General features: G+C 41.8%; 1 protein-coding gene across 1 annotated transcript; it reads left to right on the top strand.

Annotated features, from left to right (window-relative positions):
* The first annotated feature begins 15,861 nt into the window (after positions 1–15,861).
* LOC117458727 (polypeptide N-acetylgalactosaminyltransferase 10-like) lies at positions 15,862–99,011 on the top strand. The gene is made up of 14 exons (XM_034099361.1): positions 15,862–16,099; positions 29,132–29,234; positions 31,749–31,887; positions 37,358–37,524; positions 68,362–68,547; positions 73,100–73,283; positions 81,292–81,409; positions 86,548–86,655; positions 88,355–88,576; positions 96,588–96,704; positions 96,921–97,070; positions 97,950–98,183; positions 98,318–98,480; positions 98,607–99,011. The coding sequence occupies exons 1-12, from the start codon at positions 15,941–15,943 to the stop codon at positions 98,112–98,114; spliced, it is 1,818 nt and encodes a 605-aa protein (XP_033955252.1). The 5' UTR covers positions 15,862–15,940; the 3' UTR covers positions 98,115–98,183; positions 98,318–98,480; positions 98,607–99,011.
* The last annotated feature ends 45,168 nt before the right edge of the window (positions 99,012–144,179 follow it).

Below are 144,179 nucleotides of genomic sequence, written 5' to 3' on the forward strand. Positions count from 1 at the left end.
CTGGTCAAATTGATTGTCATTGGCTAGAAATAAGAAGTTGAGGGGGTCCGGATCTAGCACATGGACAATTGTACAAATGTATACTTTGGAAAAGGTTACAAATATAAAATGATTGGCACCTACTCTAGTTAATTGGACAGAAAGTGGACAAAAGAATACCTGCTTGGTCCTTAAATGCAGCAGTCATCATATTTGAAGGTCAGTTTGCTAGAAGCACTTTCATCCCTCTCCATTTCTGGGAAAAAAACCCACTGTGCTCAAGTAGATACCGCCGCAGCACCATCTGCCCTGCTCATTAAAGCCGATGTTTGTTTCAGGCTGATGAAGGTATCAAGGGGGAGAAAAACAAGTTTGAAAATGAGAGGGAAATTGGATGGGCTGGCTATGTTGATGAAGGTGTTTCAATTACAGGGAAATTAATATTTTGGCTGGGTATGATTCCAGCTGAAAGTGGTTGATGAAGAATCAGGAAAACAGAGGAGACATAAATGGAAAGGGAGACTGACGAAGAGAAATATCAAAGTTTTAGGGTCGCAGGAGAGATGTTTCTTTTCTATGGTTACGATTTTGAAAATGTTGATGGATCAGATATACAGACCACTGGACACTAGAGAGAAATAGCTGAAAAAAAGAACCCTGAAGAACCTTGTTGTTAGATGTGGATACTCTCCTTTGTGTTCCTAATGGACGCAGGTGAAACTCAAGGTCTTCTATTTTTTCTAAGGACACACTCAACCCTCCAAATGGGAACAATACCTAGCATATGGGTTGCTGAGAACATGCGATGCTGTTTCAGTGAAAAGCTTCCAAACTTTAATATAAGAGCAGCATTGGTGCATTCATGCTCTTATCTTCCTTCTCATATCACTCTGAGGTATAGCACACAACTTGATAAAGCAACACACACATGCCTTAAGAAAGACCCGATTGGGGTGATGCCAATGTGTAAGATCCATAATAATGTACATACAGGAACAAATAGAAGTTGATTATGCTGATCTTATCCTTACTCAACTCATTCTTAAAAACCTTTAAGGACAGCGTACATGCTCATCTGTTGTTTTCACAGTTCTCTGCTTTTGGCACAGTCCACATTTTAGTTGAGAAAATACTGTGTCATTTTATCAATAACCCAGGCATTGTTGGATGGATTTGAGATTTCCTTTTCGATAGATTTAAGCCTGTAAGTGTTAACAGTTGTGTTCATGATATGAACCATTATTCCACCAGGTAGCCCCTACTCATACTGTACATCGGTGACGAAGGTCCTACCTGAAGGACACATTGTAATGTTTGCAGATGATTCTGTCATTTTGAGCCTATTTCAGGGGAGTGATTCTGGTCATGGTCCAGTGGATGGTTTTATTCAGAGATGTGGTGGAGGTGTTTACATTTAGAAGTTCACCGTTAAGGGATCGGTCAATACAAAAAAGTTTAGGGCAACAACCATCTGGGTACCTTCATTGATCATCAAAAACCTTCAATGACAACACTACAGCAATCAATAAAAAGCAACTACTGCATCTTCCTAGGAGGTGAAATTGCTTTGGGCTGTCAGGGAAATTCACAACACTCTTCTATAATTTAGTTTTACTTAGTCATAATACCCTAAATAAACTGCATTATATCAAACTGCATTTGCACAGTATTTATGGCCAGCATTTTGTAGGCAATAGCTTTCCAATGCTTTTACTGCATTCTTTAATTGCATCTCCATATAGAAGTCAGTCCACATTTATGATGCAATGAATTAATTTAGCACACTGTTTTCTATTCATTTTTAAATGTCCAAGACTGACAGAGTGTACGTACCTATGGGAGACATTTTCATTTGGCCTGATTAGCTTTGAGTTGTGGTTAACTCCTTGTGTACAAAACACAAGTCATTTGAGTCTGTATGCACGCAGGAACCTCTTGCTTTATTTTCCTGGTTAAAGAAGTCAACAAAAAGTACACATACCACAACACAAATTAAATAAAACACAGAACTTGTATATCCTGAGGATACAAATCCATAATGTATGGGTTGTTTGTGCCTTCTGTGGAATAGAACATGCATCTGAGAGACATGCTGAGCTTTTGGTGCACAGAAAAAAGAATACAAGAGAGAAAAAGGTGACTTCTCGAAAACACATTCATGTAAGCAAACAACAAGTCTTCAGAAAAACCTGGGGTCTGCAATTTCACATCTTTGCATTAGGGAGAGAGAGGCACATAAAGGTCTGCTTGGGGGCCAGAATTGACACATCGGAGAGGCAACATAAGTCTGAAAAATGGGCACTGCAGACAGTAAACTGGGATGATGGGACCAATATGTTGTCCCACAACTGGGATTTTGTCCTAGGCAAGAACAGAAATGACTTCAGGGTAGACCACCTGGTAGTGATTTTGATATTTCTGAAGGTAGCAAAACTACACCCAAAGATGTCAGGTTAGATAAACAAATAGAGTTAGTTCTTAGTAGTCTAATGTAAAGGACGTAGAAAATAGTGCAGACATTTTACGGCTTAATCTTATTTTCTCTTCCAGTTACACCGTCTTAGGGAATACTGATGCCACATAATTAATTCATGCCCAAATAGAGCAGACTCTATTAGTGTCAACACAGATGCATCTTTGCATGGAAAATGTTTGATTTGGCTGCCCAACAAACAAAACAGGCTGACAGTGTTTTTATAGTAAAGTCAAGCTGGAAGACTTTTCAGTTCTTAAAATAAATGAATGAATGTGTTCCAATGACACACTGAGTAGTAATCACTGATATTCAGAGCATTCCAGGTCATTATTAAATGATACTGTTGACAGTTCAAACCGGAGAGACGTGATGTAAGAATTACATATTTATTATTTACACGTCATATGAATGAAATGATTGCCATGATAATACAACAGGAGACTGTAATGGTGTTTGGCGATTAGGCCCCGGTTTGCAGGATAATCATTTAGGAGGGAAAGCACCGGTCCGATGAAATCCCCAAAACCAGTGAAGTATGAAATACTGAGATGAACTGAGTTGCTTACCTTGTGGGGTGACTGGTGATCTGGGAAGGAAAGATAATAGATTAACACATATATGAGCGACATAGTGCCGGAATCACTGCCGGAGCTTACGGGTCATGCTGAGACTCTGACTGCCGAAATCAGTGCCGGTCTTACCTGAAAACGACCTGCGGGTCGCATGCCTGGCCAGCAGGGCTTGTCCACGACACCGAAGTGTACGGTAGCCCGCAGCTACGACACCGAAGGGTACGGTGGCCTTCCGCCACGCCTGAACTTCGCAGGCTATATATATATATATATATATATATATATTTATTACATGGCTTAGTTGAATACTCGATTCTGATTGGTCAATTCAGAACACGTGACACGTTGTTAATACCGAACAGACAGACCGCTGTCAAGGACTTATTGACCGTTGTTAAGGACGCTCACATCTTCAGAAAGAAGTCCGGTCGATTTAACTGTATACAGTTGGGCCGAAAAGCAAACTGCATGCAGTTTGCTTTTCGAACTGGGACAAGAAAAACAGCGGAGAAGTAACGGGGCAGAAACCCTCCTTTTTACGCAGCGGTCCAGACATAGACATCAAACGGCGACACATATTCACTTGCCAGTTACTTTGTCATTAGGGCAGGGATATCTAGATACTTTCCAATGTTTGACATCATGAATTGTGCTACTTTTAAAGCAAGGAGCGATGTTTTCAAATCTGTAATCAAAAAGCTCCTCAAAAACGCAAGCAGGTCCTACCGTTGGCTTTTCAAACTGACAAGAGACGCTCTCACTGTTTTTCAAATGTAACAGTTTGAAAAGCAAGCAAACTGTCTGATTGTCTTTAGTTTTCCGCTGTCGTGTGATAGCAACATGGAGGATTTTAACATTCATTTTAATATATTTGGAGAGCACAGTAATTTGGAGTAATAGTTAGTGGCTGATGAGTCCCCAGTGAAGAAAAGAAAAAGACAAGAGGGACAAGAAAACAGCGGAGAAGTAACGGGCAGAAACCCTCCTTTTTACGCAGCGGTCCAGACATATACATCAAATGGCAAAACATACAGTGTGCAGTTACTTTGGCATCAGGGCAGGGATATCGAGATACTTTCCAAGGTTTGACATAATGAATTGTGCTACTTTTAAAGCAAGCAGCGATGTTTTCAAATCTGTAATCAGAAAGCTCCTCAAAAACGCTATCGAAGCAGTTCCTGCCGTTGCTACGTTAGTTCAAACAGTAACATCGGACTATTTTTCTTCGCGGATGCATGTCAATTTAAATCAATACATACAACTATTTTTTAAATCAATAAAATCATTTTCTAAATCCATAAAAGCATTTCAATTAATATTGGGAGTCATAACGTTAATTTGTTGAGAATGTGGCCATGTAATAAGCGGGATAATGTGCAGCGACTTGGTCATTATGGGGAAAAGAACACCTTCAGGCCGATCTAGATCCCTCCGCTTCGCGTCGGGCTCCTGATCAGCCTGTCGGTGTTCTTTTCCCCATAATGACCGCGTCGCAGCACATTATCCCTTACATATCTTTTCTCTTTCTTTCTTTTGTAACTGACACCGAAGTGTACGGTAGCCCGAAGCTACGACACCGAAGTGTACGGTGGCCTACCGCCGCGCCTGACTTCGCAGGCTATATATATATATATTTTTTTTCTTTACTTTTTTCACTTTCTCCTTTGTTTTGTAACTGACACCGAAGTGTACGGTGGCCTTCCGCCACGCCTGACTTCGCAGGCTATATATATATATATATATATATATATATATATGTATATCTTTTTCTTTACTCTTTTCTCTTTCCTTTGTTTTGTAACTGACACCGGAGTGTACGGTGGCCTGGGTCCATGCCTGACTTCACAGGATATCTCTTTCTTTTCCTTCTTTACTCTTTCTTTATTTTGTAACTGCCACGGGGGTGTACGGTGGCCCGAGTCCACGCCTGACTGCAGGAAATACATTTTACACTGATACGTTTGAGCAAGGCCTGGGAATTTAATACCTGTGTGCCGGAGATGAAGCCCGTTACATGTAGTTGCAGCGTGAGACGAGACATTATTCCCTGTGGGCGGGGCCCGCGGAATTAGGACAGGAATGCAGTTTGAATATCAGGTACCTTAGTGAGACATGTATACTTGTGAATGTGTTTATGAGCCACCACCAGTTATATGCATAGATACCATAGTTAGGGTCTGAGAGATCTTTGGGAAGCCGTACGGCGCTGATGTCCGAGCGAATGTAGGTTGTGAAGGCGGAGGAGGACCACCGTCCTAGTTGTTGTAGGGATGAGGTAGAGAGACCTTGATTAGCAGCAGAGGTGGCTGCACCTATCCTGAAGGAATGTCCCGGGTATGATATAGGTGATAGCCCGGATTTAATGAGAACTTGCTTGAGGTAGAAATTGACAGGGGCCATGACCCTGCGAACCACTCTCCCTGGAAGAAACCCCCAAAACCCACGGATTGGGCGGCATCCGTGAAGAACCTCATTGAGTCAGAGGAACGCACGAGGTCATCGTAAAAGAAAGTAACTCCGTTCCAGTGGGCGAGCAGGAGGGACCAGAAACGTAGGTCTGAGCGGCAGCCTTCGTCTAAGAAAACACAGTCATGGAGTTTGTCGACCGCTGATGCTGCGTCCAGGAGGCGGGAGATGAACGAGCGCCCCTGGGGGATGACGTGCATGGCGAAGTTGAGGTGTCCGGGAAGGGAGAGCAACTGTTGTTTTGTGATAACTTGTTGCTCGCAGTATGACTTGGTGATGTCCCGGATGCGCTGCAATTTGTCGGAGGGGAGAGACGCCTTCATGTCTATGGAGTCGAGGATGATGCCTAAGAACTCCAAGCGTGTGTCGGGACCTAACATTTTCTCTTCGGAGAGAGGGACACCTAACTCCTGAAGCAGTGTTTAAGCTTGGCCAGTGAGATCCCTGAGCTGTCCTGTGGTGGGACTATGGGGAGGAGTCGTCCAGTAGGTGAAGGACGGAGGGGATTCTGACGATGTTCAGAAGGATCCAGCAGAGCGCTTCCGAGAAGGAATTAAAGATGCAGGGGCTGCTTCTGCGAACGGTGAAAATAGAGTTTGGACTCCCACTTAATACCGAACGAATTCCACTGAGACGGATGAATGAGGATGATTTTGAAGGCATCGGTAATGTCCGCTTTGGAGAGCCGAGCTCCGTGCCCTGTGAACTTGATCATCTTTATTGCATTATCCACTGAGGCATGGTGAAGGGAGAACTGATCTGGAGGGATGATGCTATTGACGCTGCCGAATGGCCGGAGCGGGGAGCGGACAGATCGAAAATCAGCCTTTTATTTACGCGTGGCTTATTCCTATGGAATTTGAATGGAACACTGAGAAGGGGGAGGAGCTAAAAGGGACGATTATATATCCTTTGAGAAGTTCTTTGTCGATGAGCTGGGAAACTATGTTGGGTTCTTTAGCGGCTGACTGTAAGTTTCTTGCTATGAAAGTCACTGTGTGAGATGGGAGGACCCCTATCCTGAAGCCTTGGGAGAGCCCTGACAGGAGATAGTCAACAAACACGGAATCTGGGTGAGTAGATAGCGCAGCTGCTAGCTGAGGGATGATAATGGGAGTGGAGGGGTGATATTCCAATTTTTTTTTTCTTTCCCCCTCCACGAGGTTTCTGGCGCAGAGCTACTGTGACGGCCCGTCCACACGGTGGCGTGCGTTAAAGCTTCCAACGCTCCTGCCCATTCACTTTGAATAGGGTGATGTCACTTTTAGCAGAACTGTATTTTGGGAAGCGACGTGGAGCGTTGCTGGCGTTGCTCGCTTCAAAAGTTGAGCAATGTTCAATTTTTTTTTTTTTTTCAATGTAACGCCCGCTGAATATACATGATTTTTTGTATTTCTGATTACGTAACGCCGTTACATCTATTCCGTTACAACCCGACCCTGTGTGGGTGAGTGCAAACATTTTCGTTAACACTAGTACCTGACCTGAGTGCCACGGAAGTCGAAGCTCCTGTGACGGAGTCTTCCAGGGCCTGGAGGCGAGCATCGATAGCTATCATGGAGCTAGCCAGGGATTGCAGGGAGCCGGCCACGCTACTCTCCATGAGGGGTGTGTTAGTGACGCTCCCGGACTGGCGAGCCTGGGAAGGGGTGGATTTTGGAGGTGGACGGGATCCTGGAGGGCTCGACTTCTTTTTTTTTTTTACCTCCGCGTCCTCGCCCTGCTCTCTGGGGAGCTGACTGGAGCTGCTGCCCCGGACTGGGGAGCTGTGCTGGAGACCTGATCCGAGAGCTCTCGGAGCTGCGAGTGAGTGAGGCCTGGGGCTGTGGGGATGCCCTGCTGCAGGAGCCGGGCGATGAGGAAGTCTGCCTCTGGTGATAGGCCGCTGTGGGGAGCCGAACCAGGCTCGAATAATTCCATACCAGGTTCGTGATCTGAATTGTCCGAGTTGGACATCTTGAGCTAGTTTTTCTTGTGCTTTTTTTTTTCTCTCACGAGGAGGAGTATTGTAGTACTGCTACTCTTTGCGGTCATCTGCAAATGACAACTGACAGGTAGGAAGAGCAGGCATTTAAGGAATTTAGCATGTGCAGCTATTGGCTGCTGAGGGGTGACGCCCTCATATTTAATGAGGGGGGAAGGGAGCCATCGAGTGACGTGTAAGTGACTCGTGTTAGGTCTTCCTTATTGAACTTGCGCTAAGCTTCATTTCTGCTGTTTAAGTGGCCGTGTCAGACCCGACCTTTACCTCACCTACCTCTATTAAGCTTACCATAAAAAGATGCTAAATTGGCTGTAAATAGAAAGGATGTATGTCCATCATGTCTTTTCAGACGTGTGAAACCAGGCATGTGACACGAGATAGAACATTCTGATGGGGCAATACAAGCGTAAAAGTTCCAGCTAGCATTCTGAGAAGGCGTTTGTGGTTTTTGACACCTTGAAAGCGCTTACAGCGGGTATGAAGACAATGAAGCACAGGATGCAGGCGACCTACGCAAAGATTTGAATCAATTTCCTTGGCCAGCGAATCCTTATTGCCTTATTGAAGTCCTTATTGTCTCTGTTAATAAATGAAGTCTCTGTTAATAAATTAAAGTATAACGTTTGCATATTTGAAATGCAATGTTTAAAGAAAAAACGTGATTCTAAACATGAAAAATGTCATATTCCCTTTTGTTACAATTGCATATTATTACTATATGTCTTTATTTGTTTTATTTTAACTTTACATTTTTAATTGTTCATTAAGTAAAAGTTGAACATATGTGACCTCCTTCTCTCTCAAAGATAGAAAAGGGGAAACCACCTGATGCAGAGAGGGAGGAGGGAAGAGACTATAAAAGATGATGTGTGAAGAGAAAGGGGGGCTTTTTAGGCTTTTTGAGGCTTGAAGGCTTGAGAGCTTGAGAGCTTGAGAGCTTGGGGGAAGTTTTCTGAGGCCCAAGCCCTGGGCCTGGGCTTGGGCTCTTTTAGACGCCTTTAGGACACTTGACTTGTGAACCTGTTGCTTTTGTATTTTAACCTTGTGTCTTTGTTATTTTTTAGGATTCTTGTAATCCTCTCTTTTTGATAAAAAACCTTAATAAAACCGGTTTGTACTTTGTACATTTCGACCCAACTCCTGGTCTCTCTCGTTGTCTCTGAAGGTATCTGCTTGGGCTTAGAGTGAGGTAAGAACACCCTTCCTTGGGACAGGCTGACATTAGTTGATAATTTGGATTTGAAATAGTTTAAGGGAATAGAAACTCTGCTAAGGTTAAACTGTAGTTTCATATTGGCTACTGTGGTTGATGTGGTTTTGATTGATGTTGAAATATGACATATGCTCTGCTGATGTGGTAATGTCACTGCTGTGATATTAATGTTTGACTCTGGCTGTTTGATATTACATTTGCATTGTTTTGATTGGTATAACTGGGGATACAAATTGGGGGTTAGGGATTGTGGGTCCTGAAGCTGCCCTAATTACCAAGGGGTCTCCCAACGACACAGGGTTTAGTTTTGATACTGCTCTGGGGTTCTACCAGCCCACCAACACCTACTACACTATACACTCCGTTTTGCTATCCTAGCGGTCGGACATCCGTGGCTGGAGTGTCTAAAATAGGGATACGACGGGCAGTTTGGTGTTAGAGGCCACGCTGTAAACGCCCCCCTAAACAGATTACGTTGGTCTTGCGTGTCGATTCTGGGGGGTTTAGTCCTAAAAAGATTAGACGGCCGTTCACCGGAGCCTTATCAGCACCGGAGGTCGGGATCGGAGACGGCCTAGATATTAACGTTGGTTGTATCGAAGTTACAACACTCAAATATAAATTAAAAAAGGCAGTTATACCAATGTTTCCACAGAGGTGACTGGTATCGTACAGCACTGAAACACGGATTTGACAGCAGCATAATGACAGAGTTATGAGAAACATTCAATCGACAGATGAATTTTTACATTAGATTTCTCAAAAGAGCATGGAACGTGTTGACTCGTGCATTACAGAACATTTCACTTGCACTGCACCACCTTGGTTTTCTAAGCAGTATACGCAAACAGTCATTATATGCAACCTGGAGCTTCCGGAGGCTCGCCTTCTTATACTTGACCCACAAGGGGGCAGTAGAGAGAGGAGTGCAATAAGCTCTAAAGAGGTTCACCTTAACCTTATCTGAACACCAAGAGACTTTTCTAGCCAACATGTTGGCTTGTATATATAAGACACGCCGCTGTCTATACATGTCATCATCATCAGCCGTTTCATCTGTGATGATGTGTCCCAGATACTTAGTGTTACAGCAAACAGACAGCACCTGTCCTGATAGGTAGAATGTTGGAAAACAAAGGTTCTTATCCCCTTTTGCTCTGCAGATCATTACAGCGCTCTTAGCATTGTATTTAACGTCAAATTTGACTCCGTAATCAGAACAAACATTTAGCAACTGTCGAAAACCAGCACTTCTATCACTTCACTTAAAAAATGCATTGTTAAACACTTAAAAGCATCCATATGTTTGCAGCTACACTAGTGTCTTTTGAACATTATAATTTAGTGGCATTAAATGCTAAATAGAGGGGATAACGTATTACTTTTAGGGCATGTATTTTCTAGTGTCTGCACAAATGTTCATTTAACAGCCTGTATTTGTTATTCCCTTGTCTAGTTGATTATAGATAAAGGCTGCAAAATACCGGAGGCTGCTCCTGAAAGCGTAATTTTTGGCTGACTTTCAACTTTAGCAAGTTTAAAATAGGTAGGAAGAGACAGCCAGTCTTGCACTAAGTAGTCTGTTTACAGCATGTATAGCTTTTATAGCTTCCTCCTTGGGATTAATCTCCTTCCTAAACTCTCCTGTGCGACATGACAGATTGCTCTGTTATAGATTTAGCTGGAAAAGCTGAGCAATTATATAGAAAGCATCCGATGAGGTAGCAAAGTGCGACCATAAAACAATTCTGCTTCAGTTCCACCATTCCACTCAGCAGTCATGCCTCATATTATTTCTCTCGGCCATGTGCTACTGTAATTTCTCAGGTGAATTACCCCTTCTTGACCTTTCCTGGCGTTAAGAAAGGGCACTTTCACACATAAATTGTGTAGGCAGTGTTCCTTTAGCATCTTGAGTACCAAGAAAGCAAAGGCAGCCCAGGAGTTTCATTATGGGATGTTGTTTGTGCAGCCATATAGGCTATATAAGTGATGAATGCACATTTGAAATGTGCTTAGCTGCAGTGTTACATTCATTAAAACATAACGGTGTGTGATGGAAGACGTACTCAAGTCCCAGGGTGGAAGGACATAATAACCTGTAGCACATCCTGCACGTGTTGCTGTAAAGCCGGTGTAGGCAGAAGATTTGAGCGTCAATGGGCAAAAGTTCCATAAGATAGATAACTATACTTCTGAGAGCAGATAGCTAGCCATGACGTTACAAGTATGATGATAGTCTTTAACAAAATGATGTCTTTTTACAGTGCGTGGTGTTTCCTTTTTTTTGGTACTGATCAGGATTATAATTTCACACATTTTCAATTTTACACATTATTAAAAAAGTGTTTGATTGGCCAGAAATGAAAAAGTGAATTGTACTACAATCAAATATTATTATTTACGCATCAAAGAACATCCCACATTTACCTAACTTGTTGTTTGTTGTACCTGCAGACATCCCACAAACATGGCTAAGCTGTGATTCTCACTTAATGACGGACAGGCTTTGACAATTTCTTAAAGCCCAAATGAATGTCTTGTTTTTTCAGCCATCAGTCCAACTTCAAAGACAGTCAGGTAACTATACAAAACATGTGCATGCTAAACTACAGTAGGCTTCAACTTGAGAATATTAGTCATATTTTCTGGAAAAGTATTTAATTATTCAATTATCATAATAGTTGCTGAATCATTTTCCATCCAGGAAGTGGATCTTCACCCTGCGTCTCTCTCCCTCTGAGTAAAAGGTCCTTTTATGTTTCTGTGTACGTGTAGTATGTTAACTTTCAAGCTCTTCACGTTAGAAAGGACATTGTGTGGCTTCTGTTTTCATTTTTTGAGTCTCATAGGGCTGTATGTATGTAATGGCTGGAGATGGGAAAAGACTTGCAGGCTGAGTAGTGAGGATGGGAAGCTTCACCTTGAGCAGTTTTTAAAGATGTATGATAGTAGTGATGATCACCACTCTTATCAAATCCCCACAGAAAACCCACAGGGATCATTTCAGTTTCAAACTAACAGAAAGGTGAGATAGATTGGGAAAAGCTGCTGGGGCAGAAATAATTGCCCACATTTATCTGTTTTGTGTCCAGGAAAACAGTGCCAGCAGTAATGTTCAGTTAATCGCTGTTTAGCTCAATTAAAAACACTGACGTAGGAATGGAGAATAGCATGTGCATGGCACAGGTTAACGGCAATATTTCATTAATGAGGTTTTACAATGATATGACACAAAGCCATTACATACACATGTTTTATGGGCTTCTTCAAATTATGCAAACCGTATGTAAATGTATTTTTGTGTTAAATATTTTTGCTGCGTCTCTAGACGGTAAACACGTCTGAATGTTTATTGTTTGTTTGTAGCCTTTATTTAACCAGATGAAGCCCCTTGAGATCAAAGGATCTATTTTTCAAGGGTGACCTGCAGGACATTAGTTACACATGTAACATAAAAACAACAGAACAACAATAAGGATGATAAACAACATAATGTACAGGGTACAGTTTACAAACTCTATTTACAGTGACAGGTGCCATGAGTATCAAACAGCATGTCACCCAGCCGAGTTTATAGTCATGCTCGTACAACATTGTGATTCCACACTCTATAATAACTTGCCAGCTTCCTGACACAGACCCTCTATCATACAGGGAAAACAGAATGAGAAAAATAGTTGTATATTATATTAACACATTTGAATGATTAGCCCCAATTGTATTTAACATGGGTATTGTTATCCAAAGGGTCTGTATGAGCTACTTGTGTAAAAGAATGGAGAGTGAGCATGACAAAAACACCAGAAACATGTTTTTTTTCAAGAGACAATTGCATTACACTGTAAACAAAGTAAAGGAAATGTTTCTGTTGTATCAAACATTTTATCCATAACTTCTTTTGTTATCAAAACCCATATCTTGTGTTTCTTTTCACCTGTTTTAATCTGCATCTTTGCATGGAAAGTGCAGAAAATAAAAGTGATTCAAAAAGTTGTAACACTTGGCTGTAGTGGAAATGTTTGGTGTATGGATACAAGCACGATGTGAGAAATTACAATACAATTGAATTTGTGTATAAATTATGAACACGAGTGACATGTGACAACTTTGACGTCAATACATATATTTCCAGGTTCATGTTGAAACGTTTTAGCTTGGTTGGTTGACTTTAAAATATGTCATCTTGTTTCTTTCAAATGTAAAATGCGCTCCACATACTGCATATCTTTAAGATGGTAATGTATAGAAACAAGCATTGCATTTTCTCTTTCTGATTTTCTCAAAATCAGGTTCACATTTGCAATACATGTTGATTGTAAAAAGTAAATGAAATACTCATCACAAACATTCAAGGAAGCTTTGGGCTCATGAGAGACGACAGACTATTAGCCATATGTGTTAAAACACCATCAGCACTTGTGTCAGAGATAAACAGATGATCAGCCATCAGGATAATTACTGCAATATCAACGTTTTGCACACTCTGTGTTCGCTGCATGTTAAGTGTTGCGTTTCCATGTGATTGTCCTCCAGCCCAAAACTGCTGCATCATCGTGCCCAAAGTTCCCTTGATTTCTCAATTGACTTATATAAAACTTTGCAACAGTGATTCTCACTCACTTTGCTGCATAGTCTGACTGTCACTGATAGCACGGCTCGTCTTCTTGAAATCAAACTACCCATTGATTCGTTATTGTTTCATGTGGCATTCGATTTGCTGTAACCTCTGACACACACAATGAACAAATCCCCATTTCTAAACCAGTCAAGCATCTACCTAATCTCCACTAACCCTTGTATTTGACAGTCATGTGTAGAAAGAACACGTGTGGGTTAACTGAAGATTAGCCACATTGTTTTACAGAGCGGACTTGAACCCAGGATGTGTTAGAGTCTCACTCCCTGCTAATCCTGCTCGTTCTATTCCCGCTCTGGAGGGAGAGAGAGAGAGCTCATTCCTCTCCTTCTCCCTCCATCTGTACCAGCCTGAGTTGTGACAATTCAATCTGTTCAGCGTCTTCCCAAATGAATTATGGATGAACCCTGCAACCCCTGCATGTGGAGGGGGATCGACGCTCTATAACTCCTCACGCCCGTGTCACAGGCTCAGTGTGGATTTGATAGAGGTTGCGGGGGGAAAAAAAGTCCAGGTAATTCGGAGAGCATCAAAGCAGAGGAAATGCCGGTATTACTATCCTTTGATGGCATATCACTGATTGACTCTTCTGTGCTGAAAGCCATTAGCAGAGCTCATTCATAAAGGGCCGTGGCGTGACTTCCCCGATAAGCAATTACTGAAGCATCATTCTGTTTCAATGAGCTGAGCTGTGTGATCCTACAGGTCAAATAAACAGAACCATTTCCTTAAGACTCTTCAGAGGATCACCAGCAAAACAGATAAGAAAAATAACAGAAAAACACATTTGATAAAGATACATTGAGTGTGTTTGTGAAAGAGAGTTTACATGAGAGAATGCAACACCAATTGTGATGGGAATCAGAATTCCTTTATTCGTCAATACAATGGTGCATACATAGCAACTACATGACATAATAAGCAATCATATCAACACGTTCATTTAGAGTAATTTCATTCAATGGATAGAAAGGTGTCTTTTGCTGGAGTGTAATATAGAAAGGCAGGTATTAATATGAGAGACTGGTGCACATTCTTTTGCAATGCTTCAACCTCTAAAGCATGATGCTCACTAAGGTGGATCCCCTGACTCATAACGGTGTAATGTCTCTTCAGAAATGAATGGAAATCATTGGCTACCTGGATGGTATGATGACACCAAAGAAAAAAGGTCAGCAGTAATAACCCTGAAGGTATTACTGGGCTGGAATGAAGGAGATTGGTTGCCATGACACGTGTGCTCCTCTGAGATGATTAGATATACAGAAGAAGAAGAAGAAGAAGAAGAAGAAGAAGAAGAAGAAGAAGAAGAAGAAGAAGAAGAAGAAGAAGAAGAAGAAGAAGAAGAACCGCCGGAGGCCAGGAACCTGGAGACCCATACTGTTCCTCCTTTTCTTCTTCATCTTTTTTTCACTCTTGCCGCATTCACAATGACTAGTTTTATTTTCTTTCCAAATGAACATATAATCATATAACATTAGATATTATTATAGACATATAATCAGGTAGTGAGGAGCCTGACTATTTATCTACCTGATTTGTTTCATCTTTACCTAATTAGTATCGCAATGTGTTTATATTTTTGCTATCACAGCTGGATAAATGTGTCGGATTTTCAGGTTAAGCAAACACTACATTCAACTAAGCTTGTTCAACATGTGATCCAGTGAGTAACCGTCAGTGTTCTTCTAAAATAATACATCGAATCAAGCTTGATGAAGAGAATCCGAAAACCACAGGATGTTAAGTGCTGTGCCTTCAAAATAAAAGAATGATTGATGTCATTCCCAGCAGAGGGGAATGGGGAAGTCGCTCTGCAGGACAACTTAAACCAACATACTTCTAAATAAAGGAGAGTCGAATGTATATATATATATACATATATATATATGTGTATATATATATATATAACATTTAGGATAGGATATTATGAAATAAACATAAATAGAAATGTGTTTTAAAATATATTTCAGTCGCATTGTTCTGGCACCTGCATTATGCTACAGACTATAACTCTTTATTAAAATAGTTATTCAAAAGGCTCTTAACATAGCATAACAGTGGCAGCTGTCCTTAGCTGCACTGTTTTACTTTTTTAATTCTTACCTGGGGCCATTTTTGTTATTTTTCTCTCTTTTAAACCTATTGTTTGATATGCTATTAGAACTACCTTGACTGACTATCATAATCCTGGTGAACTTTGGTTGATTGTATTTGGTTGACTCAATTTCTATGCATTTATGAATGCATTTAATGAGCATGTTGTGAGATTTGAAACGTCTCTTTAATTGTGAAACTGGATTTGCAACCACCAAAGTGTCACTGGTTATCCTGGTATTTTACCATTTTCCATATGCATTGTTTTTACAGGGAACACAAAGACTACTACTTTGACTATTGTATTTTAATTCGCCAATTGATGAGTCTTAGTGGGTTTTATTGTGAAAGTTCTGACAGGAAGTTGCGTCCTTGAGGGTATTTAGAGTAGCTTGAAAGCGGTGCGTACCCCAGTCAGTCAGACTCCGTGGGAAAGTTGTCTCCACTCGGGAAGCAGGCAGTCGGGGCTTGCTAGTTTCCACCGCCGCTACTTCACAAGCTTTCTCCCGGAGAGATGAGGCGGAAGGAGAAGAGGCTGCTGCAGTTCGCTGGACTGCTCATAGCGGCTCTACTTTTCCTCTCCAACGTTGGGCTGTGGTCTTTGTACCGGGACCGAGTGTTCGACAACTCGCCCAGCACAGTGGACGGTCCACGCGGCATTCTCCAGATACAGGTTAGCAAATATGGGTGATAATACTCCTCATGTATTGCATCCCAAACTTGGATCCTGATAGACACTTGTGCCCCACATTTGTTTTGTGACGTCTTCTCGTTTTCAACAAAATTTCGGAGTCTAAAATATGAACACATATGTATGCGACTTTAGGAGCAGCACTAGTCTACAGAAATAATTTTAGACCAATTCAGATTGTTTACGAGGTGGAGTTTATATATATATATACACGGTGCCGATTCAGCACCATGGAGAGCGTCTTTGCATTCAAGCGATGTTCAGGCTCAGATCCACGGAGAGCGCCAACACTTGTTTTTTTAGAACTGCAGTGATAAAGCATGGGAATGCCGAGATAAATCAACACTATTTAAAATGTGATTGGTCTGCTTAAGGTTTTATGCTGTACTGATTTTAAATAGTTTTCTAGCAGGCGCATAAGGTGAGACACCCCAGGTGAATAGGGTCATTTTTTAACTTAAAGATATCAGCTAGAGATGTCTCCAGTTAATTATGTACAATAAGGCAATTGTTTTAGTCAAAGACAACGCTAGAGGCATAGATTGACAAGAGGTTAGTCAACATATTTGGTGTTGTCAGTTTTCTTTGCTTTAGGTTTTATTTAGTGATCTTATTTTAATTGATGTCACTTTCTTCCAACAAATAGTCTGTAGCTGTTGATAATGCAAACAAGCAAGCATACCACTGGTTCATCTGTACAGATATATGTGATAAGGATTTAGCCACTAATAGGGCTTGTGTGCTGGTGTTAGACCTTGGCCAGAAAGGTTAGTTGAACATAACTGACAAAGGGTTTTTGCTCTAGTAATTCGAACATGAAATATTACATAGATACGCATTAGGATTCACGTCTACGATGTTAACACATTTGCTGTTCTCCCTCTTTTGACGAGGGTTCCTGGAAATAGTCTCAGTCGTACTGGGATAATCAGTTTACCCTTTTAATAAACCGTCTACTGCGAGAGTCCTCAGTCATTTACCCTTACTTTGTGGCAAGGTGTTAGATTTAATGCTGTTGAATTACTCCTTGTTACACTTTGATGTGGATCACATTTATTTTAGAACATTTTGCATCGATTGCCTTTGATATCCCAAATGATTTCAACAACAGTACGGCTATTTATTGATATACCTTAAAATCTGTGTTGCATTCAAGTAGTCTTTTGCTGTAACTACTCTGAGGGAGTGAGATAATTTTTGTATTTGTTCTGTTGAAATGATTGTCCTATAGACTTTCAATATGTTCAAAGTTCTGCACCAAAACAAGTAAAATAAATGATATTAGTGTTGACTTGATGAGTTGATCCATCTTTTGTTCCCATGGTTTTTAAACATATAATGGAAGTCGCAGCATAATCCTTGTAGGGTGTCAATCATGCCAGGGAAGGTTGTAGGGCATGTGATGTTGCTATATAGTAAGAAGGCTGCAGATGGAGGAAGTCAACCCAAGAAGTCAGTTAGTCGGAAGAAGGTGCTGCAGGTCGTCCAATAATTGCATGGTTGGCTGATCCCTGGCTCCTCTTCTCTTCTCCGCATGTCAAAGTGTCCTTGGAGCCAGACACTGAACCCTGATCCTCAGCACCTCGCGCAACTACAGGTGTGTGAGTGTGTGTGAATATAAGACACATTCTTACATACTCTGTACGGAAGCTTGTGTGTTGACTCACTCTGTCATAGCAGAGGATTTTGAAAGGCGTTTATAAATGTTTTTGTCTTCCATGACGGGTATCAGATCTTAAAATGATGCAGTGTTCTGGAGGGTAACTGAAGGAAACATGTTGACATTTCATTTGGAAACTTATAATCATTGGTTTACAGAGGAGTTTTTTAAAAGCCACTCAGGATTGCATTGCCTCAGGATGACTTTGACGACTTTGTGTTATGACTCTACCTCAGTACAAAAGATATACAGAAAGCTGGTGAGTAATAGTGATTACACCTAATGCGATTGGGTTGATGTTTGCCTCGGGTGAAAAGCAGGGAAATACACAGGCTGACTCACATCAGGAAGCACCAACATTTGTTTTTAAGTTGCTAATACAAACCTTTTTTTACACTGCTGGAAACTAGCTGCAAGCTTTTTTCTTCTGTTCTGCTTTTTATTCTTGCAATTTTTTAAAAGCAATTGAACAAAGGGCAAAGGATTAAAAGTAAGCAACAATACGTGTTTGTAATGTATCCTGTGCTCGAGTGCTCCCTGTGGGCTGTTATGGTTTCACTGAGGTAGATACAAATCAATACCCTTATCTAGGGATGTCCCGATCACCTTTTTTTGCTCCCGATCCGATTCCGATCATTTGATTTTGACAATCTGCCGATACCGATTTTTCCCGATCCGATCTTTATGCAATGCATTAAGAGAAAAAAAGGAACCGATAACGGCTGGTCATCCAACGTGATGAATTCAGCTATCTTGGCTGTTATTGTGTTGGCCTTTTCACTGTTCCGGGGTAGTTTCTCTTTCCTTTTGAAAGTCTCTGAAAGTGTCGGTTGTTTCAGTGCCGTTACCTGAGTGGCCGCTGTGTACTCGCCGTGTTGTTGTTGGTGTTTGTTTCTCAGGTGGCGTGTTAGATTGGTCGTGTTGAAGGTAGCTCTGTTCTTTCCACCACGCGGAACCTCCGCCTTGCAAACATTGCATCTGGCTGTTACACTGCCTTCGCTTTCAATTTTATAATACTTCCAAACTCCTGACATTTTCTCCGTCCCGACTCCCGAGTCACCAGCTGAACGTAGCCTCTCGTTAGCTTACTGCTACTATTAGACACTGCGCCCACTCTGTTGCCAGATTTGAGAGGAATAAGCAACCAGGTCTATGAAAACAAGCCCAAAAGAAGCAACACGCACATGATGTTGTGTCATTTTAAAACAAAACTAAGGCCTCAGGATGACTTTCAGACGTGAACATGGTCATTTTAGTTTTGTAACATTAAATAAAATAAAAACATTTTCTAAAAAAAAAAAATTCCCGATCCCTGATTTTTATCTTCCGATCTTTTGAAAATCACGTGATCGGCTCCGATCCCCGATCACGTGATCGGATCGGGACATCTCTACCCTTATCCCATTCAGTATTTTCCACATTAGTCTTGTTGGGGACAGCGGTAGCCGATATGTCCTCTCCTTGTTGGCTCCTGTCTGCTTCACTTGTAGACGGCAGTGCTTAAACCATCAGATTAAGATCAGAGCCTATTAAATATAAACAGAACGGGCCGCATACACAATCCCTGCTGTATTAGATCAAATATAATATGTTGTTTTTCACTTTGAAAGAAGGAGAAGAAGACAACATTTTTTAGTGGCATACAATACTTTATTTACCCTTGTTTTGCAGTTTGTCTGAATAATTTTAGTTAACATAAATTGTAGTTTGTAATTTCTTACAGTGAATCTACACGTTGACAACCAGTCATGTCAAACGTATCCAAACATCCATTGAATCTTCTCAAACCACTACTGCAGCTAAGGTTATTTTGACCCATATGAGTATGTTCAGTTTCTCCATCATTTTCATTTGAAGCTCGAACAAACGTATTTAGAAATGTAGGGAGGAGAATTATTTGAAAACGGCTGCTGACTTCTGTGTAGGAACAAACTTCAGGTTTATCAGAGCAACCGTTCAAACCTTCAGTGGAAAAAAAAACCTTGAGGTTGGTGAGGTTCTTCATTGTCTGACACAAAGCTGCCCTTCTGAACAGCAGCACATCACAGTGGCAAATGACTTTGAGCAGTTTTCATTGGAGCTACTGGCTACAGAGATTTGTCATGTGGATTATCCAGAGACAGAAGGACACTTTTAGTTCACATTTGTCAATATCAATCGTTATTACCCCTGACGAAGACCTACAGCCATCGAAACATGTTGGCTTTTTAATGATTTGGCCACTACCATATAGGCTTTTCGAGGCTGTTCATCCAGTTTCTTCCCCTTAGGAGCGAGGATACAAGGAAGAATAATTAGCTGAATGAAAAGCACTCATTGTAGAGCATGTTGAACACAAACTGTCCGTGATGAAGTTGTGGCCAGAAGCATCAAATGGATGTTATTTCAACCCAAACCGAGCCGAGCAGCAGCCCTTTATGTGTTCTGTGTTTGTTTCCAATTTCAATATTGGATTGTAAACGCTTCAGTTTTTCATATTTTACTGTGAGGAATTAGGTCAAAAGGGTAAGAAGCTTAAAAGACGCCTACTGTTGTTTAAACAAATTGGCCTTGGGGGAAATTAGCCCTACATTAGACACACCAGTGTGGCTAAAGCCTTTAGGCAGCACACTGACCGTTTTTTGAGCTAAGCACAACACTTGCGACTAAGTCCCAGCAGAAGTCTGCTTTAGATGGAAACATTTAAAATGGTAAGATCCAAAGTATGCTGCAGGGTAGACAATACCCGCCACATCTGCTCTTTAGTAGCCCAATGTTGACCGAAGTCCTGCTCCGCGTCAACAAGCAGAGACAGTACACTCATGTGTTGTCTGAATTCTGCTGACAGAGACACATTCATACGGAGAATGGGATGATACTGCCTCAGTCTGTGTTGTGACTGAGAGCTTCATTGGGTGCTCTTACAAGACACTGATAAAAAGATACATTTTGTGGTGGCCTTCATCATAGCCGCATATGAAAACACCATGCTAATATACTTTACATTTAACAGACAAATGTGAGCAAACCTTCTCGTATAAAGTGAAAACATTGGTAGCCGCTTCATTTCAGTTTTTCCTATACCGTTCCTTCAACTGCTGCCTTGCCATGAGGAATTGTTGGATTTAATGTACCTATGGCTCATTCTTAGTGAACAGTTCTTAATATTAGTTCATTAGATACAAATCAAACATTATAACACATAGGATTCTAATGTGGCCAATAGTTCCCCTAATTCCTAATCACTGGTCCTTTAATGGCATGGTTCAGTCTTTTCCTCTGCTTTTAATTCCCGAGCCTTCCTCTCCATCAGACACGATAATAAGGAGCTTATTTGAACGGCTCAGATGGGTTTGGACTGGAGCCAGTGGAGGCGGTGATCCCAGCAGAACCAACACAGCAGTAAATTACCAGTGATCCCCCCAGCATGTCCATCACACCATGCTTAAAACACCATGATGTTTTTTTTTAAAGTTCCTTTTGTTGGCAAGTCAAAATCATGTGAAAGGATTCTTAACATGTTTTCTTTCCCTCCCTCAGGGTCTGTTTATTGAAAAACACATGTTGTAACTTGCTGAGTAGATTCTTGCCACACAGATATTTTGGTTCTCTGTGCCAAGGTTTGAAACATATGTAAAAATCCGTAGCCCCTGCACTACATTAGAGGAACATTACATTTAGTTTGTGGCCATCCAACATAACTTCCAAACACTTGAAATGTATATTTTTCAGAAACAACCTCTTAGTTCTCCTTTAAGCATTTTAATGTTTATTGATAGAAACTGTTCTCATAGACACATACATTGTGGCAACAAGCAGGGCAGCAAACAAAGGAAATAATTAGTTTGTAAGCATTTAGCTACTCAAGCGTATATGACTCGCCGTCTAACACTTGCATTACACAGGTGGAGCCCCTCTTGACCCTTCCTGAAAAACAACATATTTACCTGAAATACCTTGAAGTACACCCAAAAGTACCTTGAAACCAAAAACAATCTCCTGCAGCATTGCATTTGATGAGCGAGTTTAGCAATATTTTATGAACTTAGCAGCAGTGTTTTATTAGTTAAAAGATTGTGTTCGAATTCAGATATCTGTTGTATCCACCAGTGTTTTTTTATGAACATCCTGTGCATCTAAAGCTGTTTCAAAGAATCTCTGCCATAAGCTGGTGATGGCAGGACTGTTTTTTGCTGGAGGCTTTTGTGTACTTTGTTGTGAAGTTGACCTCCCTATTGCATTAGTGATGTTCTTTCTTTATAAAGTGCAGTATACAGTATGTGCACATACACAGCTGTATATCTATTCATATACTGTGTACCTCTGAGTGTACCTGGACCTGCTTTTCTTTTTGCAGCTTATTTATTATATGTGAATGTTTACAAATATACAAACCGACACAAAGCCTGCAGGCTGAAAACAGAGCCACTGCTTACTGGAAGTCCATCATAAGATATCCCTCATAACATATCACTCGCAATGTTGAAACCTGACTGCTAGATTTGCTCCCATTCCCAATGTTTCCTTATGTGTAAGTGCTCTGTTTATCCCTCCATCAATTCCACCTGAAAACCACTCTGCATTTGTCTCTCTGAGTAAAACATTTTAATAAGATACATTCATATCAAGCAGAATGCAATGTTCTAATTTGGATTTCTTGTAACAAAAACAAAAAACCTCATGACTGATAAATGAGAGGCTGGTTTCAACATTTAAAGAAGCGAGAGCCTGCATCCGTATTTCACCATTGGTAACAGCAGTTATTTTGTAAGACCAGTGTTCACATCAGAATCCATCAATATCCAAGCAGGAAGTCTGAGTCCTGGCCTCTATGTGGTCCTCGCTCTGCTCTCTTCCCTCTCAGCGGGATTCTGGGTAATGAGTCCTTTTGGGATATCAGACCCAGCAGTGGCCTCTCTGAGCTTCTCTTTGAGGGGGTGTGGAGTGTCTCACTGCAGGGGCGTCCGCCTGGAGGTCCTCTGTCTCAAGCTCATGTCTGACTCAGACAGCAGTATCTCTCAGGACTCAAGTGGGATGATAATGTTGCTCTGTGTCTGTTTTTAGCCACTGATATGACTTGTGACTTGTGTGACTCCCTCTTGCCGGGCCTCTCACTGAACTAAAGCGGGAGTGGGTCAGATAGTGCACGCGGAAGTTTGGTGTTCTAAGAAAAAGCTAACGGGGGATTTGTGAGCCTCTAGCGCAGATTGACTTGCCTGTGTAGTGGCTGAAGGTGGAGGAGCAGAGGGTGAGGTGAAATAGGAAAGACAGGTAATTGTGTCTCTGGGGGTTGAGGCTGATCTGCCTGTGATCTGACAGAACAGGAAGGGGGAGAACAAAATAATTGAAAAGCTTCCATTCCCAATCTGAGCTTCTGTTGGCTCTTAGCAGGAAGAGAGGAAACAGAGAAGAGAAGTATTGACCCAAGGTGGTCTGATTCGTCCTCCTCAGAGAACAAATGGGCAGCTCTGTTCTTATCAGACTTTCTGCTCTGCTGGTAATACCAGCTTCTCCCCCACACCAAACAAAGGAAGTCCAATCGGAGTCCTCTATCTCTCCTTGTTCACTCCTCGTCTTTGTTCAGCACCACAGACCTGAAAGCAGATGAAAACCAGCAATGCATTGTCTGTTCAAAATGGGTGCAAAGTAACAATGCCTTGCAATAGTCAGTGCAACACGTGTTGTTGTCGCTAATGACTTTTAGCCAACAGCTTCTATTCATATTTGTTCCTACAAATTGTGGTGCAAGAGTTAACCTTAACATCATTTGAATCAGTGCTTTAGGACAAGCAGCAATGAGGGCAGAGGATGACAAACACATGACCATAACTAAATTAACTAACTGATGTTCTTAAATCCTTACCACAGCAGCAACTACTTTACCACATTATGTGACTGTACAATGTCTCTCGACAACTCATATATGGGGATATATTAGGGATGTCCCGATCACCTTTTTTTGCTTCCGATCCGATTCCGATCATTTGATTTTGACAATTTGCCGATACCGATTTTTCCCGATCCGATCTTTATGCAATGCATTAAGAAAAAAAAAAGGTAACAGATAACGGCTGGTCATCCAATGCGATGAATTCAGCTATCTAGTTATTTGTTTGGCCTTTTCACTGTTCTGGGGCAGTTTCTCTTTCCTTTTGAAAGTCTCTGAAAGTGTCGGTTGTTTCAGTGCCGTTACGTGAGTGGCCGCTGTGTACTCGCCGTGTTGTTGTTGGTGTTTGTTTCTCAGGTAGCGTATTAGATTGGTCGTGTTGAACGTAGCTCTGTTCTCTCCACCACGCGGAACCGCCGCCTTGCAAACATTGCATCTGGCTGTTACACTGCCTTCGCTTTCAATTTTATAATACTTCCAAACTCCTGACATTTTCTCCGTCCCAACTCGCGAGTCACCAGCTGAACGTAGCCTCTCGTTAGCTTACTGCTACTATTAGACACTGCGCCCACTCTGTTGCCAGATTTCAGAGAAATAAGCAACCAGCTCTATGAAAACAAGCCCAAAGAAAGCAACACATACATGATGTTGTGTAATTTTAAACCAAAACTAAGTCCTCAGGATGACTTTAAGACGTGAACATGGTCATTTTTGTTTTGTAACATTAAATAAAAAAAATATATTTTATAAAAAAAAAAAAATTCCGATCCCCGATTTTTTTCTCCCGATCCCCGATCTTTTGAAAATCACGTGATCGGCTCCGATCCCCGATCACGTGATCGGATCGGGACATCTCTAGGATATATAATGTCAAAGCCAAATGAATATAAATATATGCACACTTTTTGGACATTTCCACTACTGTGAATGGTAAATACATATATTAATAGTACATGTTTCCTACTAGCCTATCGACACATCTCACCTATATTTGCACCATGCCTGACTCATACAGGAAGCTGAAAGAAGGGCAAGGCCTGCATTTTCTAGACAACTCTTTGAAGATAGAACCAGCTCTAGTTTATACTTTAAACTCAAAGGGCTACTGTGCATCTGCTCTGTTACACATGATAAATGTATTTGTAATGCTAATACCAATATTACAAATACAACCAACTAGTTTATACATTTATTGTAAATAATTGACTTGGCAATGTAATCATGTTTTCCCCTGGAGGCATCAAAACAGCCTGAAAAGCATAGTTAATGTTACATCAATACACACAATGCAAAGATTGAGAAAAAGGTGTAGCAGGGTGTTTTCAAACGGAGGCAACACAAAGCATATGCAGACTGGATAGCAATCACAATCTGACATTTTAACCGCCTTGGTTTTTCTTTTTGTTGTTCTTATAGAAAGCTCAACAGGTACAACCGAGACCTCAGAGGTTACTGGCTTTTTGTTCTTTTGCTGTCACTCACTTGTATGGAGAAAAGGTTTTCCCTTGTGCCTTAGTACATCCAGTGAAAAGTAAGCCACTGCTAGACAGCATGACGAGGCAACTCTTTGCAGAAAAGGTGATACCTCAGGGGTTAATACCATGGCATTTTCCTTCATTGTGGTGCAGTCTCATTGTTTTCGATGTGCTGAAGACCTTTTCAAGTCTAGTCAGGTGTAACATGTGCGACATTCTCAGAGAGCAGTGGGGGGTGGCACCAAATAAGCAGGTAAGAAATTAAGTAAAACAATATCTGATCAAATAGATTCAAAGCGTACAATGTAGTACATCTGCAGTGTAGTGATATCTACAGTATGGCAGATTTTGATTTAAAGTTTCAACACAATAGGCTTTGTGTTTTGCACTAAAAGTAAAACTAAACAGGCTGGAGGTTATCTGCTGCAAATGCAACTGATGATTACATACTGCATTACAGTTTGGGTGAATTATTTTACAGCCATTTCATTACCTTTGCAACCCGTTTCTTTGTTACTGTAATAACTCATTTTTACAATACCTTTTGGTCTCACCAGAAGAAAAGCCAGTGTGTTAAGCTTGCTGCATAGCGCTATAGAGTAAAAATACAAATAATAAAAAGCTATGGCTGCAATGTTGTTGTCTCGGGGATGAATTAGCAAATGTTCAACTGCATTGTAACAATATAATAGAGCCCTTTAACTATGCCTCTGTTCATGGTGCTTAAAGACACACACACACACACACACACACACACACACACACACACACACACACACACACACACACACACACACACACACACACACACACACACACACACACACACACACACACACGCACACACACACACACACACACACACACACACACACACACACACACACACACACACACACACACACACACACACACACACACACACACACACACACAAGCCTTCAAAGTGGAACTCATAGCGTTTATCTTCACCCAGGGACAGATATTGTCTGAGCAGCCAACATTAGATGAATAGACCCATAAAAGGCTACACAGAAGTTAATTAGTGATCACTCATGCAGGTGAAATCAACCTATGTCCTCCTCATTCTCTTCTGCTCTCTTTTTTTTTCCTGTAAGCTGAATGTGTTGCTTGACAAAGTCATTTCCATTTCCGCCTGTCTTTTATATGACACCAGGCTTTGTAATTGATGATTGAATGGTTGATGGATAAAACATGGGCTGCATGGTGTCTGGTGTAGCTCCTGTCATGCCCTATTAGCACATTTATGCTGTACCTTGAATATTGATGGAGTAGAAAAGTGCCCAGAGCAGAAAAAAACAAGTGTTTAAGAAATTGTTTGTGGCAGCATGAAGCCACGTCTCTGTAATGATGGCCATTAGGAAGGTAGTGGCAGAGCACACAGCAGGAAGGCAAATTACCGTAAGTAACACAAAGAGAAGAAGAAAGATGACTGTATTTACTGTCCTGTTTTTCTTTGTGTAGAATACCAGTGCCACTCACACCAGCTTTCATGAGGAAGGTATCGGTTTTGTGGTTGTTACTGCACAATACAGACCCCCAGCGGTGTAGATTCCCTTCTTTATTTGAAATCTACCCCACCTGACCTGCCTTGCCGGTTGAATTGGATATTTTTCAGGTGTTGGAGTGGACGAAAAAGGGGGTTTTGTTTAGTGAGGTGGCAGCAGGTGAGCGACTGTGATACAAAAGAGAAATACTGGCTAGACTTGCTGGTGGGTTTGCTTGTATCTTTTAACAATTGACAAACATAAAAAAGCAGCAATAACTGAAAACCCCTAAACAAGAAATTGGATACAGTAAACTTCATATCAATGTGTAATTAGTATTATGATTAAATATTGGCAGCAGCAAAATGACTGGAGTCATGTTTGTGCCCAGTTAATTAATTAAATATTAGCTGTCCTTTAAGCTCGGATTTGGTCTCCATCAACTCCAGAGCAACCTCCACTATCAATTCAAGCTCCACTGTATGCCTCCCCTATCAATATAGTTGCCGTTTGCCTCCATATTTGTACACAGAATCATCACTTTATAATTTAACTATATCATACATGACTGTTATTGCCATATTGAGCACACTGTACAGTATACATGTTTAAGTTTTGTGAGGTCACAGTGACCTTTGATATTCTACTGTAACATCATATTCTACTCTGGTCATCTTTCAGTCAAATTGGAAATGTTTCCAAATTGGAAGCGATCCTGAAATATAACCTTTGCAAGAAAAAATCAGACGGACAGACAATCTTGAAACATCATGCCTCCAATCAGGGTTGCAAGAGGAATACACATATCTAGATCTTTAGCTTTTAGATGTTCACTTAGTCAGTCTGCTGTTTGGTGATGGGCAGGTGAATCCAGTGTGTTTCTAGGAGCTTACTGAAAACAGTTGCTTTTAAGATTTGTGTTGAACAAATTACATTCTTGTCCGTTGGCCTCATTGTATGTGCACAGTTCAAGCTTCGTTTCTTCAGCAATGCATTTGACCTTGAACTACTGCAATTCAAAACTAACGTAATTCCATTGTAATACAATCATTTTAATTCAAACAAATGTGCCTGTATGTTGGGAAGGAAACGGGCGTTCCACTATAATGCTGGGTTAATGTTGTGTTCAGTTTCATTTCCTATGAATTAGTATTGAGTGTTGATTACAACTGTTTTTTCCTGGGAGTGAGATTCCCTGGTGGTTTGCTCTTTTCAAAGTGCTCTACATGTTGTGGCACAATCATTTCCTTCTAGTAAGAAATGCACAGATGCATGAAATATGAAGCAAAAAGAGGAAAAAGTGATGTAATTGTTGGACAAGTATACAGATATTTTACTTGTTAAAGAACAAAACTAAGCGGAGCAGAAACAGGAACTTATGACAACCTTAGATTCACATTTTAACCCAAATATTGCAGACACACATCAATGTTAAATAAGCCTCTATGATGATCCTTTCCACAGCAAGGTTGGTGTTGGTGGTTCCAGTTCACTGACCTCCTCCTACAAATCAATCAGAATTCCCCACATCGCTTACACCATCAATCATAATCATTTGCAATTAATTATTCTGAGCTAATTAAGAGGTGGCACAAAAAAACCGAGACACTGCCCACAAATTGAATTAAACTTAAATGGCTGTGGTGTTGAAGCACTTTATTTTAAATGCCTTCACCGGCTCATTCAATTCGGCCCGTCTGTCAGTCATCACTGCCTCTCAAACTCAGCTGTTGCTAAGAGCAATTTCATGTTTCCAGCATGTAATACATTTGCATTACATATTCTTGAATTTGTACATATGCAATTATACATATATATATATGAAGTAGGAAAGTGCACGTAGTATATTTTCACCAGATGTGTCTGGGTCTCTCTGGATGGGAGTGCAGTGCATTGTCCATGTTGTGACAGCAGTGGAGTGAAGGGAAGGAGATGCGCAGCTGACATGACTATATATAATTTGCTAGCATTATAGGATGCTATAAAACATTTTGTATTGAACCCTGCAATATATGACATACTTTTTAAGGTGTGTGTGTGTGTGTGTGTGTGTGTGTGTGTGTGTGTGTGTGTGTGTGTGTGTGTGTGTGTGTGTGTGTGTGTGTGTGTGTGTGTGTGTGTGTGTGTGTGTGTGTGTGTGTGTGTGTGTGTGTGTGTGTGTGTGTGTGTGTGTGTGTGTGTGTGTGTGTGTGTGTGTGTGTGTGTGTGTGTGTGTGTGTGTGTGTGTGTGTGTGTGTGTGTGTGTGTGTGTGTGTGTGTGTGTGTGTGTGTAGAAACCTTCAATAGAAAAGCAGAACATCTTGACTTCTACTTCAATTAATCAAGTTCTCCTTAATGGTGCTCAAGCTCTTTTGGGAGAAACTCTTAATGTCCAGGTAATGAGATGAAGAGCTGTTGTGTGATCCATAAACATGTTGTGGTTGATTATATTTTCAGACACTGCAGCTAAAAGAAGAGTTGATGGAAGTTTTATTGGTTTGTATTTCTTTCTCTCTTGCCTTACAGGGGTTGAACCAGATGAGAAAGGTTGCTCAGGTGGGAATTGATGGTGTGCGGCGGACAGACTGGCACGACTACGAAGCGATGATGAGGGATGCTGCTCGCTCAGGTAGGTCCGAACGCTGTGCTGACGCTGCTGTTCAGTCTGGGCATATTTTGTTCAGAACATCACACACACACACACACACACACACACACACACACACACACACACACACACACACACACACACACACACACACACACACACACACACACACACACACACACACACACACACACACACACACACACACACACACACACACACACACACACACACACACACACACACACACACACACACACACACACACACACACACACACACACACACACACACACACAGCACTGTTTTGTCAGCAGTCTTTTCCCTTTCCTTTATTCGTCTCTGTGAGTCAGTGGGAATCAAGGCTGAGATTACAGTTCTTAGTTCATAATTAAACACAGTTAATCTTCTAAAATAAGCATTAATCCAGTCTTAGTCCTTGAGTGGGAAGCCTCTTTGTTACAAATGCAACAGATTTAACTTCCCTTTATATGGTGGTACTTAAGAAGCAAAGTCACTGGATTTCTGAGAGATTGCCAAGTTGTCTAAGACAATAAGACCTGTAATTGGGCGGTGAAAGGCACATCAAGAGATGACAATGTTGTAAAGAAACTTAAAAAAACACTTGACATATGAAAGGAAACGCGATTAATAACTTGCAGTTTAAGTACTTTAACTGCTTGTATTGGAGATGGTCTCCCGGAGGATCAGCAGAAAAGATTAAAGGGGCCATTTAATGCTTTTTGGGGATTTCCCTTTCCCTGTAGTGTGCAGGTTCTACGCTGCAATAAGGATGTGTTTTGAATTCACTACCATGTGTCATATCCAATTGAACTTAACCAAGAAACACCTAAATGTGTTTCTCAAGATTCAATACATCCTTATTATATTGTTTTAGAGCCTCTGTTTCATTGAAATCACTTGAAAAGTTAATCACTAATCATTATTGACTTTTTAAGAGTAGTTTTGTTATTGTACGTCAGTAGACATTCTCTGAACCTTTTGAGGAGCATGAAGTAGGAATGTGAGGATCATATTTTGCTTGAACATTTAACAGAGAAAGGCACATGACGAGCCTGAGTTTGAATATTTTAGCTGCAATGAGAGGCAGACGTACAAAAAGAGAAAGCAAGTGTCTCAATATTCAACCTATAAATGCCGCTAGCCAAGTCTTAAAGTTTCTAGTGTGCATTGCCCTACAAAAACTCTGGAAGAACATAATTATCAACATTTTTCTCAGGGTATATATTTGCATAAGGAGCAATAGAAAACACCATTTAAGTGATCTATGTAACAAGTGTATAATGCAGGGAAAAGCACAATGTTAAGTAGAAGTGTTTATCTCAGAAATGAGCCATTAAAGTGAGGAGTTATTTTCCACAGTTATTACCTTCAGGAATGCAGACCGATCATTTATGTCTAATGGAACAAGGCGGCTCATTAATTTGATGCTTTCCCCTGACTATAGATTAGCCTCTATGCATGCGTCTCTGTGTTTGTGTGGAGTGCATTGATGAGTGGCTAATGAAACATGCAGCACAGCATAATTTGATGCACTCCTGAAGTGAGCACAGATTTCTAAATGTTTGTGTGGAGAAGGGTTGTTGAGGAGTGATAAATGACATGCGTGTGTACATGTCTAACTAAGTGTTATATACTGTGTATATTAAGATTGTATACATCATGGATTTGTATTGACTGTCTTGGTCTATATGATAAGTTGATTAAAGGTGGGGTAGGTAATTCTCTTCAGAAACACTTTCATCTGTGGAAGCCGTAGCGCTGTAAAAAGCCCGAACAATTATTTTCACCGGCCCGCCGAAAATAACTGGATGGCCTACCTGCCTGTCAGCCTTCCATCTGTGCACAAACTTATCTCGTGCCCTCATTGGTCATGTGCGCGTTGTGTGTGTTGGAGGAGGGGCTCTGTGAGGAAGTCTGAAGGAAGGGGCAGATTATTTTGCTGCGTATTTTTTTTTCTCCATTCTTACCTACCCTACCTTTAATGAATTACTCAATGGACTGAAAAACGTATTCCTATATATTTTATTGATTTGTCATTTTTCCTCCAAATCAGAAGATTTTGCTGATGTTCTTAGTCATTAACGATATTAAACTGTCCATTTTGGAATTGGGAAGCTTCTATTTTTACTATTTTCTGACATTTCGTAGACCATACTCCACACATTGATTCATTAAGAAAAATATAAAAATGGCTGTGCTTGAATACTGCAATCATTTAGATGTATTTTATAAATATAGCTAGTTTCTTTTTTAAAAAAAGGATTTTGTCTCAATAGACATAATTCAAAGGTTCAGCATGCTTTAAGGATTGTGTAAAACAGACACAATGTTTAGTAAATATTTAAATGCAGCCGAAATTGTAGTTGTATCCATATATCTCAATTTAACATTCGTACCTAGTATATATTTGTATTCATTAATTTGAAGTGGTCTTTGACTCCATATGCATGTGTCTAGGATGCTTTATAAAGAGTCTTCTTTTTACTGATCAGATGTACGTTTTTGATGCAGGTAACGGTGAACAGGGGAAGCCGTTTCCTCTGACAGAAACTGACCGGGTCGACCAGGCCTACAGGGAGAACGGATTCAACATTTACATCAGCGACCGGATCTCCCTCAATCGATCCGTCCCTGACATCCGCCATCCAAAGTGAGTCCTGTATGAGTGTGTTGAGTCTGTGTGCATTCCCGTAAATGTATCAAAACACATCGAGGAGCTTACAATGTACAGTCGACAATGAATGCAAGTGTATTGGCTTGATGGTGAAATGTCAAAAGGCTCTGAAATGAATACTGTCATAATCAAAAGTATGGCTTTGATTACCTGATGGTGTGATATCAACAGGGTGGGATTTTCACGGAGGTCATGACGGCCATGGCCGTCGTAGCCCATCCCTCTGGCCGGTATGCCCCACAAATAATTGTGGGGAATACCATACCACCATGGCCTTTGGGCCCCTCACACTGTTAAAATCTTGAAGTTGCTTTAAAAGCGTCAGAACAGTGGTTTCTGAACTGCATTATGCTGCGTTCACAACGGACGCGATGCGAATATTCGCATTGCTCTAACCGCTGGAGTTTCACCCGGTTTCACCGCGGCTGTCAGCTGTGTTTACTCCTGTCACAGGGCGCGCTGGAGAGGGGGCGGGGCTTATATCCATGTAAATACTGTGGTGGAAACCAACTACGACAAACTTAACCTATCTTACCGTGATTTAATTGTAATACACGTTTTAAAATGATGCCGAATTAACTAAATACTGGTAATGGTTAGTAAAAACCATGCTTTGACAAGTGTGCAGACAAGACGGCAGGCGAAAAACCTTTTAAAATGCGTGTTTTCTGAATGGAGATCGGATCGATCAGGCAGGGGTCTCCAACCTTTCTTCATCTGAGAGCTACTTTGAAAAAATGAAAGTGGCCAAGAGCTACTTCCATCACATCGCTTACATTTATTCACATAGCCCTCATCAGTTGAATTAAGCTATACTTTTGTACACGTGTGAAATTGCAAAACCTAAAGCTTATCACAAATCTTAACTTCACATCAAGGTTCAAGAAAACGAAAATGTCTCACATATTATTATGGCCCTCATCAGGCTTGGAATTTCGTCATTTTAGGGGCAAGGCCATTTGGCCTTCTCGTTCACATTTTTTTTAAGGGCACAAAGGCCACATGACAGGGCACAAAGGCCACATGACAGGGCACAAAGGCCACATGACAGGGCACAAAGGCTGTTTGGTTAAATTACGCTGGTCAATCAACATGACTGAAAAGAGTAGCACTAACGTGAATAGCAATAGTGTTTCTTAAACGTATACGTTAAGTTCAGCCATAAACCACATAAGTCAGTCAGGGGTAGACAGTAAGGGTAAAATTGTATTGTCACTGGCCCCACCATTGTAACCTCTCAGCTGCTCCTCCTCTCAGCTGCTCCTCCTCTCAGCTGCTCCTCATGCTCTCTCTCTCAGCTGCTCCTCCTCTCAGCTGCTCCTCCTCTCAGCTGCTCCTCATGCTCTCTCTCTCAGCTGCTCCTCGTGCTCTGAAACTCACCTGAGGAACAGGTTACACGCCGTCAGCGCTGAGACGTGATCCACCATTGCTGAGTTCCGGATGAGAGCCACGTTCAGCCTCATCCACCACAGCGGACCCGAGTTCCACTAAAGGCACGCCGGGAAGGGTTTCAGGAGCCACTCCACACTGGGCAAATCACTTCTGGGATCCTACTTTTGCCCGCCGAGTGGATTTAGCACGAGAGGGAGCAACTCTTGCAGAGATAAAGAGTCGGAAGTGTGGTCCCGGCTCTCCTCCCGCCGCCCTTCTCGCCGCTCCTCACACCGCGTATCGCCGCTCCTCTTGCCGCTCCTCTCGCCGCTCCTCACACCGTGTATCGCCGCTCCTCTCCGCGCCTGTGCTACCGGCGGAGATGTAAAGTGGATTAAATAGCCGGTGTAACGCGGTGGGATTACCTTCTCTACTCTGCTGTGCTGCTGTAGCTGAGGCCTGCTCCACCTGCTCTGCTGTGCTGCTGTAGCTGTTCCACCTTGCTCCGGGAACAGCGTGGATACTGTTGTGCTGGACTGGGAGAATGGCGGGTGTCGTGTTTCTGCTGTGCCTTTTCTTGGCTGTGCTGGACAAGGAGAAGATCGCTAGTCGTCCTGAACAATCTACTGGATTCGGGTATGTTCTGCCGCCCACAGTGGACATCCCCTGTACAGTTTCGGAGGTGTTGCACAAACAATTGCTGGTTGCACTGTCGCGGACATTCATTTCGGAAAATGTTTGTCTTTCTCACATGCCTGCCACGATGGTCCTTCAGAATTGTTTTTTAAACTCTAATCTCACTTTCGCGAAGTTTGCTGGTGACTCTAGAACAGCTGACAATGTATGCGTGTTGATTAAGAGGAAAAGGTGCTTGGTATTGTTATTGTTGTTACTATCAGGAAATGTACAGCCAAATCCAGGTCCACCTAGCAGTATTAGTCAAATAGCTACTCCTGCTGATTTTATATCTAGATCTGGGCTAGGTTTAATTCATTTTAATGTGCGTAGTCTGTTACCTAAATTAGATTTTGTCCGTATTTGGGCGAGTTCGACTGATGCTGATGTCATTGTCTTATCAGAAACGTGGCTAGATAAATCCATTTTGGCCTCTGACATATACATAAATGGTTACAGTGTATATCGTACTGACCGGCCTAAAAAAGGTGGTGGCGTTGCCATTTATTTTTTCGCCGTGAATATTGAGGTAACAAAGGGTCAACAGCTCATGGTGGTGGGCTGCTACAGGGCCCCTTCGGCTGTCAAGGACTCTTTATCATCTTTGGCAAAACTGTTATCGCAACTTTCCTACAAGGAAATAGTGCTGCTTGGTGATTTTAATTGGGACTGGTTAACTTCTGTGTCAGAGGATTTTAAAAACCTGTGTACCTCATTGAATTTTACCCAGATTATAGACAGTCCTACTCGCCCAAATATTAAGTCCCCAAATAAATCCTCCTTAATTGATCTAATTTTAACAAATGTTCCACATAAATACTCATCTGTGGGAGTATTTGCTAATGATGTGAGTGACCACTGTGTTGTGGCCACAATTAGGGACACTAAGGTCCAAAAGGTTAAACCACGTATCATCACAAAGAGAGACAAAAACACTTTGTGGAGCAGGGCTTTTTACATGATCTGTTTGATTTTGATTGGGGTAGAATCGATTTGTGTGTTTATGTGACAACTGTGTTTATGTGACAACTGCTATAATCATAGTCCTACCTTAGCCTGTAATTGAATTTGTTGCATGTAAATGGTGTTAAGGACATCCATGTGGTTGCCAGACACTTCTCTCTCTCCTGTGACCAATCGCATGGACACACCTGCTCTACCCAACCCCCACCCCCCCCCGCCACAAATTCCTTCACCCTGTGTGCCCTGCAGGCGTCTGCCTCTCGTTGATTGGCATGTTGTCGGTGCCTCAGAGGCAGCAAGTCCCAGACCTGCGAGTGACACATTCGATTTCTGCACTCTGACAAGATTTAATTGAAGCACACACACACAGTCAAACACACACACTCTCTGTCTCCTGTGGAATTGGACAGTGTTTGTTAAGAGTCACCAGCCTGCTGCCTGCCTATCACTCCCTCTGCCTTTCTCCCAGCATTCATATTTGAATGAATAACACGCAGGCCGATGTTCAACACGGACATTGATCGACTGACACAGTTCACTACACACGCTCTCTCTCTCTCTCTCTCTCTCCGTCAGCGAGGGGCCATAACTCTCTCTCCATGATTAGCTCCTTTGCAGGCATCCTGCCGCTCGCTATAATCATCGCGTACAAGGTGATTGCTGTAACCTGTCATCCGAGCACATGTTAACAACTACGGCAACTGATACCCGCTGTATGTGCTGCAAATAATCAAATAAAAGCTGCTTCTGATGGCCTCAATGCACAGGCTGCACTGAGCTCAATTGTGCTGATTTATTATTAAAGTTGTTGCTTCTACCTAATTACCTATTTAATTCCTGTTTTACTATTAGTATTTTATAATATTAACCTGGCCCAAGGAAGGAGGTTATAGTTATAGCTTGGTTATTTATCGCTGTTGCATTGTCTCTCAGCAGGATTGAAGGAAAAAGACAGGCCCTATTTTCATGAAACTTTATCGATGGGTGTAGCATGGACTAAGGAAGAACACATTACAATTTGGAGCATATCTGAAACACAGAGCGGACACTCAATTTATAGTTTAATTTTTTCCAACACATTGACCAATACCACACATCTATTTTTTGTCATCTATGATGTTTCCACGTGACTAGTTAAGGATTATGAATTGGGAAAACAACATTGCAATTCAGGAAATGCATCCATCTGAGGGGCATGTGAATGCACCATTGGCCCTTAGCAAAGGTAGAAGTAATGATATGTTGTTATAGTGCCTCAAAGTCCAGATATGAAGAACAAAGAGCCAGACTAAAACCCACTTAATATCTCTCTCAACAGTCAATATTGGTTTCTTTTAATTATGATAACAAAGGATGAATTTGTTATTTCAACAACACTGATCCCTATCCCAGTAATTATGTTTATCCAGACCTAACCAAATATCATGCATATCCATGTCATCAACAATTACTCGGGCATCATGTTTTAAAAGGAGATTTGTTGTTTGCATTACCTTGTATATGTTCTGGCAGGAGACAATGCCATGATTACAATATCTTCAAATCATCATTATAACAGGAGGCTTATGTGGTTGTATCCACGTAGAGCAATCTTTTCCTTTGCTGCTGTTTTCAAGACTTTGATCCTCTGTTTTATTATTAATGTATCATCTACATTATTTTGGTAGTATAATAATAATAATAATATAATAACAGGATACAATTTGGTACCAAACCCAAAATGTGTTTAATTTATAAAACCAAATGGGCTCTTTCATTATTTATTTTGTTATCATATCTTCGAGAGGCGAGCGAATACAATTTTCACTGTAATAGCAAATGATAGAAAAAATAGATTGAATAACGGTTTCAGAGAAGATTGCTTGTGGATTTTAGGAAGCTGAGTAGAGCTGCTGTTTATCAGCCTTCTCAAACACATTCATCTGAGCACTGAATCCATATGTCACCTCACTGACCCGGCATCTGCTGAGCAGTCGATTGCAGGATGAGGGTGTGAATGAAGTTGCTTCCTTCCCTTGATAAGGTGGATTAATAAAACATGGAGATGTTGGTGTTGTTTTTTTGTTTGTTCCGTGAACTGTCAAGCGGGAACTAAGTATTTTTTTTGTTACGTTTTTGTGTTTCTCTTATTTTCCTACGATACCATTATGATTGGCTGTGAATAAGAACATATGAAGGACAGACCATCTATTTCTATTTATTTTTATTTTCTTAGACAGCGGCAGGTAATATAAGATTATTTTCTCCTCCCGGCTCCTTTTCGGGTATGGTGTGTTTATAGAGACATGTTTTGTAAATAATTGTTATACATGAAGTTGTGCATACCATGAACCGAACAAATGAAAAAATGAAAACAAATTAAATGAAATAGTAGTAAAATGGCCACCCTATTACATTGGGGGTATTTCTTTATTTTTTTCACTTTTCCTGTTTGCAGCTGTAAACCAAAGCTGTATGCAGAGAAGCTGCCCAACACCAGCATCATCATCCCGTTCCATAACGAAGGCTGGTCGTCGCTGCTGAGGACCGTTCACAGCGTGCTCAACCGCTCTCCTCCACAGCTCATCGCAGAGATCATCCTGGTCGACGACTTCAGCGACAAAGGTACAGGAGAAGACACACGCACACATTACAGATAACATCTCCTCAGACTAGAAAAAGAGGTTGATTTATGTCACTTCTTTCTGTGTGTAATTGATATTTGAACAGCTATGACATCGATTTTTGATTCCACACTTATGGTTGAAAGTGTTGAAATTACACAGGGTTTCATGAGGCCCATGACCTGAGCATGCTATTATGGGTTATTGTGTGCAGATATATTTGTGGCAATGGATTTACATATGAAGATATATTTCTTTGTGGGACTGAAGATAGTGGATCTTGGTGTGACTAAAGATTAAAGATGATTCTGTCACGATCTGTCTTTATGGTGTTTTGTCTTGTTTAGATCTGTCTGTGGTTCCCTGTCGTTAGTTTCCCTGGTGTGTCTGATTACCTGATTGTGTTCACCTGTGGCCCCTGTGTTTTCTCCTCCCTCCTCACCTGTGTCTTGTTTGTGTGATTAGTCTTATTTAAGTTCTGGTTTTTCTGTCTTTGTCGGTTCGTCTGACTAGTTCGTCTGTGAGTGTTCTGTTTTGTCTTTGTTTATCACCTAGCCTTGAAATAAAGGAATTTTCACTTTATTCTGCATTTGGGTCCTGCCTGCTTCACACACCGTAACATTACGAACAGACCATTATGGACCCAGCAGACTCAGCCCATTTGATGCAACAGGCGGAATGTCTTGGATACTCTCTGGAGTACATTTTTTATACGTGGAAAGGCGCCTCATCTAGACGGGGTAGAGAGGCTGCGTTGAAGGAGGCACGTCAGGAGGTTGCTCGCAAGCCCTGGCTCTGGAGCTTGTTGCCCGAGTGGCTTAGTGTTTTCTCACGTAGCCCTGAGTGCCAGTCTTCATGTTCTGACCCTTTCTTGGGGTCTGGTCTGGCGTTTGGAGGTCCACGAAGCCTCCAAAAGACTCCTAAGAGACGCAAGGCCAGGGTTCCGGCTCCAGAACCGGCCTACAAGGCCATGGATTCATGCACCAGTACCGGCCCACGCAGCCATGCTTCCATTCTCCATTACCTGGCTTACACAGCCAGGGTCCAGGGTCCAGGCTTCCGCTCCGCGCCCAGCAGCAATGGTTCCGACTCCAGAACCGGTCCCCACAGCCATGGTTCCGGCTCCAGAACCGGCCCATACAGCCATTGTCCCAGCTCCAGTCATGGCCCCAGCAGCCATGGCTCCGGCCCCAGCAGCCATGGTTCCGGCTTCAGTACCGGCCCCAGTAGCCATGGTCCCAACTCCAGTTTCGGCTCCAGGACTGGCTCTCCGGCCGACGCCAGCTCCCCGTGTCCTGTCGGCGTACCGGCCGACTCCAGCACCTCGTCTCCTGTTGGCTCTCCAGCCGACGTCGAGCCGACGCCAGCTCCCTGAGGCCTGTCGGCGTACCGGCCGACTCCAGCTCCTCGTCTCCTGTTGGCTCTCCAGCCAATGCCAGCTCCCCGAGGCCTGTCGGTGTACCGGCTGACTCCAGCTCCTCATCTCCTGTTGGCTCTCCAGCCGACGCCAGCTCCCCGTGTCCTGTCGGCGTACAGACCGACACAAGTCCCCTCTCAGGTCCCCTGTCGAGTTCCCTGTCGAGTCCCCTCTCGAGTCTCCTCTGGAGTTCCCTCTCGAGTCCCCTCTCCTGTTCCCTCTCGAGTCCCCTCTCCTGTTCCCTCTCGAATGCCCTCTCGAGTCTCCTCTCGAATCCCCTCTCGAGTCCCCTCTCGAGTTCCCTCTCGAGTCTCCTCTCGAGTCATCTCTCGAGTCCCCTCTCGAGTTTCCTCTCCAGTTCCCTCTCGAGTCTCCTCTCGAGTCCCCTCTCGAGTCTCCTTTCCAGACACCCCTCCAGTTCCCTCTCGAGTTCTCTCTCGAGTCCACTCTCAAGTCTTCTCTCGAGTTCCCTCTCGAGTCCACTCTCAAGTCTTCTCTCGAGTCCCCTCTCGAGTTCCCTTTCAATTCATCTCTCGAATCTCCTCTCGAGTTCCCTCTCGAGTCTCTTCTCGAGTTCCTTCTCGAGTCCCCTCTCAAATCACCTCTCGAGTTACCTCTCAAGTTTCCTCTCGAGTTCCCTCTCAAGCCCTCTCTCAAGTCCCGTTGGAGGTTCCGCTGGGGGTCCTGCCAACCCTTTGACCTGTCCCGTTGGAGGTCCCGCCGACTACTCTCCTGCCGGGGGTCCTGCCAACCCTATGTCCTGTCCCGTTGGAGGTCCCGCCGTCTACTCTCCTGCCGGGGGTCCTGCCAGTCCTGTGTCCTGTGCCGTTGGAGGCCCCGCCGACAACTCTCCTGCCGGGGGTCCTGCCAATCCTGTGTCCTGTCTCGTTGGAGGTCCTGCCGTCAACTGTCCTGCCAGGGGTCCTGCCGGTCCTGTATCCTGTGCCGTTGGAGGCCGCGCCGACTGCTCTCCTGCCGGGGGTCCTGCCAACCCTTTGTCCTGTCCCGTTGGAGGTCCCGCCGTCTACTCTTCTGCCGGGGGTCCTGCCAACCCTATGTCCTGTCCCGTTGGAGGTCCCGCCGTCTACTCTCCTGCCGGGGGTCCTGCCAACCCTATGTCCTGTCCCGTTGGAGGTCCCGCCGTCTACTCTCCTGCCGGGGGTCCTGCCAGTCCTGTGTCCTGTCCCGTTGGAGGTCCCGCCGTCTACTCTCCTGCCGGGGGTCCTGCCAACCCTGTGTCCTGTCCCGTTGGAGGTCCCGCCGTCTACTCTCCTGCCGGGGGTCCTGCCAGTCCTGTGTCCTGTGCCGTTGGAGGCCCCGCCGACAACTCTCCTGCCGGGGGTCCTGCCAATCCTGTCTTGTTGGAGGCCCCGCCGACTACTCTCCTGCCGGGGGTCCTGCAAACCCTTTGTCCTGTCTCGTTGGAGGTCCCGCCGTCAACTGTCCTGCCGGGGGTCCTGCCGGTCCTGTATCCTGTGCCGTTGGAGGCCCCGCCGACTGCTCTCCTGCCGGGGGTCCTGCCAACCCTTTGTCCTGTCCCGTTGGAGGCCCCGCCGACTACTCTCCTGCCGGGGGTCCTGCCAACCCTTTGTCCTGTCTCGTTGGAGGTCCCGCTGTCAACTGTCCTGCTGGTCCTGTATCCTGTGCCGTTGGAGGCCCCGCCGACTGCTCTCCTGCCGGGGGTCCTGCCAACCCTTTGTCCTGTCCCGTTGGAGGTCCCGCCGTCTACTCTTCTGCCGGGGGTCCTGCCAACCCTATGTCCTGTCCCGTTGGAGGTCCCGCCGTCTACTCTCCTGCCGGGGGTCCTGCCAACCCTATGTCCTGTCCCGTTGGAGGTCCCGCCGTCTACTCTCCTGCCGGGGGTCCTGCCAGTCCTGTGTCCTGTCCCGTTGGAGGTCCCGCCGTCTACTCTCCTGCCGGGGGTCCTGCCAACCCTATGTCCTGTCCCGTTGGAGGTCCCGCCGTCTACTCTCCTGCCGGGGGTCCTGCCAGTCCTGTGTCCTGTGCCGTTGGAGGCCCCGCCGACAACTCTCCTGCCGGGGGTCCTGCCAATCCTGTGTCCTGTCTTGTTGGAGGCCCCGCCGACTACTCTCCTGCCGGGGGTCCTGCAAACCCTTTGTCCTGTCTCGTTGGAGGTCCCGCCGTCAACTGTCCTGCCGGGGGTCCTGCCGGTCCTGTATCCTGTGCCGTTGGAGGCCCCGCCGACTGCTCTCCTGCCGGGGGTCCTGCCAACCCTTTGTCCTGTCCCGTTGGAGGCCCCGCCGACTACTCTCCTGCCGGGGGTCCTGCCAACCCTTTGTCCTGTCTCGTTGGAGGTCCCGCTGTCAACTGTCCTGCTGGTCCTGTATCCTGTGCCGTTGGAGGCCCCGCCGACTGCTCTCCTGCCGGGGGTCCTGCCAACCCTGTGTCCTGTGCCATTGGAGGCCCCGCCGACTGCTCTCCTGCCGGGGGTCCTGCCAACCCCGTGTCCTGTGCCATTGGAGGCCCCGCCGACTACTCTTCTACCGGGGGTCCTGCCAACCCCATGTCCTGTTTCGTTGGAGGCCTCGACATTACATGTCTCGCCGGGGGTCCTGCCAACTCCTTGTCCTCTTCCGTGGGGAATCTTGCCGACAACTGTCCCACCGGCTCTGGTTACTGTCCGGTCAACACCGGCTCCTGCCCGGTCCCCTGAGAGCTGTGGTCTTCGCCCCTCCTCGAACTCTGCCTTGCCCCCGGGCCGTCCGCCCGAATTCCCCTTTTTGAACTCTGCCTTGCCCCCGGGCCGTCCGCCCGAATTCCCCTTTTTGAACTCTGCTTTGCCTCCGGGCCGTCCGCCCGAGATCCCTTCCTGGTCCTCTGCTGTGCCCCTGGGTTGTCCGCCCAGACCCGTCCTCCGGACCCTCTCCACCCACCCTGGTGACCCTAGGTTTTTCTGTCTGTCTTTGTCGGTTCGTCTTGTGTCTTGAGTTCGTCGGTGAGTGTTCTGTTTTGTCTTTGTTTTAGCCTTGAAATAAAGGAATTTTCACTTTATTCTGCATTTGGGTCCTGCCTGCTTCACACACCGTAACAGATTCAGTGAAACAATGTAGAGAGTATCGCTGGGTTTCCATCAGGTACTTCTGTACACTTTTCTCATTATGTTCAATTATATGAATGCGATAAGTGAGATGTGTTAACCTTAGAACACTAAAGGCAATACACTGGCAGAAGAACAGTGGTATCTTACTGTCAATTGAGCGATCTGAGGCATCCAAAAGCCTCTGTGTAGCATTGGCTCATTTTCCAGTTTCTAGTCAGAGGATCTCATATGTATTCCTGACAGTGCTGACAGGTTAGATAGCTCTCCATCTATCAGGGGGCTGAGAGAGTTTCCAAGCCGAATAACAGAAGAAAAATTATCGATCAGCAGCAAAGGCTCAATAACCACTTGGCAAAGGACTCAGATGATGGCCTTCAAACATCCTCTGACTCCTCATGCACTTCTGAAACACTATCTCTTCAACCAATAGGCTTTTACAACATTCTCAGTCTGTCTGACGTACTTACTCTCAGCCTTACAAAGCCATCCTAATTTGTTCAAGATGTGTCTCTAGAAACAAAAACCATCCATAATGAAACAGACTAAACCCCTGAGTTGTAAACTACATTGATCAGTGGACAATTGGAAACGTCTAAGCTTAAATTTGACATGCTGATACTCTCTTTCTGCAACCTGTAGCTTGGAAATAACTACTTAAGCTTCATATTTATAATATTATATATGACATCTACACTCGATCTGCAACCTCAATGTGTATTTATGTCTCATACCCAAAAATATCCTTCTGAGCTTAATTTAGAGAACAAATGTCATGGTAGCGGCACTGTTACCCAAGACTAATCCAGTGAGTGGTGCAATTATCCAATCAGGTATAGAGAAGAGTTATGTAAGATTATCTACTGAGCAGCTTACTTTAAATGAGTCATGTTTTTAATGAAATGCAAAGTCAGCTTTACCAACTATTAGGGCTCGCTCGGTTTAGAAACTGTACACTTTATCTGAGGACTAAGTGAGACATTTTTGCAGCGAAAAAAAGTAGTATCAGTACAGTATTTTGCCTGCAGTATATACTCCAACAACCTCAAGCAACACATGTATCAACAATCTGTTTCCAAAGTTTCTGTGGTCATTTCTATAGAAGCCCAATGTTAAATAATGCGCAGCAGCAGCAGTCCTCTGCCCAAGCTGCCTCGAACTCTGCTCGGTTTAAAACACAGAAGACGCAGAGGTCGCAGCCCACCCCGAGTCCCCAGCCCAGGCTGGAGACAAGGGCAAGTTGGCCGAGAAAATCTCCGGTTCCGGCTGCAGCTCAGGCAACCCAGAATTTCGGCCAGCAGTCGAGGAAGAAGAAGCGAGCGGCGTGACAGCCCCTCCTTCTCCCCTCCGTGAATGTGTTCCCGCCGTCTCGAGAGATGCCTAAGCACCATCCTCAAGTCCGCACAAACACATGTCACATGCTGACTGATTCCTTTGTCATAAAACATTTCCCGCTGACGCATCCAGGCTTCAGGCCGAGGGCGCAGCTCAAAAAAATGAAAATAAAACCAATAAACAGCCCGCCAATTCTTCCCCTTTTGAGAGCAGCTACGGCAGGGGTCTCAGACTCCATTTACCTGGGGGCCGCTGGACGTAGAGTCTGGGCACGTCTGGGCCGCTTCAAGTATTCCACAAAAAAGGGATTAAAAAAATACAACATTAACAGTTCTTCAACATCTTCTTAACATGTTCTTCACAACATAACTATTTACAGTTGCTCTTGCCTACTCCTTGCTGGTAGAGACCTGGCAGCGCTTCCTCTCACACAGCTGAGCCACATTTGGTTTGAGGGAGGAAGCAGTTGAAACCCTTAGTATGGCTTGAAGATGTTCATCAGTAAGTCTGGACCTGTACTTTGACTTATTGAAGTTCATGGTGGAGAAGAGCTGTTCACACATATGTGCTCCCAAAAAGGCACATGGTCCGCTTGAACATCCTGGAAAGCTCAGGGAAGGAGGGGGGCAATTCTCTCATGAACTGTCCAAGCTTGTCTGCTCTCCCATTCACTTCCCTGAACTTGGCTTTGAGCTCAGAATTGCACTGCAGGTCAATGAGCGCCATTTGAAGCACACCAGGGGCATTTTCCACATCAAAGGAGAAGGGGTCTGCAAACATTTGGAAAGTGGCTCTGTGTGTCTTGAAGTCTGCAAACCGCTGATCAAATTCCTCCTGTAGCTTCACAATGACATCAACATACTTCTCACCACTGAATGCTGTGCCCCTGTCCATGAGAGCCTTGCATGCTGGGAAATGGCAGAGGTTTTTCTGAGGGAGCTGGGCTTTCCATAACACCAGTTTTGTAGAGAATGCTTTGACATCGTCATATGCTGCACTGACAAGCTGGCCCTGGCCCTGCAACTTCTTATTCAGTGCATTCAGCTCCTGCGTGATGTCAACAAGAAAAGTTAAGTCCATGAGCCATTTGGGATCACTCAGCTCGAGAACAGCCATCCCAACCTTCTCCAGCATGAATACTTTCAGTTCTGTTCTCAACTCAAAAAACCTCTTCAGGACGTGTCCCCTGCTGAGCCAACGCACCTCTGTGAAGTAGAGCACATCCTCATATTCTGACTCAATTTCCTCCAAAAAAGCACGGTGCTTTAAGCCCCTGGATCTGATATGGTTGATGCATTTCACAACAACAGACATCACATTGTCAAACTTCAAGCATTTGCAAGGGCCTGCTGATGGATAATGCAGTGCAGAGCAATAGCCTCCTCCACACCCTCCTCCTCCTCCAGTTTTCTTTGAACAAGTGCCACCAGCCCATTTTTCCTCCCTGTCATTGATGGCGCTCCGTCGGTCGTAATTCCAACAAACCTCTTCCATGGCAGACCAATATCCGCAATGGCATCACACAGTTGCTGGAATATCTCCTGAGCGGTGGTCTGGCCATGCATTGGTTTCACTGTAAGCAACTCCTCTGTCACTTCAAACTTGTCATCAACACCACGGACATACATTGCGAGCTGAGCGGTGTCAGTGATGTCCGTGCTCTCATCAAGAGCCACAGAGTATGCACAGAAAAGTTTGACTTTGTCGCACAGCTGATCATATATGTCACTTGATAAGTCAGAAATGCGCTCTGCCACTGTGTTAGCTGACAGGCTGATGTTGTTAAACTGACCCTTCTTTTCCGGACAGACTATACTTGCAGCCTGCAACATGCACTTTTTCATAAACTCGCCTTCCGTAAACGGCCTTAGCAATCATCTCACTCACCACATAGTTAGCTTCGACTGCTAAATCAGCCTCATTGCTTCCTTTCTTGAAGAGATGTTGTTGCTTCCATAGCATTTTTTTTTAGCTCGGACTCTTTTCTCTCTCTCGTCTCCCAGGTATTTTGCATACTCTGCATGTTTAGTTGAGTAGTGACGTTTGACGTTATACTCCTTGTATACAGCGATTTTCTCTGTGCATATAAGGCACGTTGCATTTCCCCTGTATTCGACAAAAAAATATTCAGTCTGCCACTTCTCCTGAAATCTTCTGTGGTCATCATCGACTTTTCTTTTCCCTGAAAGTTTTGATGTAGACATGACTGGGCGATATATTTTCCTTCCACTCTGTCACTTTTGTATCACTCGCTGCACGCATTTGATTGACGTGGCGGAGTTCCCTCAGAGGGGGGAGGGGCGAGGGAACTGCGCGCAGCAGTTCCCTGCCAGCAGTGGGATCAATCCAAAAATGTAATTTAAAATTTGAAAACGTAAACGCGCGGGCCAGATTAACACTATTACATGATATCACAACCCAGTCTCACGGCATTTCGTGTTCACCAACACAATTTTTAATCTATTGATTCGTGTTCACCAACACGATTTGCCCCTTTTTTTTCGTGTTGCACAGGATGATTTTAAAAGCAATGTATTTCTACTGGTAATGTGTTTCGTGCCTGCAGGCTGCAGCACGTCTTTTTCTCCGGTTGGGTCGAGGAAGACCGGAAGCTGTTCTTACTCAATATCAAGCCACAGTTATTGCTTTTAATTTTTTATTTCGGACTTTTGTTGCCGTCTGTGAGGAAAATAAATGGGGCTCAGAGCCTCAGGATACTGAAATCTGTATTTTTTAAATATTTTTTTCCTTCAAATTTGTTATTCTTTTCAAAATAACACACTGTTATTTACTCACCAATAACACACAATTATCGTTGCTTTTATTTATTGGTTTAATTCCATAATCTCAGGCTTTTTTGGCGTCCGTCAGGAACTGAATTTCAAAATAAATATAACCGGAAACAGACGTAGCATTTCGAGCGATTACCCAAGATCCTCAGCTATGGTTTTAAGCTCGCTGATTGGATGTGTTAGCCGCAATGCATGCTGGGATTTGGTGTTTATATTATATGAAATCCGGAAAACATTTTAAAAGAATAAAATAATACTTAATTCCGAGTGCTCTTGCTTTTCTCTTTGAAAGTCATCACATAACGGCATTGTAATACACGGTTCGGCTGCATTACATATTACAGATCTGCCGTAGTTCTTTATTTAGAGAGCCCTGATGAGAAGACCTTTGGAAAAACTGGAAGAAATGCCGCCGAAACTGAATACTTGACGTAGATCATAAATATATCAACAATTAAACAACATCTTCAATTTCTCTTCACACAATACGTCTCCTTGCAGTATCAACACTAATTCGGCTGACTTTTACATTTGAACTAATTCATAGATAGGTTATATTTACACCATAACGGTGCACAGCTGATAGAAAAGGACTGTAGTTTTTAAAGATATTACTGATTTTCTTTGAATGTAAGAATGTAAATACTGAGTCTGAAATAGTATAGCAATATGCTGTAAAATGATGTGAAAGCATGCATAAAACTATACATCTTCAGATGTTGTACATACCCACTAATAATACAAAGTTATTATGGCTGTGTGTACCTTGTGTGCACCTCCTAGTGGTTAAAGCACGTTATTGAATTATTGTTTTTATGTGTTATATTTGATTAAAAAAATATTAAGAGTACATACTTTCATAGGGGGAAAGTATAAATATAGAAATATAGAATATAAAAATCAAGAAGATACTATAAGTGATCTCTACAATAAAACAGTTTAGTGCAGGATGTACAAATATATTAATAGGAGGAGGTGCAAAATATATTGCTTTCCTGCAATGTTAACTATGTTGAAACACTTATTTTAACTGATATTATACACATTAATTATACTCTTATGTATGTAGATAGAATACGAAATGTGCAGAATATGACAGTTTAATGGTGGAGGTACACACATATTGATGTCTTGTAATGCACTGTTGAGGAACCTGTGACCCAAGTTTGTCATTCATTGCATAACTACACCGTATAGTTGTGTATATGATATGTCAATAAACCTTTGAAAATCTTGAAAGGGATGTGCAAAATAGCCATAATATACAGTCTTTAATTAACTATTAGTAGAGACTAACGAGTAATGAATATACTTTATTACTTGTTTCCATTCATGTCAATTGCAGATACATGTTTAGTCTTCTCAAGCACCAACTATCAAATATCTCTCCTGATTGTTGGCACTTGACAATCACCTTCCCTGAATTTTACTCAGGTGTAACTAAAGTCTGATTTAAGGGTTGTTTATATTTCACATCATTAATCAGAATCTGCAAAGTAACTCAAATAAATGCAGTGGAGTAAAAATACCAGGTTAACCTCTGAATTGTAGTGGAGTAGAATTACAAAGTAGCAATGAGCTGTCATGTGGGTATATGTTAATGCTGCGCATTATGGACAGCGATTTTCACCCATTTATTAATTATATGTTTTACATTTGATAACACCAATGTGTTTAATACTGGCAACTTCTAATTGTGGGAAAAACGAAAACGTTCAGTAGAGACGTCCCATAGAACATTTTGCGAAACACAATAGACAGCATGTGTAGTTCTGGGGGGGTGTTCGATTCCAGTTTTGGATAGTCTGGCGTGGTTTCGTTCCATTTCACACAGCTGTTTGACGCTCTGCGTAACCTTACGGGCACTGTAGTCCTAAACGATAGCTGGGGATTATGGGTAGTGTAGTGTCTTCGGCCATCCTAAACTCAGAAATGTTGACAATTGCAATGATGCTCGAAATGTCCCTTATAGGCCTACGTCTGTTTCCGGTTATTTTTATTTTGAAATTCAGTTCCTGACGGACACCAAAAAAGCCCGAGATTATGGAATTAAACCAATAAATAAAAGCAAGGATAATTGTGTGTTATTGGTGAGTAAATAACAGTGTGTTATTTTGAAAAGAATAACAAATTAGAAGGAAAAAATATTTAAAAATACAGATTTCCGTATCCTGAGGCTCTGAACCCCATTTATTTTCCTCACAGACGGCAACAAAAGTCCGAAATTATACGATTTAAAATAAAAGCAATAATTGTGGCTTGATATTGAGTAAGAACATGTTTTTATGAACCACACAGATTCCGGTCTCCCACGACCGGAGAAAAAGACGTGCTGCAGGCAGTAGAAATACATTGCTTTTGAAATCGTGCTGTGCAACACGAAAAAAAGGGGCAAATCGTATTGGTGAACACAAATCAATAGATTACAAATCGTGTTGGTGAACACGAAATGCCGTGAGACTGGGTTGTGATATCATGTAATAGTGTTAATCTGGCCCGCGCGTTTACGTTTGCAGTGCCGGCTGGAGCTGTAAAGGCACCACCGGCACGCACAGGCGCAGTGCCGGCTGGAGCTATGAAGGCACCACCGTCACACGCATGCGCAGTGCCGGCTGGAGCCGTAAGCGTGGCATCTCAGCTGGCTCTAAGGAGCATACAGCAGGAGATACTCACGACATCTGCCTGGGCTTCTCAAAACAGTTACACATTATCTGTTTTCACAAGCCCAGAGAGAGTCAACCCATATTCTGGAGAGAGAGGTTCTCTCTCTCCTAGAAAGAAGGGTTTTATCTATAATGCCCACTGAGCGGAGTCAGATTACGCAGACAAATGTCCTCGTAAAGCACCCGCTCAACATGGGGCTCATAATAAAACTAAACCCCGCGCGCCACGGCGTGCAGAGAGTATTGGTTACTATGTAATGCGTAGTGGCACTACACCCGACTTTTCTAGTGCGGGACGCCCCTACGGGTGCTGTCCTTTCACAGAAGGTGGTCACCACGGACGCATGTCAGACAGGCTGATAGGGTATTTACGAAGGTCGCCCGGTGAGAGGTCCCTAGAGCAGAGACCTCCAGCAGGCGCACGTAAATTACCCGGAGATTTTAGCGGTGTTCCCCACCCTAAAACGCTTCCTGCCTTCTCTCAGAGGACACCATGTCCTCGTGAGGACAGACGACACGATATCGTGTATGAACCGCCAAGGGAGGTTGCGTGGTCCCCAGTCACACACACTGGCACACAAACTGATCCCTTGGAGCGGCAGACGTCTCCTCTCTCTGAGAGCGACACAGGTACCAGGAGTGATGCACCTCGGGACAGAACTACTGTCCAAAGGTGCACCACTCTATGCAGACTGGACTCCACATCCAAGGATCGTGAGTCCGCTGTGGGTGCGTTACGACAGTTAAATCTGTTTGCATAAAGAAAAAATGCTCAATGACAGCTGTTCTCTTTAATGCACGATTTAAACGCACTGTTAGGCGGGGACACACTCGTACACGATTGACCTCCGGGTCCTCTGTACGCGTTCCCACTCCTGGCTCTGTTACCCCCAACACTGGCCAGAGTTGGGGGTAAGCCACACACTTACTCTGATGTTTCCGCCCTAGCCCGCAACGTACGGGCTGGCGGAGATATATCAGCTGTTGGGCGGGCAGCCATGGTAGCCCCCACCACGCAGGGACTGATTGTCTCAGGCGGTGGGGGGCGATCTTTCACCCACGCCCAGAGCGCGGGGCACTATGGGCCTGACCCGTGAGTGGTACAATCTGAATACAGTGGGACTCCCTCAGAAGGTGAGAAACACTATTCAGAGTGCGAGAGCTTCCTCCACCAGGTCTCTTTACGACTGTAAGTGGAGGGTGTTTGAGGAGTGGTGCCTTCAAGAAGGACACATCTCTTTTCAATGTCCTGTCGGGGTGATTTTATCATTCCTACAGGACTTGATCGATAAACACAGAGCTTTCTCCACGATCAAGGTGTACCTGGCTGCTATTGCTGCATGCCATGTGGGCTTTGAGGGTAAGACGGCTAGCCAACATCCTTTGGTTTGCCGTTTTATGAAGGGAGCTCGCAGGCTCCTCCCTGTCTCCAGGTCGCTGGTGCCCTTATGGGACCTGGCAGTGGTTTTAAATGGGCTCAAAATGACCCCATTTGAACCCCTGGAAGGAGCTGACATGAAACATCTGTCACTCAAGACAGTGCTGTTACTGGCCCTGGCATCCGCCAAGCGGGTCAGCGATATTCATGCACTGTCTGTACATCCCTCATGCACTCAGGGCAAACGAGAGTGTTGTTGAAACCCAACCCTGCCTTTACACCAAGGGTGGTTGGTTCGTGTACCCCAATTGACATTGAGGCATTTCCTCCGCCACTGGTTTCCTCCGGGGAGCAGCAGCAGGATCTGTTGTGTCCAGTCCGGGCTTTACACACATATGGACAGATCAAAAGAGCTTCGTCTTAATGCCCAACTCTTCGTGTCCTGGGCTAACCCTCACAAGGGTAAGCCTGTTACTAAGCAACGGCTCTCCCACTGGATTGTGGAGGCAATTGCTGTGGGGCCCGTACAAGTCAGAGCTCGCAGGCACCCTCGGGTTCGCGAGTTTTCTCTTGACTCAGGGTCTGGCGGCATCCTGGGCTCTGTTCAGGATGTCTCCCTTTCAAGACATTGGTGCAAGCGGCGAGCTGTTACTCGCTGCTCACTTGTGTCCGCCTTTTAACAGTCTGGGCGTTCTACTCCCAGGTTGACTCAAGCAGTGCTGGGCACCTGGTTGAGTCGGAGTCCTACCTGTTAAAATTCTGATCGGTTGGCGATTTTCGAGATAAGCTCATCTGGCAATACGGGAGCTACAATATCCCATAGTGAGACATCGAACGAAGTGTTATGAATGAGAACTATAGGTTACTTACGTAACCCCAGTCCTCAGAGTAACATAAAGTGAGATGTCTCACCAGACGGCCCTCCTTGCTATGGTGAAGCGAGAAGAGGTGCTTATTTTGAATGACGCATGCGTTGTGGCGCAAGCTACTTATAGGGGGTGATTTCCCCTGACGGTGACGTCAAGATCACCAGCCAATCAGGATTGGCGTAATGAGATTGATGCTTCTGTTTGCTCCGCGATGAGGCGCATCCCATAGTGAGACATCTCACTTCATGTTACTCTGAGAACTGGGGTTACGTAAGTAACATATAGTTTTTGTTATATTCCATGGAATGCTCTTAACATCTCGATAGCAATAAATATCTTAAGTGCTTTGACAAAAAATCCATAAAAAAATGTCATCTGTGTCAGCTGTAGCGCTGTAAAAAGCACAACCAATCATCTGAGCCGGCCCGGCTAAAATAACTGGATGGCCGACCTGCCTGTCAGTCTTCCATCTGTGCACAAACTTATCTCATGGCCTCATTGGTCATGTGCACGTTCGTGTGTGTTGGAGGAGGGGCTCTGTAAGGAAGTAGCAGATTTCTTCCGGCTGTGTTTTTTCAAATTCTCACGCACTCGAGCTGGTTTCTCCAAAATTACCTACCCCACCTTTAAGGGAACTTGGCCAATCACAAGCTGCAGAAAAGGCTGAATTGTTGAATAAAAAATGCACATTAAATGTAGTCATTCAGAAAATAGATACATGTTTTTACCTATAGAGTACATGATTGTTTGGATCCCTTTTTAGTTGCTGAGGACAGGAAGTGGTAATTTAATGATGGCTCTCCAGTTATCAATGGAATGATAAAAATAAAAAAAAAGAAGATGTCTACTGCTTTGTGTTCCGCTCTGGTCCACCCTTGTGAGCATGTGTGGCTTTACTTTTGTTTGTCTGTGGCTCTTCGGCAGCTCTTTGCAATAAACATCTATTGTCCATTGTTGCATTGCGTTGTGTTTGTGTGCCTAGATTTGTCTCCTTTTTCACTCTCCCTTCACCAGCCCTCTGAAGAAAGTGTTTCATTCCTTGTTAATTAGTGCTCTCTGTCACGGTCCCTCGTTGAAGGATGGGTTTACCTCTCGTCTCCACAGTAATGAGATGTTCCGCTGCCTCAGACTCATTTAAAGGTTAACACCCATCAGAGCTCGGAGACCAAATCCTCCCGCTGCTCAGTGGTGTGGAAACAAAAAATGCCTAAAATAGATTTACAATAGCATAGTATCATTTCCATACATGGTTTAAACCAGTGATACAGACACTAAACATATATATAGACACTATATCTCAAATGACTTACTATCAATGTGAAATCCCCATTTAAGGAGTACCTGCACACTGAAATCACAACTAGCTTTATCTAGGTTTTCATTGGCCAAAGGAAAAAAATAAGGATGAATGTAAAGAAAAACGACCAGTGAAACATATGTATATTATCAGATTCACATCTGTAGATATATCCTTGGGTAAAGAAGACGTCTTCCTATCAATAGGTCACAAAAGATACCACCCATATAAAATATCAGCTCTATTTTATATGCACTCGTTTAGAGCTTTTAAACAATGAAACAAACCCTATAATGTTTCACTCTCAAATATGTAAGAGACTAGGAAAAAAAAATCCAACATCATCACTTCCCGTCTACCCTCACACGTCCCCCTGGGTGGGGAGTAAAGAGTAACTCAGTTGTGTGAAAATAGCCTGAAACATGGGATGCATCTGGGCCCCTGTGTTGTTACGGGAGCACATTACACAGCTGCAGGAGAGAGATTTAACCTCTGCAGGTCATCTGTTCTAACAACCCCTCTCTCTGCCACTGCTCTTTGGTAAGATACAAGTCAGGCTGTAATTAAGGCTTCAGCGAAACAAGGACAAAGTAAACTTTAATCACCTCTTGCTGACCTGCTGGTATTACAATGTTGCAGAGCAGAATCCTGGCGGCTTCTTTGCAGAAAACCACAAATCAATACTCAGCTTTGAAACCTTGCATAATATTAAGTGCATTACAAAGCCGTAGAGAAAAAATGATCTATTAGAATGTGAAGTGTGGTTCAGAGTTTCAGTTCAAGTTCTGGTTCATACATTTATTTACCAAGATGAGAAATTATTTTCGGTAAAACTTTATATTAAGGTACACAAATTAACCATCAACTAGTTGTTAATTAACATGCATATTGGCTCTTTATTAGTCATTATAAAACACTTATTAATGCCTTATTCTACATTACCGTATTATACAAGTAATAGGCCATTAGTTGAGAGTTTTTCCTCAATAACCTTCTAATTAGTGCTTATTTATTGTAAGGAAGTTGTTGTATATTAGTTTTTTGTGTCTTAATATGCTCTGCTCAATATGGGCCTAATAAGGCAGTATTACCACAACAATAGTAATTCTCCCATATAACACTTAACAAATATGATATATTCTTATGTAACAAGACATGAAACTCTAAGTGTTAATTGTGTCTAAATAACACTAAAAATTAGGTATTTATATCTAAGAACATGTTCCCTATTTTAAAGTGAAGTCTTGTTCATAACCAATAAGCTAGTAGTTTGACTCTAATTTACCTGAGCAGGTGTCCTATTCTAAAGTTGCCTCCTCTTCACACTTTGCAAAATACATTATTGCTCACAACTACTGAAATTAACCTCAACAGTACATGAACAAAGTAGGCACACGTTTAAATATCTGTTTTATTAATTAACCACTAAAGAGAGGTTCAGACACATACCAACACATGTCAAGTTTCTCCAATAGGTGTGTACGCTGGGTGTACTGTTCTCTCTGTGTTGTACTGTCTCAATGTGAACATAGATTAAACAGCCAGCCAAACTCTTTTGAGAGCCAGGGAATGAGCAGCCATGCTCCTTTATTGACTTATTTGCAGTCCACTGACATTCAAACGGAGTGAAACTATACAAAAAAAAGTTACACTTAATGATCTCATACATGCAAGTGTAACATACACCGATTAACACATAGGACCGCTAAGTGTAAACAAGGTAAATATAGCTAATGCTAGTATGGCTAATGCTAGCATGTATGCTAACACTACAGTGTATGATGCTAACGCTAGCGCAAATGCTAACGCATTGTGTTTAAACCGTTTAAACATCTCCAAATGTCATCCCATAAAAACAATACATGTTACTAATCCTTACAGTGTAACGGCCCGTCTACACTACAGGCATCGAAAAATGCTTTCAACGCTTCACCCATTCATTTGAATGGGGTGACGAAGAAGATTTTTAAACTTCGCCGAACTGCATTGTGGGGAGCATGGCATGGCATGGCTTTGCAAGCATCACGAGCATCTATCGGCATCAAAAGTTGAACAATGTTCAACTTTTGAGGCTCGATGCTTGGCATCAGCCAATCAAATCCCGCGTATGCAAATCCCGCCAGTACAAGCGCTAGCCAATCAAACCGCGTGTATGCTGGGAGAGACTACGCAGGTAATGTCCTCATATTCAAAAAAATGGAGGGAAAATTCATTATAGCGGTAGTGAATCACCCGGTGCTGTATGATCAGTCTCTGTTCATCTACCGGGATACAAACCGGAGGAGCGAGGCATGGAGGGAGGTGGCAGAGACAGTGGGTGAAACTGGTAGGTTTTCGCCTGTTTGGGGATTTTAAGTAAGTGTAGGCTTACACGTAACGGCCCGTCTACACTACAGGCATCAACAAATCTTGAAGCTGGGCGTGTCTGAGGCTTGGCGATTTCTCGCGCCCAAGGCGACCAACAACCAATCAGGAATCTCCCGCCCGCCCCCGGCATACAAAGCAATAGCAATGTTAAAACGAAGTAAACTGGATATAAACTCCCCAAACAGGCGAAAACCTACCAGTTTCACCCACTGTCTCTGCCACCTCCCTCCATGCCTGGTTACTCCGGTTTGTATCCCGGTAAATAGTTCTGGTCGAAAAGAACCGGGTGATTTGCTACCGTAATTTCTCGTTTGGTATATGAGGAAATGAACTGCGGTCTGGCTTGATTGGCTAGCGCTTGTACTGGCGGGATTTGCATAAACATTTTCATGCCTGTGTGTGGACGGGCCGTTACATTTACAGTCATTGCTTTCTGACGGACTTGACCCTTTTACTCTTCAGGTTGCAAAGGGAAAATTAATAGCAGTCTACTGATGGATATCTACTGCCATGCTATTCAGTTCACTTTCTCCTACTTCCTGTACCCGGTTTCCTGTCTAACCTTCAGCACACATTTTACAAATATATAAATGTGCAAATATGAAACATACAGGTCAATATCACCTTGCTATTGGTAGCTGAACTGTCAATACCCCAAAACATATTCTATACCTAATTTTGAATTATTTAGACACAATTAACACTTAATGTCTCGTTACATACGAATATATCATATTTGTTAAGTGTTATTATGGGAGAATTACTATTCTTGTGGTACAACTGCCTTATTAGGCCCATATTGAGCAGAGCATATTAAGACCAAAACTCATGTCCAACAACTTCCTTACTTGCAATAAATAAGCACTAATTAGGGTTATTGAGGAAAAACTCTCAACTAATGGCTTATTACTTGTAGAATATGGTCATGCAGAATAAGGCATTAATACGTGTTTTATAATGACTAATAAAGAGCCAATATACTGCTAATATGCATGTTAATTAACAACTAGTTGATGGTTAATTTGTGTAGCATACCTTAATATAAAGTGTTATCGTAAAACTGTTTTTATTTCATCCGACAGTCTTTGGTAGATCAAAAACGTTGAAACAATACAATTGAAGGTAGCTTTTAATTGTTGTGGCTTATCTCATGTCTGATTCTTAAGCACTTGTATATTGTATTGCTTCTTTGATTTCCAAACAACCTGCAAACTGTTTATCTCAGGTCATTAATAGCTTCACTAGCTAGCTAAATGAGGCTCTAAATCCTCATGAAGTCACTAGCTGGGATAATGCAATCTACCTGGAAAACTTTCTGATTTATCCTTTGCTTAAATAAAAAGCCATGGTTGACGTGTTCTAAACGAGAAGCAAGTGTGTGTAGTTAAATGTTGTTTCTGTTCACATCATTGAGGTGAGCACAGATCCTTAAATTAGATATTGAGTATTTACGATTTGGTAATGTATAGAGTGGTAGTGAGGGATAATAAGCTAATTCCCACATGACAACTTCTGTAACACAAGTGTTGTTGGAACATCTAAGTATAAGAATAGATACAGTTAAAATATGCCAAGCTGTTTTTGCCCAACAGTCATGTTCGAAATTGTGTACAATAAAACAAAAATAATGTGTCAAAATGTTACATATCTAGAAATCTGGATAATAGGCTTTTTAATTTTTAACTAGCTATCTTGACACAATCGTTTGTTTCTGTTATATGGGGCTTTACATACACTTTCTTTTTACTGAGAGATGAAATAAAAGATAAATATTCCTCAGCAGTTCCTGATCTACAGTAATTCACATTCACAAAAGAGAGTCAATCTGTGCGAGTAATTAACATCCCAGCCCACCCAAAGGTACTTTCCACACACACACACACACACACACACACACACACACACACACACACACACACACACACACACACACACACACACACACACACACACACACACACACACACACACACACACACACACACACACACACACACACACACACACACACACACACACACAGGAAGAAACCCTGTCTCAGTTCTGCTGACGCTGAGTAACCTCGCTCTGCTTAGCAGCTTACAGACCCTACAGTCATACTAATGCGCTGTTATATTTATAACTTCATTATGCACCACCACTGCTTGTAACAGTTATCCTGAGGCAGATTAACTCATGATGAGACCTTTTTTTTTTTAACACTGTGGTTTGCCTGTAAAGTGATTAAGATTAGGCTACAGATGTTGTAATTATAAAAATGACCTGCAGTTTTATAAATGTGGTCTTTAAAGGATCCCTCCAGTGTTGCTGAACGTTAGCATCATTTTCCATATCACCCCCCACATCTCTCGCTCTTCTTTATACAACTAATGAAGCTAGATCTGTGAAACGTCTAGAACATTTTTCAGCAATCACCTTTTGATAGATAGATAGATAGATACATACATACATGCATGCATACATACATACATACATACATACATATATAGATAGATAGATACAGTATTCATTCCAAATTCGGAAATTATTTAGCCATGAAGCATGATACTTGAGTTAAATGATATCTAAAATATATAATAAGATACAAATTAAAATACATTAACTGCAAATATATAAAAATTCACAGTAAAACCGACATATATCACTAGAGAGCCCGTCATACACACTATAAAGATTATACTGAAATGTATTGCTGCAGACCAAATATTTAAGGCTTGGCTACCCTTCTTCCATGGCTCAGTGTGTTCTAGCACAAGGTGTCTGTTATATTTTGAGGATCACAACTCTCTCACATCTGAGAAGTGTCAATCACGTTGGAAATAAATCATTCTCTCTTACATTGATCCTCACATTACATCTGAACAAATGTCCCCCCTTCCCACTTTTATGCTCAAGCTAATGCCTTCAAGTCCACATTTCTAAATAAAACTTCAGCATCAGATGCTTTAAAGCATATGCCTATAATATTAGTGGTGAAAACATGCATTAACGGCTGGTGTACACAAACAGTCGTGGTATAATCCGTCAACAGATTTTTCAACAGATTTCCAAACAATAAATCCAAAGGTCCAAGCTGCTCTCAGGAGACATGTTGTACTAACTCTATGTTTAGCTCCCGTCTGTTTCACAGAAGCCGCAGATGACAAATGCTATTTGTCATGTGGCAGTGATTTTTAGATAGGTATCATAGCAACAGGAGCCCCAGAGGTATGGTGGAAAAACTATCTCGGGAGTAACCTTTGTCCTATCATTCTTCAAACCATCTATCTATCTAGTCACACATGTGGCTTTCTTAATAATTTCTAGACAGCGGTTAAAAAAAAATGTGCTGCTCATTTTACTCAAAGGTTAATATTATGTTGTTTTGTGTGCATGCATTTCGTTTTCAGTTTCATTTGAAGTAAAGCATATTGATCATAATTGTTGTTAGCCAGTTGGCAAATATTCAACTGCAGTCATTTGGTGAGATGTTTTGAAACCAATGAGGTCATGTAAACAGCAGCGCTCCTTACTCCGCTTGTTGGTTGTGTTACATTTTTGCTAGGGACGTTACAACTAGATTCCATGTTTTATTTACTGTTCCAAATAAAATAACCAGCTCACAAATATAAAATAACATTTTAAAACAGCATTGAATAAAAGCAGCTGTGCTTAATATGTGCCATGAACCCCTTTAATCCTCACCAGATGGATTTTAATGAGCTATTTCCCTTTCACACACATACCAGTTCTGACCCTGTAAAGAAATACATTACTATTAGTAGTGTTTATAGCACTATTATGGTGTTTTTCTCGATTTTTTAAATGTACACAACTTCCCTGTTTTCCAATAAAAAGCAGTGTTGACCCCTGCTTTCAAATAACACTGGACATTTGTTGGCAGAATTTTCCTTTTCTTCTCTTAATTTCCACCCTTTGATACATTACAACTTTGCAATGAAGCGCCTGCCCGCTCCCTTCTACATGCTGTGACCTTTCAGTTGTGTTATAGATCAAATAATGAAACCCACTCAGTCTTTCACTACACGGTCACCTTTCCTCCTGGTTTTCACACTTTCTTCATATTTCCTTTAATTACAGGTTTCTGTTGAGGCCAGTTCACCATGTCAGTGTAGAATGCCCCCCAGTCTCTCTTATTAGCTCTCTCTCACTCTGAAGCTCGAGCATGAAGTAGAATGAGTAAGTGCTGCTATCAGAGCTTAAAACAACAATATATAGCCGTGTTTCTACTTCTCTTCACATTATCTAAATTCAAACCCACCATACACTATGTCAAATATTTACCTGTCCTCTATCTGTTACACTTAGAGCTAACCCTAACCCAACCCCATCAATATTAAAAAAGCAGCAAAAAAGATAATCACCTTGGATTTTCTAAGATTATATCTAATATCTGGGTTTAGAGAAGACTAATGCCCTAATTAAAAAAAGTCTTGGTGAACAAAACATTGAGTCAAGCTTATTGTCAAATAATTGTCATTATTGCCTAACTCTTCTAACGTGATTATAATAATTCTGTGGTACCCACAGCTTGCCTGCTGCTCTGTTAAGATGGTCACACTGGGTAAATGGTTGCGTGTGTGTCTGCCAGCTTAGTGTTGGAGGCTGAGCAATGCATTCTGCTGATGGAGCCCAAGTCATTTCACGGATTTATGACCAGACGGGGCAGGGAAAGTAGCTGTAACTTGTCACACAGAAATAGAAAATAATAGAAAGCTGCCTCCTTCCTCTCCACATCAGAGAAGAGAAGATATTAGGAGGCGTAAAGAGGGAACTTTTATGTAAGATAAAAGTTTGTGCTTGACAGTATGTGCCTTCATGCTGGAGTCTCATATGTTCCATCAGCTTTTCTTCGGATAGGATCTACACATCTCCTAAATCTGACTCATAGATCCAACAGAATGAGTTCAGTAACTGCACTATTCATATTTTCACCAATCCCTTATGCTATGGACTTGGAATAGTTGATCAAATAGAAACATTCCATCAGTAAAAAGTAGCAAATAATCATCCTTTAATGCTTAAATTGGGGCTTTGGAATTGTTCCTCCATCTTGGATTCCCAGTTCTGATGGATGCCAATAAGGGCCACATTCCAAGGGAATATAATACCGATACATCAAAAGAAACGTCTTACTGTGTTCGATTAGTAAATTGCAAAGGCTCAATTAATTGCAAAATATATTACCTTTTGCACAGATTGCATTTAGCTGCATATTTATAGTTATGTTTTTCTATTTTTTGTTTGCAACCATTAGAACTAAACACAAGTACAGTTGGCAAGCAATGTATGTCGCTTGCAACAAGCTGTGTGTAGCCATAATTGGTATACACATTCATATTTGGAACAAACTGAGTAAATACATTGAAAGGTGAAGTGAATTTTGCATTTTATGTCTACTGGACACATGTTTCCATTATTTTGTTGTATTTGTCAATAATATTGATTGTTATTCAGAATGAAAGAGACTTGTGTCATAAAATCACAGCCTGAAACTGAGCCTGTAATTACTCATTGGGTTCATGGTGCTATCAGCAATCATTTGATGGAAGCCTGCCATTGGCAGATTGATCGCCCAATTAATTTCCTCTATTCTGCTCCCCGATGGGATCAGTTGAGCAAATGGCTGCAATACTTCAACTAAGGAGTGGCCAGTATGCTGCTCGTATGCAGAGTGACTTATGATGCGTTTCCAGTCAGCTGAAGAGGAGGTTTGGTGGTTAGAAAGCATGGCTCCCAGCAGGAATTAGCACAGCCTCCAACCTGGAGCCAGCACAGAGCTGACCACATGGTCCACTGCTAATAAAAAGTGCTCCACAAGAATCTGAGGTTGGCAGCACTGAGTACCAGCACTTGCTGAGATAACTATCATTCTGCTTCTGAACACAATGAAATTAGTTTGCTTCTTAAATGTGAGACATATCAGAAATATGTCTCACATTTAAGAAGCAAACTAATTTCATTGTGTTCAGAAGCAGAATGATAGTTTAGTTAGTTTGCTTCTTAAATGTGAGACATAACAGAAATATGTCTCACATTTAAGAAGCAAACTAATTTCATTGTGTTCAGAAGCAGAATGATAGTTATCTCAGCAAGTGCTGGTACTCAGTGCTGCCAACCTCAGATTCTTGTGGAGCACTTTTTTTGCACCTTTTTCTATGGTGAGGATAAGAAGACAGTCAGTGCTCTTCACTATGTTGTTACTTTTGCACCATATTGTGAACAAATGCCATGAATCCTAATGGATAAATATGAGTGGAATGCAACTAATGGAGTCTGAGAGCATCAATGTGTTTGTCAGATCTCTCTTCTGCCTTAAATAGTTTTTTTACCAAGTGTCTGTATTTATCAAAAATGTCTCCTTTGCAATTACATTCTTTGAGGTACTAGTTCACTCCATTGTATTTATTTATTAATATATGATAGTGCGGGGTGCTCACTGCATCGAAACACAACATTACTGGATTGTTCCCTATATCATGTTGCCCTAATTTTCAGAATTCTCATCTTTAGCGTGGAAAGGACTATTGTCAAAGTAACTATATTGAAATTTGCAATTTTCAACATTGTCCGAACATATACATATCGATACGTTAATAAAAAACACATTTGTACTAGGATTCATCAGGGAATAAAATGACTGACATACCTTTTAAACAACTGACATTACTATCCTTTTGCAATGACCATTGGTAGGCAAAATATGTTAAGGGCTTTGGTTTAAATAAACATGTGTGCAAACACTTTCTAATGGGTACTTAATGAACTGATTTAATTTCTACACAGTTTTATCTATGATTAAGTTGCTCCGGTTGCGTGAGAAAGCTGCTGTCAGCGATTTAGAGTATACTTTGAACCGTCTTATCAACACCAGCAGCAGAACCATCTGCATGATGGAAAGTTGGATCGAGGAGATAGGAGACGATTTGTGGAACGTCTTCAATAAAAGCGAGAAACAAAGACAGATTCATCATTGCAGAAAGACTGAAAAACATTTCTGCATTTGTATTCCTTCATGCCAGTGTGTGTGCGTGTGTGTGTGTGTGTGTATGCGTAAATCTGTTTGTGTATGTGACTGAGGGTGTAGGGAGATAATTAGATAATGGTGCTCAGTGAAGTGTGACGGGGAGACGGGGGAGAGAGTAATATGAAGAGGAAGGTTGAGAGGGAGACGGAGGACAAAAGGAGCTAATTAAGAGTCGCCATTTAGAGATGTTGAACCATCAGTCGGAAGTGATCGAGTCAATGACTTCCTGAGGAGGAGAGGACCAGATGAATAACGCGTGAGGACAAAAATAACAATGTCTTCTGTAGCTTGTATTCGTTGGTCTCTGCTATGACCTATCAAATAGTCGCAAGCTTCATTTAAAAGCTAATGAGCAAATTCACCTGTCTCCAATCTAGACTTCAGTGTATTTAACCGCATACACAGTTGGCTAATTAGATGAAGTTGGTGATTAAATCTTAGTGGAACAAAAACAATCAGGTTGCATTTTCACTCCCTCACAAACTAAAAAAAGGATTTCTGCCCCTACAGTTTGTTGTTTTGCTCTTTGTAAATCTTTTCCTCGAGCATATTTTGTTTTATGTGTAGGGCCAAGAACATCAGGATAACAAGAGGGATTTAAAATGGGTTTGAACTTTGCAGTATGATGTGCTCTCAAACATTCATATCTAAAATCAGTGAAACTTTGTAATTGTGAATACAATTGCTACAATTCTGAGATGATCAGGGGCAGCATGGTTTTAAAACTGAAACTACCCAATAAATCACGCACTCACAAAGGTCAGATGTTCATTTATAGTGTTTGCTATTTTCACCTTATCTACTTACTTCCTTCATTAGACCTTGTTTGTTAAGACTTGCATCACGACATAGTTCAATTTTGTTATTTTCCTGTGTATCCTGCCTTAATCTGTTCAGAATCAGAATCATCCAAAATCATAATATATCAGAAGTATTTTCTTGAAGAGAAGAACTCCTAAAACATTTCATAAAATAGGCTGCTTATCAAGTTCTCCTGTGATTCTGCTGGCAGCTGGTCTCAATTACTTTAAAATCTCTGAGTTTCAGGAAAATGTTAGCTCACTGTAAAAGTGAAATGCACACGTTATCTGTTTGTGCAAACAAACTCTATTAAGATTGTTCTGGTTTTGTATTGATTTCATCTGGTTGTGGCCTGATCATGGTGTAACAGTGATGTCATTGAGAGAGATGGTCCTTCTTAGTTCACTGCCATTTCACCTTAATGAAAATTCATTTTATGAGAGCACACTGATCCCTGTCAAGGTTAGTCCTTTTCATCCATGTCTTTTGTGTTTATTATAGATGGACCCTATAGATTACATTACATTGCATTTAGCTGACGCTTTTATCCAAAGCGACTTACAATAAGTACATTCGACCAGGAAGACACAACCTTGAAGAAAACAGAATCATATAAGAACATCAGGTTTCAAAGAGCCAATCGTTTCAAGTGCTGCTCAACTGGCTATAGATAAGCCAGTCCTTTATTAGTATATAAGTGCTCTGTTAGCAGTTCTTTGTTAGTAATTCTATCGCTCGAAGTGGAGTCGAAAGAGATGAGTTTTCAGTCTGCTCCGGAAGGTGTGTAAGCTTTCTGCGGTCCTGATGTCAATGGGGAGCTCATTCCACCATTTTGGAGCCAGGATAGCAAACCCACGTGTTTTTGCTGATGGGAACTTGGATCCCCCTCGCAGCGAGGGTGCAGCGAGCCGTTTGGCTGATGCAGAGCGGAGCAAGTAAGACATGAAGGTCTCAGTCCCTGTTTCCAGAGTATTGCATCTCTGGTTTTGTGGATGATGTGATTATATATGCTTCATCGACCTGTAACCTCCAGCAGACACTGAGGCGTTTTGCAGCCAAAGCTGGATTTATACTTGACATAAGGAGTTGTTGGCAGTGCCCTCAGGTCAAATGATTGCCTTTAATTGCAATATAGTCCTGCCAATACTCAGTTGGTTCACTCCTTCTTGGAAAAGTGAGTGTTATATTGATCAATTCAACATTTATACTAATGCAATGTTACTGAACTGCCGTAGTGAAGTAATGAACATAACAAAACTGAGGTGTATATGCAATATGCCAGAGCTAGACATTGTTGGTTCGTCATGTACCTCCCTAACCCAATGTACTTGCCCTCCCTCACAATGCAGGGTACAATGACCTACGGAAAGCACATTTCCTCCCTCGAGAATTTTTTTTAACGATAGAAGCAAAAATTCATGCTGCCTCAGGAATAAAATTGACGTATTGTGATTGAGTTCACAAGGGCATTATAATATTTCTCTGAGGGAATAAACGGGTAGCTCCGGTCCTCGGTTGCGTGCCAGAGTATCTTGGGATTAATCCACCACTGCCTGAACAGTGCTCAGTGTGCCATGTTGGATCCACTGTGTCTTAACGCTAAATTCATATTTTTTAATGCATTAGGGAGGATTGTGCAGGTGGTGTGTGGTGGAAATGGAAATCTCTCAACAGATTTTAACATAAGTTAATACCCTTTATAGCAAAAGGATTTAACATATTGTAAGGCCCATTTAAAGTATATGTAAACATTATCATTTAGAAAAATAAAACCTATAAAATGCATGTTTATCCCTGTTGCAGAAAAAAGTGGAACAAGGACAAGAACTAAATAAGTAGAAGTCAGCATTGGTTTCTTATCAAGTAAAGGTGATCCTTCTCATACCTTAAAAAGGTATATTTAGTTGCCTCAAACTATTGGGCTGTCTTTTCAGAAAATGCTTAATCAGTCATTTTAGCTTGTTATTCAAAGGAGAGGATTAAGACGGCTATGTAATAAGTCGACACATGCTTAGGACATTTTGCAGTTAAGGTGCTTGTGATGTAGTCAAAGACCTGAATTGACTTACTACTCCTTTAAACAGTCCAGACAGACGGTGTGATTTCAGTTCACGGGACATGCAGAAGCTAAAAACACATTTTATCAATGACATTTTAAATGCACACAGACACTTTGACAGGAGCCTGGGGCCAACAGTCATGCCTTTCATATGCTAACCAGTAATTCATGTTTGAGTACGGCCCCATTTGAGTAGATGAAAGAAGGCCGGGCAGCTCAGGCAACGTCCACAGGAGAAATGCGTGAGTGATGGCCTGCAGGGAGGTAGAAAACTTAAAGAGATGAATGGTAGGCTGGGAATTCCGATGGAGTCTGCTCTGAATAAATTGCCTGGATTTGATCACCGACCTGGGGAGCGATTCACGCGATGCATCCCACTACTCCACACTGTGAAATGACCCTGACATCCAGGATGCCTCAGCCCTCCAATCTCCTCCGCTTCACATTTTAATAAAGACTAATGTGTTTGCCGACATCAGCTCGCTCTCATTAGCGTGATTAATTGCCTCCTTGCTTTTGGTAAACATTGAGAGCAGTATTCCAATTTATTCAGCAAAACTTAACCAATCATAATTAAATGCTGTGATCTTTCTCCCTCACCTATCCCCATACAAGATCTCCACACACTCAGGGTGAATGTTCCTTGATTAATTTTGCCTTGCTTCCTGTCATTAACAGGATGATGTTAGCGTCACTTTGTGTAGGGTGCTCGTTTACAAAGAGACAGAGTCAGGCTCGTAATGGTCAGTTTTTAATAGCTTGATTTATTGCAGGAACATTCAGGGAGGACAGCTCACCTTTTCCACGCAGTTTGGTGCCGACCTCACGGAGACCTTCCGCTCTTGTTGCAATGTCACACTTTACAGCTCGTAGGGCATTGCTGTGCAACACAATAAACACGGCAACAGAAAGTATACACCACGGACCTTCACTGAAGTCAGAGAAAATCTATAAAGTAGAGAAAAATACTTTAAATACATCTGAAATTGGGGATGGAGGGATGGATTAGAGCTGGAATTTGTTTGGATGCAGTGATACGGATACAAAAAAAGAAGAATAATACAATTAAACAGCATCGCAAACAATCAGCTTGAAGGTTATTGAGTTTGTTTTTTTGCAGAATTGAGTGTTATATTGAAGGCTACTTTCATTCAGTGTGTTAAACAAAACTAAACCTGCATCAACGTGTTGTGCATTCCTAAAAAGAACAATAACATTTTAGCTTGTAGCAACTAACTGATTCATTATGCTTTATAAACTTAAAGTGTCATTCAAATAATGCTGCAATCAGGGATACGCACATTTTGTAGAGATAAGCGTGTTTGAAAAAACAAGTCAAGGATAAACATCCATTAATCTGTTTTGACTTTTACTTAGAAGCTAGTATAGCATGATTTTAGCCAATATGTGCAAATAAAAATAAGTAGACATTACAGAAAAAATACTGAGAGAACAATAAGATATCGAAATCACAGCCTTCTCTTTAAGCACTTCTGGAGAACAAAGATAAGTATTGAGGTCAGAATGAATGATTCCTGTCACATCCTCTCTGTTGACCTTGACGTATTCTTCCTCATCCCTGTCGATGCTTTATGTTTTACTTTGACCATAACAAACTGTTGTATTGGAAATGTTTCAATGTAAAAAAGAAGAAATAGAGAAAACTGAGGGGAGTGAAAATACCAAGATGGAGGGAAATATTCTCCTCCATGTCATTTTTAACACCCCATCCAGCACTACTCTCCCTCCTTTACAAAAGGATAGCAAATGAACAGTTATTTCCCCTCCTGCTGAAGTTTGTCTGAATTTATATTCAGAATATATATTCCTCTCAGGGCACTTTGTGTTTATGTTACTGTAAAATGTAAGCTCAGTCTGATGTACTTAATAAAAGTTAGAAGGTCAACTTTTCAAACTCAGAGTTTCTTGTTGACAGGCAGTACTGGGGCTTTTTCAAAAGAACCTGTCAAAGTTACATTTCATGTTTTGACTGTTGAGGAATGATTTCTATTCAAACCACTGAGAGCACTCAGGGCTCACCCTGTTATCTTCAAAAATAAAATGTTAGTGTACAAAAACAAACTCATTTTCACCCCTAATAACATAGAACAAGAGGAAAAACATGAAGAAACACAGTATTTAACAAGAGGATCAAGTTCAGACACTCAAAGGTACTGTCAAATATACGTGGGCTGGTAAAGCAAACACATATATTGCAGTGGGGAAACAAGACTTTTTTAATTCTGAATAAAGCTTTGCATCTGTAAACGGAGAACCTGATTTAAAACAAGCTCCCTTCCAAAAACACAGCTCAAATATGTTATGACCATCAAGGCGAAAGATGGAGATGATTACCCTTTTAATATTTTATATAGCCTTTAAATCTTTATCTCAAGCGCAATTAAAACATGAAGAGAAAAGTCCTTAATGTCATCTTATGCACATACAAAAAAATACTCTTCTCTTGAGGCAGACAATTAAGTCAACCTGCTCCTCTGACAAATAAGAACTGAACTTTTCAAATATATATTGACTTGATTACAGTGATGGAAAGGATTTGATTACACATGCAGGCATAGGGCCCTTGCTTACACTACAAAGGTATAATTTGGACAAACCTTTTTCCTTGTATTGGATACCTGTTACAGTTTGTCTAGAAGAAGGCTTGCAGCATGTAAGCATTTCAAGTTGGTTTGATTCCCTTTGATTAGTGTGTCTTTCCTCCTTTAAGCAACATGTGATTGGTCATTAATCAATACATGTAAATCTCAGCAACAAATACATGTCGGGTGTTTACAGCATTAGCTGATGCAATATTACTATAAATCATGTATCTGTTATTTAAAGATATTTGTACTGCATCAATGAAGCAACAATGTTCTGCAGCTTGTCAGTCTGAGTCATTGCCTGTGCAGTTTAATGTTCTGACAATGTAAACATCCCAAATGCAAGTAATGTAAAGACTTTAGGGGACCTGCAAAATGTGTCGGCAGCGTTTGTTTTTTAAAGATTTCCCCATCCTGACTAGTCCTTCAGTGCTACTGCAGTAGGCATCCATCCATATATCTAAAGCACTTATCCTGTCCAGTGTCATCCCAAAATGCCAGCATGCAGTCGACAAAAGGCAATGTGCACCATAGAAAGGTTGCCAGTATATCACAGGCTGCTGCAGTAAACACTGCAATGGAACATCTATGTTTTAAGTTCAACTTAAAGGACACACTTTATTAAAGAAAACTGAATCCAAAGTTCTACTAATGCAGGTAATCAGTTATGGCTATTACATTCTAGATTATGTTTTTCCCTTATGTATGGTGTATTCAAATGTAATGGATTGTGGTATGGGCTACTGTTTGGGAACAATACTACAATGTTTCAGATTATTTTAAGATAAATAAGGACTACTATACATCCACCACTTTGTGCTCCAGTAAACAATCATACAACCAAAGTCCATCATTTAGCAGCACACTTCAATAACAGTCTGAAAACATTGAAGCAAACAGAGATATGTTGGCTTCGAAATCAAGGTTTGTTTGCTTGCTTTGTCTGTGTCCATGTTGTTTATTGAAACACCTGTTTCTGTTAGTTAACAGTATTCTGTGAAACCAAGAATGTTATTGAAGTTGATGTGTTAAGCTGAGAAGAAGTGAAATGGCACACCAAAGCAAAAATACGACTTAACAAAACAATTGTTTTCAGCACTGAACATGGGACTGATGAGCTTCTTCCTGTTTCCCCCCCTTACTCCTTTACTCCCTTAACCTCTATACAGAGCACCTGAAGTTGCCGTTGGAGGAATACATGATGCGTATGCCCAAAGTTCGCATCATGAGGACCAAGAAGAGGGAGGGGCTGATCAGGACTCGCCTGCTGGGAGCCGGTGCTGCTAAAGGAGAAGTCATCACCTTCCTGGACTCTCACTGTGAAGCCAACGCCAACTGGCTTCCTCCACTGCTGGGTGAGAAATACAAAACCACATCAGTCTTACAAAGTGATTTAGGAATTAAATTTGCTTTTACAATTGTTAACAATGTGAGGCTTTTCCAGCTTTTCCACCTTGGTAGTTTTCTATGAGAGGCCGTCTAGCTCACAACTCATACTTGGTCTTACAAACAATATCAGAATCTCACAAATACACCATTAAACTATTTTATACATATTGCTAAACACTTTTACACGCACAATCATGCTCTCTTTCACACACTTTTGTCCGGGCCATAAATCAAACTTACTTACATACCAAACTGTACTTTCTTAGAAACACTATTATTCCCACTTACAGACAACATCATACAATATTATATTCTAGTAGTGTATGCAAGATAGAACACTTTGTGTGTGAGAAAGAATGATAGTGTATGTGAGAGAGGAATTATAGTATGTATGAGGGTATAGTAGTGTGTGGGAAAGAGAATGATAGTGTATGTGAGAGAGGAATTATAGTATGTATGAGGGTATAGTAGTGTGTGGGAAAGAGAATGATAGTGTATGTGAGAGAGGAATTATAGTATGTATGAGGGTATAGTAGTGTGTGGGAAAGAGAATGATAGTGTATGTGAGAGAGGAATTATAGTATGTATGAGGGTATAGTAGTGTGTGTGAGAGAGAGAATGATAGTGTATGTGAAAGACAATGCTTGTGTTTTTGAGAGATTATGACAGTGTATGTGAGAGGACATTGTACTGGTTGTGAGAGAGTATACTTTAAAAGGAAGTCAGGTTGATCCAACAGGAAATATAATATAAATATTCATTCTTTGACTTGTTTACAGCCTTGAAAACAAAGCCTGAAGCTGCTCAGAGCACTGCTAGCTAAATTTGAGCTGCAATAAGAACTTTTGGTAACATATATTAAGGTTTATATTAAGGTAAAAAAATGCACCATCAACTAGTTGTTAATTAACATGCATATTAGCAGTATATTGGCTCTTTATTAGTCATTATAAAACACTTATTAATGCCTTATTCTACATGAACATATTCTACAAGTAATAGGCCATTAGTTGAGAGTTTTCCCTCAATAACCCTCTAATTGGTGCTTATTTATTGCAAGTAAGGAAGTTGTTGTACATGAGTTTTGGTCTTAATATGCTCTGCTCAATATGGGCCTAATAAGGCAGTAATACCACAATAAATTCTCCCATAATAAGTTAACACTTATGATCTATTCTTATGTAACAAGACATTAAACTATAAGTGTTAATTAAGTCTAAATAACTCAAAATGAGGTATTTTTATCTCATAATATGTTCCCTATTTTAAAGCGAAGTCTTGTTTATAACCAATAAGCTAGTAGTTTGACTCAAATTGACCTGAACAGGTTCCCTATTATCTGCACACAACTACTGAAATTAACCTCAACAGTACATGAACAAAGTAGGCACACATTGAAATATCTGTTTTATTAAACCACTAAAGAGAGGTTCACACATCCCAAAACATGTCAAGTGTATCCAAGGCTGAGAATACATATGCAGCCTGTACTTTTTAATAAAAACTGATTTTTCAGAGTTTATGTACTTGTGATCATACTGTGTGACCTGCTTGTATGTACTTACACAATAGGTGTACTGTTCTCTCTATGTGTTGTACTGTCTCAGTGTGAACATAGATGAACAGCCAGCCAAACTATTTTGAGAGCCAGGGAATGAGCAGCCATGCTCCTTTATTGAATTATTTGCAGTCCACTGACATTCAAACGGAGTTAAACTATAGAGTGGCGAACTTGATGGGACCTTATTTCGGAAAAAGTATGTATTGAAGTCAATGGAGAGAGAAAACGTATCTTTCGATCCCGTTTGAATTTTGCCACGAATTACACATATGATGTTTGTCAATCTTAAAAAATCATTTCCATGTCAAAAAAGTCACAGTTTGTCGTAAAACTGTTGAAATACAAGACTATGAAAAATACGCAACTAGAAAGACTACAAATCCCAGAGTAAGTGATGTCATAATTGTTTTCCTCCGCTAAATATAAGAGATAGCTAAGATAAGATAACTTTAACAAGATGCCTGTGTGCTTAGTACCAGGTTGTTATCATACCAGCAATGGGTCTTGCTCGTTCTTTCGCTTCCCGTCTGATGAAAGGACCAGGAGTGGCTGGATCAAGTTAGCTACCTAGCTTAGCAAGCACGTTAGTTAGCATTACAGCCTTAGCCTTGTCATTTTTATAAGCCTTAACATGAAGTAACATGAAGTAACCCAAAATGTTAAACAGTAAGACTAGTTGTCATATTTCGTGAACCCTTTGAAGAGTACTGTCACACCGGTGTAATCATTCAACCCAGTCTCACGGCATTTCGTGTTCACCAACACGATTTTTAATCTATTGATTCGTGTTCACCAACACGATTTTCCCCTTTTTTTCGTGTTGCACAGCACAATTTTAAAAGCAATGTATTTCTACTGGTAATGTGTTTCGTGCCTGCAGCACGTCTTTTTCTCCGTCCGTCAGGAACTGAATTATTTATTTATTTTATTTTGAAATTCAGTTCCTGACGGACGCCAAAAAAGCCCGAGATTATGGAATTAAACTAATAAATAAAAGCAAGGATAATTGTGTGTTATTGGTGAGTAAATAACAGTGTGTTATTTTGAAAAGAATAACAAATTAGAAGGAAAAAAAGATTTAAAAATACAGATTTCAGTATCCTGAGGCTCTGAGCCCCATTTATTTTCCTCACAGACGGAAACAAAAGTCAGAAATTATACGATTTAAAATAAAAGCAATAATTGTGGCTTGATATTGAGTAAGAACATGTTTTTATGAACCACACAGCTTCCGGTCTTCCACGACCCGACCGGAGAAAAAGACGTGCTGCAGGCACAAAACACATTACCAGTAGAAATACATTGCTTTTAAAATCGTGCTGTGCAACACGAAAAAAAGGGGAAAATCGTGTTGGTGAACACGAATCAATAGATTAAAAATCGTGTTGGTGAACACGAATCAATAGATTAAAAATCGTGTTGGTGAACACGAAATGCCATGAGACTGGGTTGGATCATTCTATAATACACCATTTAAGCCCGGGGGAGAAATGCTAACGCTACATTAGGATCGGCGATCTTTTCTACTTCATGCTATCTGCACAAATGGTTGACATTAAACATTAAAAAGACCAGGCAGTTCAGAGAGAATCAAAGGAAGGCAGGCAGCTTTGCATGACATTCTTCTGGACGTGTTTCATTGTGGTGATAGTGAGGGTAGCCAATCCCTTGTTTAGCAAGACAGTAGTGACGGCCATCTTGGTGACGTGTTTTGTTGTGCAAGACCAGAGATGTAGTTCATTGGGAATTTCACACAAAAAAATGTGTTACTTCACAGTTTTACGACAAGTTTTTTTTTTTTGACTGGCAAAATTATCTTTTCAATTGACAAACATCTATGTGTAATTCGTGGCACAATTCAAACGATATCGAAAGATAATATTTCTCTCTCCATTGACTTGGGGAGGGCCACTCTGTTAAAATAAAATGAAGGCACTTAATGCGCGGTAGCGTGTATGCTAACGCTAGCGCGAATGCTAACGCATTTTCTCATTGTGTTTAAACTTTAAACAAATCCACATTTCATCACATAAACACAATATGTTATTAATCCTTACAGTGTAAGTGTAAGGCTTACACTTACACTTACAGTCATTGCTTTCTGACGGACTTGACCCTTTTACTCTTCAGGTTGCATAGGGAAAAATAGTAGCAGTCTACTGCCATTGTGGGCGGTGTCCGTCAAACTAAAAACGTAGAGCCAATCAGGAACTGAGAATTTAGTCCAACTTCCTTTTCAATCAAACTCACTTCCTTTTCAATCATACTCTCTCACACACATAACTATTCTTATGCACACACCCTATCATTCTGTTTTATACACATACCTATATAGTCATTCACATGAACTATTATTACCTCTTATAAGCTATTATTCGGCCATTCATTAACTGCTATTCGGTTTTACATATATTATTGTTATTAACATGAAATACTATTCCCTCTTACATAGGTTATTATTCTGTCTTACATACATTGTTTACCGATTACACACATACTACTATCTTCTTTCACATACACTATTATGTTCTATTAGATTATAGTTGTTTGTGAAAGACGATAGTGGTGTGTTTACGAGAGTATGATGGTGCGTTTAAGAGATTTTGTTTTTGTGTGTGAGAGATGTATGTATGATAGTATGATAGTAAATGAAGGAGGAAATGACAGTACGTTAAAGACGGTGTGATACTGTGTGATACTGTGTGTGAAAGAGTGGTGTACATGTGAGATTCTGATATTGTTTGTAAGACCAAGTATGAGTTGTGAGATAGACGGCCTCTCATAGTTTTCCTTCAATCTCTATATTCACAGTAAAGTTGAAATTGTCATAAAGCCCCTGGCTGCTTTTCTTCAGGAATTTCCTTTTATTAAAAAATAACAAACGATCATTTTTTTAACCAGACTACAAACTCAACTCCAAGCCCTGCACATTAGCTGAACAAACTGTGTTTTTTTAGACCGAATCGTCCAGAACAGGAAGATTATCGTGTGTCCGATGATCGATGTGATCGACCACGACAACTTCGGCTATGACACACAGGCAGGGGATGCCATGCGAGGGGCGTTTGACTGGGAAATGTACTATAAACGGATACCCATCCCTCCGGAGCTGCAAGGGGACGACCCCAGTGAACCGTTCGAGTGAGTAACAAGAGTGTGTTTTGTCTATCAGTTATAAGATAATTTATTTTATTGTCCACCTAAAGGTTATACTTGAGGATCCCTTCTTTTTCTTGTTTCTGCTGTTATCTTTTTCACGCCAGGATAACTTTTTCTTGAGTTAACACACTGTACTCTTTGTCATATAGCGTTGAGTCATTTAATGCATGTGACATCTGTAGCACTGAATAGGTGTGCTGTACAGAAGAAGTTGCAAACCAATGCACCCCTACCTCCCTTACCTTGATGTCAAAGATGTGTGTAGTTGGTGCGGACAGGCTGAAAGCCATTGTTTGATTACTTGTTACCTTGATTCTGAGAACCCAGCAGGGGGGGTAATCCATTATGCTCTAACCAACACTCAGTTCAGTGGAAGTCAAACAACCCCTGAGCAACCACTTCACTCCTGCACTGCAGACTCTTCTTACTGTAGACACTGTCAACACATGAATTAAACATTTAGCTTAGTGGTGCTCCTACTACAGCCACAGCATGTTCCATGTGGAGCAACTACAAACAGGTGGCACATGCACATTTGTGATTCTTTTTTTGTTCCTTTATTACTATGTAACATTTGCACTGTGTGTACGTGGTTATTGGTAACAGCAAATCACTTTTATTTACTAACAGATAATGAAATGTCCCAACATGGCCTTCACCCCCTTGTTGCCCTTGTGTAGTGTTGCAGTGGGGGAAGGGAGGATTGAAGAAATGCATTGTTTGTGTCCTATGCTTACTATGGAAAACAATATACCTACATTTAAAGAGTAAGACATTTGATTTACTTCAGGGATATTCAACAATACAATCATTCTGAGGGTAATTAAGGCTACACAGTGTGTTGCTTTTGTCAATGCAATGTGAGCTTTTCTAATTAACACAACCCAAAACGTTTCTAAAGCTTCATTTACTCTGCTTCACAATGTCTCAGCGGTAGTTAAGTGCATTCCCCTGCAATGTTTCAAACTGATCCTTTGTGCTTAAATGTATTCCAATTTGCATTTAGAGTTGTTATTTCAGGCAAAGTCAATAACTTCTGTGTTATTTGACTGCAGCTGTCACGCAGAACTATAAGTTACTTACGTAACCCCAGGCCTCAGAGTAACATGAAGTGAGATGTCTCACTATGGGATGCGCCTCATCGTGGAGCAAACAGAAGCATCAATCTCATTACGCCAATCCTGATTGGCTGGTGATCTTGACGTCAGTGTCAGGGAATTCACCCCCTATAAGTAGCCTGCGCCACAACGCATGCGTCATTCAATATAAGCACCTCTTCTCGCTTCACCATAGCAAGGAGGGCCGTCTGGTGAGACATCTCACTTCATGTTACTCTGAGGACTGGGGTTACGTAAGTAACCTATAGTTCTCATTCACTCCGTTCGATGTCTCACTATGGGAAATTGTAGCTCCCGTATTGTCAGACGAGCTTATCTCGAAAATCACCAAACCGACCAGAACTTTAACAGGTAGGGCTCCGACTCAACCAGGTGCCCAGCACTGCTTGAGTCAAAACTGGGAGTAGAACGTCCAGACTGTTAAAAGGCGGACAAAAGTGAGCGGCGAGAACCAGCTCGCCGCTTGCACCAATGTCTTGGATGGGAGACATCCTGGACAGAGCCCAGGATGCAGCCAGACCCTGAGTCAAGAGAACTCGCGAACCCGAGTGTGCCTGCGAGCTCTGACTCGTACGGGCCCCACAGCAATTGCTTCCACAAACAGTGGGAGAGCCGTTGCTTAGTAACAGGCTTGCCCTTGTAAGGGATAGCCCAGGACACAGGGGGCTTGGTCATTATGACGAAGCACCCCCGATTGTGGTACCACTCACGGGCCAGGCCCATAGAGCCAAGCGCTCTGGGTGTGGGTGAAAGATCGCCCCCCCCGCTTGGGACAGTATGTCCCTGCGTAGTGGGAGCTGCCATGGCTGCCCGCACAGCAGCTGATATATCTCCGCTAGCCAGTACATAGCTGGCCAGTGTGGAGCTATCAGAATAAGTGTGTGGCGTTGCTCTCTCACTCTGGCCAGAGTTGGAGGTATCAGAGCCAGGGGTGGAAACGCGTACAGAAGGCCCGGGGGCCAATCGTGCGCGAGTGCATCCACGCCTAACGGTGCATTCAGATCCTGCATCGAAAAGAACAGCTGACACTGAGCGTTGTCTTTCGATGCGAACAGATCCACCGCGGCTCTGCCGTAACGCACCCACAGCTGGCTCACAATCCTTGGATGTAGAGTCCAGTCTGCATAAAGTGGTGAACCTCTGGACAGCAGATCTGCCCCGAGGTTCATCACTCCCGGTACGTGCGTCGCTCTCAGAGAGATGATACGTCTTCCGCTCCATAGGATAAGTTTGCGTGCCAGCATGTGTAACTGGAGAGAACGCAAACCCCCTTGGCGGTTAATATACGATATTGTGGTCGTATTGTCTGTCCTCACAAGGACGTGATGTCCCCTGAGGAAAGGCAGAAAGCGTCTTAGGGTGAGAAACACCGCTAAAAGCTCCAGGTAATTTATGTGCGCCCGCTGGAGGTCTCTGCTCCAGAGACCCCTCACCGGGCGACCTTCATAAATACCTCCCCAACCTGTCAGACATGCGTCCGTGGTGACCACTTTCCGTGAAAGGACAGCACCCATGGGCACGCCCCGTACTAGAAAAGTCGGGTGCAGCCAGTGGCGCAGTGCCATTACGCATTTCACAGTAACCATCACTCTTTGCATGGAGGCGAGAGCGGAGCCGAAAATTCCCTCGGGAACGATGGGCATATCCAGCACGTCCTCTTTTTCCCGGCCTGGGAGGTTGGTGAGGTTGAGCCATCTCGCTCTTTCCTGTACCACCATGATCCCCATTACCTTGCCCGTGGCCTGGACTGCGCAGCGTGGGACACAGAGACAAATGTCCGTGACCGCTGCCATCTCGTCCAGAGTGGCTGCCCCCGGGTTACCCGACAGGTCCTCGCAGAGCTCCGCTTGGTAAGCGGTTAGTCATTGCTGACTGAAAACGGTCCGACTTTGCTGGCAGCGTGGGGTTCCTGCTCGGTGACGTGCCCACCTTCGGTAGGAGGTGGGCCGCTACCAGCGGTTCCATGGGCGGTATGCGGAGCAGGCCGAGCTTCTCCATTCCATCGCAGTCTAGGGAGGAGGCACCCTGGATTGGGACCTTGTTGCTGAAGGGCCGGTCTCTCCACGAGACCGACACCTCATCCAACATCTCCGGGAAGACCGGAAGGAGTTGCCTCTTTTTCCCCGCTGCTTGGGGAAGATGTTTTCCCTCGTAGCGGGACCTGGAGGTCTCCTTGGCCATTTCAGGCCACGGGACTTTGAGTCTGGCCGCAGCGCGTTTACACACAGCCTGCAGGTCCATGCTCAGACCGGGCAAAGCTGGTGTGCTATCGCCCGGGAGAGCAGCCCTCGCCTCAGGCTTTGCAGCCTGAGCCGGTGACATGAAGGTGTCCTCTTCCTGTTCATCCGACTCGGAGAGAAGGAACGCCAAGGCGTCCTCTTCTTCGTCCTCCTCGTAGTCCAGCTCGAGGACATCCTCAGCGGGTGAGACCATGGTGAGGTCTAACCGGGAGCCCCAGCTTGGTAAAGCTGTGTCTTGCCATCACCGGGCCCGGCCTGCCAGGGCGCGGGACCCCGGTTCTATAGCCATCGCAGAATATGAGCCCCAGCCCGACACGGAGAGGGGTTCACTCTCTGTGGCGGAAGCCCCCGTGTCTTGACTGCCGGCCGGCGGGTCCGTGGACATGGGGGGGTCCTGTTCCGACAGGCTAGCTTGTCGTGCTAACCGTCGGTGGAGGCTCTTTACGGTGAAGCGGACACAATGTCCGCACGAGCCGGGGTTGTCGATAGCGCCTCAGGCGTGTTGCAGCCCGAGGCAGGACGAACAAACCTGGTGTGTGTCTGTGCCCGAGATCTTGAACCCGCAGCCGCAGAGTCGAGCCACGAGTCCCTGACTCCTCTGGTGTGAGGGAGAGGGGCGTCCATCTTGTTCGCCTCATGGCGTGGAGAGGGCCCGCTCTCGACAGGTGGGATGGGAGAAAAATATGTTACCACCTTGTCCTTAATCCGGAGAAAAGGACGGTGTGGGTCTTTTATTCCCGGAGAATACTGACTGGTGTGGCAGTATGCTCCTTTAATCCTTTCTTCCTCCGTGGAGAAGAGAAAAGAAAAAACTTCCTCGCTACCGTGGTGTCGATAGTGAGGGAGCGAGCTAGCAACAGGTGTGCTGCTAGCTTAAAAAATCGGACCTACCTTACTTTCTCGGGTAAGAGAAGGGCGAGGTCGATTTAAATACTAACAGCATTAGTACTACCGTCTTCCTGCGAAGCAGAAGGAGTAGCCGGCGAGCGCCCGTCGACCGAAATGGGTATTTGGGTTCAGTCTGTGGACAGTGAAGCTTGCCCGGCTACTATAGAGATGTGCTCTGAAGCGAGAAGAGGTGTTTGAATGACGCATGCGTCGTGGCGCAAGCTACTTATACAGTAGGGGGTGAATTCCCAGACGCTGACGTCAAGATCACCAGCCAATCAGGATTGGCGTAATGAGATTGATGCTTCTGTTTGCTCCGCGATGAGGCGCATCCCATAGTGAGACATCGAACGGAGTGTTATGAATGAGAACTATATTTCAGCCAGTGAGAATCCAGCACTTTAAAACAGACATGATCAAATCAAATGTTTATTTTTATCATATTAATGTTTTACTCACTCAAACCCTTTTTTTAGGCTTCACGGTGTTTGACCAGCATAACATATTGGAAAATTGTAGCTGCTGTTTCTAACTAAGACCAAACCCTGTAAAACCCTATCTGTAAATATGCTGATATTGAATATAAAACATTAGTGTGTGTGTGACACGGATATGTTGTAGAAATAAAACTGAAAAAATGCCAGAGGGAAGTACAAAGGTGTTTGTAATCCCTGTTGATTCATTTAATCCTCTTCACTCTTGGAGAAGGAAAACTGCATATACCTGGCTATTATCACCACGGGAACAGTGTCTGTGCTCAGTGCTCATGAGGCATGGGAAGACCCCGGATTCGTTTCTCTTCGTTTTTGCAACCATACGATATACTGTATGCATGGAAAAAAATGATTACAATTGCCTGACAGTAATGTTTCTACAACAAAAAATATATACTTGATCGAAACCTATTAATAATGTATAACTGACATTGTCTTTCATTGCAGGTCTCCCTTGAAAAAGAGATCTATGATCTCAATGGGACCAATCTGGTTAAATAAAGGTTTGAAATGAAATGAAATGAAATTGTAGATTTATAGAAAATTCAGAGGTTTGGAACCAACTAAAACCACAACTTGCAGATTTATGATTTAGGAAGTATAGGTGGTTTCCTTACAAGAAATAAGAGTACATCTGTGTGTGTGCAACTACAGCACACCTGAGGCAGAATAAATGGAGCAGCAGGTGCAATGAAGTACAGCAGCGATACAACAGCTAACAAGCCGTGCACTCAGCGGCACAGAGCTTGTCAGACAGAAGCCACAGCGCTCTTTAGTGGGTTAATTGGTTCTGCTTTGTTCAGTGCATCTTCATTATCTGGTTAGAAATTGGGCCACCATAAATACATGAACTCTGACTTGCTTTCAACGTCTCGTGTGTGTGTTGTATTCTGCAGGAGACTTGGCTTTACAACAGCTACAATGGATTCTAACATAGTGACAGCAAAGAGAATACATACATACATAAAAAAACACATGAAGCACAATACACTACTCCACCTAAGATTAATTCATTGTGAAGCATATAAAACCATGTAAGCACAATTGGGAACATATTGCAATGAAAATCTGAAAAAATGATATCCATGAGGAACTATTTAGAGCAGGGGTCTCCAACACGTCGATCGCGAGCTACCGGTAGCTCGCGGGCAGCTTTTCAGTAGCTCGCCGCTCGATTATCGATTATAGCGTAGTAACGCTGCTTCTTGATTTTTCGGCCGCGGCCGGACAATAAAGTGTTTTTATTTTAGAATTGTTTCTGTCACACAAATATAAAATTGGTCCGTGACGCAGAGATCAAGGAGCAGATGCCACACATGGAGCAGTCTGCTTTCTCCAGCAGCACCAGTCCAGAACCAACAGCAGAATGACCCGCTCTGAATCAGGCCCTGTCGCTGCGGCTCAGAGACACAGGGAGGGATTTGTGTTTTTGAAAAACACTCGTTATCGTAATGTCAGGTTTTTGGTGGCTTCAATCAAGTCTTGGATTGCAGAGTATGAATGTCCTCTTGCTATTTTCAGTTGATAAATACGCGTGTAAAGTTTGTGAAGGCAGGAGGAAAGCTTCCGCGATCACCGTCTCCTCTCCGTTCCTCCAAACCCCGCCCCCTCCTGAAAAATAACTACTAATAAGAGTGACAGGCTGACAGTGACCCGATAGAAACTTTATTATTCACTTAATCACTGATTGAGAAGATGAAGCTAACTTAATCTCATACATTCATGGGATTCATGTCACAGTAAAACAGAGAATGTAAGTGTGCACCCACATGCACTATTTTTGTTTTTATAATGCTGTTGTAAATACTCCTGTTGTCTGCTGTGTTCAGACTTAAGTCCTGTGTGTGATGCCTCATTCAAGACATTCAGTGTCCTTTTTTTAACAGAAGACCGTTGCTTGAAGCTGCAGCTCGACCGCAGAAGTATTAGTTTTTTGTTTTTGAGGATGGAAAAATGTCACACACAGATATAGGGAGGCTATACCTATACAATTGATTAATTATGGTTTATAATTTCATGTCAACACGAAGAAGAAGAAAAGATGGCTGCACTGTTCAGTGTCAATCCTGTGGAGATGGAGATGGAGGTTATACATCTCCAAAATCATGTTCATCTTAAGTCTCAGCAAAACTCACAACGTTTCTGGAGCCTTGTACGCCCAGAAAACTAAGAACATTCACCAAGCAGCACTGAACATGTCTGCTTTATTTGGTTCTGTATACATCCCTTTGTGAAGCAGCTTTTTCTGGCATGAATGAAATCAAAATACAGAACAAGACCGACTGATGAACATGTAAATGACTATTAGAGTGAACCTAAGTGGGTCCAGCATACACCTCTATGGTGGACTCCATGCAGCGCCAGTCATCTCACTGACTGTAAAAAAGAGTGAATGCACTTATTTTACACGTGCCATAAGATGCTTGCAAGGTGGTGATTAAGGCGATGTATTTACTATGTGGGCCATAATAAGAAGTAAAAACATTGTAATCTGCTCTTGGACATGTATGTGAATCTTCAGTGATGTACTTACTATGTTGTCCATATTAATATGTGAGAAATTGTCGTTTTCTTGGACCTTGATGTGAAGTTAAGATTTAAGATAAGCTTTAGGTATTGCAATTTCACACAAAAGTAGCTTAATTCAACTGATGAGTGCTATGTGAATAAATGTAAGCGATGCGATGCAAGTAGCTCTTGGCCACTTTCATTTTTTCAAAGTAGCTCTCAGGTGGAGAAAGGTTGGAGACCCCTGATTTAGAGCAACACTAACGGACACAATCGTTTGGTTTGTCGGGAGCTTTTAGGTTTAACAATATGAACAGTAATATTTTGAAACAGAAATCATTTTCTTGACTTTTTGTTTTCACTTATTGTCAAGACCATTATTTTCAGTGAAAGAAAATCACAATAGGTAACATTAGACTATACAATCATTGAGACATTGAGCACCTATCGTCGTATTTTCTTTTTCACAGCTTTTTCAGTTGTGATAACACAAAGGACGTTTTTAAGGTTGATTTTGGATTGTCTTCTTGCTTTGTTTGATCCACCGTTTGTTCCTATGACTCTGATAAAGTGCTGAGCTTCAAAGTAGTCTTGCAGTAGATTGTAAGGAAATCTTACATTTATAAATGTATATGGCAAGTGAAAAGTGGAAGGTAATGTTGCCGCTCTGCAGATCAGTAGAGCAGTAATGTAAATGGTTTAGATGCCGCTGTTTTACAAATCTGTTGTGATTTTCCTGCAGGTCACCAGTGATGGCAGGTGGACTGTTTTCTGTGGACAGGAAGTGGTTCTGGGAGCTGGGAGGATACGACACTGGTCTGGAGATCTGGGGAGGAGAACAGTACGAGATCTCCTTCAAGGTAAACACGTTATCAAATCGATAGGTTACACACCACTTACTTATTAAGACTTATTTGATTTACAAATTAATGTTTTCTACAAATACAACATCTTTCTACCTGTTTGTTTAGCTCTCTGTCATTTCATCTGGGTCATACACTCAATTATAATAAAATATGTCTCCTTAGAAAGTTTCTCGAACCAATAACATCATGCTCCTTTCTTTTGGTTTCTGTCACATCTATAACTACAACGATACTCATAGTGTGCAGACCATTACAAAGGCCGTCTCCTTGAGTGTAAAATGTTGTGTGTATATCCGCCGATTGTTTGAGATCCACTCCACCATTTAATGGGTTCTTTGTTGACGAATAAACTATCAAACCGGATCAAAAACATCACCTTGGCAGAGGTAATGAAAGCTTCATGTTTCTCTTCGCTCGGGCCGTTTGTTGTACTCACAAAACAAGGACACTCTTTGTTTTATTTTTGAGGGTCTATTTCTAATGTTCTACTATAAATGTATTTGCTCATCCCTCTGGTCACGTCTTCTTTGACATTTTAAATAGCTCATAAAACATGACCCAAAATCAATGACACAGCTCAAAGAAGACTGATGACTGATTCAAATACACTGAAGGTCCCTTATTTGTCCCTGATCAAATAAAATACAACTTTTTTGTAGACGCATTCATTATATTAAGAGCATGCATTGTTGCATAGCTGAGGTCTTACAATTACTTTTTGGGGTCTCATTACAGAAGAATTTTTACAAATGTACACCAAAAACACACTCTTATTTTATACTTGTATTCTTTTTAACAAAATAATGAATTTCTAATGGGTTTCCTATTGGTTTTATTAACCATGACCACCATTTTTCCCTGACCTTTACCAATTCGTTTTTGTGCCTAAGCCTAACCAAAATGTAGCCATAGCTGTGGTGGATCATACCATTAATATATGTTTTGAAGCTTTTTATCTTGTAAAAAGTAATTACTGAGATAATATTCCATACCAAGGTTATTACTTTTGGCCATGATTATCACGTTATACAATTTTGCTATCAGCACATGTCTAGCTGTGCCTCTTAACCCTACTTCCTGCCCACAGATATTCAATTTGGTGTCCTTTTTTATTAAGATCCCCATTAGATGATACAGAGCAGACACCCAGTCTCCTGAGGTGAAGAGATTAACAGGCTTTCATACTAATCCTTACAACCAAACTCCTGCTCCCACGGACAGCCTGCCTCTGCTGGCATATGAAACACAATCGCCTCATTGGTACAGCTAATCTAAAGCTCCATCCTGGTCACACTGGTATGGGAACATCAAGCCTTTCCAGCTCACACAGTGAATTCATGTCAGAAATTCAGGCACACAGAGCCCAGTGGCAATATGACCTCACATGCCGAGCGAGGCATACAACTGATGGTGGATTTTCTATATCGTCATGGCAGATAGGAGTTTCAGTTCTTTCCATCATCAGACACAGAGCTGCTCTGGGGGCAGAAATCATTAAACCTCTATGGATGGAGCTAAAAAAGAGTAAAAGTAAGCTACTGTTGGAAGAAGAAAACTTGTCTTACAGCATACAAGAACAAATGACATGATTTTTATTTTTGTATTAGTTTCTGTAGCATTCAAAAGTTTGGATAGATAGTAGGCTACTTAGGTCAACCTTACAGTATTAGCCAGTGATATGCTTGAAAATAGATTGTTGCTACCATGAAAATGCACTGGTTTTCCAATCATTGTTTCTATTAATACACTTTCAAACGGGAAAAGTTAATGGTTAATTACAAGTGGCCTATTTTACATTCTGTTATTATCAAGTTAGAATGAAACCAAGCCAACACACAAATCAACAATTAAACCTACATTACACTCCTGTTTCTTCCTGACTTTGGTTAGGTCATTATTATTCAAGTAGCTGAAGCAACCATATTACCAGAGCCACTGAAAACATTACACTGTATGTGCTTGTGTTTTATTTATTCAAAAAACATCAATAGACACATCTCAAGTTGCATTTTAAGTCAATGATGGATTTTGTGTTGCGGCAATATGTTTTATTCATGCAGTCGAAGTTAATTCTGTTGTTCTGTAGTTTCTCTCTATTGGGTGAGCTGAGTAGCTCCACTTGACTGATCTGAGTTCAGAGACGTTCTGGTTGTGGTGCCAAAAGTTAGAAACATTTCAAATGATAGGGAAGCAAGGAGTTTTTAAACAAGGCTTCATAAAAAGGCCACAATAGCCTATTCCTGCTGGACTCTAGTTTTTAGCTAAGGAATACATATGTTTGTCGTGAGAAAGGTTAGAAGGTCACTTAAACCTTTGGGAACATCCTCTCGGGACAATATTAATTACAATACTTGTTTACTCTCCTACATCCCAAGATAATAGACCTCATATTCCTCTTTTATTCCTTAACCTTGGCATTGGCAACTGACGGAATCTCCCTCACAACTCGTCAAATACCGATGGCTTTGTTAGAGGCCGAACACTTCAAATAATAGTGGCTTTGAATCCTACCCTCAGTTCATCAAGTAACACGAACGGATGTTACTTTATGTTTGAAACATGATTTTTTTTAAAGATAAACGCAATAGTTAATAAGGACAACAGTTACTGCTGTTTACATGCATTTATTTTCTTGTTTTTAATGTTTACATGAGCAACAACACTTATTGGTTAGGCTTCAGAAAGACAAATGTTTTGGCTAAAACGACTTTTGCATTTGGTTAAACAATGTGTAAAATATGTTAAGCTTGACTTGTGACCGCAATTACATGAATTGCGGTCATCGTTTGAATTGGACCGCATTAACATTAGCACATTACCAGTCTTCCCGACCCCTCAAAGCACTTTTAAACATACATGTAATTCCCCTATTTCCACACACTTACGGAAGCAGAGTCTGCCATAGAATGTGACGCCTGCCTACGGAGAATTACTTTGTGAAAGTCCTGTATTTGTCTGACTTTGTTGTTGCAACGGATTGAGCCTTTTCTTTGGCCTGTATAGTCAATCATTTTGGGATGCGATCGTCCTTCGTCATTTTGGGATGCGATCGTCAAAACACCCTACCCAGGCAGTACAATCACCTTTTCTATAAAGGTCCAAGGCAGCCTTCCTGTTAGGTCAGACATAATGCTACATAACCTCTCTTGATTATAAGGTTACGTAGTGTTATGTTTATTAGAAATAGTGTGTAGCGCCATCTGTTCACACATGTAAATGAGTTGAACTCAAACTTAAGTCAGGTCATGGCAAGTGGATATGAGGTTGATCACTTTCTTTGCAGCCCCTTTGAACTCTCCTCGAAATCATTATGTAAAATATGTATATTTCATGTTTAAATAGACTTCCCCCATGTTCATGAACTTGCACTATCTTCAGCATGCCTCTAACCTTCAAATGGCTTAAATCGTATTTACATTATAAGGGCTTTACTGTGTATAGAGAACAACCCGGCACCTCTTTCTTCTCTTACTAAGCTTGTTTGTTTTCATGTTTAAATCCACCTTTTCATTTCCCTCCATTTTTTATTTTGCTATTGTCTGTAAAACAAAAAAATGTTTCCATCTTGCCTGCTGTCTCTAAGTCTTCCTCTCATTGTCTTCTCATTCATTGCCACCCTTTCTTTCCAATGGTTTATTTTCAACCAAGAAAGCCAAGAAAGAGAATTACCACTTTTGTCATTATTGGAGGTTTAAAAAGGTAAGCCAGTGCTAGATGTCTCTTGTATGCAACATTGAAAAGGGAAATAAACAAAATACAATTACTGTTAAATAGGATTTAAATACAAGCACATTACTATGCTTAAAACATATATCCTAATGTAATTTAAATATTTCAACAAGACACCATGCCTTGTTTTCCCGTAAAATGTGTTAATGGGCTAAAAGGGGCCCTATTATGCTCATTTTCAGATGTGTGTGCCTCTACTGTGACATGTTTACATCCTTTAATGTTAAAAAAGTGTTCTATTTTTCTCATGCTGTCTGTGCTGCACCACATCTGTTCACCCTCTGTCTGAAACCAGAGCCCAGTCTGCTCTGATTGGTTAGCTGGCCGGCTCTGTTATGATTGGTCAACCGCTTAGAGATGTCCTGCCCCTTAGCCTATCACGTCCAATGTGTTTGAGCGCTAGCCAAAGAAGTGACTTGTGCTTTCTTTAACCCTCCTATTGTCTTTGTTTTCCCGCCCTTACTTTGGTGTTCACGGTCAAATTTCACCGGTCCTGTTTTAACTGCTATTACATTAACACAAAACACATTAATCATCACCAAATTACATTTAACACCCTTTCAAACTGTAAATATTGTATCAGACTAGGTAGACATGAAAAACTGCAGTAAATATACAAATAATAGACACTAAACATGTATTGCGTGTGCCAGGTGTGATCCATGTGGGGGGATGGGCACATAAGAGCGGGACATGTATCAAATTGTTCTGTGTGTGTGTTTGTGTGTGCCAGGTGTAATTCACATGAGGGGATTTGGCACATAAGGGGGGGGAAACACATCTTGAGTATGTATGTATGTGTGTGTGTGTTTTATCTGATCCGGATGATTACTAATTCCTTTTCTTTATGGGACCACCATGGGTGTTACACAGTTGACTAAATCATCCAAAATGCAATGAAAGTGGTGATCAGCAATTTGATATGTTCAAATGTCTACTGTGAAGGATATCAAAGAGCCTTAATGCAATTGAATGTAAAACAAAAAAGTCATGATTTATCAAAGTAGTACATCGGTCAGATTTGACCCGAAGACAACAGGAGGGTTAATCTGACTCTGCTGCTCAGGTGAAGTGAGGTCACCATCATATCTTAATATGTTTGTGGTGTCTTCTTTTCTACTTCCATTATCCTTCCATTTTATCTTTATTGCCTCTCCCTTCAAAATACACTCTTCTCTCCTTTAAGTCTCCCAGGATTTATAAGCCTGATAGAATCACTGTAGCCTACTTCATGCCTCTTTCTTCTTAGCCATCAATTTCCTGCTCGTCTCCTTGATCGTCTCCTAACCTCACCTTTCTTCTACCTTTCCACAACTTTGAATGTTTAGATGGAAAAAGATTCTATATGCATACAAATCAGTCTGATTAAAAAGATCTTCCTCTCTTTCCGCATGTCCCTGTAGGTTTGGATGTGTGGTGGTCGGATGGAGGACATTCCTTGCTCGAGGGTAGGGCACATCTATAGGAAGTACGTCCCATACAAAGTCCCTGGTGGGATCAGCTTGGCGAAGGTAATTCTTCACACTGTACTGTATGCCTTCACGGATCATGACACAATACAATACAGCAGATCAGTCACAGATTGTATGTGTACTTTAACAGTCTACAACAGGGGTGCAGTGTCAGTACAATGCTGTCTATTATATATTATTCACCACACAACATTGGATTACATTATATTGTAAGTAGGACAAATCTATTAGAATGTTAGCAGCTCAAATCAAAGCATAATGGATCCATATTTGCTCATACATTCAGGGCCTATATGTTTGATAATCATATAGCATGGCACACTTGCAGTCTGACACTTGAGTAACCCGTCTATTTTATGTTACACATTAATAAAGTTTTAGGGCATAACAATTGAATGCTGCAGAGATATCCTGACATTAAGTGCATTTTATTGACCAAGCTTCACAAAAAATTTGATCTTAGGCTACCTATGATGCAGCTCAATTGTGTCTTTTTTATTGGACAGGGCCAGCCGTATAAAATCCACATTGTTAAATTGCAATTTTTAAGTCTATAATCCGGTCTGTTAATACAATTAAAAAAAATGTCATACCCAATGCAAGGCTTAACCCTGATAACATCTTCAGGGGTTGTTTTGTGAGACTTTAACATGCTCCTACAGAACCACATACAACATCACAGTTTCACATGCTGATTGGCAAAGGAAGTGACAATATTACTGCTATTTCATACTGGAGGACTGCTTCATTATTATATTTTCCATCTATCTGGTCTGCATATTACAAGTTATTTATCAGGTATTATGAAGTGTATGTATGGCAGAGACTCTCTGGCTCATTAACAGCAACAACACAATAGTCCTATTTTATTAACAGTTTCTATTTGCATCTTTTGAAAAAGTTCTTATCGGTAAGGTTTCTTGATTGGAAAATACATTAAGCAAAATCCAATTATGCTCTTGCAAAATTTAAAATACCATCTTATCAGCCAAATAGATTTATACATTATTAGTTTCCTGCAATATTCACACACAGGGCTGTTCAGCATTTAAATTAGGGTTTTATTTAGTCTACGAACCAGAATAAAAATAGCATTGTTGGCTTTGTGTGAAGTATGGCTTGATGTGAAACCAAATATACTTCAGCTCAGGACATTTTTAGATATTGGAGTACAGGGATTTGGAAAAGTCATTTATATGCACACACACACACACACACACACACACACACACACACACACACACACACACACACACACACACACACACACACACACACACACACACACACACACACACACACACACACACACACACTCTCTCTCTTTCTCTCTCTCACAGACAGACAGACAGACAGACAGAGCACGATATAAAAACAACTGCTGTGTCCTTGAACTGCAATGAAACTGAACTGAAATAAACTGAATACATTAAATAATGAGACAAAGTGAATGATCTCATGAAGCTAAAGTACACAAATGAAAGGGTAGATAAACATGGATGCCATTGTAAGCTCAGGCTCTCCGAGGAACATCTACACTTCTAACAGCTGACCATCTAAACATGTATGTGCACAAAACAGTCCAAAGATGTTCCAAAACATTTTCTTTGTTGCCAGGGACTGTGGGATTGTGTGCTTATGTGTGGTAGGTTCATAGAGAGTCTGGCAAAATGTAAATGCCTGCTAAGAAAACTCTGCTGTAGTAAAAGAATATGTCTGGATGACTCTTTTATTTCAGAACCTGAAACGTGTGGCAGAGGTGTGGATGGATGAATACGCCGAATATGTCTTCCAGCGTCGGCCTGAATACCGTCACCTGTCAGCAGGAGACATGACGGCCCAGAAGGAGCTGAGGAACCGCCTCAACTGCAAGAGCTTCAAATGGTTTATGAGCAATGTGGCCTGGGATCTGCCCAAACACTACCCAATGGTGGAGCCTCCAGCAGCTGCATGGGGAGAGGTAAGGATTAGTTTACGAAACTAGGATGAATAGAATATTATAAAGAACCACATCTCTAGTTTCTGAACACAGCAGTAAATTAAACTTTATCAGCAGAGCACATTGTAGTGATCTAATGCACACCTGACTGACAGTTGCCTGGGAGAATTAAGTCATCTTATAATAAGGCAATGTACTCCCATCCACTCTCAGCACTAACAGGGTTTTTAAAAGTTAGTTAAACTTTGCAATAGTTGAGAAATACAAAATAATATCTGAAAAAGGAGGAAATTAATGTTAACTGCTCATTAGCTTAGAGAAAAGTTTAAACTGTATTTTTATCCTCTGTTGGAAAATGTCAGCAGTTTCTACCGCCCCTTAAATAATATGGAAAACATTTTTAAAGGCCTAGTTACTTCCCCAACTCTGTTTCTCGGAAGACCAAACAGTTTAAAGTGAATATACTCATCATGACCATACTGTGAACCAGTGGCGTAACAAGGTTGTGATTGGCCCCGGTGCAAATATTGTTTTGGGCCCCCCCATCGCCCCAAACATAAGCGCACACTGATAAGCTCACACACGCGCGGACATACACAACCACTCAGAAGCGCCACATACATGTAAGCTATCAACAACAGCCTACCCTGGCCTCAAACCACCACAGCCTGACAACGGCACAGCGAACTACGAAGAGGATTTAACCTGTTTCCTTGATGTTTGTCTCTGGGGAATGGGCTGGTAGGCCTACATCAGGGGTGCCCACACTTTTTTGGCTGGTGAGCTACTTTTGAAATGACCAGCTCACCGAGGTCTACCAACCAAAAATAAAATCTCAAATTGCAAGGGTTGCTGAATAACACGTTTTATTTATACATGGGATAATAGGGCTGCAACAAACGACTAATTTGATAATCGATTAATCTATCGATTAATGAAACGATTAATCGACTATTCGGACTATTACTGTATGCCTTGCACAATTTCTCAAACGCTCTTATTTAGCCATCAACTTTTAGATTTAGCTTGAGCAGGGATGGGCAAATGGCGGCCCGCGGGCCGCATGCGGCCCCCACCTTCTCTTTTTGCGGCCCTCAGATTAATTTATAAACAACGTAATTAATTAAAAAAAATTAAACTTTTTTTTTTTCAAATATTTTTAATTTGTTTTACTTGTAGTTCTGATACCGTCCACTAGACTCCTGGTTACGTCGCGAGCTGCGTACATGATTTCAAATACCGCAAAATAATCTGTGACGCATTTGTGTGTATTGTGTTTGTTTCCCGGGGAAACCCTCACAAGAAACACCGGCTGTTGTTATGCCTGCTGTAACGTTAAGTTGCCTCTTGTAATTATGCCTTTACAAGCTTACAAGTTGTATTTATCATCTGAATTTGGCGAAACAAGTTTAATATTCTTAAAACCAAGACTTTGTTTATTTGAAATCAGATGAAAACAAACTGTCACGGACCCTGTGATTACTACGCTTTTCATTCATAATGTCAGCGGGAGGGAGGCTGAGCGGCACTGAGGAACAGCAGAGTGCGGGCTGACGGGTGTCTGTGTTGACATTGCCCTTATTGTGGAATAAGGGGAATGCAGAGACTGGCTACAAGTGTTTTAGGTTCAAGTTAGACAACTAATGTCTGGGTTAGTGTTCATGACTTCATGTTTATGTCATCTTAATGGTTAATCTCAATACACACACATTTTCCGTACTTTCCAATAGTTTAAAATAGTTTTATTCCACTGTTTAATAACCTTTTCAATACAAACATGCCACTTGTAAAAATGAAATAACATTTCTGTGAACTGATATGTGTTTAGTGAGCTTATTAGAGGATGTTCCCTTTGATTGTAAAATGTCAATGAAGATGTCAGACTTAGCATATTTGTTAAAAATGACATGCAACACATGGAATTGTTGTGTGTGTGTGTGTGTGTGTGTTCCAAGTGAATCTGCGGCCCCCTGGTGGCCAGTACATCAATGATGTGGCCCCCACCACCATCAAAGTTGCCCATCCCTGAGCTTGAGGTTGTTTTAGGCATGTGGAAACTAACAATGAAGACAATAAAGATGAATACTTGATTCAAAAATACATGTATTATTAAATTAACTTAACAATTGTTTGCTTTTTATTTAAATAAATAATATTTCACATCAAAAGAAACAACAATGTTTTAACAAATCGTATTAAATAATCTGATGACAGAACTGTAAAGAGAATAGCTGAAACTTTAACAAAATAAATAACTCAGTTACCTCTAATCATTAACCCATGTTTGTATAATTGAGTTAACTCCGTGTGTTGCTGCTAGCATACATAACACCTGACGTGGAAAAGTTACTCGTGGATGGGGCTACAGAGCTACTAGAAAGACAGTCGAACCCGGTGCATTCCTCTGTCTGAATGTGGTGCACTTTTGCTAAATGTTTAGACAAATTGCTCCGCCCTTACATGCTAAACACTCTTGACAACGAGCATTGTCCACCTCAAGACGGGTAACATTTAACCACACCTTGGAGCGCTTCTCTCCGCAATCCCCGCCGTGTGTTGCTGCATGGAGCAGCTGCGTGTGTAAACTGCCCCGCCCCCTCACACACAGACGGGGGAGAGAGAGATCTCGTCTCGATTGGAAAGATAAAAAATACACCGACCGTAGACGCATTTTGTTTGTCTTTTTGCATGTTAGAAACGAGTTGGCGACACTAAGACTGCGAGATAATGTTTGTGTAGCAATAATACATGACCTTTCTCTTTCTCAACTCGCTACTCGGAGGGAAGTCGCTGTCATATGCCTTGTGAACACTCCGATAATGCCTCTCCTCACGTTACCTTTCTTTGGCAGAGCGATGCTTGCTTTACAAATAAAGCAAATAATCTTTGAATGTGACATCACAACAAAATATTCTTCCTCCCATTATGGGTGGAAGTGGTATGTCTTTAGCTTCTTGCTCGGTCCCGCACTCATTTTGTTGTTTGTCTCTTGTTTAACTTAATTTGAGTTTTCCCGGCACTTGACTGATTTTGCATCGCTTTGCATTCTGGGTTAACAGATTGGAAAGCAAAAAGTTTACTTTTTCTGTCAATCAAGTAAACTCCTGAATTAAGTGGCATGGAGGCCAAGGGAGGAGGGATCAAAACCTGTTTTGTCTATTTTATCGGAGCTGGATTTTTTTTTTTTAATGAATGACTCGCGATCTACCAGCATTGGTCGACCGCGGTCGACGTACTGGGCACCTCTGGCCTACATGGACCGGTTGCTATAATATAGCTTTTGATCTTGGCGTCGGGGGTCTCAATAGCGCCATCGAGTCCCCTATCGGTTGGGGCCCTTGTGGGAACTGTTGGACCACCGCCGGGCACAGCCAAATCCAGCCTCTCCAACTGGCTGGAGAAGAAGATTGGACAGCCACGTCCAGGGATACAGCTTCACTTGTGGAGCTAGATGGCAATGATGGTGGTGAGGCAGGTAAGCTATCGTTAGCCTCCGGCTGCCGCTGCACATCAACATTGCTAACATTAGCGCTCGATTTCGAGGATGATGTATGTATGACAAAGAAAACCGTCTAATTTAGTCTGTTTAGCTGTTACATCTCCTTGTTCTCTCTTGTCCTTTCTCTTTTGAGCGCCGCTCTTTGGTTTGCTGTACATTATAAATGTAAGCTGTTACATTTGTTATAATGCTGCCAAACTTGCTGCAGCTAGCTACAGTACAGGTTGATTAAACGGTTCGCTCGTCACGCAAGGTATCACATGACATGAAAGGGAGCAAGGTCATTGGACAGACAAATTACAAATTAATTGATTTTGCTTGGTTACTTTGAAGATTGCGTGAACCGGTCAATGCCATTGGTGCAATTTTTTTGCATGGGCCCCTGGCCGGCTCTGGGCCCCGGGGCGTTGCACCGGCTGCACCGTCGATAGTTACGCCACTGCTGTGAACTCATGCTGTAGTGGTGGACAAAGGCAGGAAATCAGTAGCTCTACATATAATATTTAAGAAAAGTTACATCTATTACTGTGTACGAGGTATGTCACTTTGTCGTGTTAAACACAAACACTAAGTGATGCTCTAAAGTGCACTGGATACAAAGGTATCAAAATTCAACACATAATTCAATTGAGTTGTGAATTAAAAGAATGTGTGGAACCAATATCCAAATACTAAGTCCCTGCCATCTCAGTCTAGGGTTTGAGTCCACACATATCCATTTGCTGCCTGTCAACCCCGTTTCTCCCCTTTAATATCCCGTAAGTTATCATTAAAGGTAAAAAATAAAAAAATAAAGACAAGTTTGATCAAATGATTATACAGTAAGGGAGTGGATATACAGTGCCATATAATAATGTTATCCATAGTCATTATTACCCACATGTCATAAAAGCTGTAAAGTGACAATAAACATATGATGACTGTTTTACTAACCAAACAGTCCCCTAGCACAGGGGTTCCCAAAGTGGGGGTCGCGAGATGATTACAAAAATAAAAAAATAATACCAGTCCAAATAGAAAGGGGTGGGGGGGTGGGGCTAGTGAATTGTCAACGAGGGGGGGGGGGGGGGGGGTGCTGTCATCTGGGGGAGAGCCTCGCTGCGGGGAAACGGCGGACCTCTGTCAGTGCAACTTCAATGATGCCATTTAAAAACATAAAACATGAAGGGCGGTGATGGCCGTTAGCGAATCGAGCCGGCCCTTGACGACCGGCCGTTCTGTGATTCTCCAGATTCTACAGATGACCAGTCCGCGGAGGGTGGAAAATACATACCGGAAGTAAACAAAGACGGAAGGTGGTCCCACAGGAAACAAAACATAAAATATTAAATAAAACAATCTCATCACTTAAAATTCACAACTTATTATGAATTAATCATTCACAAACTTATAATTATGTATTCACATGTTTAACTCCGTTACATATGCACGCAACAAACAGAAGAGCGTAGGGCAGAATTAGGAGGGAATTTCGTCTCGTAGCGTTTGTGCACCGTTTTGAAATGCTGCTCTAAATTACCCTTCTTCGGTAAAGCGACGCTCGCATTGCAGATGAGACGGATGGACTTTGAATTGGAATAAACAAAAAAATAATCATCTTCCCACTCGGAGTGAAAATTATATAGTTTGGGCTTTTTTGCTTCTGCCATAATTGCGGTCTTGTGTGTATGCGGACTGTCACTCCTGTTGAGACCGGTTGAGACGGACAACGTCAGCCCACTGCCCACCAGCCACGCCCCGACACATGGGGTCACCCCAATCACAAAGCTTGGATGCGTTCAAGTGCATATTCTGACTGGTCGATTGAAGTAATTAATTTTTCTGTTTTGCACATCCTCCTATTAATATCTTTGTACATCCTACACTAAACTGTTTTATTGTAGAGATCACTTACTTATCGCTTACTTAGAGATCTTCTTGATTTTTTATATTCTATATTTCTATCATTGACCTTCTACTTTCCCCCTATGAAAGTATGTACTCATGTACATTTTTTCCCAAATGGCATCATAGTGCGTACCATAGAGGGTTAATATTTTTTTCATCAAATATAACACATTAAAACAATAATTCAATAACGTGCTTTAACCACTAGGCGGGGCACACAAGGTACACGCAGCCATAATAATTGTGTATTATTGTACACTTATGTATGTTAGTATGTATAACATCTGAAGATGTGTAGTTTTATTCATGTTTTCACATAATTTTACAGCATATTGCTATATTATTTCAGACTGGGTATTTACATTCTTATTCAAAGAAAATCAGTAATATCTTTAAAAACTACAAGTCCTTTTATATCAGCTGTGCACCGTTATGGTGTAAATATAACCTATCTACGAATTGGATCAAATATAAAAGTCAGCAGAATGAATGTTGATACTGCAAGGAGACGTATTGTGTGAAGAGAAATGGAAGATGTTGTTTAATTGCTGATATATTTATGATCCACATTACATATTCAGTTTCCGTGGCAGTTCTTCCAGTTTGTCTAGACGTCTTCTAATCAGGGCTCTATACATAAAGAACTACGGCAGATGTGTAATATTTAATGCAGCCGAACCGTGTATTACAATGCCGTTATGTGATGACTTTCAAAGAGAAAAGCAAGCACAATCTGCATAAAGTATTATTTTCTTTTTTTTGTTTATGTTAAACAAAAAAAGAAGGAAAAAAAGATTTAAAAAAATACAGATTTCAGGCTCTGAACCCCATTTATTTTCCTCACTGATGGCAACAAAAGTCCGCCATTATACAATTTAAAATTAAAAACAATAATTGTGGCTTGATATTGAGTAAGAACCATAGACTGTATATATAAAGAACATGTTTTTATGAACCACACAGCTTCCGGTCTTCCAAGTCCCGACCGGACAAAAAGACGTGTTGCAGGCACGAAACACAATACCAATAGAAATACATTGCTTTTAAAATCGTTCTGTTTGACACGAAAAAAAGGGGAAAATCGTGTTGGTGAACACGAATCAATAGATTAAATGTCGTGACTATAACGTGAGACTGGGTTGACCAAAACATGTCAAGTTTCTCCAAGGATGAGAACACAAATGCAGCCTGTACTTTTTAATAAAAACAGATTTGTAACAGATTTTATTGTGATCATAGTGACCTGCTTGTATGCACTTACACCATAGCTGTACTGTTCTCTCTGTGTTGTGCTGTCTCAATGTGAACATAGATTAAACAGCCAGCCAAACTCTTTTGAGAGCCAGGGAATGAGCAGCCATGCTCCTTTATTAACTTATTTGCAGTCCACTGACATTCAAACGGAGTGAAACTATAAAAAATGAAGTTACAAGGCACTTAATGATCTCATACATGCAAGTGTAACATACACAGATTAACACATAGGAACGCTAAGTGTAAACAAGGTAAATATAGCTAATGCAATAAGCATGTATACAGGCTAGTATGGCTAACGCTACCGTTTATGCTCACGCTAGCGTGAATGCTAACGCATTTTCTCATTAATCTCCAAATGTCATCACATAAACACAATACATGTTACTAATCCGATTCCTTACATTGTAAGTGCAAGGCTTACACTTACAGTCATTGCTTTCTGACGGACTTGACCCTTTTGCTCTTCAGGTTGCATAGGGAAAATTAGTAGTAGTTTACTGCCATGTTATTCAGTTCACTTTCTCCTACTTCCTGTACCTGGTTTCCTGTCTAACCTTCAGTATACATTTTACAAAAATATAAATGTGCAAATATGAAACATACAGGTCAATATCACCTTGCTATTGGTAGCTGAACTGTCAATACCCCAAAACATATTCTTAGATAAATACCACATTTTTAGTTATTTAGAAACAATTAACAATTAACACAAATAGTTTCATGTGTTGTTACCTAAGAATATTTGTTAAGTGTTATTATGGGATAACTACTATTCTTGTGGTACTCCTGCCTTATTAGGCCCATATTGAGCAGAGCATAATACCAAAGCTCATGTACAACAACTTCCTTACGTCTGGTGGTCTAAATACGCACTAATTAGAGGGTTATTGAGGAAAAACTCAACTAATAGCTTAATACTTTTAGACTATGGTCATTTGTTTTATAATGACTAATAAAGAGCCAATATACTGCTAGTACTGTATGCATGTTAATTAGCAACTAGTTGATGGTTAATTTGTGTACCTTAATATAAAGTGTTACCTTATTATTAATAATAACGTGTGCATAGACATTTTTCAGGGGCGGACTGGCCATCTGTAGCGAGGCTCCCCCCGTTGACAATGCACTAGCACACCGGGTAGGACACCCCCCCCCCCCGTTGACAATTCACGTGGTGGGGGGGTAATTTTTGGGGGTCGCAGGCTGAAAAGTTTGGGAACCCCTGCCCTAGAACACATCAACACATGGGATCTGTGATAAATCCATGCGTCAGGTTGGGACCGATTAAAGTAAACGCTGAAGTAGTGGCTGGAATGATTAACATATTTAATGGGACCTATACTGTGATTTTTTTGAGGCTCCACGTGATTTTGTGTATGTGTTTTGTAGATACGGAATATGGCCAGTGGGATGTGCATGGAGATCAAGCACTTTGTGTCAGGAAGCCCTATCCGCCTGGAGAGCTGTGTGAAAGGGCGGGGCGAGGTGGCCTGGAGCCATGGACAGGTGATTGGCAGAATACTTGACCCCAATCACTTTGATTTAATTCAGCTTGCTTTACAATCTGTACCACATGTCCCACACTAGCCTCATATCCTCAATTCAAATAAGGAACATTCCACATAGAAACACTGTGATTGGGAAAATGGAAAATGTGGAAAGAGCAACAGAGGAAGGAAACAGTGTGATGTTTTTTTTACAGTTGAGATGTGTTCCCTGCAGGTGTTAACATTTGGTTGGAGGGAGGATATTCGGGTGGGTGACCCCATGCACACAAGGAAGGTCTGCTTCGATGCCGTCTCTCACAACAGCCTCGTCACCCTGTACGACTGTCACGGCATGAAGGGCAACCAGCTGTGGCGCTACAGAGAGGTATGAAGAGGAAAGTGAATTTTTTTTAATTTACAGCTGCATCCTGTTGTCAGCCTTCTAACGGTGCTGCTGTTGTGATTTCTGTGGTCACCTAAGCATAATTTGAGTCAGTCAATTACTAATTTCATCATAATGTTGGCCATCTAGTAAACATTTACTGTAATGAATGAATGTGCAAACAAATTTCAGGATGCATAAACAGCAGACGTTACCCTACCCCTGTTCCTGTTTCTTTAAAGCCAGTATGTGATGTGATTCTACCATCGTTCAGCTTATCCTTTTGGCTGCTTTTGTTGTTGTGTATAACGGAACAATTCTGGGGAATCTATTTCTGTACATATATACACATTCAGCATCGAGAGGGAAATATTTTCCTTAGAAGTTGGTGTAGATCAAACCAGACTTAAGGTATGAGGAATGCCAGTTGTTCTTTTTATAGTTTTTTTTCCGCACAGAATTAAACATTTGAGCTAAATCCTGACCTCATGTCCTTTCATAAGCTCCAGAGGTATTCTTGTCAAACTCAAAATATTACCTAATGTTCTGTAAAGTCATCTTTTTTAGTTTATTTCTTCACCATTTGATCGCCTTTTTCTTTGTTTTGGTTTGGTTTGATTTGTTATTTCTAATATCAAATATAAGACCATGGTCCAGGAACAGAAAATACATTATAAAATAAAACAACAACCACTATTATGGAAAAAAATGGATAATGTTTTTGAAAGAAGTATGGGTTGAGTGGGATTAAATGGTTTAATAATCACAGTGGAAAAAATGGTTAACATTTGTGAGAATATAATGCTTCAAGTTACATCAAGAACAACAATGTACATCCTCTGTATGAATAGGGCTGTTCTTTCTTTACTCTCCTTCCTCCAGGATAAAAGTCTCTACCACCCCGTCAGTAACAGCTGTATGGACAGCAGCCCGAGTGAGCGACGGGTCTTCATGAACACGTGCGACCCGTCCTCTCTCAGCCAGCAGTGGCTGTTTGAGAAAACCAACGCCACCGTGCTGGAGCACTTCAACCGGGGTGCCAACTGAGGCCGATGGACATTGAGATTAAACGTCTTCCAAAGAAAAAATACACAACATGATGATCACCTTGATCAGGTAAATAATACATGTATTTGACCCGGCTTTCTCGGGAAACAAATGGTGCTGTCAATCATTTTAAAGACATTGTCTACGTTTCTCTTTGCTGCCTTTTAAATTCAACCTGGTTCACTGTTTGTTTGTTTTTTCAGATAAGAATGGGAGCTACAAGTGAATACTGTGCTGCTTCAGTAGTATTCTCTGTGGTCCAGCAGAAATCCAGTGTGCCGGCCAAGAAGCAGTAGAGCTGGCCGGACCACACACAGCAACACTCAGAAAACAATCATTCAGCATGAGATTTTGATGAGGGCGAAGGTAAAAGAAAGACACACTTACCTGAGCACCAATGCCACCACACAGTCAGCCAATCACTAATTTAAAAACACTGAAAAAAACACTGGAAAATATTTCATTGATTGTGTGTATTTTGTTCCTCCCTAGGCTGGGAAAACCATGGTGAAGCCTGATTGCCTCTGGAAACACAGAAAACACAGAGCTCTTACAGACTGAAGGTTGGCCTTAAGCATTTCCAAGAGTGAAAAACTCAAACTGTGCTGGATTTAATGGATTGCCTTTTTCTTTGGCCTTTTTTTCACCTTGTGATCTTCAATTGTTGCCTTAACTATTCCAACAATGGGAAATACCTGCTCCTACTCTTTCATCCAAGGTTCGTAAAAGACATATGGCGACATTCTTTGTGCAAGCCAAAACTCTATGGAACCTGGAAAAAACTGCCAAACATCTTTAATGCAAGTATTCCTGCACAGTGTGAAGATGAATTGCTTTTATAAAATGAACACAATCTTGTACAGACTCGTCTTTAAAGTGCATTTTTTTACTGAACAATAAAGCAACACAATGATACAGGTATGTCCCTATTTATCTCAAGATGATTATACTAGTTTTATTTAGTTCTGTCTGGTATTTTATCGTTAACCTGTTCAGATTCCTAAGAGAGATGTATTCAGCTCCAGTTGTTTTACTTTCTATCAGCACACCGAATATCCTCTTGTGGGTATTATGTTTAATACAATAACTAGAGTCATAGTTCTGACATTGCAGACATTAACTGAAAACCTAGGTCATCAGAGCTGAAGTTAAGGTAAGGGTTAGGGTTAGTCCAAATAAAAAAAGTTTACAGAATGATCAAATAAGGATTAGTAATATTTACTTTTTTAACATACACGCAACATGTGCAGTGTGCCCATCCCTGCATTGTGTAGTTGACAATTCAGGTCCTTCAAATATACACTTACAACAAGGATATCTTATTGGAAATCTGATAAAACGGAGGTCACACAAACTCATCATCTCTGCTCAGTCTGCGGAGGAAACCTGTACTGCAAGCTAATATTTCCCTTCAAAGGACAGCAGCTGCAGAGGTCCAAAGATCATTTGCCACTTTCAACATTTTATTGACAGAGTGAGTCATCACCCTGTGTGGCATTCAAGTCTGTGAATCTTATTGGCGTCTAATGCCTTCAAAGTCTACCAAACAAACACTGCAGCCACTGCAGAAATGGCTCGAACCATGATCGTTTTGCACGCTCTTTAATTACCAGATATTATATTTTAGTCCACTGGCCTTCATTTATGAATATACTTGTGAATGTTTATGAATGTACATGTGCATCTTCAGAGTTTCACACATAAAAAAAAATGCTAACAACTGTGATTATGTTAAGAGAACAACATTGTAAACATCGATCACAGTGGCACATGACATCCCAGAATTAAGCATATTGAAAATCCACTTCCTACCCTTTATACATGTACTGAGTCATTTTAGCTACAACATACAGCAGACTTAAATGCAACATTTGATTAGAAATGTTGAGGTAAAGGGAAGGGCTGTTCATTGCAGAGGACTAACTGTAACCCTACACTAATTATCTTGACAGTCACATAATTTGTTAGGGTTAGGGTAAAAAAGGCCATCAGTACATCAATGAATCGTGGCGTGATGCCATTTATTCTTAAAATAAAACTTTTTCTTGCATAAGTAAAGGGCCAGGTTTACCAAAAACAATATCAAAATGTATCTTCATACAAATCTTGCAGTATAATCCAAGATCACTGAAATCTACTACAGTTGTTTTTTCTACAGAAAGATGTCAAGGTTAAATATTTGATGTCCGACTTAATGATTGATTATATTGGATGAATGAAATTGCACATGTTAAAAATCACTAAAGATGAAAACACGACTGTGGTCTTATATATTCAACACAGCAAAATAAAACAAGAAAGGAAAGGCAGACAATACAAACAACTCAAATGATTTGGAAGAGAAGTTTTGATTGAATATAATATTGCCATTCACTTTTTTGCTCATCACTGTGAGTGCTATTGAAAAAATATATGACTGAAACATTGACATCTCAAGCTCTAAACAAATGCAGAGACAATCAGAAGGGAATGTATGGTGATTTCCACAATAACTGGCTCTGGAGCTGTGTGTGTAATGCACTGTCGAGTCAATTTTACAAAGGGGGAGACACCCACTGTCACGAAAATACAATTTCTAAGACATCCAGCACCCAATTCGCCTTGATGATATGATGACCCTACAAATTGCACCCACTCCTTCTGATGATGTGCTTGAACACCAGACGGCATGAAATCAAAAAATAGATGCAAACTGAAGAAAAAAAGCTGAAACAAAAGATGGCAAATTGAATTCTGACTGAAAAATCTAAGTCCTTATCCAGTTAAGCCCCATGCCCTCGGTACCGGGGGGCATGGGACTTAACCTGCAAGAAACAGCGTCTCAGAGCTTCTTAACATTTAACAAACTATGAATGTGTCATACCCACTTAACGGAAAGAAACTCAGCTATCAGACAATATTAACATTTTTTTTACTAAACAAAACACAAGGGTAAAACAAAGGCTCTGAATTAGCCCTGAGTGAAAAAATGCTAACGCACTTAGCACAGAACTCACTGTAAAATACCCTTATTACTTATCGGATCTGCAAAAACAAGATATCGATACAGAAATATAAGTATCATCACTGAGCGATCAGAACTCGCTACAGGGGAAGCTGTAAGAAATTAAAATCAATGTTGATATGGCGTAATTTGAATTAAATACACTGTATTTTATTTAAATCTGTTTTATTCAAGCGGCAAACTCTGGGGAACAGCCGGGACGCCAATACGGAAGTGCCACACACTGCAGTTCATACATGGGCCGCTAGGGACTGGCTGCAGAAAGGAGCAATTTCCATAGACCCCCATGTTAAAATGCCCAACTTTACAGCAGAAAAAAACATGTTTCTACCCATGGATGCAATAAATATTATTATCGATATAGTTAGATTCCATGATTATGAATCTGTGAGTGAATTGTTTTCTAACACGACCCTTTTATTTATATTAGGTCTTAAAGTGTTTGCATAAATTAGGGCGTGGTCACGTTGATGGACACGTACATGCCTCACTGTCAGCTAACAGCAACTTGTCCACTCTGCTAGGCTACAAACATAGAGGCTACAACGTTAGTTAGTCATAGTACTGTACTTGACCCTTTAGCTTTAGCCATGTTCGTGGTGATTGTGCCTTTTAGGGAATATTGTTACAAATACCAGACAATTAAAATGTCGTGCTGTGCGCTTGAATGTACTAACAGAACTTCCAAGAAGTCTAAAATGATAATATTATACATGTTAACCCCGTTCGCAGGTGTTTGTGTGCTTGGTAGCTTAGCTTGTTACTTATTAGCCAGCTAAGGACGTAACCCTTTATGCATACATATACATTTTAGTTTATGATTCAGCCTTGGGTAAGACTTTTATTGTCTATGGCTATGACGCCCATAATGCTAAACGGGAGCAAATGTTAATAGACAACAAAACCCTGGACAGGCTCCAGTATGTCCAAAACTGTGCTGCTAGGGTCCTCACGCACACACAGCCGTGGCAGCACATCACTCCCACCCTCATCCACCTCCACTGGTTGCCGGTCAAGTTCCGCATAAACTATAAAGTCCTCCTCCTGACCTACAAGTCCCTCCATGCCCTTGCCCCCCAGTACCTATCGGACATCCTCCACCCACATGCCCCACCCCGGAACCTGCGGTCTTCAGACTCTGGCCTGCTCACCACCCCCCGCACCAAACTGAGAACCTTCGGGGACAGAGCCTTCAGTGTGGCAGCCCCCACCCTCTGGAACGCTCTCCCTGCGGAGATTCGCAACATCCCCACACTGGACGCCTTCAAAAGGGCCCTCAAGTCCCATCTTTTCATCAAGGCTTTCGGCCCCTAATCGATCTGTTGTTTTGTCTGTCTGACCTTTGTTTTGTTTTGTTTTGTGTGTGCTCGCCCCAATTCCTGTAAAGCGACCTTGGGTCCCTTGAAAGGCGCTATAGAAATCTCAGTTATTATTATTATTATTAATAGGGGACCCAATTATCCCAGTGGTGGCCGCCGGAGCTAACGGAGCCGCAGGGGGCTAGCTCCAGCCGGCGTCCCGGAGCTAGCCCACTGCGGCTCCGTTAGGTCCGGGCGGTGTAGTTCGTCGTTATAACTGGAGATCAAGGAATGCAGTGAAACGCAGACTTGGTTCGCCTGCTGTAGTATTAGCTAAATAAATTATGTTGAACAAGGCTTATTAAGCTGAACATCGCCACGATTGTTCTGCTATGTATCGGTACTTCTTTTCTTAACGTGTGAATGACAAGCATTAAGAATAACAAAATATAGCTAATTCTCTTGCAGATTGTCTCATTTGATTATGAATGTAACGTTTAGGGGAACTATAGGTTACTTACGTAACCCCAGTCTCAGAGTAACATGAAATGAGATGTCTCACTATGGGATGCGCCTCTTCGCGGAGCAAACAGAAGCATCAATCTCATTACGCCAATCCTGATTTGCTGGTGATCTTGACGTCAGCGTCAGGGGAAATCACCCCCTATAAGTAGCTTGCGCCACAACGCATGCGTCATTCAAAATAAGCACCTCTTCTCGCTTCACCATATCAAGTAGGGCCGTCTGGTGAGACATCTCACTTCATGTTACTCTGAGACTGGGGTTACGTAAGTAACCTATAGTTCTCATTCATAACACTTCGTTCAATGTCTCACTATGGGATATTGTAGCTCCCGTATTGCCAGACGAGCTTATCTCGAAGATCACCGATCAACCAGAATTTAACAGGTGGAGGCCCGACTCAACAAGGTGCCCAGCACTGCTCGGGCCACGCTTGGAGCGGAGACGTCTAGCCTGTAAAAGCGGACAAAAGTGAGCGGCGAAGACCAGCTTGCCGCTGCACAGATATCTTGGATGGAAACACCCTTGAACAAAGCCCAGGATGTAGCCAGGCCCCGAGTCGAGTGAGCCCGCAGACCCGAAGGTGCTTGCAAATTCTGACTCGTATAGGCCAAAGCAATTGCCTCCATAATCCAGTGGGAGAGCTGTTGCTTAGTAACAGGCTTACCCTTGTGAGGGTTAGCCCAGGACACGAAGAGTTGGTCATTAAGACGAAGCTCTTTTGATCTATCCATATATGTGTGTAAAGCCCGGACTGGACACAACAGATCCTGCTGCTGCTCCCTGGAGGAAACCAGCGGCGAAGGAAATGCCTCAATGTCAATTGGGGTACACGAACCAACCACCTTTGGTGTAAAGGCAGGGTTGGGTTTCAACAACACTCTCGTTTGCCCTGGGGTGAACTGAGTGCATGAGGGATGTACAGACAGTGCATGAATATCGCTGACCCGCTTGGCGGATGCCAGGGCCAGTAACAGAACTGTCTTGAGTGACAGATGTTTCATGTCAGCTCCTTCCAGGGGTTCAAATGGGGTCATTTTGATCCCATTTAAAACCACTGCCAGGTCCCATAAGGGCACCAGCGACCTGGAGACAGGGAGGAGCCTACGAGCTCCCTTCATAAAACGGCAAACCAAAGGATGTTGGCTAGGATGTTGTAGGATGTTGTAGCCTCAAAGCCCACATGGCATGCAGCAATAGCAGCCAGGTACACCTTGATCGTGGAGAAAGCTCTGTGTTTATCGATCAAGTCCTGTAGAAATGATAAAATCACCCCCGTCAGGACATTGAAAATAGATGTATCCTTCTTGAAGGCACCACTCCTCAAACACCCTCCACTTACAGTCGTAAAGAGAGCTGGTGGAGGAAGCTCTCGCACTCTGAATAGTGTTGATCACCTTCTGAGGGAGTCCCACTGTATTCAGATTGTACCACTCACGGGTCAGGCCCATAGTGCCCCGTGCTCTGGGCTGGGGCTTTGCAGCCTGGGCCGATGACATGAAGGTGTCCTCTTCTTGGTCATCCGACTCAGACAGGAGGAACGCCAGGGCGTCCCCCTCCTCGTCCTCCTCATAGTCCAACTCGAGGACATCCTCCGCGGGTGAGACCATGGTGAGGTCCAACCGAGAGCCGGCCTGTCAGGACGCGGGATCCCGGTTCTGAAGCCATCGCTGACGATGAGCCCCAGACCGACACGGAGAGGGGTTCGCTCTTTGTGGCAGACGCCCCCGTGTCTTGACTGCCGGCCGGCGGATCCATGGACATGGGGGGGTCCTGTTCCGACGGCTCTTGACGGTGAAGCGGACACAATGTCCGCATGAGCCGGGGTTGTCGATAGCGCCTCGGGCGTGTTCCAGCCCGAGGCAGAACGAACAGACCTGGTGTGTGTCTGTGCCCGAGATCTTCAACCCGCAGCCGCAGAGTCGAGCCACCGAGTCCCTGACTCCTCTGGTGTGAGGGAGAGGGGCGTCCATCTTTGTCGCCTCGTGGCGTGGAGAGGGCCCGCTCTCGACAGGTGGGACGGGAAAAAAAGGTATTACCACCTTGTCCTTAATCCGGGGAAAGAGGACGGTGTGGGTCTTTTAATCCCGGAGAATACTGACTGGTGTGGCAGTATGCTCCTCTTTTAATCCTTTTCCCATCCGTGGGGAAGAGAAAAGAAAAAACTTCCTCACTACCGTGGTATCAGTAGAGAGGGAGCAAGCTAGCAACAGGTGTGTTGCTAGCTTGAAAAAATCGGACCTACCTTACTTTCTCGTAGAGAAGGGCGAGGTCGATTTATTTCCAAGTACTAACAGCGTTAGTACTACCGTCTTCCTGCGAAGCAGAAGGAGTAGCCGGCGAGCGCCCGTCGACCGAAAAAGTATTTGGGTTCAGTCTGTGGACAGTGAAGCTTGCCTGGCTACTGTAGAGATGTGCTCTGAAGCGAGAAGAGGTGTTTGAATGACGCATGCGTTGTGGCGCAAGCTACTTATAGGGGGTGATTTCCCCTGACTCTGACGTCAAGATCACCAGCCAATCAGGATTGGCGTAATGAGATTGATGCTTCTGTTTGCTCCGCGATGAGGCGCATCCCATAGTGAGACATCGAATGGAGTGTTATGAATGAGAACTACACTGTTAGCAGTAACTTGGTATGCATGTATTTCATGTTAGCTTAGCTTCTTAGCCTGAGCTAGCTCTGTTTACTTCCAGTTCGGAGGCAGCAGGTCCCGCCTCGGCTCCGCCCATAGCGCTCTGCCTCTTTGCCCTTATTTGGAGCAGGCGGGATTAGACTCTGACGTCACAGTCGAGCCGTTAGTGGCCGACTCCGCCTACTAAGGGCTTCACGGCAACTCTGCAGAATCCTATGGGTGACGTCACGGACACTACGTCCATTTATATATACAGTCTCTGGTTTTATTCTAAAAACCGAATATTCACACTTAACTTCCGGGTTTCCGGTAGTGAATTTCGTCATTTCCGGTTAGAAATGCTAAGTTTTCAACCCGTGAATTGAAGGTGAAATGACGTGATGTTGTTCCCTAAACACACTGGGTTTAACACACATTTATTGACGCTGAAATCACGTTTATTAGGGAATGTTTAAATAACCACAGACATCAGAATTATGTAATTCAGCAGCAAAAACCGGCAGGAATTGCATTGGACACACCCCCGTCGACGCCGTCCAATAGCAGAAGACCACAGATGACGACAGGAAGAGCAAGCCAAGAATCGATCTCTTCTTCTCCTGACCTCAGCTGACCGTACACATGGGGAGAGAGCCTCCACTCGCACATTTCATTTGTACATCACCGCATCTTTTGTGTAATTAAATGCTGTTAACTTTTATAAGCTTCCCTTGACTCTTTTCAGTCTGTCCTGCTCTCAGGTTTCAAGAATTACTAACAAAGCTAATCCAGACATCACACCACGTAGCTTTACGGAGCAAACACGGGAGAAATGTCTTACCTTTTGCCGTTTCTGATCAGAAGTTGTGTTCAATGGCATTACAACAATAAAAACGCTGCTGAATGTTAATCCATAGGTTAATCCAATGTGTCTGAAATGATTACTGATAATCCATCTTCATATTTATGTCAATAACGGAGTTTTCATATATAGCTGCTATGATAGCTACCAGAGTGTATGACAGCTTCTGTTCTCATTCATAACACTCCGTTCGATGTCTCACTATGGGATGCGCCTCATCGCGGAGCAAACAGAAGCATCAATCTCATTACGCCAATCCTGATTGGCTGGTGATCTTGACGTCAACGTCAGGGGAAATCACCCCCTATAAGTAGCTTGCGCCACGACGCATGCGTCATTCAAACACCTCTTCTCGCTTCAGAGCACATCTCGAACGGTAGCCGGGCTAGCTTAACAGTCCACAGACTGAACCCAAAGCTAATTTTCGGTCGACGGGCGTTAGCCGGCTACCCTATTCTCTCACAGAAGAGTACTATAGTCAACCTCGCCGAATTCTTCCTCCGGAAGTAAGGTAAGATTTTGACTTGCAAGTTAGCAACTGGTGCTGTTACTGACCCTGGCTTCCGCCAGGCGAGCCAGTAATGTTTTCATGCACTGTCTGTACATGTACCCAATGGATATTGAGACATTTCCTCAGCCGCTGGGTCCCTACGGGGAACAGCAGCGGGATTTGCTGTGTCCAGTTCGTGCTTACGCACCTGTATGGACAGATCAGGGGTACTTGTCATAATGACCAACTCCTGGTGTCCTGGGCTAACCCTTAAAGGGGGCAAGCCGGTTACTAAGCAACGGCTCTCCCACTGTCATGTGGAAGCTATTGCTTTGAGACCCTTACGGGTCAGAGTTTGCAGGCACCTTCAGGTCCGCAAGCTCTTTCAAATCAGGGTCTGGCTGCATCCTGGGCTCTGTCCAGGATGTCTCCCATCCAAGACATCTGTGAAGCGGCAAGCGGGTCTTCGCCGCTCACTTTTGTCCGCTTTTACAGGCTAGACGTCTCCGCTCCAAGCGTGGCCCGAGCAGTGCTGGGCACCTTGTTGAGTCGGGACTCCACCTGTTAAATTCTGGTTGGTCGGTGGTCTTCGAGATAAGCTCGTCTGGCAATACGGGAGCTACAATATCCCATAGTGAGACATCGAACGGAGTGTTATGAATGAGAACTATAGGTTACTTACGTAACCCCAGTACTCAGAGTAACATGAAGTGAGATGTCTCACCAGACGGCCCTCCTTGCTATGGTGAAGCGAGAAGAGGTGCTTATTTTGAATGACGCATGCGTCGTGGCGCAAGCTACTTATAGGGGGTGATTTCCCCTGACGTTGACGTCAAGATCACCAGCCAATCAGGATTGGCGTAATGAGATTGATGCTTCTGTTTGCTCCGCGATGAGGCGCATCCCATAGTGAGACATCTCACTTCATGTTACTCTGAGGACTGCGGTTACGTAAGTAACCTATAGGTTTTGGGCATTCTGGCTACTCATTCACCAATGGGTAATGTTTAGATGGATTTTAGGAACTTCCCCTCGATTCTATTGGCTCTAACGGTTAAAAAGAGGTGTCAATCATCAAAATGGATGAGGGAGGCCAGAGATAATGGAATGCATAACTATAGAAATTGAAATGGAAAGGAAGAGAAATGTTGTTGTGACGTGCATATAGAGCACCAGGATCAAATGTAGAGCTTTTTAAAGATAGTTTAGGAGTATTAATGGATGGCCTAAATGAAAATAAAACATGTATTATTTGTGGGGATTTTAACATCGATCTTCTAAATGTATCTAAACACAAAACAACTTCTGATTTCCTGGATGCATTGTACAGCAGGGGGATTTATCCCCTAATCACTAAGCCCAGTAGAATAACATCAACTTGTGCAACATTGATCGACAATATCTTTACAAATGTCATGGAAAACAGTGCTAAGAGTGGGCTAATAATAAATGACATAAGCGACCATTTACCTGTATTTGTAGCATATGATTGGCAATTAAAGAAAAAGAAGGAAGGGACTCGCTGTAGATATGTCAGGGTAAGGACTGCTGAAGCAAAAGACAAATTTAGGAGTGATCTCTTAAAGGAAGAGTGGAGAGGGGTTTATGTAGAAGATGTAAATGCTGCATATGAGTCCTTCCTAAAAATCTACATATCACTGTTTGACAAACATTGTCCCACTCTACTCCGTACATATAAAGGTACTTATCATCAAAAGCCTTGGATAACCAAGGGCTTACAAAATGCTTGCAAGAAGAAAAATAACCTTTATAAAGACTTCATAAAATTTAGGACAAAGGCAATTGAAAAGCAATACAAGGCATATACAAATAAGTTGACAGTTATAATGAGACAAGCAAAAAGAGAATATTATAATAATATGTGAAAAGAAAAGAAAAATGATATCAAGGGCACATGGAAAATCTTAAATAATGTTATTGGAAATAAATCTGTATCCACTGGCCTGCCCAGTCACTTCATTGATGACAAAAATAAGGTTGTAAAAAACATGAATGAAGTGGTACATGAATTCAACTCTTTTTTTGTAAATGTTGGACCTAATCTTGCAAAGACTATTCCAAAACAACACGATGGGTAAAAAGAGGATGGCGGAATTGGGGGAAGTAAAGTGTTGCAGTCAATGTTACTGGGAGAGATAAAAGAAATTTAAATTAGATCCATTGTAGACAAATGCAAAAATAAGACTTCGACAGATAGTGATGGGATCGACATGACAATAGTGAAAACGACTATTGACTGCATAATTAAACCGCTAAGCTACATCTTTAATCTTTCATTTCAGACAGGTATTTTCCCAGATAGCATGAAAATAGCTAAAGTTATCCCACTTTTTAAAACAGGGGACAAAAGCCAATTTACCAACTACAGACCAGTGTCCTTGCTTTCACAATTTTCAAAGGTCCTTGAGAAATTGTTTGTCCAAAAATTTGATAATTTTATTGAAAAAAAAGAGTTATTGAGTGAGAGTCAGTATGGATTTAGGAAAAATCGATCTACAGCTTTAATGAAAATAACAGAAGAAATTACAACAGCTATAGAAAGAAAGAAATACATAATAGGTGTATTTATTGACTTAAAAAAGGCATTTGACACCATAGACCATTACCTATTAATTTCGAAATTACATAGATACGGAGTGAGAGGAGTAGTTCTAGATTGGTTGAAAAGTTATTTAGATAAAAGACAACAATATGTAGAATTTGCTGGTAGTACATCGGAGTGTATGAACATAGAATGTGGTGTCCCGCAGGGCTCGGTTTTAGGGCCTAAACTTTTTATTTTGTACATCAATGACATATGTGAAACGTCAACATTATTGCAATTTGTGTTGTTTGCAGACGACACAAATTTATTTTGTTCAGGAGATGATTTAAACATTTTAGCAAAGTGTATTGGACATGAAATGGTCAAACTTAAAAGATGGTTTGATGAAAATAAGTTAACCCTAAATTTGAATAAAACGAAGTTTATGGTTTTTGCTAAGAGAAAAAAAGATGAAAACATTTCACTGTCCATTGATGGAGTTTTTATTGAAAGGGTTTCTGAATTTAGATTCTTAGGTGTGACGCTGGATGAAAACCTGACATGGAAATCACACATAGCACATATTTCTGATGTTGTACTTTTCACTAATTTTGCCATTTTTCATTTAATGTATAGAAGTGTCGGGCAACACGTATATGAGCAACATAAAGCCATTGTCAATATTACAGAAAAGGGCAGTAAGAATAATTCATAAAGCTGACTCAAGAGAACACACCAACAGACTGTTTTTTAAGTCAGGACTCTTGAAACTCAAAGACATAGCTGAGCTGCAGACATTATCAGTAATGCACAGGGCAAAAAGCAGAATGTTACCAGCATATTTACAACAGTTGTTTGTTTTTGGATCAGACAAGGAAGACCACAGAAAGAAATTAAATTTTAAGCATCCATATGCAAGGACTACTCTTAAACAAATGTGTATTTCGGTAGTTGGTGTACAATTGTGGAATTCTCAACACAAGGATCTAAAGAATTGTATATGTATTTTTCAGTTAAAGAAGTTGTATAAATTCAAAAAGGTGGGACTATATGAAGCAAAATGTGAATAAGTCTATGTACTCTGGTCCTTCATGTTTTTGATGTATGTGATGTGATGTCTCCTCTGTATTTGCAGGTCCCATTGCCATTGTTATTGTTGTTATTGTTATTATTATCATCATGTGTCGCTTACCACCTTCTTCTCCAGTAAGACTCATATGAGGGTGTTGCACTTTTCTTTTCCTTATACATGTGATGTTTTGGTGTTGTTTTGTTTCTTTCCGTTAACCGTCAAGTGGGAAATAAGTATTTTTTTTGTGTGCTTCTCTTAGTATCCTAAGATACTGTTATGTTTGGCTGTGAACAAAAAAAAAAAATATATATATATATATTATTATTATGAAGGGCAGACCATCTATTTGTATTTATTTGTTTTTTTTAGAAAGGGGCAGGTCAAATAAGATGTTATTCTTCTCCCTGCTCCTTTTCGCTCAATGGTGGAGTCATGTTTTGTGGCAATTGTTGTACATTTGGTTTTGCATACCATGAGCGGGACAAATAAAAATGAAATGAAATGAAATATTGAAAATCCACCCAAATGACCCCAGAAGTGTTTTATTTTTGCTAAACCTCTCTAAAAAGGTAAAATGTGACTTGTTTTGCATCAATCTTGATACAGGGTACTTATTATATGTTATAGTTTCAGGGCTCGACAGTAACGGTTGCCATTGGCAACCATTCGGAAAAAATGTCAACCACTTCTTGGCCTTTGGTTGCCATCAGTAGCAACCAATTTTTAACATAAATAATTTAGGACAGCATACAGCTAAATGTGCACCCCAAAATAGATAAATGTTAATTATTTGTTGTATTAAGAGTGATATTTAATTATTGTTGTGACCAGTCGGAACCTGATACTTAAGTTGCACGTGCATTGGTGTGATTACGAGCCAGAAATCGATGCACGTTTACTCGCGTGGGCGGTGTGCCGTGTGTTTGTTTTACAAAAAATGGCGAAGCAAATTAAGTTGTTTGACTGTGGGGTAAAAAGTTCGGCCAACCCGTCAACATCTCAAACGAATGTTCAATGTGATTCAACTGATAAAGCGCAAGATGAACCCGAACAAAAAGCAAAGAGGAAATGTGTAAAGTCTTGGGAGGCTAAATATATAAGTACGTTCTGCTCCGTTGTCCATTCACTTCCGGTAAAAGTTCCTTCAAAATAGGAGTCCCGAGTGCAAAACAAAACTTTACCACAGAAAAATATTGGCTTAAAAATATAATCACTTCTATAAAAAGGTAACACATTTTAAATATAGTTAGACATATTAAAAGGTAATTTACAGCATTAATAATTCATATATAATTCTTAACTGTGAATGGTTTTCATTTATTTAACATTAGACATTTAATAGTCTGGCCAATCCAAGACTGGGGATCAGCACAAAGATCAAGAAAACCCAAATCTGAAAGGGAGACAACGGATGACCAAGAAACTCAATTCATTTGTGAGGTATTTACTGGTATTTTGGTATATTACTGGTATTTTGTATACCAGCAATTGAGGGTGGACAAGTTTACTACCACTTAAGTTTCAAATAATTGTGTTAATTACTTATTGTAAAGCATTTTAACATTCTTTTGTGTCATATTTTCATTATTAAGTTGATGTATAACTGTATAGTATCTTAATTATTTAAAATATAAGGTGACTAAAAATGGCAATCGTATTTTCAGTTTTTAATGTTCTATCTGAATTTTCTTTAAAATAAAAATAATTCTATATTGATTCTGACTTTTCTACATCCAACTCACAGGTTTATCATTGCTTTGAGAAAAAGATTATTAATTTACCCCTTTTAGAAGTGAAGTTATAGTAATTTGTTCTGGGAATGTCATTTTCTATGCTGAGGCCTGAAAAACAGGCTCGGGGCTTAACTGGTTATCTATTGTCAACTGTTATCTTTCATAAAGAAAGAAAAGTACCTTTGCAAAAATAGGTCAAGATGAAAAGCAAATATTAAGCAGGTGTAACCAGGAAGTATTAGTCATTTGCAGTACAGTAGATAGGACTGAAAGAGTCCTTAAATTAAATATGAAATGACTACGAGTGAAAGTGCAGTTTCTCTCTTTGGTGAAGGAATTGGTACTAGTCTGATTATAACCAAACGCTCGTCCTGGCTTCGGATTGGCTCAGTCTGGAGAATGGTGACAGGCCTGCTCTGCTCACATCAGTTGAATAATTACAGCTAACCTCCCTCTCCACAGGGCTTCAATGCTATAAACGGCCCGCTGTCAAACACTAATGGAAAATCACGGCCATGGCAGTGTGGAAGTGGCAGGCTGGAGTCACCGGGGACCTGGGAGGACATATTCGGGTCAAATCCTTTAAGAGGCCTCAGTGTTTAAAAAGGCAGATTGGTGCTGTGTCTACGAGGGTATTTTTATTAGGGTAATACTTTTTTGTATTTAAAGTCATTGTATTTCGTCTCTACATTGCCAAAAAAACGAATATGCATATCAAATGATTTCATTTTTTTTTTTAAAAGAGGTGACAGAAAAACAGCAGGCTGAGACACAGCACAACACGCAACAGCTCACATTGGATTTATAACCTTCTCTCTTATGATGTTGCTCACAGAAAGAGCAATCAAAACAGCAAAAATGTGTATGCAGATGTGATATTAATTTCTTTCCACAACCGCTTTCAAAACGCTCTCGGTCCTCACCTAAGCTATATTTACCATCCTAATTGCTTTCCATTCAATCTCTGTGCCCCAGCATGTTAAGCTATCAAACACAGAAATACCAACCAGCACCCATTATAGGCTTGAGGCCAAAGGAGTGATATTTCTCGCAAAACCAATTTTTCCTCTTCTATTCATTTACAAAATAACATTATTAGCATGGACAATAATTTGTTTCTCATTTGAATACTTTTTTAACAGTCAAATATAAAAAATAGACTAGTACACATATTCAAGGCCCTCAGCTATTATTGCAGTAATTTTCACACTCAGGGGAGAGTCTCAGACTCATATACGTCTAATTTAACCTATTTTCTCATGTTTCAACAATTTGTATGCATGAACAAAGAGATACTTGTACTGATTTCTGATTAATCGTGCCCTCCTGATATTTGATGTGTCACGGTTGTAAAAATCATATTGCCAAATGTTGCTTTAATATCACTGCTTGACTTCACTTTATATATATATTTTTTGGCTGGGAAGTGAACATTTTCTTTTCCTCTCCCCATTTTCTTTTCCTCTCCCCAGCATGTCTGAAGCTCACTGACATAGTTAAATACCTGATGTTATATTTGCATAAACCCATTCAACCTGGGTGAGTAATTCACAGACTGGGGCTGCAGAACAAATACTGCGTTTTGAGAGCAACGAGACGACAACTCATTGTAGTGCAGTCACTGACTCGCTGGCTTGGCAAAACACTGACTTGGCGACACACACATGCTGTTGTCACCTCTGTCTTTGTGCAGATGTATACAGTGTGCTATATATTCTGTTCTAGTAACCTCCACCAGGGCACATTTCAGAAAGCAGCTCAAATACGGGAGCTTAACTGCTCTTTACTGACTCTTTAGGTGAGATAAAAACAACATGAAATAAAAGTTTAGAGTTAAAATAATTTTGCAAGTTCCATACTGGTGTTTAGTTGTTTTAATTTACATACTCCAGGCAGCCATTCTTAACTATCAAACTAATTTCATTACATTGTAATAATAAACTCACAAAAACACTAAACTTGCTTGAGTTTAGAATCCCATTGCAATGAACATCATGTCTAAATAAACAACAACCATGGCCTGAGCCAAGGAGCGATTTTGTCAAGAAAATCCCATATACTACACTGAACAAAAATATAAATGCAACACTTTTGTTTTTGCTCCGATTTTTCATGAGATGAACTCAAAGATCTAAAACATTTTCTATATACACAAAATAACCATTTATCTCAAATATTGTTCACAAATCTGAACAAATCTGTGATAGTGAGCACTTCTCCTTTGCCGAGATAGTCCATCCCACCTCACAGGTATCAAGATGCTGATTAGACAGCATGATTATTGCACAGGTGTGCCTTAGGCTGGCCACAATAAAAGGCCACTCTAAAATGTTCAGTTTTATCACACAGCACAATGCCACAGATGTCGCAAGTTTTGAGGGCGCGTGCAATTGGCATGCTGACAGCAGGAATGTCCACCAGAGCTGTTGCACGTGAATTTAATGTTCATTTCTCTACCATTGTAAGGTTTCAGCGTTAGAGTCTGTGAGCTTATTGTTTTGTGTTTATTCTGGTGGCCTTGCAGTTTATTTTGATGTTGGCTCTGTCCTATCGTTTCAGGTGACATCACTTCCTGTCGTGGTGTGTCACTTGCCAGCTTGATTGTGATCTCCTGTTCTGGATTGTTTGCACCTGTGCCTCATTAACTGTTGTGTATATGTAGCCCTGTTCTCCAGGGGGGTATACTGCGAAGCAGGATTTTCGCTTAGCCGGCTAAATTCAGGGAAAACTCCGGCTTTCCGGTCATCCGAAGCTGGTTCTCTTTTTATCAGGCTAGATCTCCATGGTAATATATGCTAAGCAGCTAACCTGGTCGGGACCAGGTTAGGTTGCAGGCTAAGAGCTCAACTCAGTGAAAGCACCGCCTGCTGACCAATCAGAGCTCAGTGTGCGGAGTTTAAAGCTATCAAGTCATATTACAGGAGAAAGGAAATACAGAAAAGCTGCCGTTGCAGGAAAGACGGACGGCAAAAATCACCGACTGTGTGAACGTGAACATGAATAGAATATCACCTCCATCTTCAGAGCAATCTGACTATTATAACATTAGCGTTAAGAAAGCTTACTTAAATATCGGCCACAACATAAGTAACCGGATCAGAGTACATTAAGTACAGTCCGCGGCATATCACTTCATAATGTATCATATATCTCCTTATCTGAGTCAGCTGAGCCGTATCTGGCCGTGCAACACTCACAGTGTCACATACTGTATGCAGAAGTATTATTTTAAGCAACACATTAAGTTGACGAAACACTCGAGAGTCAAATGTAATTAAAGTCAGATCGTGTCTTAGACGGGGCAGTGATATCATAAACCTGTTAATGTACGCATTCAAACACTTGTTCTGTTACCAGCTGTATTCACCTTGCAGGTGCAGCTCTGTGGCTTTGATCCTGGATCAAGTGTTTAAGTCATGGATGTTTAAAGTTTAACTTCTTCATATGTCTAATATTATAGTTGACTTTTAATTCAGGAAGTATGACGCTGCGCTGTCAGTACGCGTCTCCATGTTTGATTGGTCGAATGCTCCAAATACCACCCCTTTCATGTGAACGCGCACCTAACTAGATAGGACACGGCTGGCTTGAGCGATCCACTTGATAACCCGCGTCGTAGGACCGCTTAGCGAGAGCGCGTATGTTTTGGATCTGGCCAACCGGCTAACTCAAACATATCCAGGTTAGGTTGAACCAGCTTCGTAGTACAGGCCTCTGTTGTCTTTTGTCGGTTCGTCTTGTCTCTATACCAAGTCCATGTCTGTACTCCCTCGTGTAAACATTGAGCATACTAGTCGAACCTAGTGAACTATTGAGTATCCTAGTAGATCCTAGAAACCTTTTTCTTTGTAAAGTCTTTTCGTACTATTAGTTGAACCTAGCGAACTTTTGAGTGTCCTAGTTGATCCTAAAACCTTTTTGTATATTAAAAGGTATTTTTTGAAATCAAGAAAGAATCGTGCATCTGAGACTTTGTGAGTCCTTCGTGTTATAAGCCATCTCCAAAGGCGTTTCAGAGAATTTGGCAGTACATCCAACCGGCCTCACAACCGCAGACCACGTGTAACCACACCAGCCCAGGACCTCCACATTCAGCATGTTCACCTCCAAGATCGTCTGAGACCAGCCACTCGGACAGCTGCTGCAACAATCGGTTTGCATAACCAAAGAATTTCTATACAAACTGTCAGAAACCGCCTCAGAGAAGCTCATCTGCATGCTCGTCGTCCTCATCAGGGTCTCGACCTGACTCCGGTTCGTCGTCGTAACCGACTTGAGTGGGCAAATGCTCACATTCGATGGCGTCTGGCACGTTGGAGAGGTGTTCTCTTCACGGATGAATCCCGGTTTTCACTGTTCAGGGCAGATGGCAGACAGCGTGTGTGGCGTCGTGTGGGTGAGCGGTTTTCTGATGTCAATGTTGTGAATCGAGTGGCCCATGGTGGTGGTGGGGTTATGGTATGGGCAGGCGTATGTTATGGATGACGAACACAGGTGCATTTTATTGATGGCATTGTGAATGCACAGAGATACCGTGACAAGATCCTGAGGCCCATTGTTGTGCCATTCATCCACGACCATCACCTCATGTTGCAGCATGATAATGCACGGCCCCATGTTGCAAGGATCTGTACACAATTCCTGGAGGCTGAAAACATCCCAGTTCTTGCATGGCCAGCATACTCACCGGACATGTCACCCATTGAGCATGTTTGGGATGCTCTGGATCGGCGTATACAACAGCGTGTTCCAGTTCCTGCCTAAATCCAGCAACTTCGCACAGCCATTGAAGAGGAGTGGACCAACATTCCACAGGCCACAATCAACAACCTGATCAACTCTGTGCGAAGGAGATGTGTTGCACTGCGTGAGGCAAATGGTAGTCACACCAGATACTGACTGGTTTTCGGACCCCCCTAGACCCCCCCAATAAAGCAAAACTGCACGTTTCAGAGTGGCCTTTTATTGTGGCCAGCCTAAGGCACACCTGTGCAATAATCATGCTGTCTAATCAGCATCTTGATATGCCACACCTGTGAGGTGGGATGGATTATTTCGGCAAAGGAGAAGTGCTCACTATCACAGATTTTTTCAGATTTGTGAACAATATTTGAGAGAAATGGTTATTTTGTGCATATAGAAAATGTTTTAGATCTTTGAGTTCATCTCATGAAAAATGGCAGCAAAAACAAAAGTGTTGCATTTATATTTTTGTTCAGTGTATATAGGCCATGCAGGCTTTTAAATATGTCCACACAACTCAGCTACATCTTAAACAGTTAAGGTGTGGACTTTAACGGCCCCTAGACACGGCGGCGTGCGTTGCCGCTTGGCGGTGGGAGTGTCTTGAGCTTGGGGAGTCAACGCGAGCAACACGACCAACAACCAATCACATGAATGTCCCGCCCCGGACATACAAAGCAAAGCATTCATGCTACATCCATGCTGGCTAAATATACTGTCTATGCTTGCTAGCTGTCCATTCAAACGAAGTACACTGGATATAAACTCCCCAAACAAGCGAAAACCTACCAGTTTCACCCACTGTCTCTGCCACCTCCCCCCATGCCTGGCTCCTCCGGTTTGTATCCCTGTATGTAAAGAGGGACTGGTCATAGAGTACCGGGTGATTCCCTACGGCCACGATAATGTTCTCCTCCATTTGTTGACATATGGGAAATAACTGCGGTCTGGCTCTCCCAACATACACGCGGTTTGATTGGCTAGTGCTTGTACTGTCAGATTTTCATACGAGGGATTTGATTGGCTGACGCCTCCGTCGAGGCGGCAAAAGTAGAACATTGCTCTACTTTTGCAGCGAGCACCGCGAGAGAAGCTACGCTTTACTCCCACAATGCAGTTCGGCGAATCGTGACGTCACCCCATTCAAAGTGAATGGGCAGAAGCGTTGAAGCGGCTACGCACGCCGCCATGTGTAGGGGCCGTAAGTGCAGCCACTTTTTTGTGTCTGTGATTTTTTCCTTAAGAACGTTGTTCTAATCTTATTTTTCCTTCTCTGTTTTGAGACACTACAAGTGTGTACCAGAGCCAACAGAAGGAGTGAAGCATACAACAGCCTGTTACTTTATTGAGTCTCAACCGATTTGGACATCTTTCTGTCCCCATCTGCTCTCTGTGATCACCTTTACTGTCAAACAAAAATTGTAGTTTTTTGTCTGGTTCTGTGTCTGATGTTAAAGATCTCCTATCATGCTATTTTTAGGCATATATAATGGGTACCAGATATATACAAATATATAAAAAACATATCTATGATGTGTTTTGCTCAAAATACCAAACAGATCATGCATTTTAGACATCCCTCATACCGCTCTATTTCAGCCCTGTTAGAGAATGGCTGATTCTCTACTGGCTCCGCCCCCTTTTGAGCGCAGGCACACTGTGAGTTCTGTGACGAGCAGGCTGTCTGCACAGATGCAGCTAAATTATGCAGTGATTAAACACCATATCATGTTCCAAACCACTTCAAGGATTATTTCTGAAACAATATGGAGCTGAAATGCTTATTTTGTTGCGGGTTTACTACAAGGTGAGTTCCTTTTTGTTATTTCCTGCTTTTGTACACATACTCTCTCCAGTACAGGTTAGCTCTGAGTGTTAGCGATGCTTGATAATGTAAACAAAGACCATTACGTCCAAAACATGTCGGCATTGTTTCTGATAGCGTCGTTACTTATAGGGCCGTCAGTGTAAAGCCAGCCCACATTTCCGATATTAAGCCTACGTCATATCGGACGCAAATCTGGATCAGCTCCCTTGTACCCCCGTTTTTAGCGATGTGGGTAAGGAGGAAAAGAGAGAGGATTTTATTTTCCGACACTTTGTAAGTTCCCTGGCACACCGGGGACACATATTTATATTACATCAAAAAGTGCATAGGACAGCTTTAAACAGCTAAACATTTGCTGCATACAAAACACAGAAGTTAATATGAGCAGATGTTGCCATGACAATGTCCTTTTTATTTTTTAAATAAAACATTTGGTATCATGCTGATGCAGTCGTACAGTGCAGATTGGCTGCACTGCATAACCACAAAAATAAAACCTGACATGATGTCTCCTTTGATGTATTACCGAGCTCAATTAAGTTTGAAGTCTCTGCAAGTTTTTTTCTTAGTGTACACAAATTAAAGCTCACCTGTTATGCTACATTTGAACAACACATGGTCATTTGAACATATCTATACAAAACATGTCTCTGAAGTGTTTTTCTCAAAATACCAAACAGATCACCCATTGTAGCCATGCCTCATACCCCTCTATTTCAGCCCTGTTACAAAAGTGCTGATTCTGGGTCTGGCCCTTTTAATGTAACCGAGCTGCTGTTGGCCACGCCCCTTTGGAGCATCTAGCATGAGCTCTCCTCTGTGAAGAGAAGGCTGTCTACCAGCAGAAACTCAGCTGCCATGAAAACGCCATATTATGTTCCAAACCACATCAAGCATTGAAACAATATGGAGCTCAAACGCTTTCTCTATCGCGGGTTTACCACAAGGACAGTACCTTTTATATCCGGCTTCTTTACACATATTCTCTCCAGTACAGTGTTAGCTCTGAGTGTTAGCGATGCTTGCTAATGTAAACAAAGACCATATTATTTCCAAAACACGTTGCTCATTGTTTCTGATACAGCGATGTTTCTGATAGGGGTCGATAGGTCGGACCGTGGGCGGAACGTTGCCAGGAGTTCAACGTAAAGCCAGCCCACATTTTAGTAATGTCATCATGACCGTGAGTCTCCTTACACACCGGGAACAAATATTTATGTAAAATATATCAAAAAGTGCATTTTGCATAATATATGACCTTTAAGTCTTGTTTCATGCCATGCAATGAGCTCAATCCTATATGTAAGGTGAGGTTAGTTATTGTTTTTTACAAAGGAGGATTTCAACTAAAGGGAAACTCCCCTTTTCACATTGATGTGTATATTACAGCTCTCTGAAGTACACTGCACTTTAGGATATATTCTTCTAATCACGTGATTTAAATTTGGTTTTTGCTCAGGTATATGATGAATACATTTTGAAACAAGATAGAAAATGTCAAGTTATTTAAATTTGAACATTGCTCAAGCCATATATAAAGGAGGTATAGAAACAAAGCCATAGAATGACCAACTATATGTTGCAATGTCCATTTCACACTACAATAAAAGTTGTTGAACAGTGCTCTTTTAAACAGTAGCAAACTGAGGATGAGAGTGTACATGTAGCCAACATATTTATTTCAGGCCATTTCCATTATATTGCCATGATTATCTTTTAGAGTTGGGGAAAGGTCAAAAAGATTAACAATATTCCGATAGGGGTTATGAATTGTAATGGCATATTTAATGCAAATGCATCCATTATATTTGTAATAACCTCTGCATAGACCAACGTTTGAGTCAAAGGGAAATGTTGTTCGACATTGGCACTCGATGAAAGTGTAGGGGGTTTCCACAAATATTTTGAGTTATTTTCTGGTGACCTTAAAATGTACAAGATGATTTAACTAAAATAGCTAAGATAACTTCTGATGAAATAAAACAGCCAGGTTCACACAACATTTTATTATTGTGCAGAATGAATAGTTAATTATATGAACACTTCATAGCACAAGTGCAGAAGAATAATACATTGGGTAGAGAAACAATCATACCATCGTGGGTTTGCAAATAATTAACTGACAGTTTCATCTGTCATAACAGCTTTGTTATATTGTTTTAAATTAACCACAGTTGCAGGAAAAACAACACATTCACTAAGTTGCTTCATCACAGCAGGGGCTAAGTAGAGGATTTTCTGAAACTCATCTTCTGGGATCGTATCCAAGGGACATTTCTTTGGAAGAGCTAGTGTCTGTATACTAAAACTGTGTTTATTGTGGGTTTGCTAACTGTATGTGTTGCATACATTAAAACCATATTGGAAATAATGATGAATGCTGAATTCATATTTAATTGATTTGAACGTGCAGCCTGTAATGGAAATGTTGGCTATGAGTTTCTCGACAGACCTACTGTATCTATTATACTGTAAACATGACCTACTTAGTTTCATCCAGCCAAAAATATTCATCAATCTTTCATGGAGCAATTTTCATTGCAGACATTAAATCAAACACTTACACACATAGCCTTCAAAAACGTGATCCAAGTTCAGAAGCATGAATCTGTCACTTAAAGAAGCGTGAAGAGCCTCTCTAATGTGGCTGCCTCGCCTCCATTCAGTGTCCTCAAAACCCTGCGACTTGTTAGAGCAATTCTCCTCACTTGAAATTAGCAGCGTCTAATAAAAGTGTAATTCAGTTATTACAAGCACAGTAACGCCTCAAGAACTACCCCTAAGCCCTGTCTGGCTTATGGAAATGTATCCGCAAGATGCACTTAAGCCTCATGCAAATGAATTTTAATTTGGTGAAAATTGGTTATGTTCATTGGCATGACATAATCCAAGCTAGGATTGGAATATGACTATTCATTTCCACACATTGACAGCAGTCTAATTTGTCTGAATGAGTTTTCTGAAGGACGAAGAGGTTGCTCTATTTGACAATACTCATGGGGACCTGTGAAATACAATAACTATAGTAACACAGTGTTTCAGCTGATCCAGTAATGGCTTAAAATCTATTTCAGGAAAGAGAGAAACTGTGACTGATGAAAGTAACATTTCCCAGGAGAAACCACAACAACACATGAACTTGTATGGGGATGCATCCAAAGCACAAGTAGAGAAAACAGTGCATTATGGTGTGTTTGGTGATCCGCTGGGATGAAAAATAGATGCCGAATAGGTGCAAGTGGATGTGTCTCATGACTGCCTGATAGCTTTTTTTGAAAATCTGTCATCCAGGCTTTTCTTTCCATAAAATGCAGTGTTTACAAATATAGAAACAGCTCGGAGCACAAGCTTTCTGCTGTCTTTACGCTCTGAAATATTAAATATTAGCACTAGTCCTCATGAATTTAAGATAGGCTCTCACATCAGTGTTGCTTTTCTAAAGGCTGTCAGCATGTTAAATGAGGAAGGGGACTAAGCAGCCCATGTGTGTCCTGTTCAAGTGTACTTTAACAAATGACATTGTCACTATGCAAATAAAAGTGAAGCTGGGTGTTTCTTAAAATAAATATATTGTCATATAACCTAATTTCTGTGATGGGGATTGGCCAAGCATCTTAGAATCCCTTGCATAAATCGTAAAAATTGGAAAGTCAAAGCCCTTAAAGTATGCTGATCTCCAGAGTATGTGAGGAGAGGGTCTGTTTATGAAAGGATTACATCACGGTTTTATGACGGTCATAAAATAAAATTAATGATGTTTGAACAACGTGGGTCCTCAGTAATTGAAGCCTGTATTAATAGTTAAAAGGTCAAGCTTAGTAACAAGATAAGTAAAATCATGGGCGTAATTTCCACTGGGGACAGGGGGGACATGTTCCCCCCACTTTTCAAAATCCCATTTGTTTCCCCCCCACTTTTTAAATGTGTCTATTATTATTTTTATATGCAAGCGGTCATCGTCACGGAGGAACGTCTGTGTGTGTGTGTGGCACGAGCGCATCTTGTGAGAGAGATAGAAAGAGAGAGAGACATAGAGTTACGGGGGTTGTTGTTAGCATTTCGTGCTAGCTCGGAACTAACGGAGATTAGTAGCTGTTTCCACAATAAGGAGAAGGAGAGCTCTTTCCTGTCGGAATTTGAGAGACTGAGAGAGAGAGAGAGAAAGAGACTGAGAGAGTTACGGGGGTTGTTGCTAGCATCTGGTGCTAGCTCGGAGCTAATGGAGATTAGAAGCAGTTTCAACAATAAGGAGAGGGAGAGTCCTCTCCTGTCGGACTGAGAGAGATAACGTCAGCTCAGGGAGGTAAAGGACTCTGAGCGATTAGATTGTAAACTTTAGTCTAAGTTATCTCAGTGGGTCTCAAACGGTTTGGTCATCTATGTAAACAAATATTTCCATCAATGTAATATTAGTTGTATATAAAATAAGTTAAAGGTGGGGAAGGTAAGTTTGAGAAACCGTCTCGAGATACACTTTTTGTTATATTCCATGGAATGCTCTTAACATCAAGTGCTTTGACAAAAAATCCATTAAAAAACTTCATCTGTGGAAGCCGTAGTAGCCTACTGTAAAAAGCACGACCAATCATTTTAGCCGGCCCGGCTAAAATAACTGGATGGTTTTTCCGGCTGTGTATTTTCAAATTCTAGCGCACTCGAGCTGGTTTCTCCAAAATTACCTACCCCACCTTTAAGAAATCCTTCCAATGTGTACTATAGGTCAGCACAAAATAAAAAACACAGTTTGAAAGGGGAGTGATTAATGCAAATATGCATAAATAAAAAGAAAGAATGCAGACTAGGCAAAATAAAGTTGGGGAGAGGAGATGATCAATGATTTGTTATTGGTTGTGAGAATATTCTAATGGTTTTTTGATTATTGAAATATATGCAGTTCTGTTTCATATGAGTGTTGAGAGCTGCATCTATAAATCTCTTAATGTTGCCCTCAAAGTGCACCAGATTGATGCTTTTAACTGCAATTTAAAGAAAAAATCTTCCCGGGGGTGCATGCCCCGGACCCCCCTAGAGGATGTGAGGTCATCACAAATAAAACAGGTTTACATGGATAGGATACTAGATAAGTGTGCACACTCATTATATACACTGTAAAATGTTTGGCTGTAAAATTACAGTAAATTACTGGCTACTAGTTGCATGGATTTCACGGTAATTGACTGTGAATATTTCACAGTAAATTACTGTAGATATTTTACAGTAAATTAGAATAAAAGTACAACTAAATACTGTGACTTTACAGTTGCCATGCCCATGGAATTACTGTGATATAGCAGTACAGAGCTGTGATATTATGGTACCTTGCTGTACATACATTACAGTAATTACCTCTATTTTCACACTATTACTGTAGAAGTAATGCAACACAGTAGCCAGTAATTTACTGTAAATATAAAAATGTAAATAATACGATAATATATTGTAAATCTGACTAGTTCACTGGGATTTTACCATAACTACACAATTCAATCAGCTCAATCAACAAAGAAAATGCCCATTTTAACTTTGTATTACTCCATTGAAGTGCAAAGTACATTTCACAGTGTCTTGGACATGTTGTTACGGCCCCAACCTCTACTCCGCGTAGTGGCTGGTGCTGAGACCCGCAACATGAAAGAATACACGCAATAACCGGTACTTGGTAACGAGCATTTATTGATAATCAGCCGTTTGCTCACACAAGCAAAACGGGAAACACAAAGAGGTCTGGAGGACTGGCCAAAAGGAACAAACAGAAGGAGGGAACCCGAGCCAGCCACACCATGGGCCGTAGGACCCAGAACTTCCCCCCCTAATCAATTATAAACCCTATGGGAAACAAAATAAAGCCACGAAAACTGGACTACCAGGTCCTCCAGGCAAAACATAAACACACCTGCAAAACTATGGCCTACAGCTCAAAATGGCAAAGAGGTATTCTCAGGAGAGTGTCTCCCGGCGTTAGGACAGGCGAGACATCCTTCTCCTCCAGCTTCTCTTTATATATAAACGGCTGAGTGGAATTTGGAACACCTGGGCAGAGGCGGAGCCATGGGCAGACCTGGGGGGTATACTGCGAAGCAGGATTTTCGCTTAGCCGGCTAAATTCAGGGAAAACTCCGGCTTTCCGGTCCTACGAAGCTGGTTCTCTTTTTAGCAGGCTAGATCTCCATGGTAATATATGCTAAGCAGCTAACCTGGTCGGGACCAGGTTAGGTTGCAGGCTAAGAGCTCAACTCAGTGAAAGCACCGCCTGCTGACCAATCAGAGCTCAGTGTGCGGAGTTTAAAGCGATCAAGTCATATTACAGGAGAAAGGAAATACAGAAAAGCTGCCGTCGCAGGAAAGACGGCCGGCAAAAATCACCGACTGTGTGAACGTGAACATTAATAGAATATCACCTCCCATATTCAGAGCAATCTGACTATTATAACATTAGCGTTAAGAAAGCTTACTTAAATATCGGCCACAACATAAGTAACCGGATCAGAGTACATTAAGTACAGTCCGCGGCATATCACTTCATAATGTATCATATATTTTATTATCTGAGTCAGCTGAGCCGTATCTGGCCGTGCAACACTCACAGTGTCACATACTGTATGCAGAAGTATTATTTTAAGCAACACATAAGTTGACGAAACACTCGAGACAAATGTAATTAAAGTCAGATCGTGTTTTAGACGGGGCAGTGATATCATAAACCTGTTAATGTACGCATTCAAACACTTTTTCTTTTACCAGCTGTATTCACCTTGCAGGTGCAGCTATGTGGCTTTTATCCTGGATAAAGTGTTTAAGTCATGAATGTTTAAAGTTTAACTTCTTCATTTTTGACTAGTATTAAAGTTCACTTTTCATTCAGGAAGTATGACGCTGCGCTGTCAGTGCGCTTCTCCATGTTTGTGATTGGTCGAATGCTCCAGATACCACCCCTTTCATGTGAACGCGCACCTAACTAGATAGGACACGGCTGGCTTGAGCGATCCACTTGATAACCAGCGTCGTAGGACAGTTTAGCGAGAGCGCGTATGTTTTGGATTAAGCCAACCGGCTAACTCAAACATATCCAGGTTAGGTTGAACCAGGTTCGCAGTATAGGCCCCAGGTGCACCTGGGCAGAGGCGGAGCCAGGGGCAGACCAGGTGCACCTGCAGCAGGGAGACAGAAAGAAAACAAGAGAGGCTTCTCAATACTCAAATTTCCCCTCCTCGACTCCCCTCCTCGACTCCCCTCCTCGAGACTTAGTCCCGCCCACAGGAGATGCGAGCGGAGGACCGAGGAGGGGAACCGGGGAAAGAGGAGGGGAAGCAGCAGACGTTTAAAGAAATGAGAACTCCTCTCCTCTGAGCGGTCATATTAAAGCGACGTCCGTTCATTATTACGTGGCAACAGCTGCATCAGCTGTCGAGTGTTTTGTCATATTTTATAATCTCTGTTAGATCAGCTGAACATTGTTCCCCCACATATTTACCTTGAATTCATTGAGAGTGCGGTATAATGAGACAATAACAGGCTACAGATGCGGACACACACACACAAATATATTTATATAAATATATGCAATTTAAAGTATGAGAGCACTCTCATAATAACGTAACACAATCAGAGACTGGATATATCCCCCCCCCCCCCCTCTCTCTCTGGTCGCTGAAATGGGGAATTGAAATTACGGGCCAAAAGTTGTATTTGCAAGTATTAAAAGTAAGCAGAGGACACCAAACCAACTGAGACCTGTCTGTCCGCCGCATCTGCGCACACACTGTACCACACACACACCTACACACTGTACAGGACATACCTACACACTGTACCACACACACACACACACACACACACACACACACACACACACACACACACACACACACACACACACACACACACACACACACACACACACACACACACACACACACACACACACACACACACACACACACACACACACACACACACACACACACACACACACACACACACACACACCTACACACTGTACCATACACACCTAAGCTCCTAAAGCATAATCAGGCTACAGCCGTTGTGTATTTTAGTATGTGAAGCACTAAATGTTCTTAGAAAAATATCGACTCTTTGTTTGTATATATCTACTAAACTAAAGCAAATAAAGAGAGTAGGTCTGTTATACTGAGTGATATTTATTTTACACACTGCTCTGCTTTCTGCAGGACCTCACAGCTGTTCTCACTGTAAACATCGCGTTGCGATGAGAGCAGTTTCTAAAATAATATCCAGGGGATGCATGCAGAGCTGTCATTGGCTGAGATAAGTCCGGCCGTGTGTCACGCCTCCACCGTTCCCGGAAATGCATCCGCGGAGGAGCCGTGGAGGAACCATCAGTGTATCCTCGGTTATAGCTCCTCCAGAGAGCCTCCTCGACGCTCGATCCTCGGTCCTCGGTGTGCATTTAGAGAAATGAGACGTCCTTCAAAATGGCGCGCTGAAATTCATTTCCGGGTCACTACCGGAGGACCGAGGAGTCGAGGAGTCGAGGAGGGGAAATTTGAGTATTGAGAAGCCTCTAAGGAGGGGAGCACGTAACCCATGTCTACAGACATCCACTCAAAGTCAACCATTTTTCTGAAGAATGTGCTGACATGGGGGTTTAAATTGCCATGCCTCTTTTTGGCTTTCGAGCCCATCTTGGGGTTAATGCCCAGGAAGCACCTGAAAACAATAAGCCAAGACAACCATTTCAATTTTACATAGATTTATATGTTGCATCGTTTATTTTAAGGCACATGCAACGGTGCCCCTTTCAATTTAAGTAAAACCTGCACCAAAGAAAGAAATTAGTATTTAAAGCCAAGCAAGAGCGATGAAAGCAAGAAAATCACTTAATTTGTTGTGTTATCATAGAGGATGGTCTGAATACAGTATTTTACTGTGAAATAATACAGTAAAACCTGCACCAAAAGAAACAAATTAGTATTTAAAGCCAAGCAAGAGCGATGAAAGCAAGAAAATCACTTAATTTGTTGTGTTATCACAGAGGATGGTCTGAATACAGTATTTTACTGTGAAATAATACAGTAACATGTTGTGAAATCCTGGTAATCATTGATCCTGTACATTCACAGTAATTAACTGTGCCTGTATTGATTTCACCGTGAAATTCAAAATTACAGTATTATATTGTGAACATTACAGGTAAAGACTGTAACGTGGTAAAACAGTAATTTATTGTAAAATAGTACAGCTAAATATTGTGAAATCATGGTAATATTTTACAGTGTACACACTACACATTTTTCTTGGATTTGTTAACACTATAGTCCTTAATATAATTGTAGAAAGGCAGGAAATGGAATTAAATTGAGAAAATGTTTCATTGCGGAGGACCCCCTGTTTTGTGTCCCCCCCACTTCTTAAACCAAAATTACACCCTTGAGTAAAATACAGACTTGTTTGAGCCCTTTCACACGGGTTAAGATATACAGTATGTAAATAGGTTTGCTAAACTGATAACTGATATGAAATGGTGTTACAGAGCCATGACTTTTAGGCATGCCATTTTGTGTAATGAATGCCTGCTAAGATGCATCATTAACTCTCATCATCCTTCATCACTTGCATGATGGTGTTTGGCACATATAGCATCCATGATGAATGTGTGTGTTTGAACCAGAAACACTTAATTTTCTTAATGTCTAAATAGCCTGGCTCCACCCAAAATTCATTTGTTTATGTGTTACGCGCTCCCTCCTTTTGTTTTCTCACTCCTTGCTGCAAAGGTGCACCTGATCGGCTCCTGGCTCCGCCTCTGCCCAGGTGTCCCTGATCTCAGCTAATCACAGTATAAAAAGAAGGCTGGATGAGAAGGAGTCTCTCTCTCACACGCTCTGCTGCCTGACACTGCAGCAGTCAGTTATCTGTTGTTAGGATTTCTCTATTTTGCTCTCTATTTTGTCTTTTGTTGATGTCTTTTTATTTATTCTTTTTAGTCTGGAGGACCTGAGGCCTGTACTACGAAGCCGGTTCAACATAACCTGGATATGTTTGAGTTACCCGGCTTACCTAATCCAAAACAAACGTGCTCTCGCTAAGCCATCCTACAACGCTGGTTATCAACTCGTTAACTCAAGCCAGCTTTGCCCTATCTAGTTATGTGCACGTTCACATAAAAGGGGTGGTATTTGGAGCATTCGACCATTCAGAATAATGGAGAAGCCTAGAGCAACTTATTTCACGGCAGAGGAACAGACAGTAATAATGTGCCGATACGAGGATCTAAAACATATAATTAAGGCCAAAAGCAATACGCTTGTGGCTGCCAAAAGTAAAACAAATATATACTATGTAACGGTGTGCACAGCTGCACATCTTTAAAAAGTTTATTGGATGCACGGCAGTCATGTACACAAATTAATCCGGCGCTTCCAGATTCATTTTCTAATTTATCGGATTTTATTTTGGGTTGAGCCAGTCATTAAAATACATTACATTACATTGCATTTAGCTGACGCTTTTATCCAAAGCGACTTACAATAAGTGCGTTCGACCAACAAAATACAAACTTGAAGAAAACAGAATCATATAAGTACATCAGGTTTCATAGAGCAAAAACATTTCAAGTGCTACTCAACTGGCTTTAGGTAAGCCAGTCCTTTATTAGTATACTGTATAAGTGCCTTGTTAATAGTTCTATCGCTCGAAGTGGAGTCGAAAGAGATGAGTTGTGTGGGAGAATTTAGGAAGGTTGAAGACCACACGAGCCGCTGCATTCTGGATGAGCTTTGCAGGTAGACCAGCCAGGAGGGAGTTGCAGTAGTCTAGGCGTGAGATGACGAGAGCCTGGACCAGAACCTGCGTCGCTTTCTGGGTCAGCTGGGGACGTATCCTCCTGATGTTGTAAAGCGTGTATCTGCAGCAGCGGGTTGTAGCAGTTATGTTTGCAGTGAAGGACAGGTTGTTATCTCGGGTCACACCCAGATTCCAAATTGATCAGTGAGTGGCAGCCTTTTTTTCTTTATAATATCACCGCCTGAGGGTCACAAGTGGACTTTAAGCCTAATTTTTGTAATCCTTTTAATTTATAGCATTTTTATTCATGCTGTACATGACATTTTTTGTTTCGTTTTTTCAGATGTAACCCCGGCGGGTCTAAAGGACCTGGGAACAAATGAAAATCAAATATAAGAACATAATTCAATCTGGTAAGTTTCCCTCTTTTGAGATCTTAAAACTACTTGTATTGCTTCAATTAGTCTCTGTTTCATAACTGTATAGGAAAGCAGTCACATTTGCTCCCAATTCTTGCAGCCAACAGGAAAACAAAAGACAAGAGGAAGACAGGAGGGGGCCCTCCTCCAGCAGATTTCACCCCTGCCGAGGAGCTGGCCCTAGCAACAATTGTGACTTTCACACCAGCGCTTTTCCCTTTCTAGCTCCGAGCGGGAGCTTTTCTGGTTCAGCTCCGGTTTCCCTTTTCTGCTCCTGCTCTGTTCACACCGCCCAGAGCTGCCGATGCTGCGTCATGACGTCACCGTTTACGTGCCTGCTTCATAAAATCCAAACCGCGCGGAAATCCCTCACATCTGCAACAACAACAATGGCCGATTGTATTGAAGCGCTGTTCGCTTTGGTTATCCTCTTACGAAACGAAATGGAAGGCATCGGACGACTTTACAAGGGATGACTTTACAAGGGACGACTTTACTTGGAACTTTACAAACATCACACGCAGGCAATTTGTTGTTGTTCAGGAGGTTGATCCCGCTCATGCCCCTGCCCCCGCCTCGAGACGTAAGCGACGCCGCCTCTTAGCTCCGAAGCTCTTGCCTCTAGACCGAACATTTTTTGGAACTGGAAGTGAACCGGATTCCGGAGCTAAGACGCGGCGCCTCTGCGGTGTGAACAGGAAAAACCGGTACTTTTCAGGCTCCAGCTCTTGGCCCTTGATGGTCGGGGTGTAAGGGGGGGGGTCTCTACTCCGGGCCGAATTTACTTTACTTTAACTACAACAGGACAGCTAAGGACATGGACATGCTCAAACAGGGAGACCGGGTTAGAGTTCAGCCTTACGAACCACACACGATCTAGAGGACGCCCCTGCGAGATGGAGTTCATGACTTTATGAGCTGTTCATGAGCACTCATGAAACATTCATGAACAACTCATTATATGTTCACTTGTCATGTTCATGAACCAACATTCTTAAAATGCTCATGAACCATTTTAAAGAGCAATTCATGACATTTTTATGAACATTGTTCATTCATATAAAGTTCCTGTTTTGCTCATGACAGACTTTTATGAGCAATTTATGAACTTATCATGATCCAGCCAATCACAACATTATAATTATAACCCCAAAAAGTTTGCATGAGCATTTCATGAACTTTTCATCACTATTAGCATTTCATGAATTTTGGATGATTGTGGCAAGTTCAGAATATGTTTTAATATTCATGAGCATTTTATGAACTTTTGATGATCAGTGTGATGATTTTAAAGACCTCTTGACTATTCATCTACTATTTTAACATTTTTTTATTTTTTAAAACTTTTAATCTTAAAGCAAAACAATAGTGAATTTGAAACTGAACATTATCTGTATTTATTTTGGTGACATTCATATCATTGTATGGTTTATCTGTACTGTTTGAGAAGCAGTACGAGTAAGTAGCGCCAAGGTGGAACCTTTGGCAGGTGAGCGGTGACATCTGGGTTATTTTAGGGGGGACACTTCCGCCCCCTCCTCAGAAGCAATCCAGACGATCAACCGGATCCTGTGTATATTTATTGCTGCTGCACTTTTCTGTTTTCGACAGGTACTTTTTTTTTTTCTACACTTGTGTGAATTAGATATGATGTTGGAGATGTTGACATAGTAACGGTATTTTAAAAATACTAAACTGTCGGCAACAATAGATGCCATTTTCGCGGGCTTCAGCCGCGCCTGGGTAAGTGTGACCTGAGCGAAGGCTCGCAGGCAGGTTAGCTGCTGCGCACGGGTAATATGTTTTGTTTACCTGAGCGAAGTCTTGCAGGCACATTGCCTTGTTTTTTGTTTATTAACATTGACAGTGTATTTTTGTGATCTCCATATGTTATATTTGGTAAAGATAGATATATTGATAGAAAGTATTATTTGATAGCGTTATGTGTTTATATTGACTATGTTGAATTTCTCCTTGAGATACAGTAATTGACTGACAGACGGATAACTTAAATGGAGAAATGTGATGTTTGTAAAGTACAGCTATTTGAATTTAACTGTGTACTTTGCATTTAGAATAAGAAGCAATCCAGACGATCAACCGGATCCTGTGTATAATTATTGCTGCTGCACTTTTCTGTTTTCTACAGAAATCATTTATTGTTGCTGTGGTACCCAAGCTTTTGGGACCCGTAACACATTTTTTTTGTGCAGCTGAGTATCAAGAACTGTGCTTCAAATAGTGATAGGATTAATTGTAGTGCTCCACCTGTATACATGTGTTTGTATGTTAATTTGAGTAAAGTTCCATTGTGATTGACATAATTGTTGTTTTCTATGGTTGCCAATTGACCCACAGTCAATGGTTCATGAACAGTTCATGTACATGAACAGTTCATGAACAGTTCATAGCCAGCCATTGAATTATATTCAGTGACTGGGTATGAACTGTTCATGAAGTTGTTATGAACAGTTCTTGATATGTTTTTGGTTGAAAACTGAATATCCCTACACACTCACTGAAAACTCCATTTCATGAATTGTTCATGAACCTGCCTAAAACCATATTCCATGAATTGTTCATGAACCATTCCAGCACAGGAGTTTCATGAGTAGTTCATGAACTGCCCTAGTGCCATTTAATGTTCATGACAATTTCATGAACAGTTCATCAACTTTGTTATGAGCTGTTTATGAGCTGTTCATGAATATGGTTCACTGATATTCCATGAACTTTTCATGCCAAGTTCATGAACAGTTCACTATCATCTCACTGGGGCGGCTACTGTGGTGGAGCCTGTTGACCACAGGTCCTACACGGTGCAGCTGGAGAATGGAGGTGTTCTAAGGAGGAATCAACGTCACCTGAGACGGGTCCAGGGCACAGTACCGAGTGTGACAGCCCGTACGGTGACTGTTGACACTCACACGACTCCAGAAACTGTTACAACCCCTGACAGTCATGTGTGACACACAACAGACTGTGACTACCAGAGCTGGCCGACCAGTTGTTAGGCCACAGTACTTGCAGGACTATGCACACTGATATGGGGTCACTGATGTGACTCAAGGACTTTGTGGGGGATTTAAAAGAAAATTTTATTTTGAAATTTGTATTTAAGAAACAAAATTAATAAGTGATTTTGTACCTACACTTCAAAAGAAAAGGAAAAAGGATGTTACAATAGTTGTTATATGTTTCCACACGGACCCTGTTGAGGGGAACACACACCGGAGCAGGCATGCGGATGAAGCCAGGGTGTAAATGTTATGCTACGTTCTATGTAAAAGTTTAATAAAGTGTAAGCAGCTAAAAGTGCTTCAACCGTCCATTCTTGTAATATGAGAGGCAAGAATGAAACATGGCCTTTAAAGTAACTGTCCTGTTACTTCCTCCTCTGCTCCTCTCCCATACGGGGTACCCCTAGGCTCCATTCTTGGGCCGATTTTATTTTCCCTGTACCTACTCCCCCTGGGCGCTATCATTAAGAAATATGGTGTCTCATTTCATTTTTATGCAGATGACTCGCAAATCTACATGGCCCTGAAAATAAATGACCCAAACCCTCAGCAACGTCTGTCTGACTGTCTGCAGGACGTCAGAGCCTGGATGGCCTTGAACTTTTTAAAATTCAATGAAAAAAGGACAGAGGTCATAATATTAGGACCCAGTGGTGGCCCCAATGCCCCACCTGTGCTGGATTCTCTTGTCCCATATGTGAAACCCATTGTCACAAACCTGGGTGTACGGATTGATCGTGATTTTAAACTAGACAAACAGATTAACTCTGTGGTAAAATCCAGCTTCTTTCAGCTAAGACTTTTAGCAAAAGTCAAGCCTTTCCTTTCTTTTAATGACTTTGAGAAAGTAATACATTGTTCTATTTCGTCCCTACTGACCGCCAGAGGCGGTGCTTTAGCACTGGATATGTCCATCGCGCGCATGCGCAGCTCGAGTACCAATAACAACAAAGTCACCTGTGACCCACGTGACACCGGCTATATCAGCCGGTATTGTCAGAGGATCTGTTCCTTTCATCTTCTCGCGGCGCGAGGGTACTGTGGCTACGTTTTTGTAGCCTACAGCGTTCAGGTTTGAACGTTTGATCTGAGGGATTTTTCTGCAAACAGCTGGCCGCGTGCAGCTTCGCGACTGACAGTCGGAGCTACGGGTCGTTAAACGCGTCCTCCAGGAGCTGCGGCCGGCTGTGCGCTGTGCAGAGCCTCGACAGACAGGTTTGTGTCAGCTTGTTGCTGGTGATGGCTGTGTTTCCGCACCCGCTCCCAGCCAAGTTGTCCTGATTACCGTCTTATTAGGACCTGAGCACGTAGTGCAAAGACCTATTGAAATCGTCAGTATTATTATTCTTCTGTTACCGGTTCTGCACTTTCGACCTGTTTTTGAGGGGGTTACGACACTATTCATGTAGCGACATTTGGCAACGCCGCCAGGACCGGTGAAAATGTTAACATTCTGGATTCGATGGGTGAACATTTTTCAACTTGCTCTCTAGCGCCACCTGTGTAAATTCAGTGTTTCGAAAAATGTACAAAGTCGCAGCGTAAGTCTGACGGACCTGAAATTTTGCACACTTATCCGGGTGGAGCAGCTCTACATATTATCCTCTCATATCCCGAAGCTCCGCCTACTTTGATTTTTTTTAAATTAGCATCAATCAAAACGTATTAGCAAAAGGGTGTGGCCTACACATAAATGCTCACAATTCATCCAAAATGTATCCAAATATCACAGATTTCGGTGGATAGGTTCAGTGTGTCTTGGGGAATAGGCACAACAAACAATGTTCATTTCGAACAATAGGGGGAGCCAAAAACACAACTAATTTATATCTCAAGAACCGATGGACTAAAAAAATATATATTGTCATAGACATACTGGCAGGGTGAGTATAAACTGAGATTTAAAGGGTCGCAACCAATGAAAAATGTGGGCGTGTCCTATTCAGTTTTTTCTCGAAATCGAAGGGTTAAAAAATGTACCGAGCCATAAGTAGGGGAGAAAATGAGTTACGGCCTTTAAATTCGGAACGCATGTCACAGCCCACAACCTTTTCCAGACTGTAGAATAAAACCGGACGCTTTAGCAAATATGTAGCGCCCCCTATTGTGCGGTAGTCAAATATAGTTTCTTCGAACTACCCGAAACTTGGCACAGAGATTCCTCATGGAAATGCGGACATATTTCAAAATGGCTTCCATTATCTCCGCCCCCCATGAAGTCGGCCATTTTGAAATATGTCAATTTTAAGCGCATTTTTGCATACTTGTCCTAGGAAAATGATCGGAAAAATGTCAAACCAGGACAAGATCAGCCCATATCCAATGTGATGCTAAATTGCGAATGACTAGTCGACTTTTCAAACGGGGAGCTCGTAAGCTAACGGAACATGTACCAATTTTGACGATTTAAATGCCACAAAATCGCTAAAATGACTTTCGGACGCAAAACTTGGAACACACGTCACAACCCACGTCTTTTTCCAGACTGTACAAAAAAAATGTACATTTTTGTACACCAGCTCAGTAGCGCCCCCTATTGTGCGATAGTCACATATAGTTTCTCCAAACTACCCCAATCTTGCCACAGACATTACTGATGGAATTGCGGACATATTTCAAAATAGCTTCCATTAGCCCCGCCCCCCAGAAAGTCGGCCATTTTGAAAAATCTGTGTTATTCATGCATTTTAAGCGCTTTTTCGCAAACACCTTCTCGGGAAAAGATCGGGAAAATTCCAGTCCAGGACAAGTTAAGCCCATATCCAATATCATGTTAAATTGCGAATAAAATAGTTGCTAGCTCAATCGGGGCGAACGTAAGCTAACAGAGAATGTACCATTTTTGACGATTTACATGTCTCAAATTACTCCAAACTACTCGCATATAGTTTTCCAGATATTCACGAAACGCTGTATACACATTACTATTATGATGGCACACAAATTTACCAGCAACAGCTCTGCTTATTAATTTCCCACATTAACCATAAACACCCAATACATATAAAACTCCTAAACAATGTAGCCTATGGTGAAATGTTTTCCATCTTTGTTTTTCTATCTACGACTACAAACAGTATATCCACTACAAGCACAACAGTAACACATCTTTCTATGCAATACAATATAACAGTATGTGTTCACAGCCAATCCATGATTTAATGAGTATTTCCTTTGTGCCAAGAGCTGATTTAGTATATTGCATCAACGACCTTTTCAATTAAATTGACAATTCTTTTGTGTAATTAATAGTGTGTGAAACCAGGCAGAGTGAGTGACATGGTGTTCATTTCCACTATGCCAAAGCAGTTTACAGTTGCTGACGGTGTAAGGTAATATATATTGTCCTAAGTAATTGTATGTAGCTGTGTTCAAAGGAGTACACGTTACAAGGCCGTGCGGGGGGAGCTGCCAGACCCAGATGTCCTCAAAGTCAGCGAGGTATACAAGGACCTCTCAGCAGACATCTCACCACGAAAAAAAAACGAATGGCTCACTACTCAACTCAATCTTGTGCACAGAGCCTATAGAACACATAATTTAAACCAGCAGGATGTAAACAGAGGAGAACAGCCGGTCTGATTTAGTGCCATGTGATTATCCTGTAATGAGTAACATACACAGTGTTGATCGACTATATAAACAGTTCATTTATTGTCTCGATACATGTGTTGTGTAAGACATTTGAATCAATTTGATACGTCAATATTAAATGTACCTTTATTTTGAAAAACTTTATTGTGAATGACAAACCGGATGTCACATTTCCGGTATTTCCGGTTTAGGGAGAGACTTAATTCAGGTAGCTTGCCTTGGCTGTCTGTGTGCGCGGAGGTTTTGTCGTCAACAGACTCATTAAACTACCCACTTCTCGGTACATTGAAACCCTGCTCCACGGTCAAACGTGAGTAATATCGCAATTGGTGTGTTGTACTGAAATGTGTTGACCTATACTTTATACTTTATTTATATGTATGTATGCTTTTCATTGGAACACGCGGTGGGTGTGTGCAGTGCTAATGCTAATACCTAGCGCCACTTGTTTTGATGTACGTTTTTGTTGGTAACCTCGCTAGTTTGTATCTTTTAGTGTTGAGGTGGGCACCGTTAGATTATGTGTCTCCTTGCAGTCATAAACAATGTGTTGGATGTGGAGCTAGGATAAGTAATAAGGGAGCTAGGAGTGATTTTCGGTGCAGTAATAGGTTAGCATTTTTCGCTCGGGGCTTATTCAGAGGCTCACTGTTAGCATTGTGTGTTTTTTGTGAAAAAATAAATGAAAAAGATCAGTTAAATTAGTTTTTTTCCCGTTCTATGGATATAAAATATTCATAGTTTATTAAATATTAAGCTTCCTTAGACGTTGTTTCCTGAAAATGACGCGATTACGGGTCCGTGGGGCCTAAGACGATAACAGAGTATGTTTTATTTTTATTTTATTTATTTTTTCACAACAGTTGTATTTGGATGGAATGAATACCTATAGTGATAATACAAAGTAATACAATGATTTTTACAGTGAAAACGTTCAAATGGAACTGATGGTTCCCAAATTACCCAGAGGTGAGGTGGACTTTATTTTTCTAAACCTCTCTTAAAAAGGTCAAATTTCACTTGTTTTGCATCAATCTTGATACAGGGTACTTATTATATGTTATAGTTTGGATTCCTAAATCTTTTAGTCTACTAAACTCATCATTCAAGGGTGGTTTTCACTATAAGTAATGTTTTTTTTTTAGGCGGACATTAGAATTTACATGTTTTTACTATGTTCCATCTGAATTTACTTTAAAATAAAAACATCTCTATTGTACGGTGGCCCTGAAGTGCAAGAAACCACAGCATTTCACAAAACACAACAGAATTTCACAAAACACAACAGCATTTCACAAAACACAACAGCATTTCACAAAACGCCACGGCATTTCACAAATCGCCACAGCATTTCAGAAAACACAACAGCATTTCACAAAACGCCGCAGCATTTCACAAAACACCACAGCATTTCACAAAACGCCACAGCATTTCACAAAACACCGCAGCATTTCACAAAACACTGCAGCATTTCACATTGGACGGAAAGGGTATTCCTTAGGGAGAACACTTATTGTTTGTGATATTGTTTGTGGACAGAGCCAGCCAGAGAAGCACTGCTGTGATTGGTTGTTTTTGCTGCCAATCAAGAAATGACTTCGTGATTGGACCAAGACATCAGCCGTTAGCTGTTAGCACACACTCAGAGCTCACAGCTCCTCATATCTGTTCAGAAACTGGACAAAAGTTAAAGATATGCAAAACACAGACTGTCTATGTCATGGTGAATACAGTCGCTGCTTTATTTATGTCTGTATGATGTTGTTGTGAGTGTGGATGGAGCAGCTACAGGTTAGTTTAGCCTGATCGATCCGATTCCGATAGGATTTACATGGAGATCCGGCCCGCCCCCTCTCCAGCGTCTTTTTTGAATCACAGGAGTAAACACAGAATTAATGCTTTATTAATTCATGGTTTTTAAGGGGCTTATCTCCATTTAAATACTATGGTAGACTACCCAGTTACTAAATCAGCCTACTATCACCTAAAGAACATATCTAGGATTAAAAGACTAATGTCACAGCAGGATTTGGAAAAACTTGTCCATGCCTTTATCTTCAGTAGACTCGACTACTGCAATGGTGTCTTCACAGGTCTCACTAAAAAATCTATTAGAAAGCTGCAGCTGATTCAGAACGCCGCTGCTCGAGTCCTCACTAACACTAAGAAAGTGGATCACATCACTCCTGTTCTGAAGTCTTTACACTGGCTTCCTGTGTGTCAAAGAATAGATTTCAAAATACTGCTGCTGGTTTATAAAGCACTGAATGGTTTAGGCCCAAAATACATTACTGACCTCATGCTAAACTATGAACCATCCAGATCTCTCAGGTCTTCAGGGACTGGTCAGCTTTCTGTCCCCAGAGTCAGAACTAAACATGGAGAAGCAGCGTTCAGTTATTATGCTCCAAATATCTGGAACAAACTCCCAGAAACCTGCAGGTCCGGTGCAACTCTGACTACTTTTAAATACAGGCTGAAGACTTTTCTTTTTGTCGCTGCTTTTAATTGAACTATTCATATCTTAAACTGCACTGTAACTTTTATCCATGTACTTTTCTTGTAATGTTTAATTGAACTATTTATATTTTAGACTGCACTGTAACTTTTATCCATGTATTTTTCCTTAATATTTATTTGATTAGCTTTTCTTTTTTAATGCTTAGGCTGCGGCCCCACGAGGACGAATTCGGTCGTTTGCGTTACTGTTTAGTGTCATATAGACCGTTCGGCCACACGAGGACGACCGAATATGGCACTAAACGACTGAGGAAACGACAACGGGTCCCAAGGTGGATAGAAATGCATACGCCACTCTCTGGGGGGGTCAAACAGCTCCGTGTGTGCGCCCTATACGGACATTTTCAGATCACTGATAGTGATTGCGCAATAGCCCCGCCTCTCCCCACCTCTTCTGCTCACCTCCGCTTACCCCGCGCCAGTGCTGAAGTGTTTCGCCACCAACAACAACAACAATGGCGGATCGCAGAGTTGCTATCGTGCTCCGGACGCTATTGACCATGCTACAGTTGTTTGTGCAACATCAACAGCAATAATGATGAGGCAATAGCCCCGCCTCTCCCCACCTCTGCTGCTCACCCCCACGTCAAAGTAAACTGCATCCTGAATTCAGATTATTTATCTTTCTCTCGCGAGTGAAGTCTAATCTGACAGGACGGAGACACGCAGCTCTGCCCACCTACAGCTCCTCCCGCTGCAGCAAAACACACACTTCAAGTCAGATCATCACCCTTAGCTATTTTAATTACCTCTCAAACTCCCTAAACTAGTTATAAATATGTTTATTTTTTACTGTCAGCCGGGTCACTCATTACTGGATCAGCTGCTGCATGAGACAGACACTGACGCTGTCCGAAGAGAGGAGGAAAAAGATAGGCTCCGTGTATTTTATCATTATATTATATAGAGTCGTTATTCATTTGTTTTAAAGCTCAATAAATAACAAAGAAGACCTTTGACCGGCACTTTTATAATTTTGTCCGGAAGATTTCAACTTTAATACACGCTGACTGGCGAAAAACTCTGCCCGGTTCCCTCGGCCCCCACCGCGGAGAATAAACAGAAGGGCAACCATGACAACCATGCTTCTTCGCTGCTTTTGTGGAGGAAGTTACAGTGCCACGTAGAGGCTCCTGCATATGTACTGCAGCTTCTCCAGCGGTTGGAGCTAAACGGAGCGGTCTCGTGTGGGCAGACACTATCCGGATAATTATTGCATGTGGACGGAAGCCGTTTGCGATTGCGTTTGCATTAATCCTATGCGTTTAGCCGTTTTCGTCCTCGTGGGGCCGCAGCCTTAATGTCTTTCATTTTTTTTTTGTAAAGCACTTTGAATTGCCTTGAGTTGAAAAGTGCTCTATAAATAAACTTGCCTTGCCTTGCCTTACCCAATATTCGCATCGCTCTAATCGCTTGAGTTTCACCGCGGCTGTCAGCTGTGTTTGCTCCTGTCATTCAAACAAGATGCGCTGGAGAGGGGGCGGGAAGTATCTCCATGTAAATCTTATAGGAGATACCAACTACAACAAAATGAACATATTTGACAGTGATTTAATTGTAATACACGTTTCAAAGTGATGCCGCAGTAACTAATACTGATAACGGTTAGTAAAAACCATGAATTAATTAATGCTTTGACAAGTCTGCAGACAAGACGGCAGGCGAAAAGCTTTTTAAAATGCGTGTTACAGAATGGAATCGGATCCATCAGGCTAAACTAACCTGTAGCTGCTCCGTCCACACTCACAACAACGTCATACAGACATAAATAAAGCAGCGACTGTATTCGCCATCTGTGGTTTGTACATATTTAACTTTTGTCCAGTTTCTGAACAGATATGAGGAGCTGTGAGCTCTGAGTGTGTGCTAACGGCTGATTGTGTTGGGGAGGGACCGGGTTGGGACATATTGCGCTGTCGGACGTTGCACCAATCACGAAGCGTCATTTCTTCACTGGCAGCAAAAACAACCCAATCACAGCAGTGCTGTCTGGCTGGCTCTGTCCAATCATAAACAAGAAGTGTTCTCCCTACGGAATACCCTTTCCGTCCAAGTGTGAAATGCTGTGGGTTTTCTGAAATGCTGCGGCGTTTTGTGAATGCTGTTGTGTTTTCATTTTAAGTCATACGCCTAATATTAACCAATACACAGCTTCAATTATTACTTTACTTACCTTGACCACATAACAGCTGTATTGAAGGTTTGCTTTTTGATCAATAAACACAACAACAAAAAGCAAACTCCACTGGTATGGAACATACATGGGCCTAATATCAAGAGGAGATGCGTGTTATTGAGTAAACAAAACAGTCAAGGGCAGAACATCTGCACAACGCACTGCACGCCACGGTTAACCTGTTAAGCCGGCGGGGACCCTGTTTTTTTTTTCCACGGACACTGTGTCTCAGAGCATCTTAATATTTAAAAACCTATTGATGTGTTATACCAGATTAAAGAGAAGAATCTCAGCTAACTGACGATAAGAACTATTTTTACCGAAACAAAACAAAAGTCTCACAAGAAGCGTTAGCATTAGCCCATAGCTACAACGGCGCAGATGCTACTCTCCGGTGCTAACTAGCAAAAACGACCTTTTAAACTTATGTTTTCTGCACAAACTACATATCATCTGAAAGCTGATACTCCACAGATTATTTTTGTTATAAGTATCATCACTGTAGGACACCAAACTCACTGAGCTATCAGCCAGAACAGAGAAGAAAAAAACAACAGTTTTCAAAACATAACAATAAGTATGTCTTACCGTTGCTGTTTGTGATCAAAGCTCTTGTCAAGGGAATAAAAACGCTGCTTAAGGTTAATCCAATGTCTTCTTAGTCACTTTAGAATTGTTCCTGGATAATCTATCATTTACATTCATGGCAGCAGAGTAGGTATAAAGTTTTGCAGTCCCGAGCTAATGCTGTCTCACGTGCTGTTTACGCAAACCTCTCCCTACTTGACGTAAGTGTTAGCGGGACTTACTAACTGTCACTCGATTCTATTGGCTCCAACGGTTCAGAAAAGGTGTCAATCACCCAAATCGACCAATGGGTTCCAAAGATATGATCCTGCGTAGTAAAACTACAACAACCCGCTCCATTAACGCATTACGGCAGCCAGAAGGAGAGCTTCACCACCGAGGGCGAGCAGGTGCTAGAGATGCTAGCTGACGATAGCGGGGCTTTGATCATACCCAAATTACTCTTTCGTCGGATGATGAAGAATCTCCTCCAGACAGACCTGGATCCGGGCAGTAGTGACTCGGATGTTGAACTTCCACCACGGGAAAGTATGTAATCTCTCTGTTTTTATATATTACTTACTGTGTTGTGTGGAACTGCGTCACAGTGCTAGCTTAGCCAATAAGCTACAGGAATGATTAGGCAAAATGCTAAATAGTTTTACTTGTTCTTTTTGGAGTTACATTTTCTAAATGAATTGGCCAGTGAATGAAGTATACATGTGTTTACTTATTTATTGGTGTAATATTATTATTTATAGTCCAATATTATCCTTTTTATATTACTTTTGTGTTTGGTGGAACTGCACATCACAGTGTTAGCTTAGCCAACAGGAATGATTAGCCAAAAATGCTAAATAGTGTTACTTTCTTTTTGGAGTTACTTTTCTAATGAATGGCCAGTGAATGAATATACATGTGTTTACTTATTTATTTGGGTGTAATATTTCATTTATAGTCCAATATGATCCTATAAGTATAAGCCAAGTGAATTAATCTAATCCTCTTTTGTTTTTCCACATTTGTTAGATGCAGCCAGGACAAAGCCTCAACACCCAGAAGACTGTCAGGGGAGCAGCGTGCTGCAGAATTGTTGGAGTTTGCTGAAGGCCCTGCTGAAGGCCCTGCATCTCCACCACCCCCTCCTCCACCACTCACATGCATGCCCGAGTATTATGGGGAAGATGCAGTCCGGGACACGAACGTTTGAGAAATTACGAACGGCTCATTTCGGAGGACACGCGCGCATCTGCTTGAGGCGGGACGACCAGCGACCCTCCCTACAGGCGCTCGGACGCGAAGGCCGCCCACAACTGCGTGCACGTCTGTGACCGCAGTTTTAATTGTTTGTGGCTTAGACTTTCTGGTGACGACAGTTTCCCGCTTCCTCTCCCATAGAGTTGCCCTTATGCTCTTTGAAAGTTATGCTTGTGGCGTTGTGCCGAGCTATCATTAGCATTTGAGTCCCAGCTTTGCTGCGTCTCTCATTCAATTTAGAGGGTCATACTTTAAACCGTTTTTCGTTTAGATGCAGAAAGTAAGGCAAGTACTTTCTATTTCTTAGAAGCTATATCTGGTCTTAACATTTGTGTTCTGACTTGGTCGCTTGATTGTTAGCAGCAGCCGCTTGGCTAACACCCTTGCTGTTGAGCTTAAACTATTAACTCAGGGCAGTGCTCCCCTCCCTGTAGCATAGGGTTTGATTGCAGTAGCGCTAGAGATCGTTGTATTACTGCTCCTAGTACTAGACTCCTAGCACTAGGATGATATGCAGAGAACATCTTTCATGGCAGGGTGCTGTGTGCTCGGTATGTGCGGTTACTACTGTAACCAGGCATGGTTCTATGCGGGCTGTTCTCTTTCTTAGAAGCTTAATTATCTGGTCTTACACATTGTGTTCTGACTTGGTTGCTTGATTGTTAGCAGCAGCCGCTTGGCTAACAACCTTGCATGTACGGTTTAAGCTTAATTATTTAACTCAGCCGGTGAGGGCAGTGCTCTCGCTCCCGCCTCCCGGTAAACGTATGGTATGGTTGCAGTAGCGCTATATCGTTGTAATTTTACTGCTCCTAGTACTAGACTCCTAGCACTAGGACGATATGCAGAGGACACTCTTCACTGTGTGTGCCGTGTGCTCTGCATGTATGGCCATTAAGGAGGATTTCATCCTCCCAATATTATATTGTCTAGTGGGCAGCGTTGGCTGACACTTTTAGGCACCGGCCACAGTTACTATTGTAACTAAGGTTCTAAGCCGTAAGTACTGGTCATAATTACTACTGTAAACTACGGTCCA

The sequence above is a fragment of the Pseudochaenichthys georgianus genome, chromosome 14 (genome assembly GCF_902827115.2).
Source record: "Pseudochaenichthys georgianus chromosome 14, fPseGeo1.2, whole genome shotgun sequence".
In the NCBI taxonomy this organism is placed as follows: Eukaryota; Metazoa; Chordata; class Actinopteri; order Perciformes; family Channichthyidae; genus Pseudochaenichthys; species Pseudochaenichthys georgianus.

Excerpts from the sequence above, each read along its gene's own strand:
- LOC117458727 (XM_034099361.1), top strand. The coding sequence starts at position 15,941 with ATGAGGCGGAAGGAGAAGAGGCTGCTGCAGTTCGCTGGACTGCTCATA. Across the intron at positions 16,100-29,131 it reads GCGGCATTCTCCAGATACAG|GGGTTGAACCAGATGAGAAA; the intron begins GTTAGCAAATAT and ends CTTGCCTTACAG. Across the intron at positions 68,548-73,099 it reads CTGGCTTCCTCCACTGCTGG|ACCGAATCGTCCAGAACAGG; the intron begins GTGAGAAATACA and ends GTGTTTTTTTAG.